The sequence below is a fragment of the Colletotrichum spaethianum genome (genome assembly GCF_022836535.1).
Source record: "Colletotrichum spaethianum MAFF 239500 DNA, contig53, whole genome shotgun sequence".
In the NCBI taxonomy this organism is placed as follows: domain Eukaryota; kingdom Fungi; phylum Ascomycota; class Sordariomycetes; order Glomerellales; family Glomerellaceae; genus Colletotrichum; species Colletotrichum spaethianum.
In genome coordinates, this window is record NW_026054823.1 from 55670 (window position 1) to 199848 (window position 144179).

The following is a 144179-nucleotide window of genomic DNA, read 5'->3' on the forward strand; positions in this document are numbered from 1 at the left end:
CTTCTTTCTTACCTTTAAAGTAACCTTTTTTACTTTAATAGGTAAAAAAAACGTATAAGCTAGCTTTAGACAAGCTAACCTTGTCCCTTTTAACCTAGAAGTAGTTATTTCCCGCCTAGATTTTAAGCTAAAGACGCTAACACTATCCAACTTACACCTAAACAACCAGGGCTCCTAGGACCTAAAGACACCAACTATAGCATATAACGTTATATAAAGCTCTATATCACTTAAAAAAAGGATTACTAGTTATTAATATAACTTACTAACCTATTTATATAAAATAGTTAACTTATAGGCTAAAGGTATTAATAAGTTAATATATAAACTAGCTCTTATTAAAGCTAAGTACTATAGGCTTTATATAATAAATAAGATACTAAGTAAACATTAAAAGGCTAAAAAAACCTAACTACGTCTTAGAGGGTCCCTTAATATAGCTAAAGTAAAAGTAATCTAGGTAGAGAAGGGGGTTATTAATACTAAAGGCAAAAATACGCGTTAAGAGGAGGCTTATACAGAGAAGAGTAAATTACGCGGTCAGCGATATAGCAATTACAGAAAGACTAGACATAACGTACAAATATATCAAGTAGTATAAGAGACCTCTAAAGAAAAGAATAATAAGTAGTTTTAATTGATTTTATATAATACTACTTAATTAACTTATATAAATAGCTAGAGGGTAGGTAAAGGTAGGCTACTTGCTATAATAAGCCACTTGCTATACATGTACGTTATTTATAATAAAATAAATAGTTTAATTATTATTATAATTAATTTTCTATATATTACTAAGCTTAAGTTATATATTTTAAAAAAGATACTTAAGAGTAATAATTTCTTTTATAATATACTTAAGGCTAAAGGGCTTAGCTTTAGTTATTAACGTTATAATAGTATTTTATTAAATAGCTTTTTACTAGATTAGACCTTTAAAGAGTAAAATAATATATTCTTAAGATAATCTTTATATCTTATTATTGTTTATAAATAAAGCATTACTTATAATTAGTAATATTTATATACCTTTTAAAGTACTAAAGTATATTACTAAATACTAAGTATAATATAAGTATTTAATAACTTAGTTTACTACTTATTAGTAAATATATAAAAGGTTTATTAGGAATTATAAAAGTAGAGCGTATATAAATATAATATTAAGTTAAATTATTATTATAGTATAAAGAATTAATCTGATCTTCTCTTAAAAACGCTTTATATTAACTAAAGTTACTTAAAGGTTATTTTTTTTAAGTATAACTATTAATAATAAAGTAATTAGTGCCTTTAAGTTAATAAGGTTAAATCTTTTAGTAATTTACTTAATATATTAGTTATAAGCTAAATAGATCTTTTACTTTAACTAATTACATAAGATCTATATACCTAAATACTATTTAACTAAGCCTTAGTTTTTTACCTTATATATTATTTAAATTCCTTCTATAATCTTCTTTATATTTCTTGTATAAAACTTATAATAAAATATAAAAATATTATTAATATAAAAAAAAAGAAATACCTTCTTATTTAGTATTTAAAAGAGATATAGGTCTTTACTTATAGCCCTTATTCTAAGACAATATAAGGTCCTTAAGAGTTCTTTATACTAAAGAAGAAGTATATCTTTAAAACCATAAAGTATATACTATAATTTAATAATTTTATTTAATATCTTAAAGCTATCTAAGAGAAAGTATATAATAAGTAGTTTATTTAGTCTTTTCTTAGCGTTTAGAAACGTATTAACTATATTGAATTAGTATATCTTAAAATTAAATTTAGCTATAATAGCTTTTATAATATAAAAGGTCTATACTATAAGTATTACTATATATATTTATTTAAAAGAATATTTTTTTTTATATATTACCTTTTATATAGATTTATACTTTATAATAGTTAAAGAGACTATTTTAGTTTATCTTATATAAGACAACTTACTTTAAAAGAATTAGTTTTTAAATAACTTTATTCTAGTTTATTACCTTCTAAGTACTTATTTACTTAAGCTTTTAAATCTTAGTTATTATTATTTATAAAAAAAAGTCTTAATATAACTAAAAAAAGTTTAAAAGCTTTTTTTAGTTCTTTAATAAAAGTAATAGCTTTTTTATTTTTTTTTTATTATATAGTTTTAGTATTTTCTAAGTATATTTTACTTAAATAATTAATATATAGATATAACTATAGATTATTTAGTATTTAGTAGCCTTTTTATTTAGTTTTTTTTGTTTTTTTAGTAAAAAGGTATTAAAGAATATATCTTAGTTTTATTCTAAATATAAAAATATAAAGAAGTAACTAGTGTTCTTTGTCTTATTAGATTAGCTTATTATTACTGGTTCTAGTAATAAGCCTTATTAGTATTAACTTTACTAAGTTAAGGTATTATAGTTTAAGCTATTTTAATTACTAGTACTTAATCCTTACTCTTAGTTAATGTAGCTTATAAATACTAATCTTAAACGTGTTATCAGTTTTTTCTTTACTTTACTCTTCTTGTTTAAAGGTAAATTAGTATAAATAATAATCTTATCTTTAATTACTTTAGTTAAGTAATTAATTTCTTTAGATTCTAATATATCTTTGTTTACTATAGCTTAGTTTTTAATAGTTATTATTATTCTAATCTCTTAATCTAAGATATCTTTTAGTTTAAGTAAAGGTTTAAAAGTTAATAGCTATTTTTTTTACTAAATATAGTTTATTTTATAATTACTTTATTTCTTTTTATTTAAAAATATTATTCTTAGTATAAAAGTAAATAGTAAAGGCTATTATAAAAGGTATTCTTTTTATAAGATTAAAGTAATATTAACTTTTTTTATAATACCTAGAACATAGAATTCTAGGTTATAAGTTATACTTAAGTATTATATATTATTTATAATTACTTATACTTTTTTAACTAAGATTATTACTTTTATATTATTTTTCTATATCTTTTTCTTAGTTCCTTTAAATAAGGTATACTTAGTAGCTATATATATAAAGTTATTCTTATTATAAATATAAGTCTTAGTTAAGGGTTACTTAGTATTAAAGTTATTATTAGTAAAAATATTATTTAAACTATTTTTTTTCTTTTTTAATTAAGTAAAGCTAAGTATTATACTAAAAAAAGCTAATATTATAGAGGTATATATTAACTATTACTACTTTAACCTATAGTTTATATAAAAGGCTTACTTTAAAAAGTAGTTTAATATTTCTAGTTATTATTTTCTAGCTAGCCCTTTTAGCTTTACTATTTAGCTCCTTTATATATAAAAAAGTAGTCTTAACCTTAATCTCCTCTTTTTCTACTTATTATTAAAACTCTATATTACTATTAATTACTATAACAAAGTAGTCTATATCTTACCTTATTTTATATAAAGTAAGACTATATTACTTTACTACTTATTACTTAAAGATATATAGAACTCTAAACATACTCTTATAGGTTTTTAATACCCTTAGAAATCTAAAAAATTAACTAGTGTATTTATCTTTAATCACTATAAGCCACAAGTTCTTATTATACTCTTTAAAGTAGTTAAAGAGGTCCTAAGTAATTCTATAGTATAAGTAAAGTAACCTTTATTCTAATCTTTATTTTAAAACTACCTTTTTTATATAAGTTATTTAGTAATAAAAGTATTTTAATCTCTTATAGGCCTTAATCTTTACTTCCTAAGTATTTAAGACTAATTACTTAAACGCTTAAGGTCCTAGATAGCTACCTTGTAAGTACTAGAGCTAAGTAAGGTCTAAGTAAGTACTTTTCTTATAGTATAAAGGTTATATAAAAGTATTATAATAAAGTAGTATTATTATATTAATATTAACTATAGCTATATTACTTATAAGGATTTATATATAAGTAAAATAACTAATAAAAGGCTTATATTTAAAAAAAAAAAATATTTACTTTTTATATAAGTTACTTAACTATAAAGCTGTTTAAATATCCTTTATATTAAAGAGTATAATTAAGTCCTAAGTACTAAATACTTATTATATAAAGTAAAGCTTTTAATATAATATTTATATAAAAATTCTTTATATATACTATATTCTTAAGCATAAGGTCTTAGTTTATTTTATTTTAGCTTCTAAGAATCCTTTTAATTATATATTTACTTTTTATATAAATAAGATATAAAGTAGTACTTAAATTAATTTATTAATTACTTTTCTTAACTACTTAGACTATACTTAGCTCTAAGAGAAATATATTATTTACTAGGTAAATAGCTTTATAGTTATCTAATATAGTATTATATAAAAGGATATAGTTATAGGCTAAAGTATAAAGTAATAAAGACGCTATAAACTTTTTTTTTTTAAGTAGCTTTATCTAGGTTTAGTTAAAACAAAATAAAATTAATAATATATATAATAACTTTCAATAATAAATTATTATTAAATCTATTATTATTATCTTTATTATTATTAGCTTTATTATTATATCTCTTAAAATCTTTTTTTTAAAACAAAGGGATTATTTAAAGCTACCTTTTCTAAGTAAATTTAGTTTAAAGGTTTATATTCTAAGGGTTATTAATTTAATTATAGATTTATTATATATTATTATTAGTAATTAAAACTAGTTTAAGTAAGTAGCTAGTAAACGTTTTTCTTATATAAGTATATTTAAGTAAAAGCTAGTAGTATAAATAGTTATAAATATATATTTTATTTAAGTTCTTTAGTAAAAAGTAGTATATATTATTTTTAGTTAATATTATAAAATAATTTATTAAAGTTATATAAATATTAAGCTTTTTTTATAATATTTTATTACTAATAAGTTTTTTTATAAGATATTAATTAAAATTATTATATAATTATTTAGGCTTTTAATTAAAAAGCTTATTATTTTATTTTAAATAATTTCTATAAATCTATAAGTTACTCAAAATAAAGTAATTTTATATAATATTATTTTTAAAAAAGTTCTTAAAATAAAAGTATTTTAGACTTTTAGTAGGTTTAAGATTTTTATATAAAAGTAAAAATTTTATTATTTTATTAATTAAATAAATAAGTTAATACTTAAAGCTATTTAATTTAATAAAACTAAATATTTTTTTTAAATAATAGTTTAATTAAATAAGTCATTTAGTTTATATTATTATTTAAAAATTTTAAATATTAAATAAAATATTATTTAGTTTTATGTTAAAGCTTTTATTTAAATTAACTTAAAAAGTAATTTAATAATTAATATTTTTATTTATATATTAATTACATTAAATACTTTTTATTATTATTTTTAAATAACTTTTTTTATATTAATATTTAAAATATATATTTAATATATAACTTTAATATTTAAATTAGTTATTATTAAAAAAAGTTTATTATTAGTTTATTTAAGATTTATATTAATAATAAATTTATTAAAAATAAAAATTCTTAAAGTATTTAAAATCTTATTAAAATATTTAAGTTTATTTTTTTATTTTTATTTAAATTTATTTAAATTAATAAATTCTTAAATATACTTTAACTTTATTTTAAGCTAAAAAGTTATATATTATAAAAGCTAATTACTTTATATCTTAAGCTTTTTTATAGCTTTAATAAAAATAAATATATTAAAGATATTAGTTTAAAAAAATAAAAATAATTTATTTAAAAAAGATTTTTTAGTTTATAATATACTTTAAATATAGTAGTTTAAAAGTATAATATAAACTAAACTTATAACTATTATAGAGTTACTACTTAAAGTAAAAAAGATATAAAGAAAACGGCTTAGATTTCTATATATAGGATTACTTTGTTTAAAACAAATAAATATATATTCTGTGTGGTGGATCTGTATAAAGAGACTGGACTAATAGTTAATCTGGGCCCAGCGCAAATCTCACAAGGCTGCGCGATGCGCGTGAGGGCATCGCGACACTAACTTAGACTGCACTACGAATTCCCGCAGACCGTTTACTCAGCCTCCAGAAGCTACCTGTTTTATATCTTGCGGCTCGACGAATTCGACATAGAACGAAGCTGTCCCATCGCTGACAAGCATCTGCTCCAGGAGATGGATGCGAATTAGCAACGCCACCGTTTTCCGTCTCGGAGCCCTCTTCTGACCCTAGATGATTGCAGTGTATCTAACTATGGTCCAGAAGCTTGGCGGTGGTGTGGAAGACACTCGCGGGTTCGACGTAGGCTCAAAGTCATGAAACTGACTAAAGATTCTATTCAGGATCCGTTCTTCAATAGCCTTTTTGCCTTTATCCATTTGGGCATCCAGGGCCTTTACGCCATGTTTACGCCTAGAAGCTGGTTAAGTTCAGCAGGGAAAAGTAGAAAGAGTTCGAGGCGACGAAACCTCCCGGAATGGTGCCGCCGAGTATCCGGTATCTCTAACAAATGTCGCAGTCCGTAGCTGAAGCATGCTGTGAAGACATCATCATCATGACAGAGACGCCGTCGGAGCTTGCCCTCTACGAGGCAGGCAAGAAGTGCCGGGACGCACACTTCAACAACATTGTTTGGTCTTACGAGCAGCCCGTCTCCTAGCAGAAGCCGAGAGCGGGAGATCCATAGCTCTTTGCAGCGAATTATAACACCAAACAATCCTAGGGAGTTACAACAATAAATAACTTCAAGCTTGGGACTTTATGGAAGTTCGTACGAGAACTAGAATCAGGCAACGGCACTTCTGATATCTTTGGATGGCCCAAGTTACAGGGCCGGGCCAACATGTGCCAAAGCAACGAACTTCGTTCTCACGGACTGTACCGACACTGATCTATATCCTACGGAAGTAATGGGCGTTTGAATCAAAGGGTGGTACATTGGGAGAGCGAGGGGTGGGGGGCGGTTACACGGACGAATGCAGTCATCAACAGCTGATTAGCTGATTTCCAGACTTTACGGAGTTGGATCTCTCCAGGGCCGCTTAGTTGCATTTTCTTGCTCTCCTTGGATTTATTTCTGCTCCTTAGTGTAAAATAAACTTGTTTTGGTCTTCCTCAAGCTCACAGCCTTTAGGCACAAGAATGATGCGCCACGCGGTTGACCTGAATGACGATAAAGTTCATATCAGCACGCATCTAAATGTTCGTGGTTGCAAGGCGGAAAATGGCAGTTTCTCTCTCCATTCACAGTTAAAGCCAAGATCTACGTATCCTTCTTATGAACAACGATAGTCAATGTCTTATGGCCGCGTTTTGACATGATGTTATGAACTCAGCTTCATGCCAAGCAGGATGCGGTCTGATCTTCCGCGACCCGCTGCCTCAATTCCGGCCCCGGAGGGCCGTCCGCCACCAAAAATTAAGACGACAGCGGACGAAGTTTCCGGCCGGTCTTGGTAACGTAGCCGACATCGTTGCTTCACGGTCCGATCCTTGAGAAACGCCAAGATCGCGGAATGGCGAACGGATGAATGACCCACCACGAAGCGGGGAGCGCCCCGCTTCCTTCGCGAAGCAAACCAATCGCAGGTTACTGGTAAGCGCTCGTGCGAGTCCCGTCCCCTATCGGGCCACATTTCAGCCCCTGATACTCTCATGGTGACTGGTGTACTTGAGCAGAGACCGATCAAGCAGATAGTCTCAGTATTTAAGCTTGGTTTCCGGGCCGAGAACAAGCCTTTGAATGCTGACTTCCGCGTTCCAACGAATCATCGACGCACAACATGGAAATTTACAAGAATCCCGAAGGAACAGGGTCGAGAGTTTCTTTACGCTCTTCCCGGGACTGGAATCTCGAAATAAGGAACGAGTTTGCTGACGCTGCGGAAACCTGCTTTGTTCGGCTTTCTACACAGTATGCTGGGGGATATCTCCCGCTGAGCGATTACTTGGATGGCGTGCTGTCTCACTTGAGGAAAGGAGCGATAAAGCATAAGTGGGATGTACCGCTAGAAGACTTGAGCGACTTCTTAGAGCTGGACCTCTTCGCGGGGGCTGTCAAAGCACGGTATCTCGATCCGGCTTTCGTCCCCTTGGAAGAATATGGTGAGTCTCCCACGCGCCATTTCCTCCCACTCAAGCTGACTCAAACTTTGCCACGCCAAGACTACACTAAGGCAAACTGTCTTGCTTTCAGATCATGGATAACAAGTGATCCAGACGAGTTCGATCGGCTCGGCCGAGAGGACCAGACCGAAGCTTCAGCGTTGCTACCGGAAATTGCCGACCTTTTGCTGGTGATCTGCTACGCAAGGCGACACATACTTTTGTTTAGGCACCTTATTGGTCTGTTGCCGGGGCCTCCCGACAGGTCTACCTTTGATCTTTTGAATGAGATGTTGCTACGACCGCGAACCGCCTATTGGACCTCAATACACCAGCATTCCCCAAAAAAACAGAGCAATTCGGCAGACGAGATAAGTATGTGGACTGATATCCTCAACTTCGGCTGGGTGCATGATCCCGTGAACTCGGAAACGCAGCGGTTCCTGCATCATGGAATACGCAGCCAAGATCCCGATGTTGAAAGAGACGACAACGTCGCGTTTGGGAGTCAGAATTTGAGGGACTTTCACCTCGCTTTGGCCTCTAGGGAACTCTACTGTGACGTGGCATCGCTTGGTGGTTATCTGGCGAGTTGCAGATCTCTCGACGAAGCTCTCGATTTTCTCACAGTATTCCCCGGGAACAAAGTCAGACCATCGGGCCGTGACTTGTACGAGTGGGAGTCTGGGGGCTTGGTGGGCAGCATTGCCGATTCCTCGACTCTGGATGGAAAGTTGCGGACGGACATCATGAGACTTGCCCTCGAGTGCATTGAAGGCGTGGATGTTAACGCCCCGTTTAACTCCAATGCTTGGGAAGATGACTTACCGGAGAGGAAACGGACGCCTCGCATGACCGGTCTCCAGGTCGCAGCTTCCAAAGGGGACCGAGAGCTTGCCAAGGTTCTGCTTCAGTACAGAGCCCGGACTGATGTGGTGGAGTACATAACAGGGTTGAATGCAGCTGGATTTGCGCGGAACAACGGGCATGTGGTCTTGGCGGAATGGCTTGACAGTTTGTCTCAGAAGGAAAAAGAGATGATAATTGTCAAATAGTTCATAAACCCTGTTTGACTATGAAAATGTAGCTTGTTAGCGCGGTTTGCGTCAATTTGTAGCGACCATGGCGCGGGAATTAGCGAACTACTCTGCGAACTGCGCGAACATAATAACGGGGGAGAGACCATCCTTTTTCCTATTTAGAGGTTTGCTCATTAGGATGCACTGCTTAAGTATAGTCGTAAAAGACGCAAAATGCTAACACACTTCTACTTCCAACAGCGTAGCCGTAAAGCTACCCCGCGGCATCTCCGCCGACATATGGCGAAAGCAAGAGTAGGTTTTCTGCTTGGTTTTATGCAGGGAGCTTCTCTTTTGTGTGAATGGATGGTGACGACTTATTTATTTTCTGAAATCTGCTCGACTTATTAAAAAGAAACGTTAGGTGAAGACGGCAGCCTGTCAAACAGTTTAGGTTAGCATAAACCATTTCGGCATTGCCTGACACGTCACTCTTTACTCTGGGCGTCGAATACATCATCATCATCATCATCATTATTACAAAGTGAGCAGCTCACCTCAGGTCCACTTTAGTTGAACACCTCCAACAAGACCATAACGGAATCTGCCTAGTATATAGACAGGACTTGAGCCAGGAAGCTCAAGGACTCTCCCATAGCTCTTGAGCAACGAACTTCGTAATTCAGTCTACTATCAATGACTCTTAGATTATCCTTCTGTTGTGAAGCCACACGAGCTACCTACGCCTACTGAGTATATGACTGATAACTGTATACTTAATAGACCAGCAAGATTACTAACAAGCTAACAAGACCCTGTTACTGTTCATCTAGTATCAATCTCAGCTACCTGTTAGCAGAAAACGCTACCGTCGGATATCTGACAGTAACAAATGTGTTGATTGCTGCTTGTAATTAACAGCGTCGATTTTGCAACAGAAGTTTTAATAATTACGCAATATAGCCCTCAGAGAGACAGCTCCTAAGCTCTACAAAGAAAGGACTAACTTAGTTAGGTTTATCTTATTTATTACTACTTAGTTCGCTTAGTATATCCTTAGCCGGCTAGCTAGCTTCTTATTGGGTAAATCCTCTTTAGTACTACAAGATTAACCTTAGGCTTAAACAAGAATAGATTTTACACAGTCTTTAAGCATCATTAATATCACAGACTAGCATTATCAGAGCTAGCGGCCAGCGAGGTAACTGTCACTATCAGTCTTCTCTATTAAACGTGAATACCCTATTTCTGCCCTGTGGTTATTTTCTTCACTTTTAAATCTCGCTGGTTGGTTTTATGTCACTTTTGCTCCCTATCTATTCATCTCTTGCTGGTCCTGTGACCGTATCCTTTTCTGGTTTGGAATAGGCCTATACAAAGCCTATTATCTCCATCATTCCGCGCGCCCTTTTTATGCGATATTCTCTTCCACCTAGCGCGGACTGGCTGCGTTCTCTCTGGCTTTGTCAGTCTTGCGTTGTGGTCGTAAAATGAGGCAGTTATCGCACGCCTTGCCACCGCTTCATAGGACATGTCATTAAAATAACTTCTATTTTTACTGGAGCCTTCTAACGCCTCCGTAGTAGCACTGGCTTTTTATTGAGGTCGCGCGACTCGTTCTAAGCCTTGAAATAAGCATGGGATGTTGAATGCTTTGGGGCAGATCAGTGTACCGATGAGGGTCAACAGATATCATAGCGTTTTTTATAGTTCCAGAAGCCGTTGCAAGGTTTTGACGTAAAGATGCACTCATTCTCTCCTCCGATTTGTTTTAAGACTGATTTGAGGCCGAACGGAGAACATAATCCGAACTTTTTTGAAACCTAGAAGATGAAATCGAAAAGGTACGTAAGTAGCAGCACAAACTTCAGGAAGAGTACCTTGCTTAGCATATCCTTCAACACTCAAACTAAATGCTGATTCGGGACCCTAGTCGCAAGTTAGCGTACCCAAATCGGCCTCAGAAATCGTTTTCGTTGCCGAGGAGTATGTTTCGTCATCGAAAACTCTACTGTCGCCATCGAGAGTTCTCTTTCGATCTTTAAGTTTCGATTGCTAGCAAGGAACAGTCCATTCATGTTTACCATGTTTTACTCACTATAGGTGTGTGGCTTTAAACCGCTCCAATCGGAGAGATGCCCAACCAATGTGGGTGCAGGTTGGTGAGTTTATCAATTGTCCAAGAAGCGGCGGGCGTCACAAGTCGTGCTGTTTAGGCGAGGATTTCCACACATGACTCGGGGTATTGTAAACGTGAACATAAGACTATCTGGTACTGATGCAGCTTTCTGAAGGGACTTGTATTCGGTTGTCGATGTTTTCAAGGCCTGTAATTGTTCTAGAGGTTGATTCACTGGAACTTTTCTGATTAAGTCAATTGACCGAAACATTGGCACGGTTGGATTGAAAATGTTCTTCGCTCATGTATCATACTGCCCGCTACACAAAAAGCAACCATGCTCTATTTGGATTGTTTGTCAGGCACATTGGCATAAGATGAGGGAAAGCGCATCCTGGTTGCCGAAACTCTCCGTACATGCTGGCCCATCAAGCCGAATAACTTTGTTGAAGTCTAGGATTTTAATTCCCGTTGAATAGACTTCCTCTATGCATAAGTGTTGCTCTCGAGAGCCAGCACCGAATGATTTATCGGACTACCTGCCGGGTATAACTTTTTCTTGCCATCTTCGATCGTTTTCATCACCACGTGTTTTTCCGGTTGGTGAGGGGGCAAAGGATAGGGTTTTATCCTTTCTGATCCCAACCAGATCGAGGAACTGCTTCTCTGCCAGTTCTTCATGATCCTTCATGACCCCAATGGGTGGCGCCAATAACTGTTCTGCTTGTTGGCGTCTACGTCTTTTACCACAAGGAAGTAAATTGACTTCATACGGCCGATGGCCTCAATAAGCAGTAATGAGCAGCCCCTCAAGTCTGGTCGGAGCAGCACCGCCGCCTCCTGGGCAGATACCCAACTTTGACCACCCGCAGGACGAGAGGTATACAATCCACATGACGTTTATGATCTTGGCGCAAGTAGTCGTTACGACATTCTTGTTGATCCACGTATACGTAAAGTTGTTGGGAGTTAAGAGCTTTCGATTGGAAGACTGTAGGCTGTGATCCTCTCGCTTGCGAAGGCCAATTTGCGCTAATATAGTAGACAGGGAGTTATCTACTGGGATGGGTTAGTTAAGAAAAGCAAGGCTCGCAGTTTGACGCTCGGATCCTGACAGAATCAGGCGTTTACAACATGTCACAACATAACCGTATTTATAAGTACATTGCTTGATTCTCTGATCTGATTCTAATGTGCTAATACTCTGGATAGAGCTCCATTTTGGGGAAGGCTTTCACATCTGGGAAATTAGGGCGAGCAGCTACAAAGAGCTCCAAAAGGTACGAGGACCATTTGAGTATCAGACATCTTTAAACTAACGTCATCCACCGCAGTCTTTCTATGTTGGCACCATAGTGTTTTCGCCAGCTGCTTTTTTCACCAAAGCAGCTATCTTACTCCTCGTCGTGCGCATCTTTGCCGTCGAAAGGATAACTGCCCGGATACTCTACACCATTCTGGCTCTTTTTCTCATATGCCATATAATAGCCCAACTTGCCAAGACTCTAGTGTGCATACCCGTACAAGCCAATTGGGATCCCAAAGTCCCTAACGTCAGATGTATCAACCAGACGAAGGTCTTCGCGTATGACACCTCACTTGGTATCATCTCCGATCTAACTATTTTGGCTGTCCCGATCATTCTAATGTGGAAGTTACAAATTCCGGGGTATAGGAAAGCGAAAGTCGTGGGTATCCTTAGTGCGGGTGGCGTAGCTGTTGCCGTTACGATTTGTCGTTTGGCTCTGTTGTTCCGATTTCAAAATACGACCGACCCGACTGTCGACTTTGTTGCAATAGACTGGACTGCGTAAGTCTTCTACTTGAACAATATTTCCATATCCATCGTCATTACTAAATGTAAACAATCAGCACTGGAGAGGTCACTATTGGCTTGGTGTGCGCAGCCCTTCCCTCGATCAACTATCTCCTTAAACAACGCACCGTCAATAAAATACCACCTAATATTCCTCGAACGACGCCCTCTCGGTGGGCAAAGGTTTTGAGGCTGGTCAAAAGAGATGGCGTGAGCCATCAGCATCCGGATTGTGACATTGAGCTTGCGGTGCTTTCGAGGCAACTGGACAACACTCACTCCAAATGACTAAAATGTGCGTTTACACATTTTATAAATGATAAATGGTCATTATGCTGATTTCTTTAACAGTGTCAAAGGACAATTGAGCAGCCCGCCCACGGGCACTGTGGCGCAGTGTGGCACAGGCACGAGGGTTAGCCACGGGGTTGTAAAGTTCATAATACTGTCTCAGGGTACAGGGCCCTTTTAACCAGCAAAAGACTAGAGATTAGCAGGCTAAGATCCGGCTTCTATTCAATATAAGACCTACGTTTTATAATTATGGTATTCTTAACTATAGTTCTTTTATAATTCTAGATCTTCTTAAAATTCACTGATAACAATAATAGTAATCAAACAAAAAAATGGTAAAAAGTATAAACCTATAAGCCTTAGGATTAAGTTTTACTATTAAATCCCTAGGAAAAAACCTATAAAATAATATCAAAACACAAAAGAAACTAGCCTATAAATCTATACAACACTGATCATTGCCCATCATTATTATTAGCTTTGAACATGATCCAGAACGCACATGCTGCTGCCAAGAAGCCCGTTGTCGAGGCCAGTTCCGGCTCGACCGTTATTTCTCTGGCACTGGGGTGTTGTGTTATGAACCAGAACGACGACGTCACGGCCTATGTCACGAACAAGACGGAAATCTCTCGGCTGCAGACTCTGGCATTCTTTGGAATCAAAGTGTAAGGCGCCTTTCCGTGGCGAGTTGCTGTGGCAAAAAGTAACTGACTGAGACGTGCCTGGGCGCGTCCACCAGGAAGCTGTACGGGGGACCAGCTCAGCCCGCGATCTCGGATGAGCGAGGCATCATCAACAAGATCCGTCGACAGGCCGAGGCAGACGGTAGCGGCATCTGGGCCCCGATGCAGTATGAGAACGAGGACAATTACAAGTCGCATATCCGCTGGACGGGCCCCAGCTTCTGAAGCAACTGCCCGATATCAACGTATTCTGCTCCGGCATGGGGAGTGCTGGTAAGCGCGACTGTTTTGTTGCAAGGTTGGACAAAAAGCATGCCATTTTGACTGACATGTCGTTACCTTCAGGATGTATCACGGATACCGGCCTGTACTTGAAGGAGCATAAGCCCGCAGTCAAAATCATTGAGTAAGACTGACTCTCCCGACCCCTGACCCCTGACCCGCTACCCCAAACGGGCCGTTCCATGCTTCGGCCGCTTAATCCTACATCGTTACGTATTTTCTCGTCTAACCTCTATCTCTCTCACATGCAGTGTCTGTAACCGGACTGGAGATCCGATCCCTGGTCCGCGGCCGGCGCCAATGTTCGAGTCCATCGATTTCCCGTGGGAGACTGTGGTAGACGAGGTGCAGGAAGTGGACTCGCCACAGTCCTACCGCATGTCTATACTTCTCTCGCGCGAGGGACTCATTTGCGGGCCGTCCTCTGGCATGGCCCTGCAGGCACTCCTCAACGTGCTGCAGAAGGCCAAGGTCGAAGGTCGCTTGGCCGAGTTCGCAGGCGCCGATGGCCAAGTCCGCGCTGTCTTCACGTGCTGCGACCTGCCGTATCAGTACATGGACAACTACGCCCGAAAGCTTGGCCCATTGGCTTTCGAGCCCATCGGGAACGTTGTAAGTGGCTCCCAAGTCCCCGGTCGGACAGTTCTTGATTAGTTTTCGAATGAGGTCTTTCTTTGGGACTAATTCTGGGTAATGCAGCATCTCCTCAGCATCGACACCCACCCGTATGACGCGGCGTGGGAGCTGGAAGCGACCGCTGCAGTCGAGTGGCTGCACAAGACGGCCAAGTTTGCATTGAGTGAGAAAGTGGTGGCAGTGCCCGGCGTCAAGGTCGTCGACATTCGCGCCCCGGCCGACTTTGCGAAAGAAGCCCTATTCGGTGCCCAGAATGTCCCCTTTGACTCGGTTAAGGACGGTATCGCCAGTCCCTTCGACGACGTCGCCGTGCTGGAGGATCAGTGGACAGAGATGGAGGAACTGGTTGGTCCTGAGCCGGCAGGGCATGAGCTGGCCGAAGGCGGGGGCCCAATCCTGGCGGTTTGCTACGACGGGGAGAGTTCCCGTGTCTTTACAAGCATTCTGAGGGCACATGGGGTCGAGGGGTACAGCATCAAGGGCGGATTCCCTTCCTTGAAGGCGGTATGGAGGCATGGACCGGGCCGAATCTGACGAGACGTCAGGGTATGGGATCCTGTGGCTCGGCTTCCGAGCCACACGGTGAAGAGTGTTGGTCGAGGACAAATAAGATGGTCAATACCCCTGAAATAACGTGCTGCCGACAATGCTTGTCGGGTGGATCTACCGCGCACACGCTGCCCACAATAAGGATGATCTGTGTGATTAGTTGGTAACCGGGCAATAGACACAGATCAGCTTTCCATACGGCATGCCGGGATTCTATGGTGTCTTCAAGCATGGGCCCTGGTCCGACACCGGTGAACCTGTCGTCCGACCAAACCCGCACCATGGTCGTTGAGACTGTGTAGAAAATGAAGACCTCACGAAGCACGCCGACATAAAAAGGTGCATTGGCCACTTGACCGAGTAGGGCGAGACAAGCTTCTTGCTCTTAACCTACACAGTCTTTACCAAGTACAGTCTTATCCAAGCAGGTCAACGGTGTCTATCATGTGCGCAACTCCCCTGCGAAGGATTGGGGTTCTCGGGCAAGTCTTGGTCCAGGATAACATGCACAAGTCCAGCACGTGCTTTTTGCTGACGGTGACAACAGAGCGGGCGTCATTGGACTGCAGACTGCCTTGATTCTCAAAGAGGCAGGTTTCAACGTCGTTATTGTCGCCAAAGACTTTCCGGGGTCGGAAGACCCTCTGTATACATCGACGTGGTAGGCTCACCCTGCGCCCGTGGGCTGTCATTGATCACTACCCCGTACCGAGGGTGAAGAATGTCACTGTATAACTAATGTGAATACAATAGGTCTGGGGCGGTGAGTACTTGGCCTTAACCCATGTACCTCCGAACCTTACGGCGGACTAAAAGTCTGAACACCACAGCAATGGCGGTCCAACATCAATGTCGGCAAACAGCAGGACTGGGACCGGCAGACCTTTCTGCATTGGTCCGATTTGGTCAAGTTCGCTTCCGCGGAGACGCTCAGCCTGCAGGTAAGCATGCAGATGGGATGCAAGGCTGGTTGGGACAGGGACGATGGGTGCGCGAGGCCATGTTGACATGAGGAAACCACCTGCAGCTGCATCAAGCCACGTATCTATGGTCCGTCGAACCCCACACCGGCAAGAAGCACGCCATGGCGCTCACCATTGTTTGCACAGGGACCACGCAGATGATTGCCTGCCGGAGGATTCGCACTGGTGGACCAAGTCGTTCATCCCAGGCTTCCGCGTCCTCTCGCGCGACCAACTGGCCGATGAAGGGCCATTTGCCGCGGGCATGGCCTACGAGACGTTCGCCCTCTGCCCGACGCGCTACCTCGCCTATCTTCGTAGCCAATGCGAGGCGCGAGGCATCTCATGCCGCACCGGTACCGCGCCCGCGCTGTCACTCGGCGAGGAAAAAGACAAAGACGACATCTTCGCCACGGCAGGATTCGAAGACGTCGTCGGTATCGTCAACTGCACGGGCGTAGCGGCGGCCAAGCTGACGGGTGACCCGCACGCCTACCCGAGCAAGGGTCAGACGGTTGTGGTCGCCGCTACGGCTCGACGCCTGGCGACCAGGCGCGGACGCGAGGGCTGGGAGGCGCTCGTGATGCCGTGGCCGGGCACCAACGAAACCGTGCTGGGCGGCTGCAAGATCCCCGGCGCGTGGAGCACGGAGCCCGATGAGGCCATCACGCGGATGATCCTGGAGCGGTGCAAGCCGCTGGCCCCCGAGCTGCTGAACGCCGACGGCGAGTTCGAGGTCCGCCGAGTGCGTGTCGGTCTGCGGCCGGCCCGTCACGGTGGGCCGCGCATGGAGCTCGGGCGTTGCCGCGATGGCAAGTTCATCTGCCACGCCTATGGCCACGACAGCGCCGGGTAAGCTTACCATCCCCCTTCCCGTCTTGCCCTCTGTATCCTCCTTTTTTTCGTTTCCCGAATTGTGGTAGCCTACGTGTCTGACCTTCTTTGCAAACGTCAGTTATGAAGGATCCGTGGGGATGGCGCGAGAAGTCGTGAAGTTGGTGGCGGATCATGTCGTTGCGCTCGGGCATGCTACAACTTGAGGGTTATGCACAAGTTAGGCGGTGGTGCAACTCGATGGACGCGGGATGGGGTGGAGCGTAGGGCTGCCGTAATAGCCGTAATAGGCTGGAAATGCAGGGGCAGGTTGCAACGGAGGAACTCGATGCATACGTAAACCCGCAACGCGTAGTATTGCACCAGATTGCTTCGCATCGCGCAACCCAGCCCTGCAATTCCCGTTATATAATCAGAACCAACCATCTCCTCCTCCCACCTCCCATATGTACAATGCCCTCCCTGAAAGACTCAAACCCTTCTACTTCTCCGGAAGCCCCGGATCATACCTGTTTAGGCTTTAAGTCTCTAGTCCTCTACATCACAGCTGCAGAAAAAGCAATTCTACACACCACTCAGATTGTTAGTCTCTGAGTGATGAGATGGCGTTACACACTAAGAGAGGCAACGTCACACGCTGATAATCATTCGGAGGGCTTTGCAAGCCCTGACGTGTTTTGCCAAAGCCCCAAACGAATGGCCAATGGTTCTCCCAACCAAATCCTGCCATGTCAGAAATGCCGCTCGAAGCTCGGTTTGCCGTCGTTGCTGGCGCGGGCGCTTTCGACTTCACGCCCGCCTTCGAGGATGCCGTTCTCTGCATCGCCCCTTCGGCCCTCTTTCTGGTTGTGGCACTACAGCGTCTCTTCTGGCTCGCGAGACAGCCTCGCAAGGTCGCCAAGAGCCACCGGCCAATCTTCAGAGTGGCACGTGATAACCTCTGGGCCCGAACCCATGGGCTTTTTCTGAGACCCCTACTGACTGTTCCAAGGGATTGATCGGCGTCTACACGGCTCTACAACTTGCAGTCTTGCTGTACTGGGCTCTGAATACAGAGAGGCGGCCTCTCTTTCAGTTGCGGACGTCAGCCGCCGTGCTCGCCTTCGTCGATGGGTTTTTGCTCTTGTTCCTGTCCCACGCCGAGCACGCGCGCTCGGTGCGCCCGTCGACCATCATCAACGTTTATTTACTCTTTACTTTGCTCTTTGACTGCGTTGTCGCCAGAACCCTGTGGCTTGCGGACCATGACCCCACCATCTCGGGCCTCTTCATCTCCACTGTCGCCATCAAACTTTTTGTCTTGGCTTCGGAAGCTTTGGAGAAGAGACCCATACTCTTAGCCCAGTACCAGAATCTCTCCCCAGAGGCAACCAGCGGCATATTGGCCCGGAGTGTCTTCTGGTGGCTAAACTCATTGATGCGAACCGGGTTCGCTCGCTCCCTCGCCGATCATGATCTGCTCCCCGTTCACGACAGCCTAGCGGCACGAACACTACTCCCCAAAGCACGAAACTCGTTTGCTTCGTCGAACCATTCCAACCGCCATGCCTTGGCCTTCTCCACGTTGTGGGCCACCAAGTACATCTTTCTGGCTGGCGTGGCACCTCGGCTTGCATTGTCAGCTTTCAAGTACACGCTGCCCTTTCTCATCACCAGGACGACTTCCTGGACGGCCGATCCGTCGCAGTCGGACGCAGTGGGATGGGGACTGACGGGCGCATGGCTGCTGGTCTTCATCGGGCAAGCAGTTTCCAACGGCTTTTATTATCAGATGGCATATCGATTTGTCACCTCGATTCGCGGTAGCCTCTGCAGTTTGATCTACATTAAGACATTGGATCTCAGTACCACGGCTCTCGACGAGTCCGTGGCGGTATCGCTCATGTCCACGGACACCGAGAGTATTTGTCAAAGCGCCGCAACCTTGCACGAGCTTTGGGCCTCGCCAATCGAGTCCGCAGTCGCCATCTTTCTCCTGTACAGGCAGCTTGGCCTCGCCGCTCTGGCCCCGGTCGGTGTAGCAATCCTTGCCACTACTGGCATGTTGTGGCTTGCCCAGTTCATTGGCATGGCCAAGAAGAGATGGATGATGGGCATCCAAACGCGAGTCGATGTAACGGCTTACGTCCTCGCGTCAATCAAGGTTAGGATCCACTGAAAACGCCTGATAATGGCCATTCTTGATGACAGGCTATAGTACTGATTGGTTTGCTGCAGGAAGCCAAAATGCTTGGCTTGTTAGATGTTGTCGCGAACATGATCCAGAACCTCCGCGTAACAGAGCTGGACTTGTCCAAGCAGTATCGCAGACTGTTGACCGTACAGACTTTCATTGGTAGGTACCTGAGTAATGGACCCTTGCTATGCCGCGCTCTCAACGTGCCCTTATGACACTGCTGCTGACTTCTTTGGCCGAGCAGCAATGAACACGGCGGCCATCGCCCCTTTGGCGACCTTTGCAACCTTTGTGATTGTTTCCAAGAGCACTGGTCAGCCCTTGAACACGGAGTCTGCTTATGCCTCGCTCTCGCTGATTTACCTCTTGTCGAACCCCTTGGTTGTTGTCTTTCGTACCATCCCATTCATCAGCGCGGCCCTCGCGTGTTTTTCTCGCATTCAAAACTACTTGTTGTCCGAGAGCTGTACCGATTACAGACTGCCCTTGAGCGAGCGACATCATCATCCAAGCCAAGACGATGACAAAGGAGACACGCTTGTGGCGATATCAGGAGCCAGTTTTGGCTGGGTTCCCGGAAAGCCGGACAGCCTCAGCGACATCACCGTCAACATCCGCAGGGCTTGCTTCACCTTCGTCGTCGGACCCGTGGGCTCGGGCAAGAGTACCCTCATGCAAGCCATTCTAGGAGAAGTCCCGCTCCGAGCAGGTTCCGTCCATGCCGATCCCGGCAACATTGCGTTTGTTGGCCAGGAGCCATGGATTCAGAACCTGACGATACGCCAGAATATCCTAGGCAGTGCCAGCTACGACGCGGAATGGTACGGCAAGGTCGTCTACGCGTGCGGGCTGGCGCAGGATATCGGCGAGCTTCCCAACGGAGATGCGACAAGGGCGGGCAGCGCGGGTTTTTCGTTGAGCGGCGGTCAAAAGCAGCGGCTCGCCTTGGCCCGAGCTGTCTACTCCGGGGAAAAGACGGTTTTGCTGGACGATGTCTTTGCAGGGCAGGATGCGGCGACCGAGGAGCACGTCTTCCAGGGCCTTTTTGCCAAGACAGGTCTCTTCCGGCAGATGAGCATGACTGTGGTCTGCGTCACGAATGCCATCCATAGACTCGCCTATGCCGATCATGTGGTCGCTCTGGATGTGAGCGGCCACATCGTGCACCAAGGCTCATTCGCCCAACTTCAATCTGATACAGATTATCTGCATGGGCTGGCAGTCGAGCAGAACGGCACGATTGACGCGCGGGACGCAGCTGAAGCATCCATGCAGCATCGCCACGAGATTGTTCCCAAGGGCCCATCTGAAAAAGATGCTGCTCAGGACAGCGACGAGTCCGAATCGCCCGGTCGAGTCCTTGGCGAGTTTGCCACATATGCATATTACTTTGGCTCCGTCCCTGTATGGTACACCATACTGTTCGCTGCCCTCATCATTATGTACGCGGGAGGGTATCAGATGACGGCACTCGTACTCAGCTTCTGGACGAACGCTGCGGAAGAATCCGGCCAAGCCACCGATGACTACTACCTCGGGCTTTTCGGAATGCTCACCGGTCTCGCCGTCTTGGGCATTACAGGGGCCGCCTATTTCTTCCTGACTGTCATGGTGCCTTTGAGCTCCGAGGTTCTCCACGCTCGGCTTCTACATTCCGTCATGGAAGCCCCCGTAGCCTTCTTCTCGCGCACCGACGTCGGAGTCACCACGAATCGCTTCAGCCAGGACATGTCGGTCGTCGACACCGAGCTGCCCTTCGCCCTTGTGGATTTCTGCGTCAACTTTGCCCTCATCATCATGTCGGTCATCCTGATGTGCGTCTTTTCTGGGTATTTCGCAGCCGCACTTGTGCCCTTTGTCGCTTTCTGCTGGTGTGAGTATTGACAGCCCGCCCCCAAGCACCTTGATGTGATACAAACAAAAGCCATGGCACTGACCATGGGCCAACAGTACTGCAAAAGTTCTACGTGCGGACGTCTCGGCAGATCCGACTATTTGATCTCGAAGCCAAATCTCCCCTCTTCACGCAGTTTCTCGACCTCCTCCAGGGCCTGTCCACGGTGCGGGCGTTCGCGTGGGGGCCGCGGTTCATCGAGCAGTACCTGGACCTTCTCGACGCCTCGCAGCGACCCTTTTACCTACTCTTCTGCATCCAGCGCTGGCTGGGCCTCGTGCTCGACCTGATGACCGCCGTTCTCGTGACCGTCATGATGGTCCTTGTCGTGAAGCTGCGGGCGCAGCTGTCGGCGCAGTACGTAGCCCTGGCCCTCGTAAAGGTCATGTCGTTTGGCCAGTCGCTGGCCCACGTCATCCAGGATTGGACGCAGCTCGAGACGTCTTTCGGCGCCGTCGCGCGCGTCAAGATGTTCTGCACCGACACCGAGTCGGAGAACCGACCCGCCGAGACGGATGCCGTGCCCGAGAACTGGCCGGCGCACGGCCGCGTCACCATCGAGGATCTGGAAGCCTCGTACGACGCGCTCGGCGGCGGCGAGCCCGTCCTGCGCGGTGTGAGCCTCGACATCCCTGCCGGTGCCAAGGTTGGCATCTGCGGCCGCAGCGGGAGCGGCAAGAGCTCGCTCCTAGGCTGCATTCTGCGCCTCCTCGAAGTCGGCCCCGGCTCGCGCATCACCATTGACGGCGTCGACATCACGACGCTGCCACGGCAGGCTGTGCGCGCTGTAGTGGCCGTTGTGCCGCAGCACCCTTTCTTCCTGAAGCATACCAGCCTCCGCGACAACCTTGTCGTCCTTCGCCGACAGCAGCACCAGCAGGAGCACGAACGGCAGGAGCAGCAGCAAACCGACGATGATAAGATCCTCCAAGTCCTGCGCCGGCTCAAGATGGACGATGTTGTAGATCGGCTGGGCGGCCTAGACAGCCCGCTGGACGCCGATCGGCTCTCGCAGGGCCAACGCCAGCTCCTGTGCATCGCTCGGGCCATGCTGGCGGGCAAGCGGATCATTCTGATCGACGAGGCCAGCAGCAACATCGACGAGCGGTCCGAGCGGCTCATCAGGGACGTCATGCGCGAGCAATTTGCCAGCTGCACCGTCATTGCCGTTGCGCATCGCCTCGGTGCCGTTGTCGACTTCGATCGTGTTGCTGTCATGGGCGGTGGTCGGCTCCTGGAATGGGATAGTCCTCGCGCTCTCCTGAAGCGAGATAGTGAGTTCAAGAGGCTTTGGGATCTTGGGGCAAGTTAGAGGAGCGGTCAGGTCTATAGGGCTTGGGTATCATCCGGATAGTGTTAGGTTAGGTTATAGCTAGAAACCGTAAACAGGTACACGTTAGACAACTAAGCAGCTCAAGTGCTGGCACCCCACCCAGCTACTTAACTAGCTCTGGCTGCTGTATTTCTTCATCTAGTGGTATTTGTAGCAAGTTTGGTGAGCAGCTGAGCAAGTGTCTGAACAGGGGCGGTGCTTGTGGATTTTCACTCAACTAGTATGTAAAGTCATGTACCAATCAACCAATTTTTCTCCATATTGACTGCCATTCGACTCAAAGACATAATACTCATTTTTCAAACCATTCCTTCTAATTAAATTTAATTCTTAAAATAGTGTCACGGCGGCGAATTCTGGGTTACTTAGCGTACAGCTGTATTGCCTATTTGCAAAGACTGCAAGGTAAGGAAGAGAGTGAATCTACAGCTACGCTAGGCGAGAAAGCCAAACCTCTGTAGGCGCGCCAGCTAGGTCACGTGACTCAGTCTCAATCCCACTCCGCCCACAGTATCCTCCACCGGCTCCACCACAGCCACCGCCACTGCAACAGGGGCTTCACCAGCCACCAGCCGTCACTGCCGTGACAGTCTCCCATTCAAGAAAACTCAGGGAGTTACATGAAAACCAGCACACGGCGTTCCAACTTCGTTTCGGCAATCGCTATTGGCACCAGCGATGGCGTAGGCGTTGGTGCCAGTGCAAGAAAAGAATGCCGAGCACTGAAAAGCCACCGAGAACCCAGCAGCCCAACTTCCATCAGTTGCCTCTTCCTCGAAGTCCAGGAAGCACGTTGATTGGAATTTCAAAGGACCATTGCCAGTTACCTCGCACGAGCAGCCAACCAGATCAGGCGTCTCACCGCTGATTCCACCGATGGGGGCTGTGCAGGTACCAGATGGCTGGCCCGGGCTTCTTTCTGGGTCGGTCCAGGTTCCAGAGATATAGATCTCGCTTCCCACTTTGCCTCCGAGGGCGCAGTACTTAGCGTGGGCCTGCCAGGTACCAGCAGCGCGAGCTTCAAGCTCAGACGCTGTAGGGTTCAAGTACCTATTACTGGTTAGAATCTCTGCCATGATTTCATGAGGTCTGGGATATACCTATGTAGCTTTTCATTACCCATATCGGTGGGAACGGCGCTTGCAAGAGCAGCAGTTAGAAGCACATTGGCAAGAGTGAAATGCATTGTTTTCAAAAGTCGAGTGCGTTGGCTGACCGATTAGAAAACTAACACTACGTAAAGAGTCTGTGGATGTCATGAATTAAATGAAGTCCTCAGTAGAAGGGATTCCACTATCTTATATATTCTACTCGTTTTATAAGCGATCCCATGAGTTAGAATGGCTTCCCTTGGTAGACCCTATCTAAGTTATGGAAATTGTGTGTCTAGAATATTATATAGAAACAGACTCTTTACTTTGTCAAACCTACCTCTCCAAATCCAATCAGCATGAAAATGTAAATTAGATTAATGATAATGACCAAGTGGCTACCCATGGTCGTTATGCAGACCGGTTAGATGGATATAATTGACTGCTTAATGATGATGTGAGGGAAATATAATAAAACACAGTGTAAAAGGAAAAAGAGTTAAAGTTCCTGCTTGCCCCCAGGCACTTGATTACACTACGTATGTATAGCGATTTAAGGAAAATAGAAACACTATAACTAGGGTTGCTTGAATTCCTCGGTTAGTTCGACAAGCTGACAAACTCAAAACTGTGCTGCAATCTTCCTAGCTAGAACCTAAATCAAACACCTTATTCATCTTTTCTGTTGCTAAGTAAGATTTAATCTTTCGTACTTGCAAGCAGTCAGACGTGTTCCATTAGATACGGTAGTCAAGTTGATCTAGGTAAGCCTAAGTAACGAGCTCGCGCTTGACACGCAAACATACACATGAGTGAGTCAAAGTAGCCGGAATCCTAAGGAACTTTTGCAAATAACCTTTGCTGAAATTGTCGGTCTAGGATTGATGAGCATAGTGAGTTCACAGTGCATTATATTTAAGTGTGGTTATACACGTACAAGTAGGATACGGCTTAGACAGCAAGACATTTTGTAGTAGCCGAATACTACGTATCATAGAGGGATATTCGTATCCTCGGCATCTCCATACCTAACCGTTAAGGTTTCCTCTAACACCCACGGCCCTAGGCAGCTTATCATTCGTTCTTTTTGTAGCCTTTGCAAAGCTGATAGGTTAACAACAAAACCAAGATGCTATCAAAGTCGTTTTATTGACTTCGTGAATAATACCAGTTAGTTGAAAAGATAGATTAGCTTGACAATTTGATAGAGTTGATAAATACACTTGACGACCAGTATTGATTCACCATGTTAGCCAGCCCCACAAAGATAGAATTACTGTTGGATAAGGCCCTGACTTTATCTCTGTGATTTTCGTTCTAGTAACCAGATCCAGCTTTGTCGTACTAGGAAACCATATTTCGCCATAGTTAATTACACCAGGTGCTAACAACCCGCCCTTCGCCAAGATAGCACGAATCAGATCCGCTATCCGAAAATACCTAATTTAGAGATTAAACTAAGTTATGATTCACTCATCAAGAGGGAAAACGGATGTTTCAGTGGATACTTTGGCCATGGGCAAAATGAGCTCTATCTAAACCCTGCGGGACACCCAATGTCCAAGTATCTTTATGAGACAGTGTCAAGTTATGCCGTGGCAAAACGAGGAAGTCTTGCTAAGCAGTTAGTGAACACTTGAGCTATGTGGTTAGGAGTTTAGAGTTTTTGCAGAATCAAGTGTGCCTTTTGTAGAACACTGTTTAATAGGTAGCAAGTACTATTTACAACATTGTGTTTAGGGTACGAGTGGCGAATCGTGATAACTTCAGCGTCACAGATGATTGAATATATAAGTCAAAGCACCCACTTTTCGGCCACCCCTGCTTTTCGGCCACCCGAAAATGCCGCCCAGCTACCCATTTTCTAGATGCCCTTTAACTTCTAACTATTACAATATTTTCTATTTTTTAATAAATCGCTTTATTTTTTTAGTATCTACTCTTTATAGTCTAATAGTCTAGTATACTGAATCTGAAGTTAATTAAGCGCTTGTTGATATTGTAGATGGGGTATTTGCTTGTGATGCCTCTAAGTGATAAGGGGTATTATGATTAATACTGTAAAGTTAATTAAAGGGTAGTTAACTTAAAGTAGTAGTATTTAAAGACCTCTAAAGGCTCTCTATTAGTTAAGAGGCTAAGCTAATAAGCTAAGTGTAAATATAAGTTGACCTTAGGCTTATGTTAATATATTAGTAAGTTAAAGAATTTGTTTAGTGTATTTTGAATATAATAGGTAATACTTAGCTTTTAAGAAAGAGATAGTTAGATGTTTTTGTATAAAGAAACTTATTTATTAAGGTCTAGAGAAGTTAATTTATTGATTTTAGATATATTAATAAGGTATTTATTAAGATTATTAGGGATTAGTTTAGATATTTTATAATCTTAGTAATATTAGCTATTTAATTAGTTAATAAATATAATATAAATAAGACTAGTATCTTTAAGGGCTAAGGTATAAATAGGCTAGTGTTAAGTAAAGTAAAGACTAAGGCTATATAGAAAAAGTAGCTTAGATTATAAGCTTAGGTGTTTATTATTAAGTGTATTTTAGTTAAGGGCCTAGTATTATATTCTTTTATGATATATAAGGGTAAGATAGTCTAGTAGTAGTACTTCTTTTTAGATCTTAGCTTATGTTACAGCATAGCTAGCTAGTACTGTGGCTGTTACCTGTTAAAAACCCTTAGGGATAGATATGGCCTGTGTGCGTGGCTATGGTAGCTAGAAGGGAGGTTTTAGTTATATAATAAAGGGATTAGCTAGTACCTTTAAAGGCTTAGGTAATTAGCCTAGTACAGCTTTAGATTTCTCTTTTCTTTACTTTTAAGTTTTTATAAATAAGTAATATAGTTATATACTAACTAACCTAGAATTTACTATTATAATATTACTTAAAGGTTACTTAATACTTCTCTAGAAATAAAAGATTAATATTTTAACCTTAATTAATTCTTTACTACTATAATTTATCTAATAGCTTACTACTCTTACTATATATTAACTACTATATATTAGTTAACGCCTTATATTTCTCTTTTTATTTAATAATTAATACTTTTTCTTATAAGCTAATAAGATAATATAATTAGTTAGTATAAATAACCTAGCTATCCTTAACTTTAAAACCTATACCTTAATAAAGACCTTTATAAAAGACTACTATAATACCCTACTACTAATTAACTATAATAATTAAGATAAGCCTTAGATCTAGCCTTTTAATATAAACTACCCTTTAAAAAAATAGCCTCTAGATATATTAATAGTTATTATAAACTAATAAGCCTAAGCTTAATACCTCTAGTTTATTATTAACTATACTTTCTCTTCTCTAATACTTTATAATATAGCTCTTTTTAGTAATAAAAAGAAGTAATAATTTACTTAAAAGCTTTTTAATAAATACTATAGTACTAACCTTAATAATACCTTTACCTAGGTTAAGTAATAGCTAAAGATATAGCTTACTTATTAACACCTAGAGCTTTAGCTTAGCTTTATTACTAGCGTTATAGCTTATAATTATAAGGCCTTTTACTATAAAGCTACTAAGATTATCTACTAGAATCAGGACTTAACTACAGAGATAGCTATACTGAAAGACAAGCTATAAAAAGCCTATAATAATAACTTTACTCTCTTAGACCACCTTAAGGAGGTCTACTCTTAAAGTACTCCTAGTAAAGTAAATAAGGCTATACTTAAGTAGTAATTTACTTAAATTAAAGCAATAATCTATAAAAGATCCTTTATTATCTTTAACTATATTACCTTATTTCTTTATAAATTAAAAGTAAAGCTCTTTAAGGTACTTATTTTTATTAAAATAAAGGATAAAAAGAATAATAAGAATCTTAAATTTAACTATTAGCTTTTTTATATTACTACTTAACTTAAGAATAATACCTACTAAAATAATAACTATTACTTTGAGTATATCTATAATAAAGTTAAAGAATAAGTAATTAACTTTATATACCTTATAATTAGTAAACTAGACCTTTTTATAACTACTACTAAGAATTTTCTTATAAAACTTTAGTCTATTTATATTAGCCTTATAAAGGTTAATAATACTAAACAAAAACTAAATATACTTATAGTATTCTTTAAGAATATTTACTAAAAACACACTAAGTTTACTAAGTATATTTATATTAGTTAACTCTTTATAACTTAATAAAAACACTACTTTTATAATAAGCTTTCTATTAGCTTTTACAATACTATAGTTTAGTAATACCTTAACTTATCTACTACTTTCTAGTAATATACTAAATATACTATTAAGGTTATTTATACTATAAAGCCTATTACTACTTAGAATAATAACTATAACCTAGTTACTACTAGGAACTACTCCTTTAATTATACCTTTTTATTATTAATAAGTAAAACTTAATAGATTAAGACTACTACTTACCTTATATAATAGCAAAACTATATTTCTATTACCTTATATTAGCGCTTAAAAGATTAAAACGCTTACTTTAAGTGTAGTACTACTAATTATATTACTTATAACTACCTTTATAAGCCTAAAGCTATAATTAGTGAAATAGAGGTTATTAAGGTAAAGGAAGACCTTGTTAATAGATTAGAAAACTAAACCCCTTAGTAAAATAGACCTTTTTACTAAGGACTAGTATAAAGAATAGGTACCTAGAACTTAGTTTAGTAAACCTATAGGATCTTATTAAAAGAAACCTTTTAGAAATAAAGCTTATAATAATTTTCAATAAATATAAAATCTAATTATATATACTCTTTAATATAAAAGTAAACAGATATGCTTTTAAAAACTATTAAGTAACTTTACTACTAGAAAAATTCTATATAGCCTTTTACTAATACTTACTATACCTTATCTTAGTAGTAAGGTTTAATAGTAAATAATTAAATAGCGTATAAATAGCCTACATAATTAATATATATATTAACTACTATTACCTACTATATACCCCTTTACTTTAACTTAATATAAGATACTATAACCTAATCTTAGGCTAAAAGTAGTTTAAGTTCTATAAAGTAAACCTTAATATATACTACTAAAGGCTACTATAACCTAAAGATATCCCTTTTTAGTAGATTTTAGCTATTATTATAAAAAAAATAAAAGATTTATATACCCTTAATAAAATTAATATTTAATATTAAATTAACACTAAAAAACACTAAGTTATCTTTAAAACTAACTACTAATAATACTAATAGAAGATAAGTAACTATAAACCTTAATAGCTTATATAAATCCTGGCTTATTAAACCTAGTAAATAAATACTAAAGATAACCTTTATAAAATATAGTAAGTACTAGAGGGCTAGATATACTAGTAGGACACCTTTAACGCTAAAGCTTTCTAGAAAACCTGATCTAAGTACTTTATTACCTTCTAAAAAGCTAACTATTTTGCTTTTATTAACGCTATATCTTTTAAAATTAACCTTTATTAAGAAAATATAAAGCTTAGCTTTATCTTTTTTTATAAGCTAAACTAGATTATTAAGACTAAAAAAAAAAAGGCCTACTAAGAAACTAACCCTTTAGAGGATAATAAATAGATTACTTGTTATAGTTAGATATTTAACAGTGGTGTTTTCTGCTAATAGGTAGCTGAGGTTAATACTTAGTAATAGTAAGGTAAGTCTTGTTAGTAATCTTGTTGGTCTGTTGGTGTCTAGTGATTAGTTAGGTATATCTAGGCGTAGATAGCTTTATAGATTTATAATAGAAGGATAATCTAAGAGTTACTTATAAGAGAGTGAATCATGAAGTTGATTACTAAAGAGCTATAGAAGGTATTTAGTCTAGTTAGAATAACTGTTCTTATATCCTATTATTGCCCTGTTAGGACTGATCTCTTGAAGTTAGTCTTTAATAAAAACTGATTTTTAGTATATCGGTTTTAGGTTATAGACTACTTATTTGTTGTTAATCCTTTTTATTTTTATGTGACTTTTCTTAGTTTTTCTGTTCTAAGAGGGGATTAATGTGTTCCTGTGTTATTCTATATATAACCTTATCTTATAACTACTAAGTGTTTATAGGGTAACCTTAGTTATATTATGCTTATTAGGTTATAATATTAGGTCTCTTTTTTAAAGGTCTTACTTTTAAGACCTTATAAGTAAATTATCTCTTTTAAGTTAAAGAGTTATTAAACTTACTTCTTTATTTATTTATAATACTAATATTATATTAGGTTATATAAAAAAATTAAAACTAAAAGCAAAATCTTTAAAAATAAAGATAAAAGATTATAAGCGCTTTATACTTCTAGAGTTTATTAAAGCTTATTTTATTATTACTAATATACCTTATACTTATTATTTTTATATAAAAACCGCTTATTATTTTAGTAAAGATTTATTTTACTATTATAGCTATATTAAGGCTAAGAAGCTTTATAATAGTATTTTAGTAGCTTTTACTTATAAGTGTCTTTTAATTAAGTGTGATCTTTTTTATTTAACCTTTATTTATAGTAAAAAAATTAAATGCTTAATAAAAGGAGTAGAATAAGAAAGAGGAGGTAATAAGTAAGGAGTTTTTAAGGCTTTATAAAGAGCTTACTTAATTATAGTCTTTGATAGCTATTATAGCTAGCTACTTATCTAGGATTCAGAAAACTTAAAAACTTGTTTATAAGCGTTAAGCTAAAACTTTTTGTTATAGTATATAAGAAATTAATAAGTCTAATGCTTTTAAGTTAATATTAGATACTTATAAACAAAGAATAGTAAAAAAGTTATAGTTTATATAGGTACCTAATAATATAGATTAGTCCTTATATAAGCTTAGTAATAAGTTCTTAGACTTAAGGCTATTAATATAAGCGTCTGGTTCTAAAGTATTTATAAGTTATAGTAGTCTTAAAGTAGCTGTTAAGAGTATTAAAGGTTCTTAATTAGTTCTTATAAGTTATTCTTATGTCTATATCTTTTCTATTTAATAAAATACTATGTTTTTTTATTTTTGTTTTGTTTATTAATAATTTGTTTAATTTTATATTTTAGTTTATTTAGTTTTATAATAATATAGTTATTAGTATTTAATTCTTATAGTATTAGTTTAAGTAAAGTAATATAAAAGACTAAATAGATTTTTATTATGTTTAGTAGGTTAAGTTTAAAGTTAATATCTAAGATTTTTTAAATAATTTTAAAAGATCTAAGTTTTTTATAGTTTAATTTGTTATTTAGTTATTTTGTTTTAATATTACGTTATAAAAGATATACGCTATTTCCCTCTTTAAAGGTTAGTCTTTTAACTTTTAATATATTAGCGTATTTCTTTATTTATACCCTAATAAATTTAAGATCTTTAGTAGTATTTTCTTAGATTTCTTGTAATTTATTATAACTTGTTATAGCCTTTAGTACTTAAGGGCCTTATTAAGGTTCTTTATATGCTATAGGCTTAAATCTATAATTTTAGTAAAATAAGGAGTTTAAGGTGTTTTCTTTTATAGTATTATTATAAGTAAATTAGGCTATTAGTAATAATAGTACCTAATTATTTTAGTTATAGTTAATATAATATTGTAGATATTATTTTAGTATTTAGTTAATTTATTTGGTTTATTTATTAGTTTATAGGTAAAAAGCAGTTAATAGCTTGTGATTAGCTCTTAGTTATGAAATTAGGGATTTCTAAAATTTGGATATAAATAGTTTATTTTTATTAGATATGATTTTCTTAGGTAATCTGTAGTTATTAATAATATACTTTAAAAACGTATATACTAGGTTTTTTGCTATACTTAACTCTAAATATAAGATAAAGTATATATATTTTATGAGTTAGTTAATAATAACTAATATGCTATTATAGTAGGTTTTTATAAGTAGTTCTTTTAACTTAAGGAGTTTAATAATAAAGTCTAAGGAGATTAAGTACTAGGCTTTTAGTAGTATTAGTAGTAGTTATAATTATCTATATAGTTTATATAGACTATTTTTGTTTTTCTTATATATATTATAATCCTTAATTACTAAAGCTATTTTTATTTAAGTAACTTATACGTTATAATATTATTAAATTTATTTAAATGTCTTAGTAACTCTTTAGTATCTATAAGCCTTAGTATTATAAATCTCTATAATTTATTTAAGTGTTATTTTACTAGTTATACTAGTATTAATATAAGTGCTAATTATAATAAGTTTTTATGCTAAGATAAGGTTATTATTTTTGTCTTTTTTAAGGATAACTTAGGTTTTTTCTAGTATTAGGGTTTTATGGTCTAGTCTTTAGCTTAAGGTATTAGCTCTTTTGTTCTCAGATCTTTTAATGTAGATGATTCTAAAGTTGAATTTTAACAGGAATTTAGACTATTTAATCTGTTGTTTATTAAGGACTTTAGAGGTAGTAAAGTAAGTAAGGTTTTTATGGTTAGTGTAGACTTTGATTTTATGTTTAGTTCTAGATAACTAAGGTTTCTATTCTTAGAAAGCTTTAATAATTACTATAAGTTCTTTGTTATAGATTTAGTAATTAAGCTTAGCTTTATTAAGCTTTTAAGAGAAGAAAGTGTAAAAGTATAGCTTTTTTTTATTATCATATTAACTAAGTTATTTACTAATAGTATAGTTTAAAGTATTAGTTTCTAGTTTAAAGGGTTTTTTTAAGTCTAGGATTATTAGAACTGGTTTAAAATAAACTTGTTGCTTAACTTCTTTAAAGGCTTTTTTTTATTTTTTAGTCTATTTAAAGGGTATATTTTTTTTAATAAGCTTAATAAAGGGATTAATTTTACTAAAATATCTTTTAAGGAATTATTAGTAAAAGTTAATAAATTTTAAAAAGGATTAGATGTTTTTAATATTTTAAGGTTAAAGCTAGTCCTTAATAGCTATAATTTTTCTATTTTTATTTAGATTTCTCTTAATACAATAATAAATCTTAAGAAATTAACTTATTAGCTATAGAATATACTTTTCTTAGGTTTAACTAATAGTTTAGCTTTTTATAGTTATTAGAGTATAGTATAAATATACTTTTTGTGTTCTTTAAGGGTATAAGAGTAAATAAGTATATTATCTAGGTAAACAATAATAAATATATCTAGAAATTCTCTTAGGATATAGTTAATTATTGTTTAGAAAGTAATAAGTATATTAGTAAGTCTAAAAGGTATAACTAGATATTTAAAGTTATTTTTCTTAATATAGAAACATGTCTTTTATTCTTTGTCTTTTTTTATCTTGATTAGGTTATAGGCTCTTTTAAGGTTAATAGCTATAAACTATTTAGTGTAGTATAGCTGGTTTTATAATTCTAAGATAAGAGGTAGTAGGTAGTAGTTCTTAATTATAATATTATTAAGTTATTAGTAATTTATATAAAGTTATAGTTTATTATTTTTCTTTAGTATAAATAATATTAAGTATTTTATAAGGAATATTAATAGTTAAATATAACTCTTATATAGGTTTTCTTTAAGGTATTTATTAAGTGCTTTATGTTCTATTTTATTAAGTCTATAGATTTTATAAAACTTTAGGTGTGCTTTTTCCTTAAGTAGGATCTTGTAATTATATAAGTTATGTTTAAGTAAGCTAGTTTCTAATTCTTTAGTAAAGAGTTTAGTATACTTATAGTATTATTTTAGGATTAAAAAAAAGCGTTTCTTTTCTTATTAATTATTAATAAATTATTTAAATTATTTATTTTTTATAGGCTTAATTCTTTTAACGTATATAATATATTTATATTGTTTTAATTTACTTAAAGGTTATAGCTTATAATATTACCTTGTAGTTAAATCTTTCTATTAGAGTTAGCTTATTCTTTAATTTATACTTAAGTTATATTATTATAACTATAGGATTTTAAGGATAATATTTATATCTTTAATTTATATTATATTAAAGATTAGATGTTTTTAATAGTTATAAGTAACTATAAAGAGTTATATAGTTTCTTTGTTAATAATATCTTTACTATACTTAACTATTTCTCCTTCTATGTTTTATAGGGTATAGAGATTCTCCTTAAATCTTTATGTGATTCTTTATTGATTTACTAGTTAAGGTAATATTAAGTTTACTTATACTCTACTATTAATTATAACCTAAGTAAACTGTTTTTTAATATAGACGCTTAGAACAAGGTGTAAGGTATCTGTTGTTATAGCTAAACATAAGGACCTCTTTAGTATTACTGTCTACTATCCTAGTATAGTTAGTGTCTCTAGTTTTTTAAGTAGTGTTAATGGTTTAGTTTTCCCTTTATATTTACTGGTTTTACCTTAAGAGGAGTTTATTCTTTAGTTTAGGTTCTCTAAGCCCTTACCTTTTTTATATAATATATTATATATTTATTATATATATATTTAAACTAGTGTTTAGTTAGTTTATTATAATATAAAACTAGGTGTTTTAGACTAAGTTATATATATAACTAGCTTATTTTAAATTCTTTAATTGTCTATATGTTAAGTTAGTAATAGAGGTAGATTACAAGGATTAGCTGCTGTTTTCTTTACTAAGAGAAGAAGTTATTAAGTTTTTTGTTTTAAAGGTAGAATTAGTATTTGTTATAGATATAATTAGCCTAGAATACTTTGGTATAGCGTATATGTCTTTAGTTAAGGTACTTGTGGTCTCTGAATACAGGTTCCTCTAGGACAAATACTACTAGTTTTTTATTAATTCTGGTATTGTTTATTCTATAAAACTAGACTTTCTGATTATCTTTGTCCTTTTTATACTATAGTTAGTACTTAAGGTAGTTATTCTTAGTAGGCTAAGCTCTTTTAACCATTAAGTTATTACTAAAGTTAATATACGCTTATATAGCTATAAGTTTATCTAGGTTATAATAAGTTAGGCTTTAGTTAGCCTTATAGAGCTATGCTTTCTTTTTATAAAAGACTTTTTATTTAAGGTCTAATTTATTAAAGGATTCTTTTTTTTCTAAAAATAATATAAATATAATTATCTTAGTTTTTTTCTTAATATCTTTATAAGATATTAATTATATAGAAGTTTAGCTTAATCTTCTAAGATCTATAAGTTACTTAGTAGCTTTTCTCTTAAGCTTACTTAAAGGTTTAAACTTATTAAGTAATTCCTTATATTCTTCTTTAAAGCTTATTTTTTTACTAAGTACTTTAATTAATTTCTAAAGTATAGGTTCCTTAAACCTAAGTTTTAAAAGAGAAAATCTAAGTTATTATAGTTATTTTTATCCTATAGCTATTATTTTAGTAAACTTTTTAGGTTTAATATTCTTTTTTTCCTTAAAAGTATTCTTAAAGTTCTTCTTAAGTACTTATTATTTCTAAAAGTTCTTTTAGGTTTATATATATAATTATAGTTATTCCTTAATAACTTTTAAGGTATTAGATATATAAAAATTATCTTCTTTACTTTATACAGCTTCCTTAGCTTAGATAAGCTTAGTAATTAGCTATTAGTTTTATTACTCTAGTTATTAAACTATAGTTTATTCTAAGTAGCCTCTTTTCTAGGTTTATTAAGAGATTACTATAGTTCTAAGTTTAAACTATTATAAGTATTATTTAGTTTACTTTTTTTATTTTTAATAAATTAAATAGTTATTATTAAAGTAGGTAATTTAATTTCTTTATTTATAAAGAATTTTCTTTTTAGTTACATTAGCTTTCTTAGTGCCTTTAGGTGTAAGCTAGTTTTAAAGTTATTTAGGTTATTTATAGTCTTTAGCTATATAGCTAGGCTTCTTATAGTTATAATATTTAAAGTCCTTTAGGTCCTAGTAGTTCTAGCAAAGCTTTCTAGTTATAGTACTAATATTTATAGGTCTATTATATTACCTATAAAAGGTACTTAGCTTATTATGTTATTAGTTATTCTACTAGTATAAGTTAAGCTATAAGTTCCTAGGTTTTTATAGTATATACTTTCTACTAGTATTTAGCTAAGGATAGTATATTTCTCCTTTTTCTTTCTATTATTTATATAGTCTAGTATTAATTTTAACTGTAATTTCTATATATTATAGGAAGTTATTTAGTTAGTTAAGCTTAAATAGCTTATCTTTTACTTCTTTCTTAAGTCCTTGGTAGAATATAAAGATCTTAGTATTATTAGTGTAATTAAGTTATATTTAGATTTTTTAGAACTTTATAGTATAGTTAGTAGTTAACTTGGTTTATTTAAGATTTACTAAGTCTTATTTAGCTTATTATTTCTTATCTAGGTCCTAAAATAAGGATTTTAAGGTATACTTAAATTTTATAAAGCTCTTAAAGATTTACTAAGTCTTTAGGTTATAGTGCTTTAGCGTTTTATTATCTAGGTAATCTTTTAAGTAAAGTTTAAACTAAGAGAAGACTTATTCTTTAAAAAAAGTACCTATATAAATAATTCTCTCTATTTTTATATAGAAATTACTAGAGTAAAACGTTTGGTAGGTCTTAACCTATATTAAGAATCCTTTAAGTGTTTTAGGGGTTTTGTTATAAGTAGTAAGGGAATTAAGCTTAAGTTTCTTTTACTTATTTACTAAGGTTAAGATAATGTTAATAATAGCTTAGAGAGTATAAACTTTTTTTCTAAGGTTATTAGTTTACTAGATTTTAGCTTAAAGCTAATTAAGAAGTACTATATTGTTATTAAATATCTATTATATATTTATAATATCCTTATAGGCCTTTTTAAGTTATTTAGTTATTTTAGTATTATTATTCTTGTTACTAAAGGACTTAGTGTTTTTTATTTCTTAGTCTAAACTTATAAGTTTAAAAGGTATAATTACCTTTTTTTTAGATCTACTAAAAGATAAAGTTAAGGTAGCTTTAAAGGATATTATTACTATTTAGTAAGTATTAAGGTTAATTTACTAAATAAAAGTAATTAAAGTATTATAGTTAAATATTTAATAGTAGTGTTTTTTGCTAATAAGTAGCTAAAGTTAATACTTAATAATAGTAAGGTAAGTCTTATTAGTAATTTTACTAGTTTATTAGTGTTTAGTAATTAGTTAAGTTTATCTAGGTATAGATAGATTTATAGTTTTATAATAAAAGGATAATTTAAGAGTTACTTATAAGAGAGTAAATTATAAAGTTAATTACTAAAGAGCTATAGAAGGTATTTAGTCTAGTTAAAATAATTATTCTTATATCCTATTATTACTTTATTAAGACTAATCTCTTGAAGTTAGTCCTTAATAAGGACTAATCCTTAGTATATTAGTCCTAGGTTATAAACTACTTATTTGTTATTAGTCCTTTTTATCTTTATATAACTTTTCTTAGTTCTTCTGTTCTAAGAGGAGATTAACGTGTTCCTGTGCTATCCTGTATATAACCTTGTCTTGTAACTACTAGGCGCCTATAGGGTAACCCTGGTTATGTTATACTTGTTAGGTCGTAATATTACTTATAACCTTATTACTAATAAGTTATCTCTATACCTTAATAGCTACTAAAATATCTTTAATAAGACTACTAGTAATAAGTTTACTTTATATTATACCTATAACTATAAGATTAAACTTAAAGATAAAAATAAAAAGAAACTTATTTATTACTTTTTATATAAGTAATTACTTTTTAAGCTAAAAGCTATTTATAAATATTTACTTAAAAACCTATAAAAAGGCTTTATTAAACCTAGTAATATATTATAAGCTTTTTTTATACTTTTTATAAAAAAAGCTAATAATAGCCTTTATTTCTATATTAACTTCTATAAACTAAATAAGCTTACTAAGAAAAATTATTACTTATTACTTTTTATTAATAAGATATTTACTTATATTAGTTAAGCTAAAATCTTTACTAAGCTTAATATTTAATAGGCTTTTTATAAGATCTAAATACACTTAGATTTAAAAGACTTAACTATTTTTTATACTTAATATAAGGCCTATAATAAAACTACATAGGATAAAGGAAGCTAGTAAGTAGGTAGTTAATACATAAACCACACTAAACACCAAGGTCCCAGTATTGTTACGAGTACACCTAGAGTGACCAATTACCCTAAGTGACTACCTTAACGCCTAGACCGTAAAATACTACTCTTTTCAGGTTCTCCTTGGCCTGATCAGGGCTATGAGCAAACCAGAAAAGTGTATCCTTTACGTCTTATAGTCTGTTTGGATTTGCCCTTGTTAGTAAGTGGTACATATGTGTGTGTTGTGATCTCTGGAGGAAAAGGATACCCTCCTAGACCTTAGAGGTCTAGTCAGGCCTAAGGAAATAAAGCAATAGTCACTTATTATATGTCTTATTTTAATATTAAAGTAATAAATTCGTCTATGTTTACCTAAGTGCCTATCTAAAGATGTTAAGCTTATCTATCTACTTAGTAATTAGATACTAATCTCTGTAATAGTATTTAACTAGAGCCTTTTTTTGTACTTAGAAGGGTCCTGCTTAGTCACGTCTAATCAGGCCTGTGATTGTGTTTGTAGGCTAATAAAAGGAAAAATGAAAACGCAAAACCTTACTCTTTTCTAATAAGTATAAAGTTTTACTTTTTAGCCTATATAATAGTCTTATAATATACTAGTAGTATATAAATAATATCTTAATAAAATACCTAAATAAATTCTATACTACTTATATAAATAATATCCTTATCTTCTTAAAGGACCTCTTTTAGTACTAAGAGTATATATAAAGAGTACTAGCTTATCTATAAGATACTAGCTTCTAAGCTAATATTAAGAAGTGTAAATTTAGTATTACTACTACTAGGTTCCTAGGTTTTATAATCTCTATTAATAATATTTACTTAAACTACTAAAGGTTACTATAGTTAAGAACTAATAACCTTTAATTACTATAAAAAAGGTCTAATCCTTTCTTAGCTTTTATAACTTCTATTAACGCTTTATATAAAACTATAACTATATAGCCTACTTATTAACTTAATTAACTACTAAAGACTACTTCTATATCTTTAGCCTAAACTATAAAGCTATATTTATAGCCTTAAAGTAAGCTATAATTAGTACCCTTATACTTTACTACTTTTACCTTAAGCTCTTTACTTACCTAAAGACTAACTCCTTTAACTTTATTTATATTAAAGCCTTATTATAATAGTAAAAAAATAATACCTAGTACCTAGTTACCTTTTATTCTAAGACTATAAATAGTATAAAGCTTAACTACACTATTTATAATAAAGAACTATTAGCTATAATACTAGCCTTTAAAGAATAATACTTAGACCTAATTAGTTACTATTATTAATTTAAGATTATTACTAACTACTAGTTCTTATTATACTTTATAACTAAGTAATTACTTAATACCTAATAAGCCTATTAAGCTAATACTATAATAGACTTTAACTTCTAGATCTAATACTACCCTAGGAAAGAAAACGTACTAGTAAATACCTTGTTCTATAAATGTAAAAACCTTTATACTTAATAAGCCTTAAAGAAAGCTAACTATACTTAGGTTCTATTACTTTTATATCTCTTATTCTCTAAGATTATTACTAAGCTAAAGTAGCTACTAAAAAGAGTAGCTACTAAAACTAACCTTATAAATAACTTAATAACTAAAGTTATTACTTTTTTCCTTAAAAAGAAACTTTAAAGGTATTTACTAATTAAGAAAGTACTTAATATAAACTATAATATTAATACCTTGTTCTTAGCTATAGTATAGACTTTTACTTAATAAGGTAAAAAAAGATAAAACGTCTAAGATAATAAACTATTTATAATAGACTATAAGCTAATAGTACCTAAGAAGAAAAACCTTTATATTAATATTATCTAAAAAGTTTATAACTAGAAGCTACTTACCTACCTAGACTAAAACAAAACCCTTAAAATAATCAAGGAATGTTACTATTAGCTAAGCCTTATAGTTAACGTTAAATATTATGTTTATAATTACTATATGTATTATTAAAGCTAAAAGCCTTATAATAAGCCCTTTAAAGAACTAAAGCTCTTTTTTGTTCTTAACTATTTATAGTAACATATTACTATTAACTTTATAGCTTACCTAAAGAACTACAAAAAGTATATTATTATCTAGGTAGTAATTAACTAGTTAAATAAAAAAGCTATATTTATCTTTTATTATAAGATAACTATAACCTAAGATATAGCTAATATATTCTATAAATAAGTCCTACTAATTTATAGGCTACTAGAAACTATTACCTTTAACTATAGCCTCTAATTTATATTTAACTTCTAGAATAAACTCTACTAAATCTATCAAGTTAAGATCTAGCTCTTTACTACTAACTATTTATAAAGTAATAACTAAATAAAAATCCTTAACTAATATATTACTTAACAGCTTTATCCTTTAATTAACTAATATTAAAATAACTAAAATAATATACTATTTACTATTAACTTTACTTATATTACTTTACTTAATAAAACTACTAAATTATCCTTTTATAAAATTAAATTCAAAAGATTACCTTAACTAAGCTTTAACTAAAATTACTATACTTAACACTTCTTATTTATCTACAAAAAGCTTAATTATATTAACGCTTAGTAACTTACTTAATATATCTACAAATGCTAAAAGATTACTTAAAGAAATATAAAGGCTACTTAAATACATTATTATTAATATACTAATAAGTACTATTACTTTAATAACCTTATTATTAAAAATAATATCTTTATTAATATATTTTACTAGAAACATAATAACCTTAATAAGCTATAAAACCCTTAAGCTAGACCTTAGCTTATTATTAAAGCTAAGTTAAAAGAAACCTAGAAAGTTAAGCTCCCTAAAGGTATATACACCTACCTTATCTTTTACCTTAATAAGCTAAAAAAAGCCCTTAATAACCTTTTACTAAGGTAATACTAAGAACTATTACCTTTAGTTATTTTTAATACTAATAAGCCTAAATATAAAGTATTAAAGATACTAAAGTCTTATATCTATAAAAAAAAACTTTAATATAAAGCTAACTAAATAAGTTATAATAAAAACCTTATTTAGTATAATATAAAAGGTTTCTATTATTCTTTTACTATACTCTAAACCTTTTATAAGGCTAACTTAATAGCTATAAGCCTCTTAAAGAACTTTACCTAGTAGTTATTATTAGCTACTATTAATAATAAACCTTTAAGCTATCTTTATAATAACGTCTTAGCTAAACTAGTAGTTATATAACTTATAGATCTACTACCTAGTTAATAGGCTTAACTTTACTTTACTACGTTTTTACTTAAAAAAATATTTCTTAACTTATTATTTAAAATAAAAAAATAAAAAAATTAATTTATAAAAGAAATATTAAAACTGCGTAGGATAAAAGAAGCTAGTAAGTAGGCAGTTAACACATAAACCATACTAAACACTAAGGTCTTAGTATTATTATAAGTGTACCTAGAGTAACCAATTACTTTAAGTGATTACCTTAACGCTTAGACTATAAGATACTACTTTTTTCAGGTCTTCCTTAGCTTGATTAGGGCTATAAGTAAACTAGAAAAGTTTATCCTTTATGTTTTATAGTCTATTTAGATTTGCTTTTATTACTAAGTAGTATGTATATATATGTTATAATCTTTAGAGGAAAAGGATACTCTTCTAGACCTTAGAGGTCTAGTTAAGCCTAAGGAAACAAAGTAATAGTTACTTATTATATATCTTATTTTAATATTAAAGTAATGAATTTGTTTATGTTTACTTAAGTACTTATTTAAAGATATTAAGCTTATTTGTTTGCTTAGTAATTAAATGCTGATGTCTTCTCTCTGTAATAGTATTTAACTAGAGTCCTTTTTTGTACTTGGAAGGGTTCTGCTTAGTCACGTCTGATCAGGCCTGTGATTATATTTGTAGGCTAATAAAAGGAAAAACAAAAATGTAAAACCTTACCTTTTTCTAATTATCCTTTAGTTTTCTTTTTTATATAATATATTAAAAGAAGAAAAGTGTAAAAGTATAAAGGTAGATAACATATAAAAGTAAGAACCACTTATTTTTATTATATTCTTCTTAATTAGACCTATAATGTCCTTTTAGTAGCGGCAGAAAGAGTATCTTAAGCTACTTGCCTTGTTATAAGCTGCCTTTCTCTTAGCCTTAAGACACTTCTCCTTAAACTTAGTATCTTACTCTTATCCCTAATTATACTACTTATAACCCTCTTATCCAGGTGTAATTATAGGTTATAAAAATAGTTACTAAGGGTACTATTATACTACTATTGTCTTATAAGGGTTTTTAAATATATTAATATATTTATTTTTAGTGTAGTTAGTAATAGACTTAACTTTATGCTTTTTTAGCTTATAGTACTACTCTTATGTGTTAAACAAGGCTTTCTTATAAGTATTTTGCTATCCTTTAGTCTTTATATATATAGTAAAAGTAATATTAAATAATTACTTAAGGTTAAAAGGGTAACGTAAAAGCATAAGCTTTATGGTAGCCTTAGACTTAGTATTACTAACCTCTTTTTTATTATCTATATTTTAAGCCTAATTAGGCTTAGGAGATAGTCTTATTATATTACTTTCTGGGGTTAGCGTAGTAAAGAAGCTTAGCTGGTCTTGTAGTATACTAGTATCTGAGGGGGGGCATATTAAACTAAAGATATTGGTGAGATTATTATCTTAAGGTACTAAAAAAGGCGTCTTTTTAATAGGCTTAAAAGTCCTAAGAAAGGTGTTAAAGAATTTAGGTGTATTCTTCTTAGTCTAATTAGACTTATTAAATGCTTTTTATTAAAGTCTTTTATTATAATTATTTAGTATAAGCCTTAGCTTGTTATAAAGGTCCTTTCTATTATAGTTTTTTGGTTTATTAAACTCTTTAGTAACCTATTAATATTAAAAATAGTTAATATAATTAATAATATTACTTCTATTATTGTTCTAAACCTTTGTTTAAGTTAAACTCTTTATAATATTAATAATATTATCTTAAATATAGTATTTAATAAATTCTATTATATATATTCTATAAGTCTACTTATTAGGCTATTAAAGGCTAATCATAATGTTTACTTTTATATAGATTACCTTAATTAGGTTAAGGGTAATATTAATGCTCTAATAGAACTTATAGAGATAGTTTATATTAATAGTGTATTAAAGGGTTGTATCTTTATCTCTTTATATACTATTATACTAGAAAGATTATTTAGTAACTTAGTTAATAAAGAGGGTAGTAAAATAATTAATGTGATAGGTAATAAACGCTAAGTAGTTTGCCTTTTGAATCTGGTTTTTCTGATTAGGTCTAGCTATTATAGTAGGGGTATTATGGCTTTAAGGAGGGCTATTAGTAATAAAGTAATTAACCTTGGTATCTTAAGTAGTAAATGCTATAAGACTTTAGATATTGTTAAAGGCTATCTAAGACTATTTAACTAAATGTTTAATTATGTTATAAATACTAGGAAAGTAGGTTTTTAACTTGTTGTTTATTTATTTTCTTTAAGAACTATTTTACAAAAAGCTTTTGTTTTAGTAATTATATATTATACTTATAGTAGACGCGTTATTACTTAGAATTTATATAAGAGTAGGTCTATTGCCTTAATTAAATGGACCAGGATAGTTAAGAGGTCTTAGTAGAGTAATAAGGTCTTTAGTAGCTAGGTCTATAAACCTTTTAAGTAGCTTAAGGTCTTTAGGATATATATGTTATGATTTCTATAGTATTTTAATAGTGTTTATGGTTTACTTAGTTAAATTAGAGAGATTATTACTAAGATTCTAAATATAGTATTCCTTAAAGAGAGTTTAGTAGTACTTTAAAACCTATATATTATTAGTTCTATTTAAGCTAGTAAGAGTATTCTAGATAACGTTAATAGCTTAGAAGGAAAACATAATAAGTTATAGATATATATAGATAGGTTTAATTAAAGTAAGAAAATAAAAAGAAAAAGGGAATAATGTGTTATTAATTGTTAGTTAGCTTAAAATTGTGTAGTTAAAGTTGATGGTGGTAATAGAAAAAGGAAAAGTAAAAGTTGTTATTAGTAGGTTTCTTAGGCTTATTTTATAGCTTTATTTCTAATAAATCTTAATCTTGTTATAAGGGAAGGAGTAATTTAAAGTTGTTAAAGAAAAAAAGTAAAAAAGGTAAATAAAAGAAGGTAAAAAAGATAATTATTTATCTACTTAATGTTTATAAAAGTAAATAACTTCTTTCTGTTTATAATAGTGAATTACTTCTTTTTTCTTAGTTCTTTTCTTCTAATTAGTAAATTAGAAGAAGTAGGTTATAGTTAGTAGAATAAAAAAGAGGCTAGGAATCTTCTTTTAGATTACTTCTTTTCTTTTTTTACATAACTTCATGTTGCTTCTTAAGCTTTATCTTTTCTATAACTTAAAACCACTTAATAAATCAACTTAACTTTCTTACTATAGCCTTAATTAGATATTACTATACCTTCTAAGCGTAAGCCTAAAGCTACCTAGAACCCGTGGTTCTTTACTTATAACCCTTTTACTAAAAATAATTACCTAGTTATAACTTCTGTTAATACTATAATAAGTTGTCCTCTACTCTCTGTTAAAGGTTTATAGCCTTAATTAGACAAATTATAACTTTCTTAGTATAGCAAAAACTTAAGTCTTTAATTAGTAGTCTTTATTATAAAGTCTAGTTTACTAATAAAATTTAGAATAGTTAGATTTATAAGAAAGTTACTTAGGCCTTTTAGTAGGCTATTATAAAAGGTAATATCCTTTAAGTCCTCTAAGATTATACTAAGACTAGCTTGTTTAAGCGTTATATTTTTGTCTATACTAGTTATCAGGATACTTTTAGATCCTTAGCTTAGAAGCTTACTAGTTATATATAGGCTAGTACTACCTTAGCTATTTATAGCCTTAGTAGTTATAATGCTGTTCTTTGTAAATACTATGAAAAGGGTTAGTAGGTTGTCTAGGCTAGGCCTAATCAGGTTACTTGTTTTGTCCTCTTCTAGGAATACATCTCTTTTCCTAATAAATTTAGTAATATATACTTTAATTGCCTTTACTATAAGACTTAAGTCTAATACTACTATTAAAACAAGGACTTTTACTAGGAGTTTAGATATATAAGTTAAGTAAAAGGTACTAAAAAGTAAAGAGCTAGTAGTAGTAGCATCTTCTTAAGTATTCCTAATAATATCTCTTTTATTAATTCTATGTAGTTCTTTTAGTCTAACCTTATAAAACTTATTAAGGATTAGTATAAAAGGCTTTTTAAGAAAAAGAAAAAGTTGTTTAGTATCTTAAATAGCTTTATCTAGGTATAGAATAGTATTAACTAGAAGATAAAAGGTAATAATAAGGATTTAGACTGAGAATATAAAGTTATCTAATAATTTAGTAGTTTAGGCTTAGGATTTAAGGTAATTCTAAGATATTTCTAGGTCTAATTAAGCGTTTTTTTTTTTTAAATAACCTTATTCTTAAGTTTATTAATAAATATAATAAAAGTTCTAAATTAATAAACTTTTTATAAAAAGAAATATGTATAAAATGTTATAGAAATAATAGTATAATATAAATAATAATAAAAAAAAATAAAAGGATATAATAGTAAGCTTAATTAGGCTTATTATATTATTTTAGTATACTATATATCCTTTATTAAGTCCTTAGGTTAAATATTAATTATAAGTCTAGATAATAACTTTTAATATTATAGTTTTCTATAAAGTATATTATTTTTTTTTTAAGGCGTAGCTATTAAAGCCTTAATTGTGTTTATATAATGTTTTTGTTTTAATTAGGGCTAAGAGCTATGTCTACTTTCTAAAGTTTGTCTTGGTGGTCCTAGGCTAGGAAAAAGGAGGTTATTTTGTCTTTAAGCTTAGCTTTGGTTTATATAGGATCCTTTAATTCTTAGAAACTAGTATTGTTCTTAATATACCTCTTAAGACATTTTTTAGTATATATAGCTCTTATAATAAGGTTACTTACAAATATCTTTAAGTAGTATAATACTAAGTTCTTAGATATAAAGTAAACTTATAAAAGGTCTTACTAATAGTATATAAGTTTCTTAGTTTTTAATTTATTAATTATATGTTTTTTATTAAAAATAAGAACTAAATTACTAGGCTAAAGCTTCTCTAATTATATTATATATTAATAGTGTATATTATAGTAATCTATAGATTTTTGTTTTATAAAAGTAATATTCTTAGCTATAGTCTCTTTATTAATTTTAAGTTATTTAAAGGAGTATATCTTAGTAATAAGTTCTTAATTAAAGTTATAAACTTGTCCTTAGTCTAATACTCTCTAAGTTAAGGTAAATTCTTTAATAAATATAATTACTTTATATTTTATAATTAGGAAGAAAAGTATATAGCTTATTAGTATATAGACTATTGTTTAGTCTATAAATAGCATAATAAATATAATCTTCTTTTAATCTCTTTTTTCTTTATTTAACTAAGTTAAGATAGTATATATAATAGGTTTATAGCCTTATTTATTAACTCTATTTACCTTTAAGTTATATACTAATATAACCCTTTTTTTAATATTATACTTTTTATTTAAGTAGTTTATAGTCTTTTTGTTTTCTAGTTTACTATTAATAATTATTTCTTTATAAATACTATAGTAGTAAAAAAAGTCTTCTTAGATAAAGTCGATAACCTAATCAGAGGTAATAGTCCTTACCCTCCTTACTTTAAGCTAACCTATTATATTACAATATCCCTTAATTAGTACCTAGGAACTAATTTACTAGATATTAATAAATATCTTTATAAATAGTAATTCCCCTAGGACTATACTAATATACTAGTTATTTATCTAGGTTAATTAAGCCTTCTAATAGGCTAGGTATAACGTGAGTTAGGCCTATATCCTCTAGTATATATCTTTTTAGATATAAGATATAAAAAGCTAATAAAATATTATATTATGTCCTTAGTGTTCTGATTTAACGTGTATATTCTTGATCAGGTTTTTCTGAATCTTTGGGTTATTAATAAAGCGTTTAGGGATTAGGTATCTTTTTATTAATTAGTAATATAAATAGCTATTTTAAGTAAGATAATACTAGGCCTTTATTTTAAACTTTTTAAAAGTATATAGTAATATTTTATTTGGTTATAATAGTGTTTTTAGATAGAAGTTGATTTGTTTTGTTTAGTTAGTTTAGTATTGATTAAGGCGGAGCTATGTTTTAGGGAGTTAATGTAGGTAAGAGGTTTTTGAAATGCTGGATTTAGATTCTTTGAATGATTTATGTAGTTGAATAAAGTAGAGGTTAGTGTTAATAAAATCTTTAACCTAATTAGGGTTCTTATATTCCTTAATATTAGATAACTTTAGTGCTTTTTGTAATAGTGTATTTACTATTATATTCTTTGTTTTTAGTATATATTTAACGTTAAAGTTAAAAAGATGTATCTAAGTAATTTACTTAGTGATTAAGGTATTAGGAAGATTGTAAGACTTTTTATTAAGTTAAGTAACTAGGATCTATATATTAGTTTTTAATAAAAATCTAATACTATAGATATAGTTTTAGAGCTTTTTTAATGTTATTAAAACTGCTCTTAATTCTAGTTTTCTAGAGTCATATTTTAACTTAGTACCTCTTTAGATACTACTTTTATACCTTATTATAGCCCTCTAGGTACTAATTATCTGACTTAGTACTATACTTTAACCTTATAAGCTTATATTTATACTCATAACTACTAACTTAGCTTTTAGGCTATAAGATAATAAAATGATTATAAGAGAAGTTGTTAGTTTAGACTTAAGGGTATTTATGGTGTTAACCTGATTAGGCTTTTAGGTAAATGTAGTGTTCTTTTTAAGGAGTTTCTGGAAAAGTAAAGTAATCTCTGAGTATTTGTTGACCTATAATCTGTAGAACTTAGTTATCCCTATAAATGACCTGACTTTACTAATATCTTTGTATTCTTTCTATTCCTTGATCTTAATAACGTTCACCTAATTAGGGCAGTAACCTCTAGAACTATAAATATAGTTAATAATAATAGTTGTTTTTTAAAGCTATTATAATTTCTTGTTAGCTATTGTGTAGCCTGTTAACTTAACATTAAAGAGTATTATGTTAATATAGCAAATATGTTTGTAGATATAATGTTAAATGCTAGCCTGATTAAGGAGCTTCTTATTATTATATATAGTTATAAGCCCTTTAATAATAATATTATTAAAAAAAACTTAGTAATAATATAGTATAAGGTTATAAAGTATTTAGGTAATAACTCTTATGAATTATACTATAGAATTAGTATTACCTTGTGGTAAGGTGTATATACGTAAAAGTCTAAGGGGTATAGTAAATGTTATTAAATTTTTGCTTTTTTTAGCTAGAGGGACTTAGTTGTATTTAGAGAAGAAGTCTAGGAGTAAGAGAATTTAGTATATATTAAAGTCTTTTAAGAAATTCTTTACTTCTAAAGGAGTAAAGGTATTACGAATTATAACCTTATTTATTTAAGTAGCTAAGTTAATTAAGTATAAAGAATTATCTTTTTTTTTATAAGAAACTAGGGGTTTTATATTACCTTATAATTCTCTTTTAGGATCTTTTTATTGATTTATACTTAGATAATGTTTATAGCTTGTGATTTAAGTGCTCTAGGTATTAGAATTCTTTTTTTTTGTTAAGCTTTATAAGGTATAGTCCTGATTACTTATAGGGGGGTAACCTTTAGGTTAAGTGTACTGTTTTTAAAGAAGTCCTAAGTAAGAGTATTTTTGTGGTTCAGGAGGACTTAGAGAAATAACTTTTTTTTGTAAGGTAAAAGATAGCTTAATGTATTTATAATAGCTACTAATTTATTTAGTTTAAGGCGTGAATAAGGCTTAATACCTAAGTATTTAGGCCTGATTAGGTCTTGGAATAGCTTGTTATTAGGTTATATTGTTTTTTTAGCTTTAGCTAGGTTTTTAACTTTCTAGAAGGGATTATTATTAAGGGTTAATTTGTTTAATAGTTAGTTATTAACTAGATATATCTTTTTATTTTTTTCTTTATATATAGTGAATATTTTTGTATTTTGCTTAGTCTAATTAGGCTAAGAATAATGTTTTGTTAGTTCTATTATATAGCTATATAGTTGCTTTAAGGGAAATAGTGTTTTTTTTTTGTTAATTATGTTAAACTGTTTAATTATTTGTTTTTTGATTCTTTCTACTTTCATTTTCTTAATAGTTACTAATAACTAGTTAAGGTAAACTTTAAAGTAGTAGGCTTAATTAAGATGATCTATGTTGATATAAAGTAGGTTAGGCTTTTTAATGTAATAGAAATATCCCTTGTTATTATGCCTTTTAACCTTTACTGTAGTTTTATAGATGTTTTCTATAGCTAGGGTAAGAAGTATAGTTAGTATTACTTTTATTAGATAATCTGATTCTTTTTTAGATAATTAGATTACTTTTTTGTTGTTTTCTTATAGCTTATATTTAGGAATTTCAAGCTTTCTAGTAATAGTCTTAGTACTATTACTAGACTTTAGTTTTCTTAGTCTTAATATAGCTTGGTCTGATTAGGGAGATAGCCTTTAAGAGCTCTTATATAGTTGTTTTAGTTTAGTAAATAGTCTAGGAATTTCCTAGGATTACTAAACTTTAGGAATATGGCTAGAATATAAAGCTAAGCTTACCTTATTGTTAGTATTAGTGTAATTATATTAAGGTTGTATATGTAGTTAATTTATGTATAGAACCTAAAAGGTGATCTTAAAAGAAGTGGTTTGTTTATTTTTTTATTGTTAGTAATGAATATGTTAGTTAAAAAATAGTAGCTTTTAACCTAGATAGGTATAATAGCTGTTTTGTTAAAGGATATATACTTTGAATTAGGATTAAAAGCGTTTATCTTAAGTAGCGTAGTTATAAGCTTAACAGTATACTTATTTATATATAATCTTAAAATAATATTAATTTATGAACTATTATTAATAATACCTTTAATTAAGTTGTTTTAATTAAAGTAAAGACTATTAACTTAGACGTTAATTACAAAGTAAGGTATTATAAAGTGTAGAATAATAGACTTAATAGTGGTTAAGTTAAGCGTCTTAATAAGTCTGATTTTAGTAGTTCTGCTTATAAGGTTTAGGATGTCTCTGTTATATCTGTTAATTACCTTGTAGGCCCTTAATTTTTTATATAGTTTTACCTTTCTAATTAGGTTAAAGGGAGCCTTTAGGTAGATGTCTAAGTACTTGTTGCTGTTTAGTATCTAGTGTATTGTTACTATTATATCCTGGTTAAGCTAAGGCTAGACTTAAAGTATAATGTTAAAGGGGATAGTAATATTTTCTTTAAATTTCTTAGTAATAGCTTAAGTAGATATAGCTTGGTCTATTATCTCTAGTTGATCTAGGATAGAATCCTTTTTAGTAGGTTTTTAAGTATATTCTGAACTATACGCAAAGTTAGTGTGCTTGTTTGCTAGTACAGCTTAAACAAAAGGGGGCTTTAAGCTCTTAGGAGTTTAATAGGCTTGATTAGGGTATATTAGACTAGTAGGTTGTGTTAGTAGAGGAGTCTAGGTATAAGTATTAATATTTATTTTCTTAGCCTAGGAGCTAGTGCTAGAAGTGTTTTTTTTTTAATATATGTTTTTTAAAATAAAGCCTTAGTGTACTAAATAAGGCCTTGTTTAATTAGGGTAGTGTAGAATAGGTTGTGGTATTATGTTTAATAACCTGGTAACTATGTTTATTTTTGTTTCTTAAGTTAGAAAGACTTTAGTGTATGTTTTAGAAGATATTAAGATATATTTAATAAGATTTACCTAGGCGTCTTAGGTGTATAGTAGTAAGTAGTACTGTATCTTAGGTTAAAAGGGATATTTAATACCCTAGTTAATTATATGTTTTATTACTTTTATAGCTTTTAGGAATAAGGTGTTATTTATTATATAGGTAAGGATAGTAACCTGGTTAGGCTAGTAGTTTTTGTAGGCTTTTTAGATAATAATATTAAGAACTTTGTTTATTTTAATGTTTAATTTTTAAAGTACTTTATACTTATAGATGTTATAGTTTAATATAATTAGGTTAGCCTTTTTGTTCTTTTTAAGTTATAAGTATATCTAATATCTTCTTTAGTTATATATATTATATTAACACTAATTAGGATAGCCTAGAATAAAACCTAGCTTATTAAAGGAGGATAGTTATTAAGCTAGTGGTGTATATAGCTATAGAGGACTGGATATAGAGACGTTATAACTATATGTAACTATAGGTTGATTGTTAGAGATAGTCTGGGCTTTAAGACTAGCTTTTATAGTGAGTGTAAGGGCTATTACTGTTTTTGAAAGTTTGTTTATAGTAGGATTAGTTATAACTTTGATGTCTTTGAAAGTAGACTTCTTAGGGAGTGTACCTTTGACTTAATTAGGGCTAGAAGGCTGCTTTAAGGAATAGGGAACTGTAGTTGATAAGAAGAAGATAAAAGTATTAGAATCTTTATAATAACCCTTGTATTTTAACTTTTATTCTACTTATATAAATATTATCCTCTTAAAAGCATTAAAGTTTTTTCTCTTAAATAGATTAGTAAGGGAAAGTCTTATTTATAAAAATACTACTATAATTATGTTTTTAGAAAATTATATAGTAAAAAGCTTAATTAGCTCTTAGGTACCTATTATAGGCTTTTCTTTAGCTTTTGTTTTTTTTTTATGCTTTTAACTTTTTAAAATAAAGTTATAGTTTTTATTAAGTTATTATCTTTAATTAAGTTTTTCTTTATAAGGTTCTTAATATAGTAGTTTAGTTAAAAAATGACTTTTTTATTAAGTTATTTATAAGTATTAAGAAGAAACTTGTTTAGTTCTTATTAAGTCTTTTTTTTAGCCTTGATCTTTACTGTTGCTTAGTGTTTATTAAGTAAGTATTATAGTAACGCTTTTGTTTTCTTTTTGTTAAAGTAATTAGTAAGCCTAGTTAAGGCTTTATACTTATTAAGGAAATTAGTAATATTATAGTTATTAAAGGTAAAGGCCTTTTTAGTATCTAGTAGTAGTATCTTAATAGTTAACTAATATAAGTAATCTGTTCTACTTTAATTAGGCTTAATAGACTCTTAGTTCTTAGTTATACTTATATTAACTATTGTTAATAGGTTTACTATTAAGAGTTGTTAGGCCTAGAAGTCTATTGTAGTAAAGGAGTCTGATACTAGATTAAGGGAAGGGCTTATGTTCTTACTAGCCTAATTAGGACTCCCTTTGTATTACTAATAGCCTAAGCTTAGGTCCTTATTTTTATTTTTTTTAGTGGTTTTGAAGTTAGGAATCCTAGGACTAGTCTTAGACTTCGTATCTATATTATTATTAAGGCCTTAGTAACTCTAGAAAGCTTTATTAGTGAATAAGGCAGCGTAATTAGTTAGACCTCTGAGTTACTTTATGTTAGTTGTTAATAGGGTTAGCTTAAATATATTACTAATATCTTAGTAGGCTAGTTATAGGAAGTATAAATAGTATTAATTATTTTAAATTAATTTTAGGGTATTATATGTAAAATCTTTTTAGAGTTACTATTTAGCTTAGTCTATTAACTTAATTAGACTTAGGAGTAGTATTTTATATGTTCTTATAAGGTATTAGTTTATTATATCTTTAATTAAGTTTCTAAAAGAAATACTTATTAAGTCTAAGCTAATCCTAAAAGAATATTAAATTTCTATTACTACTAATTTATTAACGCTAAGATATTTAGTTTCTATTAATAGCATAATATTAAACCTAATTAGACTAAGGCTTATATAATAATAAGATCTTAAGAAGTTCTAGGCTTAGTTTGTAGTTATGATTATTCTATAACTTATGCTGAGAGAGCTTCTTAGCTTATTAATTTTAGTAAAAGGTATTATTCTTATTTTATTGTTTTTCTTTTTCTTTTTATATTTTATAGGCTTTTTTCTTTAATTAGGCTTACTTAGTACTTACTTATAAAAGGATTATTTATATAGAAGGTTTATTTAGCTATATTATATTATTATAGCTAGTTATTTATTTTTTTGCTTTTTTAAAGAATTCTACTTTTCTTAGGTCTTATCTATTACGGTTTCTTAAGGTTAAGCTTACTTCTATGTCTAGGATTAAGTCTAATTAGGTCAAAGATATTATTTCTTTTATATCTTTTTAATAATATATTTTATTAGTTAAAGCTATTTTTAAAGTACTAATATTAGATTTATTATATAATAAAAATAAAAATAATAAAAAAGTTAATAGTTTAATTCTACTACAAGACACCATTAAAACTACATAAAATAAAGAAAGCTAATAAGTAAGCAGTTAATATATAAACCACACTAAACACTAAGGTCCTAGTATTGTTACAAGTACACCTAGAGTAACTGATTACTCTAAGTGACTACCTTAACGCCTAGACTATAAGATACTACTCTTTTTAGGTCCTTCTTAGCCTGATTAGGGCTATAAGTAAACTAGAAAAGTATATCCTTCACGTCTTACAGTCTATTTAGATTTGCCCTTATTGCTAAGTAGTATATATGTGTGTGTTGTGATCTTTGGAGGAGGAGGATACCCTCTTAGACCTTAGAGGTCTAGTTAGGCCTAAGGAAACAAAGTAATAGTCACTTATTACACGTCTTATTTTAATATTAAAGTAATGAATTTATTTATGTTTGCCTAAGTACCTATCTAAAGATATTAAGCTTATTTGTCTGCATGGTGATTAGATGCTAATGCCTTCTCTCTGTGATAGTATCTGACTAGAGTCCCTTTTTGTACTTGGAAGGGTCCTGCTTAGTCACGTCTGATCAGGCCTGTGATTATGTCTGTAGGCTGATAAAAGGAAAAACAAAAACGTAAAACCTTGCTTTTTTCTAATATATAAAAAGATTATTATAAATAATAGTACTTAATTAAGAGGAGAACGTAATATTATAGTATAACTAGTTAATATTATAGCTATTACCTGTTATAACCCTTAGGGATAGATATAGCCTGTATATATAGCTATAGTAACTAGAAGGGAGGTTTTAGTTACGTAATAAAGGGATTAGCTAGTACCCTTAAAGGCTTAGGTGATTAGCCTAGTATAGCTATAGATTTCTCTCTTCTTTACCTTTAAGTTTTCGTAAATAAGTAATATAGTTATATACTAACTAACCTAGAATTCACTATTGTAATACTTATATAATAGATAAAAGTTTATAGTAATAAAGAATAAATAGATAACTAATAAGACTATTATTAAGTAGCTACTAAAGGTCTTTTTATTATAGATTATCTTCTCTTAGTTTAATTAGGCTAAACTACTAGTCTTAGATAAGTATAAGAGCTATATAATAATAAAGTTTATATAGTAATATTATATTAATAATATTTATTTATTATTTTTATTATTATATACTTCTTATATTTTTTAGCTATTAAATTAGTTAGTCTTTAATTTAATTAAAATAGTTTATTATAATAGGTTTTAGCTTAACCTTAACTAATAAAATAATTTAACTATAATAAATAAAAAATACTTTTTATTTTATTATTAGCTAATATATTTAATTAAGTTAATAAAAAAGAATATTTTAAGTAGCTAGAAATATACTAGACTATAGCCTATTTTTATAACTAAACCTCTTTTAAGCTTTTTATTATTACTTAAAGTAATAGTACTATTAATATTATATAATAAAATTACTTAAGATATTTAAAGTATCTAAGATACTTAAAGTATAAATAAATAAGTATTTACTATATTTATTATTATATAATCTATATTTAAGAAGATATAAAATCTTAATAGTTAATTAAACTTATTTAATAAAATAAATTAAAGTATTATTATATAACGCTAACTATTTAAAAAGGTTAAAAAAGGCTTCTAAGAGTAGTCTTTCTAGCTAGCTATTACCTAGCATTAAATATAGCTTCTCTAGGCCTAAGTTAATAATACTATAATAAGAAAAAAGAAAACTATTAAAATTGACTTTAATACTAAGTTTGCTAATATTAGTGATATACGGTAAGCCTAGATCAAGGCTGGCGAAGTTGAAATAGATATAGATGAATCTAGCGTATCTGATTGCCTTAGTGAAGCAGAAAGCTGTATCATAGTTGTATCTGGGCCTTGGCGATAGTTAATTGAAATAGGTGGTTGTGTTGCGATAGCCTTGTTTTTGGGTGGCCGAAAAGCAGGGGTGGCCGAAAAGTGGGTGCTTTGACTTAGCCTGAAGCTGGTGATTACACAACCCGCGTCTCGAACTCGTCCATTATTGTAATGGAGCAAATTCGCCAGCCCCTTCTTCGCGTTATTTGTATCTTCCTGGACGTTGCAGCCTTGTGTCCAACAATAATGGCTCATATGTACTCCGCCCGAATTGATTCTTCTCCGAAGTCCATTGCCTCCGCGGCCGTGGTGTTTGGGATGATACTTGCCATCCATAGGATGTTCCTAAGTGCCATGGGATTGCCTTGGTCTCCGTCGTACTGAAGCAAGGCGCTATTAGGGCATGTAAGGTTATGTCCTTATAAGTACTCAGCAGAAAGGATGGGGTTTAAAACACCGATGTCTTTGAGACGCCGCTGAGACGAGCGAATATGATGGGGCAGCGTTCCTGAGTGTCAGCCGTCTTGGTAACTTAGGTCTTATTCAGCTTAAGCTTAGGTGTTCATCCATCTTAGACTGATTAAGTGGATATTGGATGAAGTGGCTCTGGTGACAGTTTGATGTTGCTCTGACGTTGAAGTGCATTGTTGAGTTTACTGGTGTTCTGGGACAAGGGACAGGTTTTATCCTGCCCGGCGCCATCACCCTAGCTACCCCGGCAGACCTGTCTAATTTTGTTCTGCAAGACCCAAAACTAAGTTTACCAAGCATTAAAAAGCCCAGGATGACGCCATTACCACACAACGCCAAGTGCCACCGCAGTCTTAGCAGCTATAGGCTCTGAGCCTCACACATCTTCTTGTATATCCCGCCTTGGCGAACGAGATCATCATGCGTGCCAGACTCAACAATCCTGCCCTCATAGAACACGCAGATTGAATTCGCCTCGCGAATCGTCGACAGACGGTGCGCAACGGCAATGGTGATACGATCATCTGTGACCGCAACCTCCATCAATGCCTTCTGCACAATCTTTTCAGACTCAGTGTCCAGCGCACTGGTCGCCTCATCTAGAAGGATTACACTAGGGTTGCGGATGAGAGCGCGAGCGATGGCTATTCTCTGTCTTTGTCCTCCGGAAAGTTGGCTGCCGCCTTGCCCGCAAAGGGTGTTTAGGCCGTCGGGGAGGGAGCTGACAAAGTCCCAGGCATTAGCCGCCCGGCAAGCTGTTTCGATTACGTCATCCTTGATGAGGAGCTGTTCTTCGGCGCTGACATCAATACCTGCTGCGATGTTATCTCGGATGCTTCCGGGGAAGAGTGTCGGTTCCTGTTGCACTAAGGCTAAATTGCTACGGTAGAGGCGGGGGCTGATGTCGGTGAGGGAGGCGGAACCATCAATTCTGATGATGCCGCTGGTAGGGTCGTAGAAGCGCTCGAGGAGGGCTATCATGGTACTTTTACCACAGCCCGAAGCGCCGACGAAAGCAACGAACTGTCCGCGTTCAATCTGTGGGATGTCAGTTGAATGTGCCTTCTGACTTTGATCAGTACCTACAGTAAGGGACACGCCCTTTAGGACTCGCTTGTCAGGGGCAAATGGGTACGAAAACTGGATGTCTTGGAAATCTATGGAGTTGCAGCCACGCTCTGGGCCCCTTTTCCTGTTCTCGTCTGTATCCTGGATGGTTGGCTGCAGGCCGAGGAGCCAAAAGTAGTAATTAGCGGCCGAGTTGGCTTTGGTGAAGCCTGCAATTGAGGTGTTAGGGCTGCCTATGGCCGGGGGATAGAGCTTGCTCACTGCTTGAGAAACTGAAGATTGTACCGGCAGCCTGGCCAGAAAAGAAAACACCCATGAAAGAAACGATGAACTGAGGAAATGTGATCTCCCCTTGGGTAACTAGCTTCGACCCCCACCTTGAAAGCCTGTATTCAGCACTGGACCCCGCTCTAAAAAGAAAGGATAAAAACTTACCAGAACCCAAGAGCAAGGATGAAAAACTCGATGGATTGGGTGAGAGAAAACCAAACCATCATGTTGAAAAGTGGCACGGTCGAGCTTGAAATGGCAGTGTCTAGCTCGTTGGTGTACCTCTTTAGAATGCCTTTTTCAATCGCTAGAGAAGAAACCGTGCGAATGGCGTTAACAGTCTCGGATGCCAACGAAGCACTTGCTGAGAACATCTTATCAATGTTGGAATCCATTGACGTCTCGATACGAATACGAGCATAGCCTGATAGTAGTAAAGGAGGCATGCCAGCGAAAACACCGACCAAACCGAGCTTCCAAGAGTATGCGAGAGAAAGGATGCTGCTGGCAATGACGTTGATGAATGACAAGAAAGCCAAGGCAACGTTGAAACCCATGAGCTCGAGGATGGCTTGTGCCTGAGAGTCGATACGGCTGTTAAGGGCGCCGACAGCGTTCTCTGGTCTGTCAAAAAACCGAAGGTCCTGTTTCAGTATCCCACTCAAGAGACCTTTGCGGACGTTTTGGCTGAGAGTCTGCGGTTCAGTCAGCTCTCCGGATGTTTGATCTATGGTACTTATACGAGACTCACCTGTCCAATAACATTCGTTGTCCAACCCATGACGAAGTACACCGCCAAGCTACCTAGAGCAACGACGAAGTACATCAAAGATACGAAGTTTCCATTGTCGACCATGTCTGAAGAACTGAAGACTTCCATAATCTTGGAAAGGAGTAGTGTCTGTCCAGGATAGACAGCAGCTGGGTGTTTTGATCAACAAACACCCCGAAAAGAATGTTGCGGGACCAACGTACCTCCCAGAACACAGGTGATGAATGCAAGCATGTACCAAACCTTGATCTCAGAGGAGGAACGGATGAGTTTCCAAATGGTGTAAATCAATCCTGTGTGCTTGTGAAGGTTGAAATCCTCCACGTCCATCTGAGATGCGAGTCGCTGATCAACGGCAGTTTCGTATTTAACGAGTGACTGGACAGGCTCTACCGTCGCTGTTACCTCATCGTCGGTGTTCTCGTCGGTCGCATCTTTCTTTTCGACTGAAAGATCCTGTGCCTTAACCAACTTCGCATAAGCGCCATTGAGAGCCACCAGATCATCGTGCTTTCCCTGCTCGATAATCTTGCCCTTGGACATGACCACAATGTTATCTGCGTTCCGGATGGTGGCAAGCTTATGGGCTATGACAATCGTGGTTCTATCTTTGGAGACACTGTCCAACGCCTGCTGTACAATACCTTCGGCATGCGGGTCGAGAGCGCTTGTCGCTTCATCGAGCAGCAGAATCTTGGGTTCGGAGATGACACTCCGCGCGATAGCAATTCGTTGTTTCTGTCCACCAGAGAGGAGTCCACCTCTCTCGCCAATGGGCGTGTTGTACCCATCTGGAAGGTTGGTGATGAAATCGTCTGCAAAAGCAAGTTTGGCAGCGTATTCAACTCGTTGCATCTGGTCAGCCCGTGAAGCTGTCTCCCAAGAGGTCCCCACGAGACCATTGGCAATGTTCTCAAAGACCGTGCCATTGAACAAAACAGGTTCCTGCAACTCGTTAATCACCTAGCTTGGGCCTTGGAAATCAATTCGGGAAAAGGGACCATGCTATCTTGATTCCTGACAGCAGAGCAGGTTGCTCAGACGTAAAGTCATACCGCTGGGCAGAGATTAAACATGACAAGAAATAGAAGATATGTATTTTACAAAGAGGCGAATGAAGACGAAAGAGGAAGAACATAACAGATGTTACAAAAGTGAAGTGCAATGGAAAAAACCCCAAGAGCTCATTGCAGTAGTAATGAACGAAATACACACCTGTTGGACTAGTCGCATCGTAGTTCGAAGCCAGGTGAGGCTCAAGTCCCGGATACTGACACCGTCAAGGTTAATAACGCCGGAATCAGGGTTATACCATCTTTCTAGAAGGCCAATGATGGTGCTTTTCCCAGAACCGCTTGTGCCCTATCTGTATATTAGCTTCCTTTTAAATACGAGAACTGCTAAAAGGTAGCTTACCACGAGGGCCGTGACTTTTCCGGCGGGAATGTGAAGAGAAAAGTTCTCCAGAACTCGCATATCTGGCCTTGTAGGATAACTGAAGCTGACTCCCTGAATGTTAATGACGCCAGAAATGCCAATGGGTCTCTGGCCAGATTCGTCCAGGGGGTTTATATCTGAAGTCCTATCGATCAGAGCAAAAAGTTCTGAAGCTGCGGTAGCGGCACGAACGAAGGACGATATGTTCGGTGCAATTCCGTTGATTGAAGTCGAGCCGATGATGACCGAGAATAGCACTCTGCGAGATTCATGGTTAGCACGATGATACAAGAAAAGCTGTTATCGGCAACACAGAGCTCGACTCACGTGAAGACCGTACCAATGCCGTCCACCTCCTGGCGAGCTATCATTGCGATTCCTTGCCAAAAAGCCAGAGCCATTCCAGCGTAGATGACAAAGTATTGCCACCCAAACATGATTCCATATACACCAGACTTCTTGTTTCCAAGTCTTCGGGAATTATCAAGGAAAGAAGTATACTTATGGATGATTCTTGACTCAAGACTGAATGCTTTTATGGCGCGAACATTGCTCAGAGCACTCTCGGCATATGTGGCTGCTTGGGCGAGTATTTGGAGGTTCTTGGCATCGATGCCAGCGTCAATGGTAGCCATTGCGCCAATGACAAGCATCAGAGCTGGTAGGATGCAGATGAGAATCAAGGTGAGCTTCCAGTAACTGGTAAAGGCGATAACGAAGGCTGCGAAGAAAGTGGCAATGGATGCAAAGAAAAGACCTAGCTTCTCTGCGATCCCTGACTGGATCAACTTTCCATTGGACGTAGCCTGCATGGAAATGGAACCAGAGGTGCCATGGTCGAAAAAGCTAACCTCCTGGCTCAAAGCTGCTCGTAGGTAAGAGTATCGGACATTGCGTGTCACCTTGAAGGCGACGTATGTAAACAGCGTCGAGTATATGTAAGTGCAACAAAACCGAGCTATGCCGATATAGACGAAATAAAGACTAGGAGGGATAAGCTTGCAGAAGGGTGTAAGTAGATGTTGAATAATTACGCGTTCTTGCTGACAGCAGCCATGAACTGGTCTGGGTCTCTGGTGCTGAGCATGGGATCGCTCATGATGTTCATCAGCTGGCCGATGACAAGGTTCATCATTGCCATGGCCACACCGGAACCGATAGCAGCGAGAATGGCAGTGAATTCGAGGACATAGTCAAGCGGTTGACCATAAGTGAATACGCGCTGTGGCATTCCTGGTCAGTGAACTCGCTGCGATTAAAGGTGAAGCGGTGGGAATTAAATGTTTACCAAAAATGCCGAAATTCCCGAGGTCCGTTTCTTTCCATTTCGGTCAGAGCTGGCCGATATATCGACTGCTGTGGAATCCAAGTCTTCTTCTTGTTTCTCCATGCTGAAGAGGTGATTTGTTGAACTAGGAGACCGGCCAGAGGATGATAAGACTGCTAGTCATTGGATCAAGGGCGACTGATGGGATGGGATGACAAATGAGACAAAACGAAGGTTGATTCGAGAGCTGCATGCAAGAAAGGAAGGACATCAGAGATCACTGCAGGAAGGATTAGAGGATTTAAAACAGAGACGATTGTCAAAGGATAGACCCGCAAAACCGGCCTGCCACAGAGAATAGAGAAAAGGGTGATTAGTAGCCTCATTTAGTTTGGTAGCGGATATCCCAATGTCCACGACCGCACCCTCAGTCGTGTACTGTTTGCGGTCCGAGGTCATGCTGATCTGGCAGACGGCGCTGCGGAATAGAGTACTAAGGCACCGTGACCGAAACGCCTGACGGCCACGGAGGGCGTGATGCCAAGATTCCGCAACACCGCACCCTCAGTCGTGTGTGGTTTGTAATCGGAAATAACGCTGATACGGCAGTACCAAGGCACCGTGACCGAAAGGCCTGACGGCCACGGAGGGCGGGATGCCAAGATTCCGCAACACCGCACCCCACCCAAAAAGAAGCCCACTGTATCCAGACTCTCCTATAGCATTCCGTTCTCCCCTGCACAAAAGCGAATGAGGGATATTGCAATCCACTGTGGAAACTTGTAAAAAGGTACCAATGACGTGGCTACTAAAGAGATAACATTTGGGGGACGAATCTGCGGACGCAGCTCTGCTCTCTTAGCTTTCTAAACCCAAGGCACGTGACTAAGGCTCAGGTCAGTGATACAGAGGTCCACAAAACTGACATCCGTATGTGGGTCACCTCGCTTTCGGTTGGCACGTTCGGTTTGGGGTTTTCATAGTCTCCTCATCCTATTTCCCAAATGTACGAGAATCCATCTTACTGTCAGTGGCATCCTAACTCGACCAAAACTGTGTGCTAAGAACCACCCACCCCTTGACAGCAAGCAGTACTGGCTAGTAATACTGTATTGCTACTCTGTTTCCACTTATCCCGACTACCGGCCCGGCCCTTCGCATCTGCCCTGCAACCTCTCAGTTGTTGGTGCTACTCCAGTCTGGCAAGTCGTAGGGACACATCACCAAATCGATCCAAGTCAAAAGTCCCCGTGCAGATGGAGCCCGATATTAGCAGTACCTTACTTGGGCCGACTCATGAGATTCATGAAGCCAACGAAAATGAGGACAAAGAGGAAAATGACGATGGGGACAGGAACTTCCTATCTACCATTTCTGTAAGCCAGATTCCGTTCCAAACTTTGCTCATCCGCTGACAAAGGATCACTGGACTCAGTGCGATCGCTGTCGCCATCGAAAGGCATGTTAATCCCGCCATCTAACCTTCGATTCCTTCTGCAGCAGACTCACTGACGTGGCCACCTCAGGTGCGTTGCAACCGAGAACGCCCATGTTCTTATTGCATTCGAACAAATGTTCCGTGCACTTATCCCAAGAGACAAAAGCACAAAGAGAAACGACACCGTGTCTTCATTTCAGAGCTCTAGTGAGTGCTAGCATTGCGTCCACTGCCTCTAGCTACTGACCTTTACACCTCTCCCCTCCTCAGCGAGAACAAGATTGACCACATCGCAAAAAAGCTTGAAGAGTTTGGCCAAGCGCTCGAGAATATGAAGACCCATTCTTACAATGCTCCTCTCACCTCTCCGATCACCTTCCCACTTTCATCTCCCACAGCAACGGCCTCTTCCAACCTAGCGTCAGAATCTCACACAGCACCCTTATCATCAGCCAACCGCGCTGGAAGCAGGCTCACCACACCGACTTTGAAGTATGAGGGAGAATCCTCTCTGTCAGCTCAAGCTGCTTTCGCCAACCAATTTCTACAAGATGCCGTCTTCAAGAAGCCTTCAATCGACATCACCGGCGAGATGGCCTCCGTTCTAGACTCCCTGAGCAGTACCGTGGGGAAGCATCCGAGCCACCAGGAAGCTGATTACCTATATCCCCATGCTAGGACACTGGAGCACGGGTTCAATATCCGTAACCTCCCAATGCCCCCAGTCGAGTCAGCTTTCACCTGTCTGAGGATGGCTAAAGGTAAGGAGAAGTTCACTATCTCATTTCATAATGCATGTTGATTGTAATCTCATAGAGCATCCCCGTGTCCGCTTTTTCTGGAACCACGAAGCGAATTCTTTCTCTTCTTTTACAGAGTACTTTGTTAAGGTGTATTCTCCCGGCGACGCTACTCATGCCGACCTTATTATTGTCAACGCGGGACTATACTGGCTTTTCTTGGAGTGCAAAAATGCAACTATGGACTCCCAAGAGAAGTCGGATTTTGAGGCGCAGGCTATAGTCTGTCGAGATAATCTCGAAACTGTTCTCTCCAATCTCCCATTTCACCAACCTTCCACTTTGGAATCAACATCTGCTATGTTGCTAGCTGTACGTCCTTCGATCCCATGACCCAGAACTCTGTTGATGCTTCAGATAGGGGATGTACTGCCTCGATACCTGCCGGCCATCTGCCGCATGGAATTTTATCGCGACTGCATCCCACATGTGCCAAACACAGGGCATGCACAATATTATTGCAATGGCCCAAGACAGCCCCGAAGATAGAACAATGAAAATCAAGTTGTTCTGGCTTATATATGTGCAGGAAAAGCAGCTCTCTCTACGTCTGGGCCGGTCTTCAACTATTCGCGACAGTGATATCACCGTCCCACACCTGATAGTGGACTCGAGATCGGACATGGCCATCTTTGGACAATTGCACAAGTGGGTAGAGTTTGCGCGCTTACAGGGCATGGTTTACGACCAGATATATAGCCCTGTTGCTTTGATCCAGCCGCAAGCTGTTAGAACTACTCGGGCAAGACAGCTTGCTTCGGCACTCGAAGCGCATACGACCAAGATATTTCCAGGTGAGGTACGAAGGCTCTGAGGATATAGGCTATCTGATTCCTTCTGTCTTCTCCCAAGTAAACTGCGGGCTGCTCATTTTGCTTTGGCAATATTAGCTGGGGTCACAGCCAATGCAATGGAAGTACTGACAAGCATGCAGAAACAATACATGGAGGTGATGCGCCAGACGACCGGCGACAAATTCTTCGAAGCCTTCCTCTCCACTACGAGAGTTACTCACTTGTCACTTTTCTGTCTCATTTATCGCGCCATTCCTGCCGAATCAAACGGTTGCACCATCTTTGGAAGAGAGTGTATTGCCAGCGCCCGGCAGGCTCTTGAAGAACACCAGAGATGTATGGCTGTTGTGGATGATTTCAAGGAATCATTTCTTGAGACTTATGTGAATTGGTAAATGGACTGGACCCTGACCCACCATACTTTCAAGTCTAACAAATTACTATCACAGGGCTCTATTAAACTCACCCTTCGTTCCCTTTATCGTGCTCTTTTGCCACATCATCGAGACACGTAACAAAAGCGATCTCAAACTCCTTGAAGGACTCATCGAGACTCTCCAGTCCGCCTCCACTGATTTCTTTTCTGTTGGTATCAAAAAAGAGACGCGTCTTTTCAAGGTTCTCTACGATGTTGCTTGCAGTTACCTCAAACTTGAGGTAAACATCACGAACGCTGAAAACAACAAACAAGTACACGACGCCTCGCTTATAGCCCAAGATCCGGAGGCGGTCCTGACGCCGATCTCAACGAATCCCCAAGGCGTAAATCAGATGCCGTCTTCTAGCATGGAAGGTTCTAGAGTTATTACAGAGACCCTACTCAGTGAGATCCCTGGTTGGGTCACCGGATATTCTGGTATACCTGGAGACTTGACTATGGCGGTTGATGAGCAAGGCGTACAGCTTGGAAATTGGTTATATATGAATGATCAGATAACGAAGGCTCTAGAAGATAGCTATTTTTAAAGCAGATTTGAATTGTATAACATGGTTAGTAAGGGAGTGAATTAACCAAGTAAGTAAGTTACCAAACTATAAACTGCCATTTTTGACAACATCAGTGATTGCTTTGTCGGCGTTTGGGTGTTGGAGCCAGCGACTGATAGTGAAATCAAGGAGGAGGAGCGAAAAGGCCTTCCGTATCAAAGACTGAACGGCCATCAATATACCCGATGCATAGCTCCTTATGCAGACCTCATCGGGGATGGGGGAACAAGAAAAACACTGATGAACAAGACGGTAGTCACTCTGGAACCCCATTAAATCCCCCAAGATTTGACATCATTTGGTTCCCGAGACAGGTGACCTTGTCATGGTACCATTGAGGATGCCGGACTCTGTCTCGACCCCCCTTAAAGGAAACCAAGGAATGTAAACAATGCCGCATCTACTCAACCAAACCGACTTCAACTTTTCCTCACCGCGAGCCCAAGATAGCTAGCTGAAGCCTTGCCCAACCAGGCCGTAGCCAGCCGCCTTGGGAGCCCAGTTGGGCGAACAGCTATATAACCACAGGTAATAGATGAGATGATTAATAACAGTCTGAGAGAGGTCAGCACACATGTTGAGGGCCTTTTGGTGACGTCCTGGTTCGTTGTCGCTTCGTAGGCGTTTGGTCGAGATCGTGGTGGGACGAGGAGGTGAGGCTGCGCGAGGAACCGTTTCCGTCAAGTGGCCTCTTTTTGGAGAGCGACATGGCGATGGCCAACTGTGGTGGAGTGAGGAGGCGACTTCGTCTGACCGAGCGCTGCCCTTGGTCAGAACCTTTGCTTTGTCGACGGCAATCGCTGGCTGAAGGATGTGACGGTGGCGAAGTGGAAGTGGACGAGGATGGCAGGTCGGCAGGCCATTCAAATACTCTCCGTTGGAGGCAAAGAATGGACTAGAGCCACATCGAGAAGACGCAGTGTCTACTATTCAAGGCCCATAGGGGCTATATAAGAGCGCTAGCATCGTTAGACACAACTGTTATGCCGGGTACTACAACATATCTAGAGAGCAGGATTAGCAAAGATAAGCGTCAGACAGGCTTCAAAAACAAGCAATCAACAAAGCAGGAAAATCACGCAGATACGTGGTGAGCTACCGGAACAGAGGTCTTGCCGCATATACACAAGATTAACTGAGTCGTACAGGATGTGCTGTATTCCATGAGACCTCTCTTCCTGTACTTTGTACAGTGACGAGATTTGCAAAGCGACTCGTAGACGAGACTAAGGGCTGGCTGGCCGGACTAAGGATCTGGGAGCCACACAAGACCAGAAAATAATTCAGTTGTGATAAGTTGTTGCTTCTTAGCAGTTAGCCTGTTTGTGGAAACTACTTAGTAGCGTAACACGTCCCAGGTTACGACAGCAAGAGAGACGGTATAGAGCGGGCGATGGTGCAATAGAGATACAGTTGAGCAACCTATTTTTCCTATATCTTTCTATGTACTTTATTCTCTGCTGTCGGACGTTACTCATTCGTATCACACTTGCAGACCCAAAAAAGTCAAACACCCCAGAATCCATTTCCTGATTTCTTCTGGTTTTTGTTACTGAATCCCGGTTCTCTTTCAGCAATATTGCGTCAATGACTGCTGCAGATAGCTCAAAAAGGACTAGATAGCCTGGCTGAGCTGGAATCAATTTCTATCTTAGGGCCGCTAAGCGCCTCTGTCACAGTAGTAGGACTGTTGAAGTAGGTTTCCCCCCTATTTCGGGCGAGTTTGCCGCGCGGACATATAGGCAGGCGGCGAGTCTCTAGCAGATGTTAGGCTTGGCAGTTACGCTGTTGGTTATCGAGGCTTGTTTCGGGGCCAGCAGCTCACGGTTTATAAAAACATTAAAACCGCAAAAATTACATACAACACCAGGTATTCGCTGGTCGTCACCGACCCAACTACTAATCCGGCCCTCACTGGCTTATCTATGGGAGAGCGGACGGGATCCCGAGTTCTCCAGTGGGTATGGTCGTATGTGGTAATCTAAAAAATAATTCCAATAATAAAGGGCAAACGATAATCTTCAACTCTTCCTTTCTCTCTGAAAGATTTCCTCACTGGTGTCATGACGAAATGAGGCATTTTCGTGTCGTGACTGATGGCGTATACTGGTTGCACCTTTGACGGGTCGTGAGAAGCATTGGTACTAACAAAAATGAAGGAGACACTCTGATGGTCAGAATCTCATAGACTTAACGATGGCGTAAGGACCATGCACGTAATTTGAGTGCTGCTCTAGGTACCTTGCTTCATGTTCTTCCCCCAAGGTACATCCTTGTCTTCTACATGATACATTCAGTATGTTAGTGCACCTTTGCACCTGCTGTCTATTTTTGGTCTCCTTTGGTGTCTTTTCATTACAAGAGAGCCTTTTTTACCACCCTGTTATGTCAAGCACAACATGTGACTTGGGTAGGGCTTTTTGTCACTGCTGCTTCAAAGCATTACACTAGACGGCTGCAGCCTATTTTTCAAGTTTGCATGTAGGGATGCTGCATTTACAAGCCAGTCGTCCGGTTCCCAGAGAGACGGGAGTTCAACGCCAATCGACATGGCATGCTGGGTAATCGTATTCAGCCGCGAGAGGAAGTTAGAGCTCATGTTCCCCAAGTCGTCGTTTAGGCGGCAAGGGAGGAATCGTTTCAGGAATGCAGCGTCGAGGCTTCCCTATTGTCTCTCGAGTCCATCACGATGCTGGCAATCGAGTCTTTTCCTCTTGTTCCGGCGACGTGCTACGGAGATCTGGTAACTGATCGGCGGCAAAGGATTTTGCCGCATCCGTTCGATGAGAGGAGCTAAAGCGGCACTAACAACCAAAGGCTTCCGCGGGGCCAGGGGACTGAGATATTGCTCCTCGTTCATGATTTGCAGACAATTGGGCCAAGCATAGCAGACCACCAGTCTCTCATAATCCAAAGGCTTCTTATAACTCCACACATTATCTAAAATAATGTCCTCACGCTAACCTAGTAGCCATAGGTGTGCTATCAAGATAGAATCGCGCACTATAACACATCCTTCCTCTGCAGATGATGGCTTAATAACCAGACGCAGCGCCCTACAGGGTCAATCCGTATTATGCTCATTCTACACTACTTCTTCTCTAAACTTCCAGGCACAAGCCGCCGGGGACCTCCTCAAGATCCCCTTACAACCAGATTATGGCTTTTACCGCAGTCTTGAACGTTGCCCAACAAGGTTTATAAGGATTCTCCCCCATTTCCGGCCACAGAATATGCTGACTTATGACGTAGATCCAGACGCAGAGCTCAAGGCACATAGATTCCCACGCCAAGGACCTTGGTGTTACCACACGGGCCAGGAGATTGTAACTGCCTTGGCGATGCTACAGAAGCTCGACGTTGTTATCCAGCCGAGGCAGGATGGACGCCACCATTAAAATACCGTAGGTGATGGCCTACTTTCCGACAATTCGCAACAGCCAACCGACGGCCGCGAGTCGCACATAAGAGATACCCTTAACACCGCTAGTTCTGCGAGTTCCTATGGGAGCACTAGCTCCTCCGGCTTCAGCACGACTACGCAGTAACCTGTCCCCAACGCCGTATCTCGTAATCCTACATCCAGCAGCACCCCGCTTACCTCCGTTAAATCACCCTCATACTTGGGCAATGCTGGCCTACCGAAGACAAATATGCCACAAGCACATAGAACCAATAGCCGATACCAGCAGCAGCAGCAGCAGCACCAGCCCGAGCCGCCTGGCCTTCACCATCATCGATAGCCCACGCATCATCCTCGAGAACCTCCCACTCTGGAACCCCAACCTCACTGACAAGCTTTTTCTTGAGCTTGTCGGCAAGTTTCAAAAGGCTAGGAAGCTTGAAGCTGCGAACAAATTCGGATCCCTCCGCGCTACCAAGGAACGCGTAAGTTGTGCCGTGAGACTACCGTCCCATCCAAGTTGGGGCTTTGCTAAGCTCTGCCTGGTCGGGATTGCCGTGCTGTTACGAGCAGGTCAGGGCAACCAACTGCACCACAAAGCAAAAGCTTCGGTAATGATGCGCCTGCATCATTATCCCCTGTTCTGCACTATATAGTTACGCCGGCCAGCACCCCAACTGGTTGGGCCGTAACACGTGCTTCGTCGTGGGTGATGATGTCGGCGGGGGATAGAGTCGACCAGCTTGAGTACTGTGGAGTTGTTGGCCGATGAGCAAATTGTACGGGTTGCGGCCCAGGTGGTAAACATCCTCGAATGAGTTTCGAATGAGTTGCGATCCCCAAAAAAGACCCCCTAACTACTGCATGCCCAGGCGATATCATACGCCAACAAAGTCACACTCTCCGGGTGGTATTGAGGTCGGATTCGAGATCAGACCAGAGGCCACGCCCGAGTAGATGTTCGGCAGCCTGGATTGCCGGGGGCGGCTCAACGGATTTATGACGGCGTGCACGTTTGGGGGTACGCCTCGTGACCGGGACTGGTGCCCCATCCTCGGACACGTCGGGCTCTGCTGAGGCCTTTTTTCTTTTTTTCTGGGCTTCGTCTTTGGCCAGGCGGCAAGGCAGACTGCGAGGCCGCAGGGGTCAGTCAGTGTGCGGAGAGATGAAGAAATCAAAGGAGGTGACGGACGACGGATGGAAGACAGGCGCAAGGTAAGAAAAAGATGTAGAGGAAGGAGATGCGCCTTGCGAGATTTGATAGCTTCTCTGAAGCGGGTGGTGTTGTTTCCGATGTCTCGGCAGCTGAGCAGCAAGTTCATAGTCGAGAGCGAAGGCGAGAATCGACCGGTTGACGTGCCTCGAGGTATAGCAAGAACAACTGAAGGGCGGGACACTGGAAGAGAATGCGCTGTTCTCCCTCTCTTTCTCTCTCTTGTGTGGTTTGTATGCTTTTGGAACCCACAACCAGCGGTACGCGCCATCTTGCAAAGTACCAAGTACCGCTTTCCACGTGGAAGGTGCCTGCCCGGACAGCGTGGGGGTCCTCACACCAGACTCCACCCATGTGAAGTCTCCTCACGTGCGCATCTCGCCAGCGACACACGCCACACTGACTGGCGGACGATGCAATTCCACCAGGATTTCATTCCAGAGCATGCGACCCAAGGCGCTCAGCAGTAATGCCATCTAGATAGGTAGCCACATAGTAAAGCACAGGTATCAACTTTGACCAGCTGGCGCCATGCCCGCCCCGCCATGCCAGCCCATATTGCTTTTCTGTCCTGCCTCACCTTATCTCGCCTGGTCTCGCCTGATTACCACCCGCCGAATGCTGCGAGTTTGACGACCGCAACGTTCTCGACGATATTTCTTGGGACATGATACATAACTCGGGTGGAACCAACCTCCGCTTTAGTTCTGCCGGGGAGGAGCTGGAAGTTGGTGACAAGATCGCCGCCGTCCCTCCTGCCGCTTCGGGAGCAGGCATCCAACGTCCTGTTTCGCACGATTATCTACATCAAGATCCGGGCTGTATTCGAGAAGTGGCCTGTGGTCGTGTCTCTTGTTTCGAGGCAGCGCTTGCTGAAGCTCCTTGAGGTCTGACAACGTGACGTTGAGGGCGTCACCGTCGACGAAGGAACAAGAATAGGGCACCCCCCGGCCTCAATGTGTCAATCATCGAAAACTGCACCCACAAGACCTATGACAGACGTTGCTTAGCTCTCTCGAGCCGCCCCTGGCAGCCCAGCCGAACCTCGAGGCTGACGGAGGTCGGAGCCTAGGACAACACGTTGTTGATATAATCAACGTGCGCCCGTCCATCGAGCATCACATCCGTCACTGCGTGAACCAGCCCCAAAATCGTCAGCTCTGTCCGACGAGTGACGTTTCATCTGCTCCCGGAAAACATTCTCCTGAGCGTACAAGGAGATAGACCTTCTGCCTAGGCACAACCAGTTCTCCCTAGCTCTTCTTCCTACAAGTCCCTCGGCGTCTAGAAGCTTACAACCTCTGCCGCAACAAGTATCGTCTACTAAAGCAAACCAACATGTTGACTAACTAATACTAATAGCAAGAGGTAGTTGCTCTCTAGCTTAATCAAAGATTTGGAGCATTGGCAAAAGTTGACCAAGAGCTAGACCTAGAGAGACTTTAGATAAGCGTGAAGTCTCTGTTTTATTACAGAATCACAAAGAGGGGTTAAGATTTAAGGTTTTGCCTTGTATGCATTGCAGTTGGGTAACAACATAAAATCATAGGGCTTTAACATACGACTGAGAATAACCTTACTTGAAAAAGAAAAAGAAAGACTTGCTGGTAGCTGCTCAGATTGCGATAAGAATACAGACGTGTTTCATTTGCTTATCTTTTTCTTATGCCTATAATTCAGGTTTCCGGGAGTTACAACAACGGACAGAGGAGACTAGACATCCTACTGCGACTCTCAACTGGCTAATTTGTACCGGTTGTAGAGACATATGGCATGTTTCTAATAGTATTTTCCGTCTCAAGAAGAAAAGCGCATACCCTTCATTCAGTTGACTAAAGGGTCCCTCTTGGTTACCTGAACCCACATATCTGAAATCACGAAAAGACCCATGCAGTTCTTGGCTTCCCAAGGCCTAGCCGAGTCGATTGGTGCCAAATCAAAGTTTCTCAACATCTGCACCAACGCCGCCGTTTTTGTCAGCGAAATTCCGTTGCCGGGGGAACCATGTTGAGAAGGGGAGAGCTGTCACGCACCTCAAATATGATTTTGGAAATTTCCATCTGAGCTACCGGTTTCCCCAGACATGTGAACCTGCCGTACCCAAAGCCAAGCTCGTTAGTCCGGACCATGGAGGCAAGGTTCTCGACATCCGGATCAAACCATCTCTCGGGCCGGAATGCTTGGGCGTCCTTGCCGTACACCTTTTCGTCGCGGTGCATCGCGTACGCCGAATACCCCACGCACACACCGCCGGGTAAGAATACGTTTTTGCCATTGACCTCGACCGTGTCTCCTTCAGGCGGGGTATCTCGTGAGAAATAGTTCACAACGGGAGGCCGAACTCTTAGCGACTCGCGGATAACGGCCTGCAGGTATGGAAGCCTCTTGGCCTGTGCTACAGCAATGAGGCCCTCGCCTGCCTGAGGTGCAACGCCGTTACGCACAGCCTCGTCGATTTCTTGTTGGAGCTTCGTGTAGACGCGTTTGTTTGTCATGATCTGCAAGAAGGTGCCGCGAATGGCTGCCGCAGTTGTGTCAGAGCCTGCGATCACTTGTTCGAGCGCCTCTGATCTCAGCTCATCGCCACTCAATCCGTGTTTAATGTAGGATGCCAACATGTCTAACCGCTCATCTGTATCTCTTCCAGTGCGCTCATCAACGTAGCGGAAACAAGTAGCCATCATCTTACCAAAGCCGTTGTTGTCAGTAGGCGAGGGGGCAATGAACTTGCCGATGATGGGTGCCTGGGCCATCCAGCTGATACCCAGCGCAACGGCCCAGGCAATAGCAGATAGACCCTCCTCAGTCGACTTCAGGTAGTCATCAACATCGTTGTCGCTACTTAGCATGCCAAACGTCTTTCCCAGCCCAACAGCGCTGATCACATCAAGCGTAAAGTACTGGACCTTCTTTGCCAGATCCATGGGTACAACCTCGGCAGTACTCGAAAGGTATTTAGATCTTATTAGGCCTAGGAGTTCTTCGAGACGCTGATCGATAGTTGATTCGAGGTCGACGTTCTCCCTACCAGAATACTAGAATTGACTCTTCACGTCAGTGACACATGGCATGATGGCTGGTAATAGAGGTCAAAAGGCCTTACCCCTGGAGCCATCTGTTTCCTCCTTTGCTCATGTTTCTCATTGTCCGTCTGAGTGAAGATATTATCCCGGCGGTGTTCGACCCGCCAGGCGTGATAAATCCAGTCGGTACGCTTGTATTTGGGGTGTCTATTTACATGAGTCCAGACTTCAGGGGATGATGTAAGCAGCAGGCCTGGTGCTATGCGCGCTATGGAACCTGGCACAAAGTCAATTGTCTAAAGGGCCACAAGCCCAGTGGATACGAGAAGCTGCAACCCAATCCAAAGAGGCGGAAGACTCAACGCGTACCGTGTTTCTCGTTCATCTCTGCGTACCACTCATGGCAGTTGGGCATGACCATTGCTCTGCTGTGAGGCAAATGCGTGATACCACTCCACCATGGTCCTTCGAAATTTTTGAGTTTGGTGTATAGAACGATGCGCTTCACAACGTAGATACCCAACAAAGTGAAGAGAGCCGGCACAGTCCACAGACCTAGGAAGGACCTAAGAAAGCTCATTGTACGTTCGTGTTGGGGAGAGGCAATAGCTAGAGTGGATGCTCCAAAAACGAAGCAGACCGTCCTAGCCTGTATATAACACATTACGGTAAAACAGGCAATTATCATGCATCCCTGCACCTCGCGTAACAGCAGCAGGCTAATCTGTCGCCAGGATCGAGCTCCAATCAAAATTTAGGTGACTATCTTTCGTTTGCTCAAAACACGTGCCTTGACGTAAATCGGCATGGGTCATGAGCGCAAGCTTCAATAAGAACGCAAGCCTTGGAATCAACGTCAGGGGTGCATGCAGTCGAGGGAGAACGGTCAGGACACCACTTAGAAACCAGTGAGGCATTCCGAACTCATATACCGAATGGGCTGTGAGCAAAACATGAGGTACTACGCCTTAGAGGTATCCTGATCAGTTTGTAATGAAACGAACTGATTCGCCCTTAGTAAACACCCTTAGCACATCTTGCAAGCCTTAGCGTGCACCTATAAGCAATCAAATGCAAAGTGCTGTTTGGGTATTTGGATGACATAGGGCGTTTTTGCGAAATGCAAGGGTATGGAGAGGGATGGGATCCCCCGGAGTCTGCGGTTACACCAATCCGCTTTTCTTGACCACGCGATTGCTCCGCTATTATCCATGTTGTGCCATGTTACTTGTTCATTGGACCGTGGCTGCTCGGGTGGGTCGACTACGGTAGGCGCAATGGCATGGGTGCTGCCCGTTGGACACAGAGTATGCATTAGGCCGACAGAAACAAGGAACGGCGATATAGCTGCGGCGAGCTTGAGTTGAGATGGCTGCTAAGAAACACCTATCTCTGGGGGATCGGGATGTAGTCGGATGCAGGAGGGACATAAAAGCCTGGAATGTCAGGTGTACATGGGGCGCTCCTTGGCCACCCAAATCAGCTCTGGTCACTAGCCACACGCTACGCTTGCAAGGGCTGGCTAATAGTTGATAACAAGAAGATGAATCAATCAAAGCATTCACATTATTGGCGATTTCATAAAAAAATACATTGCAAGCTGCCTCACTATCGGTAGAGCTAAGCCTTTGAGTCACTGGAGCTCTAATGCAAGCTTGAGGCTGTGACGGAACTACATGAGTACTAAGAATAGCCTTATACGGATGAGGGGTCCTCCCTTTTGTACATTTGGCTTAGCGGTACATGTTACAAGTTCTGGCACCACCCTTGCATCCTTCCCGTGCTCGAAAAGGCCTCTGCCTGACATCTGCTGTCATTGCGAACTGACAGGCGGCTAACCACGTCAAAAGGGCTCTCTAAATCTGGCCGTCAATCATGCACTAGCTACGTGTTGTGCAGCTACCTTGGCTGTTCCGATTTCCAAATTTAGAAAGCGGTTTCTTATGGCTTTCTTATCAATAACTTACGAATGGTTCTTACAGCCCCTCAGACTGTGGGCAACGTCAATCAACCCTACCGAGTGACCTAAGCCTGCACTCGGGTGACAAAAATTCGCGCCGCTTTTCTATACCTTTACCATACAAATCCCGGCGCTGATTTTTGTGACCCGAGTGGCCTGTAATGGTTTGGAGGGTGGAGTGAAGAAGCAGGGTAGAGTAGCATGAAGTGCGCAAAGCTGCATGTGGCCGATGTATTTGCCGCAGTGATGCACGTACCTAGTGCCTATTCACAGAGGAAATCTTCCACCAATCGCCAAAAACTTCGTTGCGGCTCTATGGCCCCGTTACATAGCGCCTAGGCAAACGACAGTCCGGTAGGGTACGTCCCTTTTAGCTACTGGCGGTCAAGAAATACATTGTTCCAAAGAACGGAGGCTACGAATACCGCATGTCACTGCTACCACCGACTTCGGTACCACGCAAAGGCTTCCTTTCTTGTTCGTTATGTCGCTCTTTCGCCATAGCGAAAATAAAAGTGCTGGCTGCGCAATCATGCACTGCTAAAACCCATACGAAATGATTTAAGACTAAGAATTTAAGAAGCCATGTCATCTGCAGCTGCAAGTGTCATACGGTGGGACGAGGAAGAGGCAATTGTTGAGTGTCCCTTTTGCTCAAAGCACTACAGACACACCATACACTTTTTCTCGATTAACGCAAACAAAAATTACTCAAAACTTCCAAAGGAGGATACGTTCAGACCGGAACAAGCGATGCTAGCATTCAGCAAGCAGTGGCCCCATGTCTGGAGAATGTGTGCGTGTGTATTTGATTTAAGAAGAGTAGTGCTCTGCATACACAAAAGCTAGCTCCACTCCCCCACACCCTTGCGCTGCGTTCATTAGAGGAGCACAATGAGTTATGTTCTCCTCTATTCTTTGCTTAAAAAGTGCCTTAATACTCTGCACTGATATTAGTGCCTTTCTCTCTTAGAAACAAGCCTAACTAAATTACGATATTTATTTAGAAATGACTAAGCATAGACAACTCTTCTTAACCTGATTGCTATAACTAAGTCTTCTTTTGCTGTTGGCGTCTTACTACGTTTGTTGACATTATAATGTAAGTCTTCCCTGTTTAAGTTAATAGTCTATTTTAGTATAGCAACCCTTTTTCCTGACATTCCCTTCCTGCCCGGCTTCGAAGCACCATGCTGCTACGAAGAACAAATACATGACTTATTGGTTCATGGCATAATTCCAAGGTTAACCAGCAGGAACTTTCTTTCACGTCATACCAGACCCTTTTCTATCTCCAGGATACTGCAAAACCAGATCACACTTTATCCCTTTGACGGGGATAGCAAGGTGGAAGCATCAACAAAGCCTCCAGTTACTGTTATTTGTTATTGATCTAGCCAGCTGTTAGGGTAAAACATCATTCTTAGATATCTAACCGTAACATGTGTCTCGATAGTATATATCCTCATACACACAGTCAGTCCTATGCCTGTTGCTGGCTAACACTCTGCTTTGATATATCGTTTAACATCCATCCTTCTTCCCAGTCTTACAATCAATATTGAAAACGTCGATTTGAGTTGATTCCCCTACAGCAGCGCAAGCTTCAGGAGAGACATGGAAACATCTCACACGATATACATCGGTCACTTCATCGTAAATCGCTGTCCCTAGAATCCCAACTCCAGGTCTACAGACTTCTTGTCCAGCAATACCGGAGAATGCGTCAAGGCCCGTAAAATCGTTCGTTCGTGCTGTAATGATAAGACAGCTGGCCTTAACGCCTGTTGTAAAGAGCCAAAAGTTCAAGGACTGTAAAATCGATGACAGTTTCATTGTGCTTAGCTGCTGGTAGGTAATAAATCTGTTGTAACAGGGCCACAGGTCAGTTACATATCGATTAGATCTTAAGGGAGAATATTAACTCACGAATTCTTTTGTAGAACACTCTTAAATAAGCTGTAAAAAGAAACTGCTGATTTTAGTTTTGTTACAAGTAAGAAACTAACGAAAAAAAAGGTGGCAAGAACACGTATTTATACTTTGCACAGTGTACATCAAGACAGTAGAATCTAAGCAATAAAACATCCAATACCGGATATCTGACAAAGTTGGATTGCCGACGGGAAAGCAAGGCAGTAAAATTGAAGTGTTTAATATAATAGAATTAGGGGAGGCAGGGAGAATCGTGCCGATTTATCCGCTGAGCCAGGAAGCAATCAACGCATAAAGTCATGAAGTTCACTCTATTTAGGTTTGAGTATATACAAATTGCTAATACGATATGTCAGGAGCAGAAAACCCCTAACTAACTGTGCCACAAACAGAAAGTTTCATCAATGAGAACTTTTCTTATAAGATTCTGTTCTGCATTATACACCAGCAGCTATACCCGGAAAGCGGAGTTTAGCAGACAGCTAAAGCGTTGACCATGAACCGCGACGCTGACTTGGACGTGGCGGCGCCGCACAACAATGCCCACGAGCTACCACTGGCGCAAATGCTTCACGACTTTGGAGAGAAGCAGCACCTGAGGCCGCTCTACCTTGAGTTCATGACCGTGGCGGTGCAACAAAGTCCCCAGCACAAGACCACGGAGAGCTCACGTCGCCGAAGCCACCAAAGCCGCCCCCCGTTGATGTCCAATTTCAAACCCAAGTTACCATTGCCGTTGCCGTTGCCGCTGGAGCTGGCATTGAGATTAGACTAGTTAAAATGGCTGAATTTTTGTCTCTAACTTGAGACACCCCTTGAGATTAAGACGATTTACCGCTTTTGAAGTCTACTAAAAATCCATCACGTTCTTGGGAGCGGCAGACGTGAAAAAAAGACGAGTTCGTGTTATTTACAGGCAGCTGGCTGGCATTAGAAAGTAGACCAAAGGTGCTGATTAACTATCAGTACAAAATCCTTTTTCCCCCTACATTCCACGAATAAAGCAGTCTATCCAGTGAATCTTCAGTTCCAGCAGTTGACCGACGACCCTTTGCTAAATTCATAACACTGTGAGAGGAAATTGTCTTGAGGAAACGTGTTATCAGTTTTCCCAATGCACTGAAGCAGCTATTAGTGAGTGTTACGTAGAGCGATATTATGTGTCAGGACATCATCGGTGCATACTAAAACATGATTTAAACCGTCGCTAGTTGTACCAATATACGGCTTCGTATTGTCGTCGGTAAAGAAGACTCCATCAACATATCTCTGGCAAACCTTTCTAGTGGTGTCATCATCTCCGCTGCCATCCCTAGCGCAGAGGCAATAGCGAGAAGCCATAGCGCCGTTGATGTAGAAGCTATCTTCCTTAGTCAAGGTTATCTTGTGAGTTTAAAGCAAAAGCACTTACAGAAAGGGGGTTATTGTGGTGAGAAATTTCATTTTCGCAGTGAACTAATGATCATACAGACAACTGTTTTTCAACTTGAAGAATTTGGGGTAGAGTTTGGAATATGTTCCAAGATACTACAGTTTAAAATAAGTCCGTAGAAGGCATCAGTGTAAAACTAACAATAGAAAATTATAGCTGTGGGGAATCAAATAACGGAAGGCCTCAAACACTGTATTATTCTTTTGATTTCTTACCTAGCCAGATTCCGAGAGATCCGTGCCCCACAGGCCGCCCGTGATAGAGCCAAATCAACCCGCTATTGTAGCCGGATTGTGTTCTACGTAAGATCCTAACCGGCCTAACTTACCGGCCCAGTCCCACAATACCAGCGATTACGGATTGAGCGGGATCCGAAATATTGAAGTACCGCGATGGTTGTCTATGATCCTACAGCAGGTTAGTGACACATAAGGCTTAGCCGGAAAGCAGTTGCCGTTGGGTCGCTGATGCTTGTACCTGGCTTGGCATTCTGCCTTGCCTGATAACGATGACAATCGAGAACCCCAAAGGTTTTCTGGGGCTACCAGATGGCATTTACCACTTAGCCAAAGTGGTGTAGCGATGATTATACGAAAGCGGGGCGAAATCGGCTAGTTGAGCCGGCCGTACCACTTCGAGCAGCTGCCATGAGTCAGAACAGATTGCGTAAGCGAAGCTAAGAGACCTATTGACGTAAGCAAGTCCAAACTTTAAACTGTCATGAAAAGCTTGGCCTTCGCCTCGGTATAGTTCCCATGGTCCCTACTGTTAGTCAATTAACTAGTGTTCATCCCACTAACCAAATGCTTTTCAGGCAGCGTCGTTTTTCAAGTCTAAATGCAATATTAGAGCAACAAGAATAAAAAATAATAATGACAAACACAAGATTAAGAAACGAAAGACAAAAGCGATAAATACTATAGTAGCGTTCCTCATGTTGTCTTCTTCAGCGACCATTTGTCTAAAGGAAACGCGACCATGTGGCATATAAGGAAGGTCATTCCGAGATCCAATGCAAAAGAGAAGCCATCTGTATACTAGCCATGGTTTCGGCATCCGCTTCCCATGCACTCAAACAGAAAGCCTATTTCTCATCTAGATAGGGAGTACGTAGTGACGTCTGGAGACCGTGCTCTGGATCTGGTAATTACTATTGAGACGGGTGGAGAACGAGGTGCACGTCTGCTGAACTAGTCCTACGGCATAATTAGTGGAAGTGGATAGGTTTGAAGTCTGACTCGAATCCTGCAACCGCATGCCGCATTTGCCAGCTACTGTAAAAAAACGCGGCGAGCCACGTTCAGGGACCACACGCAGGCCACACGGTGTTAAGGGAACTCCAATGACCCGTGGCTTGCGTCGGATACCAGTCTAGTACTCAAGACTGTCATACAACTTTTCTTGATCTGCAATGAACTTGTAGACCTGATCTTGCGAAAAGCCAAGCTGTGGTAGGCTTTCTTTTCTTGCCTCTTCTGTGTTCATAAAGCCAGAAACCGACCCGACTATAGAGGACAGCAAAATAATAATTGTACAATTGAAATAACGAGCATGTAGCTTATTGTCCGCTTACCAGCACCTGCCTTCTTGATAGGTTCATAGAACGCCCCTAGAACAAAGAAACGAAGACATTTAGAACCACTTCATATTACACAGTACCAGCATTTCTGGGAAAATGAGCAGACATAGCCGAGTACTTAAGAAATAGTGAAGACACCACTGTAAAAGAATATGCGAGCACTTTGCACAATCGCATGATCGATTGCACTAATAGAAGTAAACCATAAGGAACACAAAGAAACAAGCAAAACGACATAAAAGGGAAGCCAGATAAGGTCAAAAATTATGCCAAGTATCCAAGGGCTTTGCCTAGTATGGTCTGAGACAAAATGAAGAGTGTTAAATGGTGATACGATGTTTTTGCGGGCGGAGGGGCGCAAGGGGTGTAAAAACGTGGGACACGTCACAAAATCGATTGAAGGACAGGTTGTGGAAGATAAACACTTCGACAAGCAACTATTCTGACACAAGACAACAGTTTACCGTACCAGTGTCTCTAAATCCGAACCCATCATATATCTAGCAAGACATGCTTTCTCTCCAACCTTCCGAGGACAATTGTTACCACTACTATCTATTGACTCGCAGTTATTGGCTCAGAATCATACTTAGGGGCTTACACACAGATCATAGTTTACCTGGTAATATAAGCATATCAAAATTCAATGCGGATTGAGTAAGTAGTCGACCGAGCATTCCGGCAGACCTTGGTTGGTAGGAGGCTGGGGGTTCGACCTGATAAGCCAGTGTCCTCGACGGGTTATAGATCAGCTCAGTGGGTCTGTGGCGTATAATGTTTCTGGCCACGATGAAGCTGGGCCTTCCAAGTCCGGGCTTAGGCAAAGGCGGAGCTAAACCGCCGGTCTAGCCTATGGTAGTCTCTAACCGTTGTATCCGATACAGGATGCTTGTATCAGCATAACATCGCTATGCCTCGTCCAGCACAGAGCAGAGCTCTATGCTGCATTTTACTAAAACCATAATTGTCTTAAGTATCAGGAATGATACTAGATATCTTGCGTCGAGATAGCCGCTAGATGACCTACTATGCAGAGGTTGCAGGTTACCGCGGGTAGCTGCAACTCACCTCCAACTAATACTTACCAAGGGGTCTGTCCTCGCTGCTAATAGCGAGCGTTTGCTTGAGGCAAAGGAGCGTAGCTAGGCGTGAGATGGTGCAAGGCCAAAGCGACTCGCATCACCTCTCATTTGGCTAAAAGGGGTTAGTCTAGAGCCGATGGGATAAGTTAGTGTTTTGAATTTTGCAAGGCCCAGGTCTTTGAATAATGGAGTAGAATTTAATGACTGAAAACGGAACTCTAATACAAAGATATTGGAAGTCCGCGGAGCCCGACTACCTAAGTGACAGGGGGTGAAATTACTCATGTTGCAGAAAATCATTAGTACTATAGCTCTTTTAGTAAAGATTAAACGATATATCTAGGTTTTTAAAATAAATTAAATAGCAGGCTAAATGTCTATCGGTTTTACATTTGATATTATAAGAGACGTAAATACTACGGTATCAGGCCAAAGTTTAACCCCCTAGTCAAGTACCAGTGGGTCAGACAGTTCCCCTTTGTTGGCCAATCAGATCGTCTATATCAAGCAGAGATACCCACTTATCGCCAGCAGCCAATTTTTCCCTTTTTCCCTCACATAATAACCACCTTTTCTACTGATCGTCAATATGGTACGCCTAACGGGCAGTACAACTAAGCACCTTACTGAGGCCAACCGGCAGCAAATACGTACCTTTTATAACAATATGAAGTTATTATAGCTAGATATCGCTAATCTTACTGGTTATATAAAGCATCAAGTGCATACCACTATACGGGCTAAATTGGCTACCGTTGCTGCCCAGTTAGGTCAGCCTCAGGTTATGACTGCCCAACAAGAAGAAGAGCTTGTTAAGTATATTACCTCATTAAAGGAGGACCGCCAGGCCTCGTTTCTCCGGCTCTCTCTACTGCTTTTCTCATCCCTATTTAGCGTTTACGCTATTCAAGTAGCTCTCCGGCACCTCAGCTTTAGTAGGCGCACCGCCCAGCAGAAACCCCTTATATCAGAAGCTAACCGGCAAAAGCGCCTCGCTTGGGCTTACGAGCACCTCCATTGGACCATCAACGACTGGAGGAAAGTTCTTTGGACAGACAAGACATGGATCACGGGCAGCTATCACAGGAAGCTCTATGTTACCCGGCGCCCAGGCAAAGAATGGGATCCAATGTGTATTATCGAGAAGCATCAACATAAGCAGGGTTGGATGTTCTGGGGATGTTTCTCCGGGGATCAGAAAGGACCTGGCATCTTCTGGGAGAAGGATTAGGGCACTATAAAGGCTGATTTGTACCAGAATCGCCTTGTCCCTATCATCGGTGGCTGGATTGACCTATGCCAGCAACAATACGGCAATAACCTCATTCTTATGCAAGATGGCACTCCTGCACATGCTGCCTCGTCAACAACAGAGGACCTTCATAACCAAGGCGTCTACGTTATTTATTGGCCGCCTTTTTCTCCCAACCTTAACCCTATTAAGAGCTGCTGGAACTGGATGAAGGACTATATACAGGAGCAGGCCAGCATTAACGAGAACCCATTGTATGATCTACTTCGCCAATGGGTTAAAGAGGCCTGGGATACGCTGCCAGAGGACTTCTTATTTGACCTCCTTGCAACAATGCCCAACCGTTGCTGGGCAGTGATTGAGGCCAATGGTATACATATCAAGTACTGATTTATCTATAGAAATCAATTGATTTGGATGATATCTGCTTATGTCAGCCATTTTACCCCCTGTCTGTGGACCGATACCAGACCGCTAGGTTAAACTTACCCATACCACCATAGTATGTAAGTCATAATAACATAAGACGATACATGTGTCAGGAGCAGGACAGGGCATTTGACTGTGCCACAGAGTGTAAAAGCTTCGGTAAAAAGAACCCTGCCTTATCATCTTCTGTCCTACATTGCATAGGTGCACCATACAATGTCGATCATACCGGTCCTAGACAGTCTAAAACCCACCCTAAATATATATAAGCTACTGATTTTCCCCCAGGTTAACTCAACTGAACTTCTTGACCAAGCATTATTCACAGATAATCATTCGAGAATTTCCCATTATGAAGCCTATGACTATTTTATTTTTCCTGGGAACTGCCTCAGCTTGGATTGACTGTAGGATACCAACTAATCAAGAGGTAAGTAAGTTAGAAAGCATTTCTAGAAAGTTTAGTTAACACCCTATTCTTGCAGCTGAATGGAGGTTGCTCTGTTGCCCAGCAAGATGGATGTCAGTACTGGTGTGGCGTAAGAGTAAGTACTTGCACGATTAAAAAGGCTTATAGGTACTAACAGGTCGTTTAGTGCTCAGGATCAAACTATCCAGTTTGCGTCCCGTAAGTTTTGATGCTGTAGTAATTCAAACTATGACTAATTCGGGGTTATAGGAAGGATAACAACAGCGACTATGACTGCGTGTGTGCTAGTACATAAGTGGTACCATTGGTATAGTTGGTTGCTGTGCAGCGTATGATAGTGCCGAACAAGAGACAATACATAGAATTCTTGTTAATTCCTGAAAGGAAAGCTTTGTGCTGTAATTAAGCTGATCTGCTTGTGACATTAACCTAACTCGGAAACCTGTACGAGCTGTGTAAATCAATTAGATTTAATACTCAAGAATTTATAGAAATATTTACTTAACAAAATTGTCAAATGACAATAGCCTTAGAGATCCTTTATTTACAGCTAGCCTACTAGACCCTCTACCTATTTATAATAGCCTAAAAGGCCTATTAAAGCTTAAACTTAAAATAATACTTTATCATATAATAAATAGGATATCTTAAAAAGATGTCGCTATCTAAAGTAAAATAGTAACTGTTATATTAGTTAGAATTAGGGGTTGTTGGTGGTGATACGGGAATTTCAGGATGCGCGGGATGTTAGATTACGCAGTAAGTAGGGCGGCCGAGTTACGTTCCGATGAATCCGAGGTCGAAGTCTCTAAGGCGCAGGAAATGAGCCACACTTTCGCGATATTTAAAACCAACATCATATGTCGTTGCTACTATGCGCCTTTGAAACGCGATTAACAGATAACATTCTGGTTTCTTGTCTTGTGGTGGAGTGCCTAGAAAACTTTGGCTGGTGGGACGACCTAGATGATGTGACTCGATACTTGTTTGCGAGACGGAACTAGTGATGAGGCGGCCCCAACAGCGGTCTAGAGCACCTATCATAACAAGCAAGGGGCGCCTACAGCAGCAGCAAACAAGAGTCCTTCCCTGGGAGAGAATGAGTGGTCTGATGGCTGACTTAATAACCTCATCGGCACAAAAGTAGATGCTATGCAGTTTAATGTTATTGAGCATGCTAGCTACGAAGCGTATCTAGACGAGGGAGTACCTACAGCGTTTTCTTCTACGATAATAGGCAGTGTAACCAACAACTTACGGAGACTAACAGGTGCCTTGCACCTATCTATCCTGCCCTCCTTATTTCGACCTTCTTCCTCTTCTACATCCACTAAAGATACGACTGAGACGCGATAAGTGGGTGATGCAAAGGGTTCCATGCAACGTAGAGTAAATAATCAAAATCCACCTCGCCCAGCTTTGTCGGTGACCCCTGACTTTATAAGCAGTCTTGCGGTGAAATACATAAGAGAATACGAGCCACTTTGAACATTAAATCCCTGCTGCGTACGGCAGACTCTCAGCAATAAATGTAGAATGCCATGATAAATAAACATAATAGGCATAGGTAGTAACAAGGGTTTTCGGAATGCGCGGGATGTAGGCGGTGAGCGGAAAAGAGGGTATTCGTGTTGCTTCATTAAACATACTTTGTTTCTTGTTTCGTCTCCTTTTTTCTTCTCGAACTACAGTCCCAGGTCATAAGTCTGGGCACAGCAATAAGGACAATCCAATCAACAGCTAGATTGGGGTGGTGAGACAAATGACTTCTGGTGGGGCACTGTGAAGTGATTCCAAGCTAATGGGTCCTTTCTGTCACTGTTGATTGGGTTATCCTTATCGCTATGCCCAGACTTGTGACCCGGTACTGTAGTTACCTACTTAACTTATTTAGTAAGAGCTATGTAACGTACATGCATAGTGAGTCGCCCATCATAGTGAGTTGCCTACTTCCCTTTCCTTCTACACCTTCCCTTTTCCTCTTAGCTTTACTTTATATATAACAATAAGTTTTACTTTAAATAAAAGCCGCATTCTCCATACACTCTAAGCTATTGAAAAAGACCTAAAATTATCTATATAAAAGGCTACTTTTATCTATAATATCTTAAGAATAATACTTTATAACTAATATATTAAATAACTATTATAACAAGAAATATAATTAAAATTAATAAAAATAGCTAAGCTAAAAGAAATAGTAATTCTTAAATAAGTTATTAACTTAATTAATTAAAGATTTCTATTATAACTTAATAATATATAAAATATAGCTAATTACTTTTTTAATAAATATAATATAATATATATTAGATTTTAATAAGTAGAGAACTTTATATAACGTTAACTATAACTAAAGATATATTTTTAATATAAAATTAATTATTAGAGGGTATTAGCTAAGGATCTTATAATTATATAAGCTTAGTTTATTTTTAAATAAAATATAATTATAAAATATAAAATCTATAATAATAATATTTATAATTTTAATAAAATAAGCTTTTTAATAAAAATATTATTATATATAAAAGTTATTATAACTTTTAATTATAAAAGAAAGTTTTATATAAAGTAGCTTAGTAATTATAAATAAGTTTCTATTATTTAAGGTATATATATAAATAGCTAGGTATTACTTTTATATATTATTATCAAAGGTAAATATTACTTTTTTTTTAATATATTAATAGTTAATTTTTATTTTAATAGTATATTTATTTTAATAAAAATAAATAAACTATAAATAAGATTAGATTAAATTAGTTATAATATTTTAAAAAGTATATAAAGTCTTATATAAAAAATATTAAGTAGCTTTTAATTTTTAATAGCTATAATAGTTATAAGTTTATTAAGTTTAATAATTATCATAAGGAATATAGTATTATTATTTCTTTTATATTTTTATATTTATTATATAAGCTTTAGCTTCTTAATATTAGCTATTTTAGTTTATTAAAGGTATTATATAATAAAAAATAAAAAAAATAATATAAATATAAATTATATATATTACTAAAAATAACTTTTTTTTTACTTTTAAAATAGCTTTTTTTACTTTAATAAGTAAAAAAAATATATAAGTTAGTTTTAAATAAGTTAGCCTTATACCTTTTAACCTAAAAGTAGTTATTTTTTATTTAAATTTTAAGCTAAAGATATTAATACTATTTAATTTATACCTAAGTAGCTAAGGCTCCTAGAACCTAAAGACATTAACTATAATATATGTTATACTTTAGTGTAGATAAGATAAGTATAAAGATTAATAATTCCTATTTTACTTAGCTAGCTAAGAATTAGTAATAAAATACTAAAAGATTCTTGTCTAGAGCTATCTAAAGCATAGAGAAATCACTAGGAATCTACTAAGGATCTCCTAGTAAATTCCTTGTGGTTATAAAAGTGGGTCCTACTAGGAATTTGTAGCGAATTCTTAGTAGATATACTGCTACTGCGTAGGTAGACCTGTTACTATAGCGTAGTGGATCTACTGTGATTTCCTGGGGATTTCCTGAGGCTATCTCTACTTGTGTAGAGAAACCTTTCTCTGTGGATTCACTACTTCTGCTTATAACTATTATATAATAATTATTTATATAAAAGATGTTCTTATTTTAAGGACTTTTTTGTTAATTAATAATAATATATATAAAACAAATAACTATAAAGACCTAAAATAACTATAAAGTAATAAAAAAGTAAAATATAATTAACTAAACTAAATGTAATTATAATTCCTAGTAAAAGACTATTTACTATTATAATATAACTAAGAATTCTTATATTATTATCTATATATTTATATAAATATATTAATTATAAAGTATTATAAAACTATTATTATAAGTATATATAATCCTTTATAAACTATTTAATTAGCTTATTTAGTGTTTAGACTTCTCTTATAGTTATTTAGTTATTTCTCTAAGTTACTAGTAACCTTATTATAGTTAATAGGCTTATTTATAAGGCCTATATTAATATCCTCTAATTGCTTGAATTAATCCTTAGTTATTTCTAGTTCCTTAAGCTACTCCTTTAACACCTTAATATATTTCTTTAGCTATAACTTAGTTACTTAATGTGCTGTGATAATTCTCTTGTTATAGATATAAAGGGTATGTGTACTAATATAAGACGTGACTTTAATAAGGGTTATCTCTTAGTAGCACTTAGTAAGCTTCGTTTATTAATTGTTGCTTACTGTAAAGGCTATGTAACTATTAGTGATTATTATAGTTATAGTAGAGATAAGAAGCTAAAGCTGAATTACCTAGAATAGGCTATAAAGGGATAATTAACTATAGTTAATATGCTTTATAAAATACTTATTAATAAGGTTTACTATTACTAATATAAGGTATAAGTAAAAGATAATAAAGTAGTTATTTTAATATAAGTTAATATATAAATTAACCTCTTTTTAAGTAATAATATATAGAGGATTTACTATAAGTTAATTAATAAAGTCCTTAATAATAATATTATTAAATATTATTTTTGTATTTAAGGTAAGCTTATTTTTAGTAATAGCTAATTACTTAAAGGTTAGTTATATAATTAATAAAAGGTTTATTTTAGAGTTTATTCTTTTATAGCGTAAAGTATTAGCATAAATTAATAAGAAAACCTTATTTTGTTCTTTGCTTTTAATTATTACTTAAGCCTAAGCTTAAGGGTCGTCTTTTATAGTTAAGTTCTTATTAGTTACCTTAGTAGCTAAGGACTTAAGGATAATTAGTGCTTATAATATAAGTATTTAGAGAGCTTATATAAAAGCAATAGTCTATTAATTATTAGTCTTATTATTCTCTTATTTAGTTAAAGCTTTATAAAAGCTTTTAATAGCGTTAACTATATTATTTATTTGCTTCTTAGTAAAGTTACTATTAAGAATAATTAAGGTCTTAGTAGTCTTTCTTGTCTACTAGGCTATTACTAAGAGATTATAACTAGGAGTCTTACTAAACTTACTAGAAGGTATATAATATTATTAACTACTTATAGTTTCTTAGAGGAGCTTTAAACTATTATTAAAAAAGTTATAAATACTTAATATATCTATAATAGTTTTATTAGTGTTTATTAATATAATAATAAGAACCTAGGTAAAGGATAATTAAGTCTAATTATATTAAAAGCTAAGGGTATTAAATTGCTTAGTAAAAGGTAATTAAATGTTTACTTTAAAGACTTATTTAGCTTTTATTTAGTTATTAATAAAAGTAACTAAACGATTAGTATAAAAGATAATATAATTAAAGAAGTTAGTTTTAATATTATTTAGGCTAAGGTTATAAGCCTGTTTATAGTAAAAAGTAAGAATAATAGAGTTATTAATATAAAACTTCTTAAAAGTAGTAATATAACTCTTAGTTTTATTAATTAGCTAAGACTCTTTACTATAAAGTGTAATTATATAGAGATATTTTTTGAAAGGAAGTAAGGTGTTATCTTAAGACTTAGTAAAATAGGTGTAGAAGTTATGCTTATAGTAAAAGTTATAGGATAGATTCTTGTTGGTTAGTTAAGGGATAAAAAAGAATCTTATAATATAGAATTAATAAGGGATTAATATATAAGCCTCTAGGTATATAAGAGTTAATATATATATTATACTAGATAGTTATTAAAGAATAAAGGAATTAAAGGGAAAATAATATAAATAAACAAAAAGTAAATAACTTTTGTTTATTTAGTAAAAGTAAAAGAGACAAGTAATAAGTTATATTAAGTTATCTATAATGTCCTAGGTAATATCTAACAGCGTATTTACTTGTCTTAGTCTATTAATAGTGTATTTGTTGTAAATGGTGTGGCTATGTTATCTGATTGTCTGGTTGCTTAATAGTTCTTTCACTGAGATTTCCTAGGGGCTATTAGTTTAAATCTAACCTATAAATAACACTTTGTTAGTTCTCTCTTAGCTGTTATTTAATAGTAGTCTCTTTTAATAATAACTATTATTATCTAGTAGTTTAAGGCTAAACCTTAAATACTTCTCTAAGATTCTATAGTATATATTAGCGTATTAGTAGTACCCTTTCTACTTAAATCCTTATTTATCTATTTATTGTTTTTTAGTGATTTCTCTTAAACTCCTAAATAAGTTCATCAGCTTCTATTACATTAGTATTTATCTAAGCGTTATAGATACTAAGATATCTTTTTTATTTAATAAGATATTAAGTCTAAGGTTTTCCTTAACTTTAATAAGTAATTCTTTTTTCTAAGATACATTCTACTTTATAGTATTAATAGTTATTCTTCTATTCTACTTACTAGAGGTCATTAGTTTTCATTAGTCTTACTAAGGCTAGTCTTTATTAATATAGATTTAACTATAGATCCTTAGCTAGGATAAGATAAGCTACTAATACTATTAAATAAATGTTTATTATTAGTAATAACTTTAGCTTATAAGCTAGTTTTTTAACTTTCTAAAGGACTTTTATTAGTTTAATTTACTATAATAACGTTTTTTATAGTAGATTCTTTAGTAATTAATATTTTTTTTTAGTTATAAGTAAATAAAGTCTTTTAAGGTAAACAAAATATATTTATAATAGTAATTAAAAACTTATTTTATATATATTTATATTACTATAATAGAAAGTTTTGCTTCTTTTTAGAGTATTTTATGGTTTATTTATATGTTTATATTACTTAATAAGTCTAATACTTTATTAGTTTTAAAACTAAATAGTACTTTATTTAGTAAAGCTTTAATAACTTTAGAATATATATTATTTAATTTAGCTTATATTTATATTATTACGTTTATTTATTTCTTATTAAGAAATGTAAATAAAAATATTTTAATAGATATTTCTATTATTTAGTTTTTTTTTTAATAGTTTATTAGTTTAAAGATAATAAGATATAAAGAATTAAAGTATAGTATTTATTTCCTTTTATAGAGTTTACTAAAAGTTAAAAAGAAACTTAGGATTTTTATCTAAGATAATACTTTTTAGTATCCCTTAGTTACAAAGTTAAAGAAAACAAAGAAAGACTTTAGCCTAGTCTTTTATTATGTATATAGAATGCCTAGGGATTAGTATAGTTAATTTCATAAACTTATTTAATACTATTAATAAAGACTTAAATAATAAGAATCTTTTAAGTTATTATAAGGTGTTTTTAGATAAAACTTTTAGTAAGCTTATAATAAAATCTATAGTTATAGTGTAAAAGGGTATTAGCGGTATAATAATAGGTTATAATACTCTTAATAGTTTATATCTTCTTTTTCTTAGAGGACTATAAATAAGGTAGTATTTATAGTAGGTTTAGATTTTTCTTATTATGTTATAAATAAGAAAGTTCTTTTAAAGCTTATATTATACTTACTTATCCTTAGTATAATAGTTTTTATTATAAGTAAGCTTAATAAACTTATAAGCTATTAATTCTAAAATATAAAGTTTTTCTTTTAGAGTATTTTATAAAATAAAGTAAATAATAGTTGATTTTAAATAGAAGTTTAAAGTTATACTATAGTTATTAAAGTTAGTCTTATATTTTATTAAGTTTTTTGTTCTTCTTGTAGCCTTTCTAGATTTCCTTTTAGAATTTATAGTTTATTCTTAGGTTTATAGATGTATAGATTATATTATTTAATTATATTTTATCTAGTTTCTTATAATCTTCTTAAAAAGGAATTATTTTATCTAAAAGTTTTAATAATATATTAGCTACTATACTTAAAGTTCCTAGAATATAGATATAAAATAAGTTAAATTAAAACAAATATTTAGCTATAAGTATAAGGCATAGATTTACTTAGTATCTATTTATTATAAATAAAGTTGTTTATTATATTACTTTAGAAGTAAAAGTATAATCTATAAAAATTATGGTAAGATTTATTTATATTAAAATAACTATAGTTCTGGTTTTATAAATTACCTAGACTAAACAAGCTACTTTAAGTTCTATAACTTAGTACTTTTATTCTACTAAACTAAGAACTTTATTGAAGTATATAATTAGTTAAATTAATATATAAGGAATTAGTTTTTCTAGTAACTATTTAGTGTTTTTATTAAATAGATTCTCTCTTTCTAAGAGAACCTATTAGTATAATTATACTTAGGTTAAAGTTAAGGTAAACTAAAGATGTATTTTCTGTGATTGTCTTCCTAACTATAAGACTTAGCTTTTATATATAAGATATATAATCTTATATGTCCTTAAATTAGTTTAGTATAAATATACTTTTAATCCCTTTAATAAATAACTAAGAGCTAAATATCTAGTCTATACCCTCTACTATAATATATATCCCTAAGTTATACGTGTTATATAACCAGCTAGTACTATTATTATAATAGTTTTCTTTAAAATAAAATAAAAGAGCTCTAAATCCATAGTTATAAGAAGTATCTAGCTAGATAAATAAGGTATAGTTAAGATTATAGTAAAATAATATATTGCTTATAATAAAAGTATACTTAACGTCTTTAAAGCTATTTATTTATTCCTTAGTTAAAATAATTATTATTTATTTATAATAGTATTTCTTCTTTATTTTCTTAGTAATCCCTTAAGACTAGGCCTTAGCTAAAAAAGAGGTTTTTAAAGCTTATAATAGTTATATTCTACTAGTATAATATAAAATAAGATACTATAAATATTTAGTAGATCTTATTTATTTTTCTAAGACCTTTAAGTTTAAAAAAAATTAGATCTATTATAATACTTTTATATAATCTTTTATATTACTTTATTATCTTTTTAGTAAGGTAGCTACTGTTAGCGTTACGTGATACTAGCTATCACGTAGGTAGTATATACCTAACTATAAGTAGTAGTGTATATATCAAGATAGACCTTAATACAATTATCCTTTATACATCTCTTTAACCAGTAACAAGTAATAGTATAACCTTTGTATAGGTAAAGAGACAGGTATATTAGCTAAAAGGCTAAGGAGCTACTACCTTACACAAAAGGCAGGAAGATAGTAACTTCTTAAAAAAGCTATAATTATACCTTTATACAAGGGTAATTAACTAGCTAACCCTTAAGTTAGCTACTAGACCTTCTAGTTAGGCTAAGAAGTAAACCTTAGTAAACAAAGGCTAAGGAGCTATTATTTTATAAAAAGGGTAAGAAAATAGTAACTTCTTAAAAGAGCTATAATTACACCTTTATGTAAGGGCAATTAGCTGACCTTTAAGTCAGCTACTAGACCTTCCAGTTAGGCTAAGAAGTAACCTCAGTAAACAAAGGCAATAACACCTACGCCCTACACTCGTATATTATAATCAACCTCTCTGCAGAAGACAACACCCTTATCTACTACCCTTTAATTTAACCCTATCTATCTAACACGCTTACTAACATACTTACCAACGCGCTTACTAATAAACCTACTAATACACTTACTAACACGCCTACTAATACACCTACTAACACGCCTATTAACATGCCTTTTGCCATTATAGAAGAAGGTTACCAGACTAGCTTAGTAAAGTAATAAGGACTATTACTTATTAAAGCGTTAAAGGGCAGTTGTTACCTCTTTGGCAGGGTGGTTACTGTTAGCGTCACGTGATGCCAGCTATCACGTAGGTAGTGTGTACCTAACTATAAGTAGCGGTGTACACGTTAAGATAGACCTTAATACAATTATCCTTTATATATCTCTCTGACTGGTAATATACTTAGCCTAAATATATTAACTTTAAAGCTAAGTAATTAGACTAATAAGAAACTAATAAAAGATTTATTTAAAGTAAAAGTTAAATTCTTTTAATTAAATAGCTAAAAGATTATTTATAAGTATTTCTTATATTCTTTTTAAGTATTTAATATTATAATAATATTATTAATAAATACCTAAGTAAAATCTTTAAATAAATATAAATAATTATTTATATACTATTAAATATAAATAAGTAAATTTGTTAAATGGATTCTTTTTTCCTGAGAGAACCTGTTTGTATGATTATACTTGGGTTAAAGTTAGGGTGAACTAAAGATGTATTTTCTGTGATTATCTTCCTAACTACAAGACTTGGCTTTTGTACACAAGATATATGATCTTGTACGTCCCTGAGTCAGTTTGGCATGAATATACTTTCAATCCTCTTAATGGATAACTGAGAGCTGAATATCTAGTCTGTGCCCTCTGCTATGATATGTGTCCCTGAGTCGTGCGTGTTGTATAACCAGCTGGTGCTATTATTCTAATAAAATTCTTAAATCTTATAAGAGTTACTATAGATTTTTTTTGTCTGTAGTAACTAATAATTATAAATCTATCTTAATACTTCTTCTTTACTAGGAACTAGTAAAAGAAGAATTAGGTATTTATAATAGTAATAAATTATTTTTCTTTGATTTTTCATATTACTTCTATTTACAAAGGCATTAGGTATATATCTAGGATAGTTACATGGTTTAAAGCTTGTAAATTAATAACTATATATCTTTTTAGTTTACTATTAATTGTTATTTATACTATAAAAGCTAGTACTCTAAATAGAGTTAGGCTAGTTACCTATTTCAGCTTATTATTAGCGTATATATTATCTATAGTTTTATCCAGGAATTCTTAATCCTTAATGTTTCCTAGGTATAAATATTAACTTAGCTAATATTTATAGTAGTTTTTAACTAAAGAAATAGTTATTTTTTTTAAAGGTAGTTTTAATATAACTTATAAGTTTTTATAGGTTTAGAAAGTCTTTTATAAGTTATTTTATCGAGTTAATAAATATATTATTAAGATTATAAATAATTACTCTTTTACTTATAATAATAAATTCTTAAGAATAGTCTTACTTAATTCTAACCTTTTAATTCTTTATTAGTCTTTCTTAAAAAATATTCTTATTTTTTAGTTTATATTAATTAGTTAATAGTTAATTTGGTTTAATCTTTAATATAAAGAAAGTTACTTTATATTTAAATAGTAAAATAGAACTAATACTTTAATTCTTTTATATCTTTAATAGGTATAAGCTATAATTAAAGATAGTAATAAGTAGCTTATAACTTATAATAGATTCTATTTTACTTCTTTATATAAGTTAAAACAAAAGTAATTTTATTTTAAACTATTTATATAATTAATTTAAACTAATACTTTAAAGTAAAGGCTAACTATAATATTTCTAGTACTTTTTACTATATATTAATAGGGGGATCTCTTAGTGTATATTTATGTATGGATATTAATTCTATTATATAAATATATCTTAATGATTCCTTTTAAATTAAGTATATCTATGTTATTAAAAATATTGAATTCTTGGCCTATAAGAATTCTAGTAGATAGTTTTTTTATTACCTACCCTTAAAGGTGTAGAACGGCTTTTTTATTCTGCTTATGGATTTTTTAAAGTATTTTATAGTAAATTTAGCTTATCCTAGAGTTAAGGATTCCTTTACTCCTTAGAGGTAAGTTTAACGGTTAGTGTTTAGGGTATGATTTAGAATCTGATCTAAAAGATCTTTTTATATTAAACATCTACTTATCCTAGTATCTATATAAGCTTTAGTTATTATAGTAAAGTTTCTGTTTATACTTATATAAATATATATATAAGTATAACTATAAAGAATATAGTGTTAACTAAAACTAGGTTATAGTAAGCTTTCTATTTATTTATTACTTAGAGGCTTAATAATTATATTTTAATATAAGAAAAGATGTTTTTTTTAGGCTTTTTGTTTCTTAGGTAATAAGGAGTTATAAATAAAATAAGCTATAAATAAAAAATATTTATTTATATATTTTAGTATTTGTTAATAAAATTTGTTAATAGCTAGATCTAAGTAAAAGTTTATTAAGTCTAGAAAAGTTATAACTTTATTTAAGGTATTTAGACTACTTAATTATTTTATTGTTAAATTTTTTGTGTAAAATAAGTTAGCTACTATAAAACTTAAGTTTTATATATATAAGTAGGTTTTTAGATTAAAAGTATTATTCTTTTTTTAAATATTTATATTTATATAATTATTTTTAAAATTTATATTTATTTTTAGTATATATTAATATATAAGTTATACTAATTAAGAATTTTATATTAGTTTATTAGGATTAGGTTTTTAATATTAATTAAAGGAAGTTTTTTTAAGAGTATCTTTTATATTACCTAATTCTTTTTTTAGTTAGTCTTTTATAGTATTAGTATAATTTAGTTTTTAATAGTTAAGGAAACTTTTTTTTAGTTATTTTAGTACTATTTAATTTTATATTTAAGATAATTTAGATTTTCTAATAGTTTTTTTTGTTATAGAAGTTAACTTTTAACTAAATATAGTTAATTTTAATAGTATTTTTACTTTAACTAAATGTTTCTAGCTACTATATTTTATATTATATTTTTAACCCTCTTAATAAAAAGTTAAATATTAAAGCTAATATACTTAATAGGTATCTTTATCTAGTTATAGTAAACTAGTAATAAGATTTAGGTTTATTTTATTATATACTAGTAAGAAATACTTATTTTTTAGTTTCTTAGTAGCTTTAGCTAGCTGTTTAACTTAGGCTATAAAGTAGTAAATATTTATATAATCTTTAATATCCTCCAGGGTATAATAAAGTTTTCTAAGTTTTTATTCTATTACTTTTTATAGAATCTTAAATTATTTTATAAGTAAGTCTACTTATAGATCTAATCTATTATCTAGGTCTTATAATTCTTTCTAGTTATTCTTATCTAAATCTCTAGCGTATTGTTTATTAGTTACTCCTTTTAAATAAACGTGTAAGTTTAAAGGCATAGCTCTTATATAAGCAGTAAATATATAGGTATATCTATAGAATATGTTAAATAGATTCTCTCTTCCTAAGAGAACCCGTTTATATAATTATACTCAGGTTAAAGTTAAGGTAAACCAAAGATATATTTTCTGTAATTATCTTCCTAACTATAAGACTTAGCTTTTATACACAAAATATATAATCTTATATGTCCCTAAGTTAATTTAATATAAATATACTTTTAATCCCCTTAATAGTTAACTAAAAACCAAATATCCAGTCTATACCCTTTACTATAATATATATCCCTAAGTCATATATATTATATAACCAGCTAATACTATTATTCTAACACTCACAACTTTTTCTTTTATAACTACATAACTCCCTACAATATCTAATTAGGTTACACTAATTATAACATTAATAACCTTATTATATAACTCTATAGATTAAGCCACTTACATTATATAATAAATCACTAATATTAAAACTCTAAGTAACTATTTATTCTCTTTTTACCTAGTTAAGCAAATAAGTTATATATTAGTAAAGTTCCTTTTTTCCTTATTAACTTTACTTTTACTTCTACTATTAACATATTTTCTTTTCTTTATATAATAACTTTAGGTATTTAAAACCTTTTTTACTTATTTTTCTTTTCCTTTTTTCTTTTCTTCTTTACCCTTTATATATATCATTTTTTTATATAATTAATTAATAATAATCTTCTTCTTCTTCCTTAATTAACTCTAATAATAACTACTTATATATAAGATTTCCTCTTATATATTTCCTCTTACTAATTTATTAATAGTACTTTATATAATCAATTTATTATATCTCTTACTACCACTAGTAGTTTAATCTTTAATAATATTAGTATATATACTAATATATCTAGTAGTTATTAGCTTTATCTTCTAACTAGTAACACTAATAATTATACTCTTCTATTAGCTTTAGCTATTAATATATATTACTTTTGTTCTTATTTTGTTTTTATATATTAACCTTAACTATAAAATAAGAAGCATCTTATTATTAATATACTATTATATAATATTAAGATCTATATTACTAATAATACTTCTGTCTAGCAGTTTATTACCAGTATTATCTACTACTAAGGCTACTTCTTTATAGTCTTGGTTTAGTCTTATAGTTATATAGCTATTACCTATAGCAATAAATACACAACTATTAACTCCCTACGCTTCTACTAGTGTACCCATATTCCCACCTTTCAGGGTAGCGCCTACGCTAAGTGCATCTAGCAGTTACATAGTGCTTACTATACCCACCACAGTCAAGATGTTAATTTGTCTAATAACCTAGGCAATAATAATAACAATAATAACAGCAGCCCTAGTAACTACAAAGCTCTCAACGTCACTAATACTTATAAGCCTTATACACCTAGCAACAAGCTTAGCAAGAATATCAGCAAGGGCAATTACTTCCTTAGCACTTCTACTAGCCCTATAGTTATTAATAAAAAGTAATTATATAACTTCTTTTCCCTAAAATCTTATATAATAATCAAATAGATTATATAATATAGTAATTCAAGAAAGTTATAAATATAATAAAGGTATAATTTAATATTAAGATTAGTATTAGTAGTAGTTAAATATATTAAATACCTTCTTAAAGTTATATTTTATTTTTAGATAATTAATTATATATAAAAATAAAATTATATAAATTAATTATTAAGTGTTTTCTCTTAATCTTTTAATATACGCCTTAATTTAAATTCTTAATATATTTATTATAATTAATTATCTAAGTACTAAGTTTAGCAATTTCTTAATAAAGGCATTAACAAAGTTATCTTTCTTATTAATCCATCTTACTTCTAAGATCTCTTTCTTTTTATATAACTCACGTAGACTTATAATATTAATTATAAGCCTCTTTTTATCTATTATACCTAGTTATATAAGGCACTTATATAAAGATTATAAGTCTAAATAGATAATAACTAGAATCCTTAAGAGTTATAATATATAAAAGATCTTAGTAAGTATTATACTAAGAGATATCCTACTATTAAATCCTATAGTTATCCTATACAACTTACTTACAAGTATACTTTATATAACTCTCTTATACTTTATTAAACTCTAGTATATAATATTTCTTTTAATCTAAAAGTCTATTATTATATAAGCTATTTCCTCAGCTAGTATAATAACAAATCTAAGTTATAACAATAGATCTAAGTTATTTACAAATAATCTATCTATAAAGATATATATCTTTATATAATAAAGATTAAAAGAGATATATATAAGACCTTATATAAAGTTATTAATTTACCACTAAAGTTATATATTCAAAGCTTTAATATCCTTCTTATCAAGTTCCTTAGTTTAAGCTACAGTTAACAGGTCATACAATACCTCTAGTTAACAGATAAATACAAAATATACTCCTTTTACCCTTTAAGAAACATACTACTATAATATATTATATATATTAAAATTAACAAGTTTTAAGTACTTTACCTAGCCTTTTTAAGTAAAAGTAATATAGTTATTATACAATTAAATCTTTCCCTTATTAAAATTAATTTCACTATTAAGCAATAAGGTAATCTTTAGTTTCACATAAAGTCCTTTTCTTCTTAGCTCTTCTTCTTCTCTCTAAAAGAAAACAAGTATAATAAAGCTAAGTATATTATCTATCTATATAGCTATAATCCCAAAGGTATCTAGTTCTTCTATTATATATAGTAAGTATAGATTATATATTAACTCTATTATCTTTAGATCTTTCTTATAATACTTAGAATAAGTTTTATACTAATATAAGCCTAACTCTACTAGGCTATATAATAGTTTCAAGATATAAAGAAGTATATTCTTAAAGTATTTGTTTTCTAACTCTTTAGGTAATTATATAATAATTATCCTAGTTAGACGATTATCTAATTATATATATACCTAAGTTATATCTCTAAGTTCCCTTTTACATTTATAGTCTTATATAAAAGTAGGTCTAATTACAAGTATAAGCCTTTAGCTTATCTATTAAATAGTAAATACCTAGGTTAAGAGTTCTTCTTTCTCCTAGTCCTTATACCTTTATATAATAAGTCTTAACTTCTTATATAGCTTAAATAATAAGTTCTTAATCTCTTATACTATCTATATCTTATAAATATAAAGGTAATTATATTCTTTTAGATTATATAATATAAAAATAAAGACTTCTTAGTTAATAAGGTTATCTATTTCTGTTTAGTTTAAATCTTTATATAAAGCACCTAGTATTATAATTACATTATTAAGCTATAACTTTTCTATTAACTTCTTATAGTCTTTTTCTTTCTAAAATAAAAATACCTAATTAATATATAATAATTATTATATAGCTCTTCTCTAGCCTTTCTTTAGTCTTTCTCTCTTATTTAGCTATTTCTAAGAAATAGGTTATATAATATCTAAATCTAATTATACTATATCTTAATAATATAGTTTAACATATATTACACAAAACTATATAAGACTATTAACTATCTTAACTATTACTATATAGCCTTCTATAGCCTAGACTTTATATAGTCTAGTCTATCCCTTATTTTCTCTCTATACTAAAACCTTACTCTGGATCAGTAGTAATAATATGTTCTAGAGGTTAAGGCTATTTCTGGTATTAATTACACAATTAATCTCTACTTCTATATAAATACTTTAAAGCATTTTTATTACTTTTTAAATTATTTCTGCCTTTTAGGTAATTTCAAGTAATAAAAGTAAGTCCTTATTAATCCTTAGATATATCCTAAAGATAAGTAGTATAAATATAATACCATATAAACCAGCTATATTATTTAATACCTTTATAGCTATCTAAAGAATAGTTTCCTTGTCTATATTATACCTAAGCTTAGAATATAAGATATTATATATACGCCTTAAAAAAACATAAGCTCTTTTTATCTTACCTACTACCTAGTAGGCTTCTACTAGTATTTCTTTACACAATATACCTATAATATCAACATAGTTCCTAAATTCTACTAATATAAAGTTTATACCTAGGTCATATATAATATAGTCTAGTAGACTAACATATATACTAATCTAGCACTTATAAAGTGTATTCTATATATCTTATATAGATAAGGACTTTAAGAAAGTAACTTCTTAGAAGCTTATTTTTATATTAATAATATATAAAATGTTCTTATCTCTTAATTATATAATATCTATAACTATCTTATAATTAAAATAGCTTTTATCTTTAAAGATAAACTTAAACCTCTTTAGTACTAAGTTATATAATTAATAATAATAATAAAACTTCTAGACCTTTTCTAGAATATTAATATTAATATTATAATACCTAGCCTTCTTTAAAAGGTAGTAAAGACAGTCTATACAAGGATATCTAAATTATTTATAAAGCCTTTAAAGTTATCTTTTTATAAAGAATATACTAGCCTTTATATAACTAAAGTTAAAGAATAAATAACCTTATTTCTATATAACTAGGATAGGTTTTTTATCCTACTATATAATCACATTATCAACATTGTTAAAATATACACCTAACCTATCTATATTATATAATGAAAACAGGAAAAGAGTAAAAGCATTAAGAATATAATACATAACTTTTCCAAGCTAATTCTCTATTTCCATAATACTAACTAATATAATTAAGTTACTTACCTTAAATTATATATTTACTAATCCTAGTCCCTAGGATATTACTATACAAGGGTTCTCTTATAAGTATATAAGAACTTAAGGTTTCTCTACAGTAAAGAACTTTACTACTCCTATATCCTATAGTTCCCCTTAGTATAATAAGATATAAGGATTATATAACAAGAATTAATAGGCCTTTAACGTCTTTAGTAATAAAAAAATATCTTCCTTTATTATATAATAGAAAAATAAAGAAGATATTAGGAAAGCTAATATCTCTTTATCTCCTATAAATTCTCTCTTTTTATTATATAATTTATCTACTAGGTTTTCTCCTTTAAAGTTAAGAAAATATAAGGCAAAATCTCTCTATAGTTCTTATTCAAGTATACTATATACCTAAAGATATTAGTCTTTTACATAATTATATTCTTTATCTAAATAATTTATAAACTAATAACCTTCCTTTTTATACATAAAATATCTTTTCTTAGATATTATATAATTAAACCTAGGTTATAATAAAGGTTAACTTTTCTAAGGTTATTAAAAAGATCCTCTATTATTTAATAGTCTATTATATAATAGTTATAAGTAACTCTTATTATTAAAGTATCTTCTATCCACAAAGTTAATATTATACAATATAGACTTCTTATCTAAAGTAACTTATAGTAATACTCTTAGGCTAGAAAAGAATTACTTATATATATAATATGCTTTAAGATTACTTAGAGCAGTTTTTAGCTCTAGTATACCTCTATACGCTTAGGTGACTTACATACAAAGCATAATCTCCCCCTAAAAACCTAGGCTAAGTACTTACTATATAAAAGGTATCTTATCTAAGAGTATCTCTAATATATCTATTAGATTCTTGTCTAGATTATCTTATTTAACTTATACAAAGGATAAACTTATCTAATCTATCTAATAGAGAGTGTAGTTAATATTAGTATTAAAGTATATTTCTAATATATTATATATCTTGTCTTATCTCCTTATTAGTCTAATGTAATAAAGATAAAACTCTTCTATATAATCAGCTAAGATATCAGGAAATACTGCATAGTATTAGTCTTTAGTAATCCTAAGGTATTAACAAAAACTAATAAAGACCTTTGCCTTATCGTACAGAATATCATATAGCTTACCTATATAATTCCTATTTTTTCTCTATCTCTTCTAAAAGATTAAGATTATAGTTAGCTTATATAACCTATTCTAAACTATTTATCTTAGTAGTAGGTTATAAATGTTATCTCCTTAATATAAAGGTGTTATATAACCCTAGATTTATAGAAAACTCTTAACCTCTTATATAAATCTTATTCCAAGAGGCATATTTCTTAAAGCTAATTATAACTACTTTTATATAATTAATATTTAAGTTATTTATATATTATATAAAAGCTTAATTAGCTTTATTGTTAGTTTAGTTATGTTCTAAAATAAAGTTGATTTAGGGTTTTAAATAGGTATTTAAGTTATTATAATTATATAACTTAGTGTAAGTATTATATAAGTAAAAAGCTGTTCTTTTTGTTTATTAAACTTCCTCTTAATCTCCTTAATAAATTTAACTAGCTATTAATTTATATTTCTTATTAGTAGTAATCAGAATCCTTTTAGCTTAATAAGTTATATAAACTTTACCTTAAATATATAATGGACCTTTTTTTATTAAAAGGTAAACTATTTATTAAAATCTTTATATAATAATATTATTAGGTTTTTTTTTAATTACTTAAAATAAAGTATTTCTATATTAATATATATAATACATATAGTTATCTCTTTTTTAAATAATACCTATATAATATTAACTAGATTTCCTTAGCGTCTAGGATTTATAGTCTTTTTCTATATATATAGTAAGACTTTACTTTTTATACTTATTTCTTTATACGTTAATAGATATTTATTAATATTATTATATTAGCTTTAATAATTATCTTTTAGATCCTTTTAAGAAGCTATATTATATTTAGTAATTATTTTATATTATATAATATTAAAATTAGTTTATTTAGTACTATAGTATATACTTTATATTCTATATATAGTACAATAAAGATTCTTATTTAGTTTAGCTTAATAGATAATAACAGAAATTTATTTTATATAATAATAAAATAAAAATCATTTTTATCTTATTTATTTAGTTTAGCTTAATAAATAATAATAAGTAGAATTAAAGCTTCTTAGTATAAAAGACTTTCTAGTATAACCCTTTAGGTATCCTTAAGGATTTCTTACCTTATATAAAGTATAAGACTACCTAGTAGCCTAGCTATAAAGCCTAAGTCTTATCTCTTTACTTTTATTAATCTATAATTACATAAAGCAATTATATAAATTACTAAGTAACTACTAATTAGTATTAAATAGATTCTCTTTTCCTAAGAGAACCCGTTTATATAATTATACTTAAGTTAAAGTTAAGATAAACCAAAAATATATTTTCTATGATTATCTTTCTAACTATAAGACTTAGCTTTCATATATAAGATATATGATCTTATATGTCCCTAAGTTAGTTTAGCATAAATATACTTTTAATCCCCTTAATGGTTAACTGAGAGCCAAATATCTAGTCTATACCCTCTGCCATGATGTATATCCCTGAGTTGTGCGTGTTATACAACCAGCTAGTGCTGTTATTCCAACAGAATAAATTAATAAATTAATAAACATTAGTTTATACTATTTTTATTTCTTTTAAATAGCTGTTCTTATTATTCTTGAAAGATTTTAGTAAGTTAAATTATTTAATATCTTTTGCTTTAAATTAGAAGCTTAATTAATATTTGTGTATCCTAGAATTAACTAGCTCCTTTAGCTTATTTGGTTTAGATAGGTAATTAAGGTTTTTGTTTAGTGGATTTAGTAGGTTTTTACCTTAGTTTTTACTGTTATTTCTCTAGAAGGGTTAGAAAACTTTTTTATTTTATTTATAGTATAGTTACTTTTTATATAAAGGTTACTAGTATATAGACCTTTCTTATCTTATTGCCTCTAGTAAGCTATTATTAGAGGGATTTATCTTAAGGTAAAAATTCTAGCTTTTTATTAGTTTTTTTTATAAAAGAATAGATTCTTTAGTTTTATTTTTTTTTAAAGTAAACTTTATTAATAAGGTTTATAAAAGTAGGGTTAGCTTATTTAATAATAATAAAACTGTTTAAAGGAATAAGGTTTTTGTTCTAAAGTCTTTACTTATTAATTCCTTATAAAAAATGCTTTTTTAAAGAATATTAATAAAGGATTCTTAGTATACTAAAAGTAAAGATTAGGATAACTTATTAAAAGATAAAGATAAAGCTAAAGTTATTTTTATAGTTAATAAATATTATAGTAGATTTTATAAATATATTTATATTTTATTTAAGTATTTAGATTTAGCTATAAGCTAAGTTTAAATAGTTTTCTTAAATCTTTAAAGATAAGTTACTTAAATTAATAGATATACTATTAATAAAAAAAAATATAAATACTAAGCTTATAGTAATTATTAAGTAATTTAAAGGAGTATATATCTAGTTAATAAAAGCGTTTATTTATATACTTTTAAATAATATAAATATATAGTTATTAATTAAGCTACTTAGTATAGATTTACTAGTAACAGAATTTAGTCTAGAGTTAATAGTAATAATAATAGCATAAATATATTTATTTATAATCTAATAATAATAAGTATTTTACCTAATTTAGTATAAGTACTAAAACTAGTAAGATTTAAGAAAAAGCTTAAACTTTTATCTTATTATCTTCTTTTTATTTACTAAAACTCCTATAAAGACTTAAACTTTTTTTTTTTTTAAGTTATTATAAAGTATTAAAAGAAACTTAAACCTCTATTTTATTATTTTCGTTTATTAACTTAAGTACTATAAAAATAGCTATTTTTAAATAAAAAATAGTTATATTACTATTTATTATATTTTAGTATAAATAAAATAAGTATAAAAATTAATAATTCTTATTTTATTTAGTTAACTAAGAATTAGTAATAAAATACTAAGGGGTTCTTATCTAGAGCCGTTTAAAGCATAAAGAAATCACTAGGAATCTACTAAGAATTTCCTAGTAGATTCCCTGTGGTTATAAAAGTAGGTCTTACCAGGAATTCGTAGCAAATTCCTAGCAAATACACTACTACTACGTAGGTAGACCTGCTACTATAGCGTGGTAGATCCACTATGATTTCCCAGGGATTTCCTAAGGTTGTCTCTACCTATGCAGAGAAACCTTTCTCTGTAGATTCACTACCTCTGCTTATAACTATTATATAATAATATATAACGCTATATAAAGCTTTATATTACTTAAAAAAAAGATTTATAGTTATTAATATAGTTTATTAATATACTTATATAATATAACTAATTTATAAGCTAAAAGTATTACTAAGTTAATATATTAATTAGCTTTTTTTAAGGCTAAGAACTATAAGCTTTATATAGTAAATAAGGTATTAAGTAAATACTAAAAAGCTAAAAAAACCTAATTATATCTTAAAGGGTTATTTAATATAGCTAAAGTTAAGGTAATTTAGGTAAAGAAAAAGGTTATTAATACTAGAAGCAAAAATATACGTTAAGAGAAGGCTTATATAGAGGGGGGTAAATTGTGTAGTTAGCGATATAGCAATTATAGAAAGACTAGATATAACGTATGAATATGTTAGGTAGTATGGGAGACCTCTGAAGAAGAGGATGATGAGTAGTTTTAATTGATTTCGTATAATGCTGCTTGATTAACTTACATAAATGGCTGGAGGGTAGGTGGAAGTGGGCGACTCACTATGATGGGCGACTCACTATGCATATACGTTATAACACCAACATATTCGACAATGCCGTTCTTCTTTTGATCCGGGGAACGCACAGTTCTATGCAAACACTGTTTCAGGAGCTCTATAACTCAATTGCTAGACCCATACTCCACTAGTCCCGATAAATATTGTATCGTATAGCAATTCGGTCTACTATAAAACCCATTTTGAGACCCTTCTTCTGTGCAGCACCCAACGTCCCTTCTCTTTGACTTTCATAACTGATAATCTAGCACATCCATGTACGTAATACCAAAACTTGACCTGAACATCTACTAACTGAAACCAGTATGCGTCTCACTACTTTTGTCTTGGCTGCCATAGCGTCAGTTGTTACTTTAGCTAAAGACTGTGCCATCTACTACGAATTAAACTCGCAGGTCGCCCTTAATGTGCTTGCTGAGCATGCAATCGACATGTGTCGCGACATCGGCGGCAATGTCGGGTCCAAAGACAACGGAGTTGAGAACGGTTCAATCCAGTATTGGTGCTCAGTATGCCGTGGCGCTAACGACGGCACTAAAGATTACGACCGTGATTGGAGAGGACAACGTTTGAGCGTTCGTTGTGGTTATTTCGCTGAAGGAAAGTGCCACGCATAGGCAAAACAGCATGTTGTGGATTGAAGGACGAAACTAGGATAAGCAGAATTCAATATAAACCGCACTGGAGAGAAACGCTTGTCCGTCTTAATGAAGTACTCTTTCTACGACCACAACATTAGTCACCCACAACCGGGCCACCAAAAATTCCTTCAAGGCTATAATTGACTACGAACATTCAACCTGCACAACTTTTCCCATATCGATCTTATTGACTTCTTTCATTCTACATACATATTTTTGTAAACCTGATAAGCGCCTATACCAAGTGGGAGGCTGTCTTACTAGTCAGGAAAGTAAGCTGGCGGAATGGGTTTGCATCCAGGCTTTCCTGGGGCTTTCAACAGCACATCACGAAGTAAAAGAATTTGCTGGGCGTATTCTGCGTGCCATTGATGATATCCAACCTTTACGTAAGAACGGGTTGCAGGTCTTCCAAAGATAGAACCCATCTATCAAGGTCTATAGAAGCTGAGCGATCAATACCAGACGCATCAATAGTGGGTGAGCTGAAAGCCGATCCGACAACAGACAGACCCGCCAAGCATGGGCAAGACAAAGGTGGTTTCGACCTTCAGCCGAAATGTTTCAGAGACCACGGAGGGCAGTACGTGCCAAAGAACATCCTGCCGTTCTTGTCACAGCTAGAAACCGCGTTTGTCCAAGCGGCCAATAACCCCACCATATGCAACGAATATTGAGCGTACCGCGACTACATTGGCCAGCCAGACCATCTTTACTTGGCCAAACGGTTAACTGCACACGCTAGCGGCACAAACATATGGCTTCTTTGGGATGACCTCAATCATACCGGCTCCTACAAGATCATCAATGCCTTGGAATAGGTCCTCTTAGCTAGGCGCATAGCAAAGTAGAGGATCATCACAGAGACAGAGGCAGGCTAACACAATGTAGCCACTGCAGCAATTTATGCCAAGTATGGCACAAATGATAGAATTGTTTGACGAACAGGCTTAAAAGTGGGGGAGGACTTACGTTATGGCCCTCAGCGACGGAAGGTGTTTAAGGACAACGAAAAACTAACAACCAGGAGTCAAATGGACTCGAGTAGACAAATGTGATGACCGGTTATTACTTCAAAAGTCAATTGAAGAGGCAAGGTCGGAGAACCGCAGATCATCTGTAGTATAAGTTAACTCCGCGTTAGTAAATGTTGGAATAGAACGCGTAGGATGAGATAGACCAGGACCCACTGTCAGAGGCTGGAGTCGTACAGAGTAACGAGGTCGGCGATGGACACAGGTAGGGGTGGGTGTTGACTGTTATTCCAATCTGCCTTTTCCCCTAGGTCCGCCGCAGCTGCTCCTTATATGCCCCCAGCTACCCCGCCGACGGCCCCACTAGTGCCGCGCCGGTGCCCCCCCCCCCCCCCCCCCCCCCCCCCCCCCCTCTGGGCGCCTGACACCCACGTCGAAAGTTGCTCAGCTTTCCTTTTTCAGACATTGTTACAGCAGCATATGTCCTAGAGCGGTATGCGCTCATGTCAGTTATCGGTCTCAGGAAAGTTGTACTAGCCTCCTGTAATGTCTTTGATTTCTGTCTCGAGTTGGCCGGTGGAGGTAGAAGTCTGTATTATTTTCCTGTCTTTGTCTATGACCTTATCTGTGTTTTGTACTATATGCTATATTACAGATTAGGTAAATACAGAGGATAGATTGTAGGAGTTATGAACAGTAATGAATTAACGCTCCATAGGACTATTATCTTCCTTTTATCCTCAGCTGCCCAGTCATGGTAACATCTATGTACTATGATCTATAGGTTTAACCAGAGGACCTAAAGTAATGGGAGTGACAGTTGGCAAGCTCTCCTCAGATGAGGGTGGCATAACATGCTGTAGCTGGACCTTCATCTTGAGAGACGGCGCTGAAGAAATCGGGAAAGTCGTCCCATTGATCTGTATTACAAGTTAGAGTTGAACCTATGTCGTATTGCGTTTGTGACTTGAATATGCTTACGCTGTTGATCTCTACAGACAGCCGCTTCTGTGTTATCTCTTCATCGTCAGAAGAAATCACCGGCTGCTGGACTGTTGTACTGTTGGTTGCATAACTGCTGTTGTTGCTGTGGGGTTCTGCAATATCCAGACTTTTGCCCAGTCGTTCCAAAGCTGTGTTGAGCGGTACAGTACTATGCATCATTCCTGATGCCGGCATGCTCATAACGCTTATCTTTCCGGCGAACTCGCCGTCCAAGTAGACGTATACACTGCAAGGCAACGGCAGCTCGCTGCGCTCCAGATCAACCAAGGCTGTGTACTTCTTGTACGGGAAATCGGCCTGGGACGTGGCCGGCGGCGTATAGGAGCCTGCTTGACCTCCCGGGGCGGAGCAGCCGGAACGACGATGCTTGCGCCGAGCTTTTAGCTTCCTACTGTTGCCAGCCGGGCCGTACAGCCGGTTGACAGACACTGTCACCTGACGAGCTAGGACGTCAGGACTTTGATTCCAGTCGATGATCTCAGGATACGAATAGCCAAAGTTCTTGATATCTGAGGCTGTTCTGCCTGTGTGGAAGTTGCCAGACGTGTCTCGGTAAAAGGGTTTTAGAGGACTGTCTGCGGTTATTGGAGTGTTGGCTGCCGTGGCAAAGAGAGCGCCGGACGGTATAGTCTGAGTTTGCATCTTGTTGTTGTAGTGTATAGCTTGCCACATGGCGATGAGGCGGTCGACGTTGGTATGGTGTAACATGCTGGGCGGCGCCACACGTATGAGTTTGGGACAGACATCAATCATGTCATTGTGAGATGGGAACCTACAAGAGTGGATCAAAGGCGGAATACTCTATGTAAGCCATAACCGCGTAGATGGCTGAATGCACGGCGTTGTGCACGTCCTCGAAGCTGTTTCCAGAGCTTCCCGTGCTGGCCATAGTCTCATAGTTTGCGGCGTTAGTAAAGACATCATACTATGGGGGTGATTAGTCAGAAAGTTGTCCCATGGCAGCGTATGTACCAATTTAGTACCACAGGGTGAGGCACTTATTTACCGTATTCGCCTTCAAGTCATCTTGACTGAGCTCCTGGTTGGCCAAACTAGGCCGGTTGTTCCCGTTCGAGTCCGGCCACCGTGTCGTCACGGGATAACCCCAGCAGTTGCGGTCGCCATTCCTTGGAAAGTAGTTCGAGGCCGTATTCAAAGGGAACCTCTGCCATCTGTATCCTAGTAAAGGGTTTGCCAGCTCAACCTGACCGCCGGGCCCGTTAACGGTGATGGTTGCTTGCGTTACAGCCGAAGGAAGCTGAGCACCGCCGTCGGCCGCCCAGTCCCAGTAAGGATGCCGCCAGTTATCAGCTGCCGTCTTGTACTCTTCCGCCCGACTCCCGCTGTAATTGGCGGCGATAGCCTGGATGTGATTGCCGAGGACTTGCTGTGCCGATTTTAGCCAAAAAAAACCTCTCTAGATTGCCTGTTGGATAGGTGCACACCTCGAATAGGGCGACGTAGGGTCTGTGCCACATAGGAAACTGAACGTTCTGCGAGACCATATGCTTCAATATAATGAGCGCCGTTATGAATGGCACGAAGACTTACGCCGTGAGGGCAGTACCCGGCGCCAGAACCGCCCGATACCGCGGCGACGCCATTCCAAGGAATATAGGGTCGTCCGTGGATACCTTAAAATTCAATCAGTCTGGTACCGAACAGGAACTTAATTTTGGTAACATAAATACCGCTGATCTGGAAGTACGATAGCATCTGGTCCTCTGGCGCATTTCTTTGCATTGCATCAAGGCCGAGAATGTATAGATCCCTGTGTTGTGGTGAGCTTACCAAGACTGCATTGTGTGAAAGCATAGTAGAACATTACCATTGTGCACCTGACGTCTGAAGATCATTGATGTTCTGACGCAGTGGCCGCTGGCCCGAAGTGCTGTTTATCCCCGTTTTCAGACCCGTGATCGGATACGGCCCGGATGATGATTGGGACACCTGTGCCTGCCGGCTAGATGTGGACGACGACACAGCTGCGACGGAGGGCCGTGAGGTTGGAGTGGTTGTGGCAGGCCTTTGGGGTGCATTTGTAGACGCAGGCCGTTGCGAGATTTGTGCAGTAGGTGCCGACACCTGCGAAGTTGAAGGTTTTGGGGTAGGGCGCTGCAATACCGGGCCGGGGCCTGAGCTCGGTGGCCTTGGAGGCTGCGCTCCTGAGCCTGGTGATCCTAGGGGACCACGAGCCGGGGGACCGCGGGTCGGAGGCCGCGGCAATGGAGGTAATCCCGAACCAGCGCCACGTTGAGCCTCGGCGAGGGTCGGCAGAATGCAGATTGCGACAGTAGCTGTCAGCTTACTGAGTAGAACCATGTTGACGAATTGCAGACTGCGGTCTTTGTTTCGAAATAGTGATTCTGAGGGATTCCAGCTATCGGGTTGTGTCTCTAATATAGCTTGCGGGTATTCAAGGTTCGGCTTGATCGCTAAGTCAGCAGCGTTAGGGCAATGCTAGTGTGGGCGTAGGAAACGGCTGCCGTCACACGCTACGCTTTCTTGAGGCGGAGTGGCTTGATTGCCCCTGAACTAATATGACTAGTTGGATCCTTAGGATACTGTTTTGTAATTATAAATGCAATCGTGCGGCTGTAGTTGCAGCTTAAATTCCCCGGCTCCCCCTGAGTTTTCTCCGTAATGGCAGAATATATTTTGTACCCGGCCTTCAATATCCGATAGTCACCTTACTCATCAGACCCAGGGGTTATGATGGCGCTTTTTCTAATAAGCTACCCTAGTCTCAAACCTAGTCCTAAGTCGATAGTTGTACACTAATATATAGAAGTGCCTGGCAGCGTAGTACCAATTCTAAATCGGAGGTCCGACCACGGCCGGGAGTGCTCTGAATATCATCACCCTAGTTTTCACCAAAGTCCTCGTTATCCTGGTCGGTTCTTTCTTGGGCTTGGTTGTTGTCCTCCTCCTTCTGCTTCTCTTTGACCTTCCCCTCCTTCTCCTGCTTCTTCTTCTACCTGGTCCTTGATGGTTTCCAGCAAATGGCACCGAACCAAGAGGGCGGCGTCGAGCTCGGCGCGGACCCCGGCGGGGACCGGCGCCACAGGGTCGGGAGCGGGCGAGAGGGGAGGGGTGGGAGGCGGCTGGCTGTAGTCGGCACGGGCGTTCCGAATCACCTCGCGGGTGAGGAAGACGTTGCCCTGCACGGCACTGTGGAGCACGCCGACGGGGTGGGGGCCCGAGGCCGGATTCCACAGCTGCGGCAGCCACTGGGAGCCCCAGCGCCGGGCGACGAGGTTGGAGAAGGAGAGCATCTTCCCCAGGAGGGATTCGGGGAGATTGCAGGGAGGCAGGAGGGCGGGCGGGCACCAGACGTCACCGTTGGGCCAAAGGTTGACGAGGTCACGGAGGGCGGCAGCGGCACGCAGGTCGTGGGCCAGGAACCAGGCCTCTACTTCCAGGTTGGTGAGGAGGGTGGCGGAGGCGCGCGAGGTCGATGCCGGGTTGATGCCGTGGGCGGGGACCACGGTTTGGTTGACATACTGCTGCACTAGTCTGCTGGTCGGTGTGGCCGTGGAGTGGAACGACTGTATAAAGTTCTTTTCACATCGTTAGCAACCTGTTTGATTCACACCATCTCTTGCCTTTCCCTCAAACCGCTCGCTAAATCGTAAACAATGCAACTGGGAAAAAAAGAATGAACGTACCGGGTCAAGGGCGTGCGGGCGGAGCTGTCGCTGCTGCGGCTGCTACTTGTCGTTGCCGGCAGACATAATGATGGTCGGGGCGGGCGCAGGAAAAAACGACGTAAAAAGAAGAAGGAAAAGAACAACTCGATTGTGAGGGTGGTTGAGAGAAATAGTACAGCAAGACGAAAAGAACGACGCGGAAGAACAGGCAACAAATGGATGGGTGGGCGCGTCGTGGGTGTTGTGCTCTGGACAAGGGAGGGGAAGAAAAGAAGATCGAGTCACAAAGTGAGAAAAGAGGTGGGCTGCAAGAGAATAGCCTCTAGAATCGTCAATCAGACTACCCATACAGTGAGGCGGTCAATATACAAGGGTATCAAGCAGATCCAAATACATGTTGTGACAGATAAACTCTCCGCTGTAACACGGTCATAACTTACTCTAAGCCTACTATAAGCCTACCTTGGCCACCAGGCTTTATTATCCACAATCCTGGGCCACCCACATCACCAAGGTAATGGTTACCTTAGTATTAAACCTTGTAGTACATTCTGCCATGTGCTACAGACACTTGACATCGTCAACATAGGCAACCACACACTTCCACAAAGTCCCTGTTCCTGGTTCTTTATGCAAGCAGCGCATTGCAAGGGCCATGGAGTGTAAGACTGAACCGGCGGCAAAAGCGGCCGGTTCCTCAGGAGCGAACTCAAAGTCCTTCATCTGACTCTCCCAAAACTTGACACGGTACGCCCAGTCTGCCTCCGGCCCATTAGGATCCACCCAACAGTACTCAAGAAGGTAACGCAGGCGCTGGATCTCCATCGCAAGCCGCTGCTGTGCAGCTTTGCTCTCGTTTTTGGTATCCATAACGGCGCCAAGACGAGCGAGGGAGGCAACCAGGCGCGAAGCTCGTGTGCCAAACGGCTGGCTGCTTCCAGCGTCATCTGTCGCTCCAGGTGATAGGGAAGCGCAATGCAGACTAGGGTAACCGTCAACGCCGGCCAGTCATGTAGAGGCTCATTCCTCTTGAGCACAGCGTCAGACGAGTCGGCAATCCAGTTGCCGAGGTTTGCAGTGCCATTCGCCGCCATGATGTGAAGGCCTGTGACGCCCTCGGAGAATTCAAGAGACCGTTCCCAAACGGCTCCGCGAAGGATCAGGATCTTGGAAGTAGAATGATGGCCGTGGGAAAGCGCAATGTGGAGAGGATTTGCACACAGCTCATCTGGAGCATGGAGCTGCAGGTGAAGTATATGACGCTAGGGCGATGGGCACAGGCAAATAACTTGGGCCTCGGCGTCAATATTGATGCCGGCACCACCACGGCCCAGGATGTACTCAACCAACTCATCCTGCCCTACGTGTGCCGCTGCGTGGACTGGCGCGGCGAAATCAGTTTTCGTCCCGCCAACTGAGCTAGAGCGCGGCTGCGAGTGTGGTTATTGTTGGCCAAGACATGGCCAGCGGACTGCTAAGCGAGCGCCTAGGAGGAAGGACACGAGGGACTCGGGGACGTGTTGGAGCAGGCGCTGTAGAAGGTCAAGACGTCCAGAGGTAATGACACACAGGAGTAGAGGCTCAAGGTTGAAGGATGGCTGACTGAAGAGAGGAATGATTAGCATCCACCATGGACAGCACATTTCCTCCGCGACAGTTGGTCATACCCAGCTGCGGATACGCTAAACCAAGGGTCTTTGTAGGCTTCCACGGCGCGAGGAAGCCGAAGGGGATAACGACTGAGGAAAGCCTCTTGGCGATGTATCAGCTGAGATGAGACTAGATCGACGGCGACGGCTGCAGTGTGCAGCAAGGGGTCCGAGACTGCGTGGCACACGCGTGAAATAGCAGCTAGTGCGGCAAGGTCGCGTAGCCTGGCGGATTATGGGAGATTGCCGTTGGGCGGCGGTCGAGATGGACACACAATAGCCAGACAAATGTGTTCCAAGAGATCGAGCGGTAAGAGTAGGAACATTGTCACCATTCGCGGGCTGCAATAGCAGCGCTGCTACGACCTGGGGAAAACGAACCGGCGGGTAAAGCTGGGGATAGTGATTGTGGTAACGTTGAGGACGGCGATGGCGATGGATTCGATGGTATCGGTCGGGAGTTGTTGTAAATACTTCTGCCGGAAGAGCAAGTAATTTGCAGAGTGAGGGTTGCCCCCGAAGTCGGAGATGCCACAGGGGACGCAGTCTCGTCGCGTGTGTTAGCTTGGTCGGTATCAATCGACACGATACGCTCGCTTCTTCCAGCAGTGGTGCAATCAAGGAAGAAAACGCCAGGATCCGTCAGTGCACAACAAGACGAAAAGACAAGGTGGTGCAGAGGGAGGAAGAATGCAAGTGACCAAACATCATAAGGGAAGCCGACGGGATCAAATTGCAGGTTCGTTGTTGCCTTGTGGGGCATGCGGCAGCAAGAGCGGCGAGCTCAAGGAGCAAGAGCAGAAAGACGTGATACGGTCCTGGAAGTACTGGAGACTTTGACCATGGCATGCTAAGGAGTGTTCCGGCAGAGCCTCAGGTGGTTAGCGTCTGCCGCAATATCCTGATGGCCAACGACAGCTTGCGTCGAGGTGGGGCGGCGTCGAAGATGGTACGTCGGGGTGCTTCTGGACCAATGAATTATCTGTGAGGGGAGGAGCCAGAGACCGAAGCAACATGTGGGTAGAGCCGTGTTTATAAAAGGCAGCTAGGTACCCAGGTACGTGCCTGCCTACTCCTCTTGTCTAGGTAGGTAGGTAGATTGATTTGTTAAGGCTTCTGACATTTGTATCTAGGCCAGCTTCGGCGGCAGAGCTGCGCAGCGGTGAGGAGCATAGCAGGGAGAGCAACCACAAGCCAGCAGACAGTCCAGACAAACCAGTGCGTGCGATGCACGTCAAACCAACGCAGTGTATGCATGCAATTTTGGAACCCGGTACAGAGGAGAATGCATTATGGATGCAATACACTAGAATGCGTGTCGTTCAATCAAGCACCTCCCTCTCTCTCTTTCTCCCGTCATCCCTGTATTTCCGTATTCGGCCTGCACATGGATGGCAATTGGTCGCGCGTCGCTGCTACGACTGACTCGCTGTCCGGCGTCGCATGTTAGCGCTGACATGACATGACCGCTGTGCCAGGAACCGAGGCACGTACCCCAATCTCTCCCTCGGCAGGGTGTCAACAAAGCAACAATCATTGAAACTACAACAGGGCGTTCTTGGCGGAGAAGAGGGTCCAGACTTTGCAGGCTCTTGGACTGAACTTGACCTCACCTCACCTCACCGCACAGCACAACACAACACACGGCACATTACATCAGCTACAATATCACGGTGCCTTTTATTCTTTGGTCTTCTTCCTCGCCCTCTTTTTCGCCTTCTTCCTCTTTTGTAGCGACGCACCTTGGCTCGGCTGTCAACGCGACACAAACACACAAACACACTCAATGCTCCGCTCCACCCGCGCAACGATCCAACATCGCTAATATCGTCAACCAACCCACACCCCTTTGCGCGACAAAACCACCACGTTCGCCCGTGGATTTCGGGCAACACAATGTTGTTCATTGTGACAAGCTAGTGCCACTCGCCTCCACGGCAAGATGGGAGTGGAGGTATGTGACGTGACGTGACGTAACGTAGAGAGTCCCCTTCCAGCAACCAGTCCCTTTCCTTGCCGAGAAGCGAAACGCAGTGAAATGAATGATGGCCATCCATCCATATGCTCCTTTACCAAACATTTTCACTTGTCACTTGAATGATTCGCCGAATCTTACTTGTCACGTCCAAAACAGGCTTCTCCAACCCTCTCGGCCGCCCTCGGCGGCTACGAACCCTTTGACCATGTTGACCACGACAACAATAACCGCCAGGCCCTGCTCCAGCGACTGCATCGTCTTGCGTTTGGCCTCGATTCCGGCCCGTAGTCCCAGAGAGACCTTTTGCAAAACACCTGCGGCTTCCGCCTTGAGCCCCGAGTCCTTCGTGACTTTGTCGGCCGCCTCGAATCCGACCCCGAAATCAATCATCAAAAGCTTTCTTCGAGTACAACTTCGTCAATGGCATCGCCCGCTTCAAGATGCCCGAGTCACCCAAGCCGTCAGCGACGCCCTGTCAGTGCCCGACAACCTCGAAGTCGTGAATTTGCCCAACTTCCCCCTTCATCACCCACACGACGGCGGCCGGACACTGCCTGATGCCGCCTGGACTATCCTCGACCAGGAGGCCCACCCCACCAACCAGCACCCAGTTGTTGCCGCCGAGGTTGCGGTCTCGAGCCCTCGCACGCTCCACGAACTGGCTCAGCGCGCGTGTGACATCATTGAGGACTCTAACGACGGCATTTTGAGCGCCGTTGTAGCTAGCAAGCTTTAGTACAGTCCTGATTAGCCATCATACGCCATTCTTGACAACATCAAAGATTCCTTTGTCGGCGTTTGGGTGTCACAGCCAGAAACAGATGATGGGAATGACAAGGACAAGAAGCGAAGGGCCGTTTGCATCGTGGACTGGACAGCCATCAACACGTCTAATTCACGCCTCGTTATGCAGACCTCGTGGTTTTTGGGCGACAAGCAAACAACCGCCCGCAGTCACCCTGAAGCTACGTAAGTTTTCCCCGATATTTGACGTCGTTGGTCTCGGAGACAGCTGACTTTGTGATTTTACCAACTGGGATGCCAGACCATATCCTGATCCCCTTCAGTACCCTGCTTAGAAAGCTGCGGACAGCAGCTCGCCTCGCCCCGGTGTGAGCCCCGGTGTCACCGGTTGCTTTTTGCCGATCTGGCAGGCAAGCAAGCGGTGTGCTTTATTTCTACGCAGTTAGTGGCCAAAGGATTCAAGGGATCGAATGGACAAACGTGGGACGATGAAATTCGAGGGGCTACAATGGAGCAAAATGGGTAAGACGATGGACGGGCTTATCAAGGGGGCACTATATCCTCGAGGTCGTGCTTGGAACTTGCTTTGCCATCATCCTTGAGACGGGCACGGCGAAGCAATAACCGCCTAATGTTAACTATAAGTAGTGTCCCCCGACGGGAACATGCAAAATGAAAAAATGCCGGCAGATGCCATTGGAGATGGTTGGGTAGTTGGTAAATCAACCAAAAAATACGCACACCCTCGCGATCATCCCCCAGCTCTATAGTCCCTGACATGGATTTGGGTGGGCGAACGGCTCAATGACTGGGCGGGGCGGTAGATACTCTTAAAGCAACACTGTATTTTATTGCTGCTAGGCATAGTACGTAAAGGGATTACTAAGATGATGCTATGGTTTATGGTAGCCTCTAATAGATGCTATTATCAATATATTACACGTGGTCTTATGCCGACCTGCCAGTAATATACGTTGTAGAAAGTGAAGTAGAGGTGTCGCATGGCTTTTATCACTAGATAATCAGTGACCTTGAGTGTGTTTTGGTAACAAAACCCCTTCTCCAGGTGAAGAGGGTTGCGTCGCAGGTGAGGATCGGGATGATGGGAAGAAGTGTCGGATGTGTGATGACGAGGGGTGTTGGAGATGAGACGTGGCCTGAAGACGGGTTATCAAGACAAGGCACTAAAAGATCATCTTGAGAAGCAACACGCACCCAGCCATAGCCTTTTAGCAGAGGGGAGGGGATGCAACGAAACGACTTGACTTGAACGCCTGTCAAACGCGGGCTGTGTGGTGGCGCGATAGTCTGTGGTGGCGCGATAGTCTGTGATGTCGACACGAGTGTTTGCCGGTGGTTATACTTGCAGGCCATAGCCATTGATCCACAATAGTGCTGGTGGCCAAATGGCTAGTGAACTCTGGTCGTAGCGGTCACGTTTCGTGTGTTAAGGTGTGTCAAGGGGGATCCAAGAGGGACTAGCTCAACGACGAAACTCAGTCGGTACCAGCGTACGCGTCTTACAAGATGTTTGGAGTCGTGTTACAAGGTAATCAAGCACAAAGAAGCCAGACATAAATTGTTAAACGTTACGCGACATGGCTATAAAAGTAACGCTACAATGGAGGTAAATGAAATAATGATTATGTCAAGACTAGACTCCTAGACACACTACATCTAGGTTCACACATCCCCAAAACCAACCACTCGCTTATATCATAACCCATTTCAGATAAAGTAACACAGCCAGTAGTAGAGCCAGCAGGAGGTAGCAGTGAAGATGCACCACATCCATCCCATTTCCAGCCACAATAACAATTCTCTGTGGCCTTCATCTCCTGTCAAACTCTTATCCATTTATTATTCAAACAATCATCAACAATCGGCACAAAAATCAGGCATTGCCTTCTCTTTCTCTACAACAAGACACTTCATCTTCTACACCGCTTCTATTTTTGATGGCCTCAATCAGGTTCATCACGTGCTGCTGATACTCGCTGACTGGAATGGAAGTCTTCGTCACGTCGGTTTTGGTGCCTGACTGTGTCGTCAAGTCCCCTCGCCTCCGTTGCTGACGTTTCGCACTGGTAGAGGGGGCGTTGTCCCCGCGCCCCCTAGGTGCTGCGGCAACGGAGGGCATCTTGGACAAGAGTTGCTCCCGCGACGGGCCCACAGAGGCGGCTCGTTTCAGTGGACGAGAGAGACGTATGGGTGGGGCCGAAGGTGTGGGGCCGCCTGCGGTGTCCGAAGAGGGGGAAACGTTGGGGATGACGGAGTGCGACCGCTTCTTTCCTGGGTGCTGCGGGCGTCCTTCATCAGTTGCAAGGATGTCACCACAATTGATTCGGGCCTGTGCGGAAGCCTGCAAGATGCTTGGCCCAGCGACAGCCTCCTTGGCAGGTGGTGGAGGGTTGGAGCTCTTGTGCGATATTCTTAATGGTTGCGTTGTTGTAATTAGCGGTGCCGAGACTAGAGCGCTATCGTCAAGGAGCGGGAGGCGGGGTGGCTCCGCAATCTCCTTAGTCGCGGAACAAGAGTGGGGATTATATCCGTTCCAGCCGCCGTAGGACGCCATGGAGTTCGAGTCTTCGGCAACCAGGTCCATGCACCACCACCCGAGGCCGACCCCGAGGTCACGGACGGCGGCAGAGCCTGGAGGCGCCGAAGGCGGACTGTTGGCGAGCATGACGTCTGGTGTCGGCTGCAGACAGTAGGGATCTGACATGATGGCCTCGTGGTTTTGTAGAGCGTGTGCCTGGAGCTCGTTGGCGGTGACGTAGTCGGCGAAGGGTGCATCTACCTCTGACCAGAGGGGCCATTGTTCCGGCGTCTGAAGCAGTGATGCTGGGTCCTGCTCCATTGCGATGGGCTTGGCTTTGCTTTTTTGGCGACTCCAGCCAAGATGTGGGTGGAAAAGCCGCTCAAGAGAATACGAACAAGGTGTGTGGTGACTAAGCTGTCGTCGTTATCGTCCTCGGCACCGAGAAAAAGAAAGAATATCGACATGGAGATAGAGAGGCAGCAGGAGAGTGAGTGGAAAAGGGGGGCTGAGGGCTGTTCTTCAATTTGTATCTTCCCCTATTGCTCTCCTCGCCTCCCTCCCTCGCCCAGATGATGTGACTGGTGCAGCACAGCAAAGCGCCTTTGAGTCGTCCTTGCGCCAGCTTTTTAGCGTTTGCGTCCCGTTGGTCCATGACGCAGAGCGAATCACTCGCATTCAAGCCCATGGATGCACGGTGGCGAGAAACAGAAGTTGTTTGTCGAGCGGGCGACGCACTTCTCCGGCAGCGATAGGGTCAGACCGGGTTTGGCTTTGCTTCCTGTGGGATGGATGCATCATCGAGACGAGAAGGGAGGATTGCCAGCAAGACTAGTCATGACGACGAGACGGCCATCTGCATGGCGGCCACACTCAACTCTTTAGCATCACCAAGTCAAGTGGCGCAAAGAGAGGTAACTGTCGCTCTGCTCCTGGCACAACTGCGGCGCGTGTGAAGTTTCAAGGAGGGCGACGGGAAAGCAAGTGGTGGGGGCAAGAGTGTAGCGTGGCGCAACGCAACGCAACGCAACGCAGCGCAGCGCAACGGGATAGGCCGTCAAAGTTTACGGCCGTAGGTGGACGGGGGTCAGTCAGCAGATGGGGGTGCGTGGACGGGACACGATATCAGCCGGCCGTGTTGGAGTGGAGACGAGACCTCCCGGAGCGGTAAATAATACGTGACTGCGGGGAGCCGAGGGTACGGGAGTGTGAGTGCGGGTTGAACGTGTGCCCCCGGCTGCCAAGAAAGATAGAGAAGAATGATATGTGGCCTGGAACCAATCAAAACGAGATGGCGATGATGGATGGGTGGCTGCTATGGATCGACTGTAAACAGAACCAAAACCGAGCTGGAGAGACTAAAGATTTGTAATTTTTCGGTCGGGAAAGGCACTTTCCGGTACTGTACCCACACCACCCCGATGCGCGCCGCCGTGCCCCCACGCGCACTCTGGATAACCGGGACTATCCGGCCGCCTCGCTCCGTACCGCCGCTAAGTCGGTACCCAACCACAAATAAGGAAAGGAAGAGAAAGGGGAAAGACTGGTCACTCATGCCCTGCTTCGGCGAAGAAATCGATTACACGAATAAAACTTCGTGTCATGAGTCGTGGTGGTTGGAGTAGGACCAGGTGAAGGATGAGGGACTGTAAGAGAAAGTGAAATGAGACTGAGAAGGAGGGGTGGAGTGAAGAAGAGAAAAGAGAGAAGAGAGAAGGGGGGGACGACATGAGCCACGTTGTCTAGGTATGGTGGTCCCAGGGCGTTGGCGGAGGCAGGAGCCAGCCGAAAGAGGCAAGAGGCAACGGCAAGAGGTGAGAGGTACGTATCTAAGAGGCATGAGATGAGTGGCAAGGAGCATCTATCTCTACCTCTCTCCTTTCATTCCGCCTGCATTAGCACCTGCCTGCCTGCCTTTGCACCGTTTGCACCTGCAGCTTAACTGAAGGCTCTCCGCCTTGAGTTCCAGGGTAGATCTAGCGCCTGATCCCGCACTGGCTCCATCTGCAGCAACATGTAAAATATCTGCGCAGGCCGCCATCAATACCTCCAATCTTGCCCGCCCTCACTGGGATCCTGTCTGCACCTTTTACACCGTGGGATACTAGATGTGGTACCTAGGTGCACACATGCTGCCCGATACCGGCTCCGGGCCGCACCAGGTCTCAAGACCTTTGACGGTGGAAAAAGGTATCGCGGCAGGGTGAGATGTGCAGGATCACTCTGTATGTGCTGGCTTTCTACTTGAATACTGGCAACGCCAACAGCTAGCTCAGGCTGGTCGGTCCGCTGATCCCAAATGGGCTGTCACCCAACGCAAGTTATTGCCACTGTCACCTTGTTTCCCTACTGCTTCCCCGTCGCCAATTTGTTTCTTCCAGGCTACTGCAGGAAGACTATATTGGTGAGGATAGCATCATGTGCCGGAAATCAACTGCGCGCTTCAACTGCTGCGCCGAAGCCCAAGGTACCTAGTTATTCTTTTGGACTTGGTGATGTGCCACCTCAGCGCTGGCCACACGTGGCTGGAGAGGTCACCATCCATAACCTTCCAGACTCGGTAAATGATTCTAGCCCATGCAACGATGCCCGTGCCCATGACCATGCCCATGACCATGCTCATGTCGTCCATACTCATGCTGATGCCGTGATGCTTAAGTCGCCATCGCGCAGCGCTCTCAATCGGGCGGTGTCGCAGCCTCAACACTTCCGCGGCTGCTGACGCGCCTCCGTCGCCATACCATCGCCGTCGCCTGTTTCACTCTCAAGGCCGTCACCAGGATGATCATGACGACGGGCTTCCTCACCGAGACCCCCGGTGGAAGCAGCTTGAAGCACAGTACTCTCTCTGCCACCTTTGTAGATAACGAGCATACGCGTATCCAACTGCGGCACCTGGTCGAGAAGACAGTGCCGCTGATGGGTGCCTTCACCAGGGCAACGAAGCTCTGGGGCGACACCAAGGTGCCTAACCAGACGGCGTACAATCTCGCTTTCGAGACGGACCTGCCTTTCTTCGAGCACCTCAAGTCTCAACCAGACCTCAGCAATGAGTTTGACTCGTACATGAAGAGCCAGGCGGTGGCGCACTCAGGAGCCAGGGTCGACCACGTCCTGCGCGGGTTCGACTGGGCGGCGCTGAAAGCCGAGGCCGTGGTTGTTGATGTATTTGAAAGGGTCCGTCCCAAGTACAACTATGTTCTGCTTGCTAATAAGATAATCACCACAGGTCGGCGGCGGTGCCGGCGCTGCAGCCAAAACTATAGCCGCGGCACACCCGAACCTCCGCATCGTCGTGCAAGACCTCACGGGGCCCATCCGCAACGCCCGTGAGCAGCTCGCTGTTCTTCCGTAGGACGTTGCTGCGCGCATCAGCCTTCAGCAGCACGACATGTTCGACGAGCAGCCGGTCCGAGGCGCGGATGTCTATTTCCTCCGGACCATCATCCACGACTGGCCTGATGCCGAGTCGACCATGATCCTGCGGCGTCACGTGGCAGCCATGAAACCCGACAGCCGCATCGTCATCATAGACATGGTCTTACCTGATCCCGGCGCCGGCTCGTGATCGTTCGAGGCGGCACTGCAGCAGAAGGACCTGGCCATGACGCAGACCTTCAACACGAGGGAGAGGGAGTTGTCTGAGTGTGAGAGCCTCATTGCGGCCGTAGATGAACACGGCCGGAGGGTTCTCAGCAGTCTGTCATTGAGGTGGGATTCCGTAATAGTAGTTAGTGAATAAAGATTCATGTCGTGGAATCCGTTTCCCGGCAATTGCAAGTCAAGTTAAGGGTGGTTTCAGAACGACCAAAGGTCATAAGAGGCTTTCAATGAAGCTGGTCAATTATTAGAGTCTTGGGCTAGATCAAGAGTTGGTTGAAGCGAGGGTTTAGAGTATTAGAATAACTGCAGACAATTGAGATCATCTTGAGTAGCTTCGTACTGTTCATCGACTGCTCCCGGTTCAACTAAAAGATCTCATGTACTCCTGTTATGCCGTTACACCTTGGAGGCCATCCCAGCCACTTTATTCCACTTTTCCATCAACTGGTGAAACCGCCAGCTCCACGCCATCTAGAATGGCATGATTACCCCCCTCGCCCCCGAAGATGGGCATAGCATGTACCGCATCAACAACAAACACCACGCCCGTCTGAGCCGCCTCGTCCAAGTCCCCACGCGTTGCTTGCACCGCCCAGATGAGGCAGTTGTGCACCTTGTCCTTCTTGATAGCGTCCACGTCAACGAGGGCCGAGAAGGGCGGCGCCAGATCTTTGGCGCGGATCTTCTTCAGCAGATGTTGTGGTACCTTGATTATGCCCGACTGGTCGGTCATCCAGAGAGGGCCCTTTTCGCCCTGTTGTGCGCGAGAATACCTCCAGTCTAGATCGATTTCCTCGTTCCCCATGCTGTTGGCGACGGTTACGAAGGTGTTGAAGTTGTCGCCCACGCCCGCGGCTATAGTGGACTCCCCGACGTAAGGGGCCCATATTTGGCGCCTTCATGTGTTGTCCATCCGTCTCTTGCCGTGGAAGCGGACGACGGGAAGTAACTGGGCCTCCAGGTCCGGTAGGAGGCAGTTCCGAACTGTGAGATTTTAATGCCATGCATCTTGGTCATTGTAGACAGGAATTGACCGGGTGTTACCGCTTGAGTGCACGCCATCTGCGGCAACGATCATGGATCCAGTCACCTCCTCGCCATTTTCAAAAACAGCCGTGACATTACCAGGCTGTCCTCTCACTGCCGTCAACTTGAGGCCATGGCGAATCTCCACACCAAGACTCAACCAATTCCGCAACACGCTCCTGTTCGCCCTAAACAAGGCGGCCTCATCCCCAGTTCTGGGTGGTTCCGGGTTGAACAGAGACTTACCGGTCTCGTTAGCTCGGAACGTTAGGTCGACCCATCCACAACCTCCGAGAAGACAGTCCACAGCCACTTGTTTCTGGAAAGCCTCGACAGACATACTGTCCAGTACTGCTAAGAGAGGCTTGAACGCCCAGTCTCGGACGGTAATTGCGTAGCCATGAGTGGTGTCTGGTGCATATCGCTCGAGGACAATACATGGTATCCCCCGCTGTTTCAAGATTCGAGCCACCGTCAGGCCGGCGATGCCGCGACCTATGATCAGGATTCGTTTATCGGTCATGTTCCAGCTACTTGCATGGACGTCAACAAGAAGGCAATGTCCATCCAAGACTAAGACGAAAGCAAAATGTGCAAAGAGTGGATATGGGACAAAGGCTGGGTATGGACTGTGAGAGACCCTGCTGGCTGGGCTCATGGGACCGGCGGACTCCGGTTCTGCATAGAGACGTCGCTCAGCGAGCCCACCGGAGACAAACGTCCGGGGCGTCGTGTGTTCCCATTGGTCCGTTGTGGCCCGGTGCGAAGACAACGTAAGCGAGTGGACACCGCGGTCTTTTCCATGCCGACAGTAGAACGTGCATGATTCAGATGGAAAGCCAAAGGAAGTATCAATTGCGCAGGTTTGGGACATGATTTTGAGGCATCCTGAATAAGTCATTATGCTGGCCAACATGAAGCCCATCAAGATCTATGGGCATGTCGCCGTAGGTCACGTTTGCCATTGCGTTGTCTCACCAAAAATACTGATACAGTCTGTAGGGTCCACACCCGTGGAAGGTCGTCGTCCTCCTAAAGGAACTCGGCTTACCCTAAGAGATTGAGTTTCTCACCGCGGATGAGATGAAGGTTGCTCCGTACATAGACATCTATCCCAATGGCAGAGTCCCCACTATAGTAGACCCAAACAACGACATCACGTTGTGGGAGGTATCTTCAGCGACCATTGCATGGCGGCACCAGACTGGTTGACCCGAAAAGTTCGGAACGATCATCGAGTACCTCGAAGACATGTACGATCATGATGTTAAACTGAAGTATAACACCTTTCCCAAGAAATGCCACCAGACAAATTGGAAGGACTATCAAATCGCTGGGCATGATCTGTTCTTGGGGCAAAAGGCCTATTTTACAATGGTAACCACAACGTCTCCCCGAATTCCCCTATAGCCGTACCTGATATGATGTTAGTTTCACACCGACCAGAACATCTCGTCCGTTCACGAACACTATGGGAACATGGTACGGTGGGCTCTCGGGGTTGTGGAGCGTCAGCTCGCCAAGACAGAGCGTTCTTACCTGGTGGGCGACAAGTGTACGTATGCCGACGTCATGTACATTCCTTTCCATTTGGTGCTTGCAGACAAACTCATGCGCAACGTCAGTGATGACTTTGAGCAGGAGTGGAAGGAAAGTTTCCGCGATGCTATGAGTGAAACATGCGGATCGTAAGACGCGAGAGTGTCCAGCAGGAACTGGAGGAGAAGTACCGAGTGATGGACGCTGCAGGATGGCCGCGCTGAATTACGAGCTCATTTGTATTCCAAGAGAACAGACGCTGAACAGAAATAGCCAGCCCAGAAAATCGGTAACTTCATCCGTTGAAGGCCTTTCCTTTTGACTCTTCACCCCTTGACTACATGCAACACTAAATATCCTGACTTTGACTTCCTCTCCACGTACGCTCAAAGCCCTATCAGGAATGACTTCGGAAGACGACAAGACAGGCTCCGGGGAAGTCGGCGCCTGTTCTGGGAAAAATGCACAGGTCCTGTTGGGACTCTTATCGGCTGACAACATCTCGGCCTCATACATGTGCCAATAGACGTCGTTGGTGACAGCGACGCCAAACGGTTGTTGAACGGGTTGGTTTCATCCCAATGGGACTCCCAGTCTTCCGAGCTCCAGCTGCTACCATCTTCTGTTGGCTCCAGCCTACCTAAAGCCGTACACCACAGCTTGCATTGTTGGACATTCACCGCCCTTGTTTCTTCCTCGTTGAGCGCCACCTCGTCCTTATCATCGTCGGAATTTTCTTTGTCAAAATTCAAATTTCCCTCCCTAGTTTCCGATTCCTAACTTCCACAGTACCACGCACCCTGCCACCGAGGGATTTACAGAGGACTTGTTGTAGAAGGCATGTCTGCAAAGGTCCTTCTAAAGGGTATAGTAAGTGTCGCGATGCCCTCACGGACATCGCGCAGCCTTGTGAGATTTGCGCCGGGCCCGGATTAACTATTAGTCCGGTCCCTTCGTGCGGATCCACCACGCAGGATACGTATTTATTCGTTTCGGACAAGGCAATCCTGCACGTAGAAATCCAGCCGTTTTCCTTATGTCTTTTCCACCCTAAGTGGTGACTCTATGACAGTAAGAATATGGATATAAAGGCCGTGATCGATAATGATTTACAGATGTTACATAAGGAAGATTATGAAAGGCCGTCACAGGGTTGTCACGGAATGATCCAGCCGACAGGTGTGCGGTGTGCCCACATAAATCTTGGACCGGGCCAACCTTTGGTTGCGGTACATTAGTGTCAACCTGATAGGCGGCCAAATGTTACGCCGACTGCCCAGCCATCTAACAAATAGACGCTTTCCATGTAATCGTCACTTGTACCTTGACCAAGGCCTTAGCAACGTAACCAAGAACTCACAGGGCTAGTGATAAAAAACATATCACGACCAGATTTACAGACCCTTGGACATCACAGTACAACCAGGGCGACACCAGCCACTTAGAGAACTATGCCATTGAAATCAGCTCGTGATTCGGCACATAAGGGGATTTCCCAAGAGGCACAATGAACAACAGGGATATCCTATAAATTGACGTACTTCAATACCTAACACAATTAACGATAGTACAGGTTCTTTATTCCCGGTCTGCCGCGGATTCTTCACTGTGGAGACGACCAACTTCGCAGGTAGTGATAAGTCGTGTCGCATTACCGACATAAGCAACCAGTCCCTCTCCCAATGAACGCCACCATTGGCCATCGCAAAGAGACCAACAGGCAGCCTTCCATCTCCAAGTACACTTCTCAGCCGCACATAGAACTTACAAGGAACGATGTATCAGAGTCCGCCAATTACTGTTCTTTATGCAAATCCGTGTAACATCAAATATCACCTGATCTTAACCACCACAAACACACCAGCTACCAAAACAAGAAGGGTTCTCAGGGCATACCAGAAGCAAAATCCTCAGTGAGGTACTTAACCGGTCGCCTAACATTTTTCTCCTGGCGTCTCGCCCCTCTCGCTAACGCAGCTGACGATGCGTCCACTTTGTATCTGCCAGCCGACCAAATCGACAAAACTCGCAAGCCCAGGGTCTCACTTTGCAGGTCGCCGAAGCAAAGAGGGCCATGGCCCTGCCTAAGAATTGGAGATTCACGAAACGCAGCGAAGAGGTGATTCTCGTTCGCGACTTGCTCGAAATGATCGTGGATTGGATCAACAGTTTCAAGGCCATTGGCGACACTGTTGGTCAGTTTGACCCTACACACGCAGCACTGACATGGGCAGCTGTCAGATTCCTCCTCCAAATTGCCGTCTCTGAGGTGGAGCTTTTCGGCGCTCTCGTGAACGACTGTATGTAAGCTTTTCTGAAAAAGCCGTGTTCAGCCATCTGACGGCGTTGATAGTGGAGTATATCGCGAGGATGATGGTGCGCTACCGTGCCTTCGAGGCATTTTACCTGCGAGGATCGCAATCCGAAATGGAAAAGACGCTCGGTGACTTCCTCGTTCACCTGTACGCCGAGATCTTGACCCACCCAAGCTACGCAGTGATGTTCTTCGAAAAGGATTACCTTAGTAAGTTATTTGTCTCTGGGATCCAGCAAATCCATCTAGGCCCTGGTCGCCACCATTGGCCTGCTTATACGTCTCAAATCACTTCTACCGGATACTGGCATGCTTTCTTTTCTCCAAGAACGACTCCTCAAGAGCCCTTCCGCTCCATCGACCGAGAACGGAAGAAGATCATGTGAGCAAGAGAAGAGGCGTCCGATGCCTTCGTCAATCTGGTGGATGGTGGGACACTTCGAGCATGTAAAACGGCTTTCATAAGACTGTCGATCCAAACCACACGAGAGCTCATCGAGGAGAAGTACAACACCATTGTCGGTGACACGGTACCGAGATCATCACAAATTGCTTGCTCAGTCTCGGTCTCATCTTCCCGACGCGGGTCAATGGTTTCTTAGCCACTTGGAGTATCAAAGCTGGCAGAGCTCAAGCTCAAGCTCACTTTTACTTGTTCACGGCATTCCAGGCGCTGGTAAATCGACCCTAAGCTCTGTGGTGGTCGACGCATTGTTCGAGTCGGCAGCAACCACTCCTGATCTGGCCTCCTTCGGCTACTTATACTGCGCCAATCCTGAGTCAGAAAAAGCCCGCCGCTCCGTTGACGATGAAATAAGAACTATTCTATCTCAGGTGGCTGGCGATACGACTCAAAAAATAAAGTATGGGAGTTTATTTGCGACGAATATGATGAACAAGGTTCTTACGGCGAGAGCCGGAGAATGGATCTGCCCAAGCTGACAACAAAGAACTGCGTGAGATTGATCCTTGAATTAGCTCAGCAGGATCCCATAACTATTATCTTGGACGGGCTTGATAGCGTCGATGACACCGAGCGTCCACACTCTCATTGTCGCACTGAGAGACATTGTATCCAAAGCAGATAATATCGTCAAGGTCTTCGTCACCAGCAGGACCTCGGGTCGCGCTGGCGCAGTACCCAACGCCGAGTTCAAGATCCACGTAACGAGCCAGGAGACTCAGTCAGATATGGAAGCATTCGTTGATCACTTAATCGACCACAGACATACAACACCAGGTATTCGCTGGTCATCACCGACCCAACTACTAATCCGGCTCTCACTAGTCTTTTCTAGATGGAGCAGAGGCAGCCTGTCTCGTGAAGACTTCACTAACCCGAAATGGTGGGCATGGCTCCTTGAAACGGACGGAGCGGAGCATAGTAAAAGCGATACAGAGGCATCTTAAACGGGAATCTTGAGTGGGTGCCGATTTGTCGTGGCCAACTTGTTTGGGCATGAGGCATTAGGATCGGAGGAAGTGGCCCGAGCGGCACAAAAGGGGTCGTGGTACAATCCCTGCCTTACACCCCTCAATCTACTCGCTTTTCGGCCTCACTTTTGGCTCCGTTCGTTTGCCTTTAGCTTTCTGGAATGAGCTGTTACTGCATAGTCTTGCAACATTCCTTAATCCAACAAATGAGAATCGATAAAGCCACTGTAAATGGCTGGGTTATCCAACTGACACCCCCCACTAGGTACCATATACATCGTACGACATTCCTGGTTCGGCTATCTTATCAATCAAACCCTTCTTACCAATATCTCCTCAACTAGGCCCGGACAGCCAACCGGGTGTCCAGGGATCAACTCCGGCCCATCGCTCGCAGTCTAGCCCCCCACACCCGCAGCAATAGCGGCACTGGGCAGCCGAGACCAATGAACAGGAAGGCGAGCATACTGTTGCCCCATCCGTACCCTAAACGCGCAAATAGCTGTGGCGCAAAGATAGGAAACACGAATCCCAGCACGTTGGAGAGCATGCGACTCGCCGCATTTGCAGACGCTGCATGTGAGAACTCATCAAGCAGGTACGCAAGCATGGCCTGCGCTAACAGGAAGCTGCCGCACACGAAAACAGCCACCCCAGCATCTACTACCAGCCAGTGTGCGCCTATCTCGGCCGCCCACCCGTACCAGAGGAGGCCGATAGGGATCAGGATGACGGGCGGAACAAGGCACGGCACGCGGAACTCAGGGCTAGTACTGCCGTCCGGTGAGCGCGCCTTCTGTTTCGCGAAGACCCAGTCCATGAAGCGGCCTCCAGCCTGCGTGGCAACGGTTGTACCTAGTGAGACGGCGATGTAGTGGAGCGTACTGATGAACTCGGACTGCCCGTAACGGTTGATCCACAGCGTGGCGAGGGTGGACAGTAGAAGGCAGTAGACGCCAAAGTTCAAGGCCATGATCAGAGCTATGACCTGGATGATTGGCCGTTGCCAGATCAGCTGCATCGGCCGGCGCAGATTGGCAGCCATCTTGGAAGCCGCCACCCGAAACAACGTCGGTCCTGGCGAAGAGGCCCCAGTGGTAGCAACTTCTGCTTTGCGCCTGCGAGCTAGCAACACGGGAGTGTAGCTCTCCCTTACCAAGACGAGTCCAATGACCCAGACAATGGCGTTTAAGATACTTAGAAGGTAGAAAAGCCACGGCCAATCCAGCTTCTGTGTTATGATGCCGCCTACGATGGGGCCCAGCGCCGGTCCAGGTACGGCACAAAGGTTGCGATAGCGAGGGATTTGCCGCGGTCCTCCTTACAGTACATGTCAGCCATAATAGGGCCCGTCAACTAGGCAGTGAGACGTTAGCCTAGGCCTTAGCCGAGTTTCCAAGTCGCATCTACCGTGATGCCTACGCTCGCACCCGAGCCGGCCAGGAATCTGCTGACAACCATTATCACCGGCGAGCGGCCGACCGGGCAGAGGGCGTTCCAAAGCACGTAGAAGGCGTTGCAAAAGAGCCAAACTGGCTTACGCCCGTACATCTCCGAGAAAGACGCGATGGGAAACGGCGCAAAGGCGAGGCCGAGGATGAAGATGGAGAAGGTAACTTGGGTTATGGACTCGTCAATTCCCAGGTCGTGGCTGAGACGGCCTAGGGCTGCCGCCATCATGGACGTAGACATGAGCGTCACCAGCTGCCCGAATGACACGATGACCGAGATCGATATCTTGCGGAGGGGCGGCCATTTGTATGGGTTGTATGGGTCGTTGGAGCCATTCCAGCTATTCTGTGTGCGTGATGAGCTAAATGTCAGCAAATGTATTGTAGCGAAAGTATGCTACTGAAACTACTTACCCTGTCTTCTTCCACGGGTTGAGAGGACTGCTGTGGTTGCTCTGATGAGGGAACTTCAGCTGTTCTTTCCGAGGCAATAGCGGCGGTAGTAATGCCCTCTGGTTTAGACTGTTTCTCGTGTCTTGTTTCGAGTTTGCTTGACATTTTCTCCGCAATCTCAAGAATCACGTCAGCAAAGGAAAGGAACAAGGTGGCAGTTGTGATGGCGATGTGAAAATGTAAGTCTAACGCGCGCTAGGGGTGGGTGGAATAGTACCCTTAAATGTAGTGGTTAGTATGAATGTATTGTCAAGGGTTTTGTGCAGACAGAAAATGGATTATGGATTATGGATAGGAATTTGGAACGGCTGGAAGAGAGAGTTCGGTTGGTTCCGAATGGGTTGTCAGTTCGGGGGGGGGTATTCGCAGTGCCAAGGGGGGCTTCCGAAAAGTGGATCAAAGCTTGGAGGGGGGTCTGAAAGTGGGAAATCAGAGTTGTGTAAGATTAGTTGTGTGCGAATACTTAAGCGTAGGTATAGTGAAGTTTTTTTTCTTGAAAAAGGCATATGACTTTGTTGTTAAGATCCATAATTGGCTTAGCGTTAGCGTACACTCAGCATATCTTCAGCTACTGCTTAGCAAAAGTTTTTCCTTCTCTTCTTTTTTCTTTAAGCTATTCTATAATTATTAATAAGTACTACTATAGTATTATCTTAATTAATTTTTATTATATCTTTTATATATACTAATATTATTTTAGATAACTTCCTTTTATACTAACCCTGGCATTTCTAATGCCACTAACCTTAGCTACTTTAGCTATTACTATAGTAAGTATATATAGGGTGTAGGTTAAGCTCTATTTAACTATATACTGATTATATATAAGCCTTATCTTTAACCTTAATAATAGATAAGTCTTTAATAGTATGAACCCTGCTTGTGTATTATATATGTTGAATATTAATTTAATTAATGTAAAGGTCTATGAGGCTTATGATACTAGTTATGCTTGTAAGTATCTAGTTTTACCTAGATATAAGTTATGTATATATTGATATTATTTTAACTAGATACTATTATTACTAAGATAAATGCTAGTATATACTGGTCTATGGTAGAGAACAAACCTAGTATATATTAACTATTAATTTAGATACTCCTAATCCTATTAGTAACCTCTCTTTTATTAATATTAGTATATAAGTATAGTATGGTTTTTATTTTATCTTAGTATATACTAATAATACGCTTAGCTATAATATTATTATTAATATAGCTATTAGCGCTATATATAGTACTGTTATTACCTCTTAGCTTATTATAACTTAATATTTTATATATACTAAGATATTATTGACACTACACTTAGTAATACTACTATATCTATATAGCTTATACTAGTACTAGTATATAAATAGTTCTAGTATATTCTTAGTATATACTTATAATATCCTAGTTATTAACTACTCTTATATTAATATTACTATTACTAAAAAGGCTACTAGTAAGACGTATATACTAAGTATATATACTTCTTTTTCTCTTTTATAACTAGGTATATACTAATTTTATATAGTATTATCTAGAACTAGGTTTATTCTAGTAGCTAGTACTATATAAACTATATTTGTAAGCCTAAGTATATTCTTTGTCTTTTTTTAGTATATATATAATTAATACTTTAATAGTGTTAGACCTAAGAGTAGCCTTATCTACATTTATACTAATAGTATAAAGGAGCTTATATAAGTATATCCCTAGTATACTCTTAGTATATACTTAACTAATATCTTATCCTAGTTATAATAACGTTAATTTTATAGCTACTTATAATATATACTTCTACTACTCTATAAGTATATCTACTAAGTATATACTTAGATCCAGAGAATACTATTTATTTTATTATATATCTTTACTATTTATCCCTTTATAACTAACATAATAAGGTATTATAATATAATATTAAGTTATAAAGATATATAGTTATAGGAAAGGTATTAAAGAGCAAAAAGGTATCTACTTTTAATAAGTAGAATATATTTTTAGTATATACTAAGAATATATTAAGTCTTTACCCTCTAATACTAACATTATAACTATACTAAGCTGTAACTAAACTAATACTAACTAAATACAAGTAAATAATATAAGGAATATATACTAGGAATATATTAGGTATATATAAGACTAAGTTAACTTTAATATAGTATAATAACTCTACCTCCTCTTCTTTACATAAGCATAAGAACATAAGTAGAATATTATTTCTATATATACTTAGTATATACTTATAATTAGTTTAGTATAATAGCCCTCTCTATAAAAAGAGCCCTTTCTCTTCTTCCTTAGCCCTTCTCTATAAAAAGGCTAGTAAGTATATAATATACTCTTTATATATACTTAATACTAATTACATATTAGCTTTTTATAAAAAGAATAAAGCTCTTATCTCTTTTTTTTATGTTCTTTATAAGTATATCCTATATATACTTAGTATGTTAGAATAACAGCACCAGCTGGTTGTACGATACGCACGACTCAGGGACACACATCATGGCAGAGGGCATAGACTGGATATTCGGCCCTCGGTTATCTATTGAGGGGATCAAAAGTATATTCATGCCGAACTGACTCAGGGACGTACAAGATCATATATCTTGTGTACGAAAGCCAAGTCTTGTAATTAGGAAGATAATCACGGAAAATACATCTTTGGTTCACCCTAACTTTAACCCGAGTATGATTGTACAAACGGGTTCTCTCAGGAAGAGAGAATCTATTTAACATAGTATATATATAACTAATCCTAAGAATAAGCTTTATCTACTTTATATAAAAGGAGATTAAGTTTAAGAACCTAAACAAGATTTAAGTATATACTAAGCATTAACTATACTAATAAAGTATAAGTCTCTAAGTATATACTAAGAATAAACTAGGAATAAATTATATCTATAAAGTAAAGAGTATTAATAAATACTTAGTATATACTAAGAATTACTATAGTAGTTAATAATAATAAAGATAATACTTCTCTTATACTATATATATTTTATATATATACTAAAATTATACTAGTAATATACTTTACTTATTCTTTATTTAGATCTTATCTTAGCTAAGCTATTTTTACCTCTAAGTCCTAGATATATTTTTATTATTTTAGCTTTTTTACTTTATATTTAAGTTATTAAATCTTGATTTTATTTTATTCTCTTTTAGCCTAAAAGTATTATTATTATAAATAACTTTATACTTCTTTTTATTATATAAATATATCTACTTTATATTAACTTATTAACTATAAGTGTATTACTTTTTTTCGTAGGTAAGAATAAACTGTAAGTAGTAATAATACTAATAATAAAGTAGGTAAAAGTAAAGATAACCTTAAGGATAAGGTCTATATAAGCAGTATAAATATATAAGGTGTACTTAGAATATACTTAGTATATATTAAAGATATATAAAGAGCTATACTCTTATTATTAGATAATTCTTAGCTATTTATAATATTACTTTCCTTAATACTAAGTATTAGTATATTATATGTATTATAAGGGTTAAATAAAAGATTTAAGTTATTTTGTTAATATTATATTTATTACTTTTATTTTTTGTTTCTTTTTATAAGTAAACAGGTATATCTTACTATTTAGCTTTAATTCTTTTATAAAGATTTAATTTTAGTTTAAGTAAAAATATTTGTTTTCTTTACTTTTTAAAAAGTATAAAGCTTAAGCCTAGAAGATATTAGGTATAGTATTTGTATATACTAAACATATATAACGTATATACTAAAAGTATATTAAGTTTATTACTTACTAAAGTATAATAATAAAAAGCTAAAGTCGTTTTTTAATAGCTTAATTTAATAATATTATTATACTTTTAAGCTAATATTATAGCTTTAAGTTAAATATTATTCATAGAAATAATAAAACTAGATATAATTTAATAAAACTTTTTTCTTTTAAACTAAAATATTATTTTTAGATATTGTTTAGTAATACTTATAATATATACTATATATACTAAAAAACAGTTTAATTACTATACTCTTTATAGCTTTTATTTAGCTAGATAATTAAAAAACTTCTTATACTAATTTTATTATACATAAACCTTACAAAAGATTAACACATAACATAGATGTTCTTTCTATGTTCTTAAAGGGTTAAAATTAGTAAGGTAATTACCTAAGCCTACTATATACTTAGTATATATTATATATAGATCACAAATAAGTATAAAATATACTTAAAAGTAACTTACTATTAGCTTATTTACTATCTATATCTATTATAATAGTATAAATAAAAGAAGAAAAAAAAGGATTAATATAAAACTATTCTTACTTTATACTAGTTACCTAATAAAGCTCTTTAAAGTAATACTTAAAGAAAAGCTTATAACTGTTTTATAAGTAAAAGTTTATTTATATATAGATATATAAATTAATTTCTAGTATAGTTAGTGTATATATCTAGATTATATTTAGTATATACTTAATATACTTTAAGTATCTAAGTTCTATCTATATATTTTAAAGGTATTTATTTCTCCTTTAATTATCTTAAAAGCTATATTAATTTCTAAAAAGCTAGCCTTTAAAAAGGCTTTTATTTTAAAGTATTTAATATAAATAATAATAAAATAGCTATTAAGTAATATATAAATGTTTCTGATTTAGTGTTCTTTTAATAGCTTAGTCTTATTATATAACTATTCCTAAAGTATACTTAATAAATGCTTAGTATATTCTAAGGACCTATAAGGTATATATAGAAAATATACTTTATACTTATAAAGCTATAACTAGCTAGAAACTTAAGTAATTAAGCTTTTTAAATTAGGACTTTAATAATATTTTTATTAAATAAAGCTATATAAATAGTAGAAAAGTAAGTTACTTTAAAGGTATAATAAACCTTATAAATCCTAGGATTTATTAGTAGTTTCTTTATATATACTTAGTATATATATAGTATTATATAAATATATATTTAATATATAGTATTATATAAATATATATTTAATACATAGTATTATATAAATATATATTTAATATATATATAGTTAAAGTTAAGATATTTAGCTTTTTTAAAAGCCTTAACATAAAGCAATATAATAACTAAGATAGTAGTATTATTAGTAGTAGTAAGATATAAGTATATAAGCCTTAGTAAAAAAGAAGAATAAATAGAAACTAAATCTAGTTAATAGAAATATAAATATTTATTTTAATAGAACACTTATATGTTTAAATTTACTTACTACTTCTTTTAGCTAGATACTTGTTAAATAGATTCTCTCTTTCTAAGAGAACCCGTTTATATAATTGTACTTAGGTTAAAGTTAAGGTGAACCAAAGATGTATTTTCTATAATTATCTTTCTAACTATAAGACTTGGCTTTTATATACAAGATATATAATCTTATATATCCTTAAGTTAGTTTAGTATAAATATACTTTTAATCCCTTTAATAGATAACTAAGAGCTAAATATCTAGTCTATGCCCTCTACTATAATATATGTCCCTAAGTCATACATGTTATACAACTAGCTAGTACTATTATTTTAACACTTATAACTTTTTCTTTTATAACTATATAACTCCCTACAGTATCTAATTAGGTTACGCTAATTATAATATTAATAACCTTATTATATAATCCTATAGGTTAAGCTACTTATATTATATAATAAATTACTAATATTAAAACTTTAAGTAATTATCTATTCTCTTCTTACCTAGTTAAGTAGACAAGTCACGTGTTAATAAAGTTCCTTTTTTCCTTGTTAACTTTACTTCTACTTCTACTATTAATATACCTTCTTTTCTTTATATAACAACTTTAAGTATTTAAACCTCTTCTTATTTGTTTTTTTTTTTTTCTTTTTTTTCTTTTTTACTTTTTATATATATTGTTTTTTTATATAATTAACTAACAATAATCTTCTCTTTTTTCTTTAATTAACTTTAATAATAATTATTTATATATAAGATTTATTTTTATATATTTCTTTTTACTAATTTATTAATAATACCTTATATAATTAATCTATTATATCTCTTATTACCCCTAGTAGTTTAATCTTTAATAATATTAGTATATATACTAATATATTTAGTAGTTATTAGCTTTATTTTTTAACTAATAATACTAATAATTATATTCTTCTATTAGCTTTAGCTATTAATATATATTACTTTTGTCCTTACCTTATCTTTATATATTAACTTTAATTATAGAATAAGGAGCGTCTTATTATTAATATACTATTATATAATATTAAGATTTACATTACTAATAACACTTCTGTCTAGTAGTTTATTACTAGTATTATTTATTACTAAAGCTACTTCCTCATAGTCTTAGTTTAGTCTTGTAGTTATATAGCTATTACTTATAGCAATAAATACATAACTACTAACTCTCTGCGCTTCTGCTAGTGTACCTGTATTCTCACCTTTTAGGGTAGTACCTACGCTAAGTGCGTCTAGCAGTTATATAGCGCTTACTGCACCTACCGTAGTTGAGATGTTAATTTGTCTAATAACCTAGGCAATAATAATAACAATAATAACAGTAGCCCTAGTAAATACAAGGCTCTTAACATTACTAATGCTTATAAGCCTTATATGCTTAGTAGTAAGCTTAGTAAAAATATTAGTAAAAGTAGTTGTTTTCTTAGTACTTTTATTAGCCTTATAGTTATTAATAAAAAGTAATTATATAACTTTTTTTCCCTAAAATTTTATATAATAATTAAATAAATTATATAATATAGTAATTTAAAAAGGTTATAGATATAGTAGAAGTATAATTTAATATTAAGATTAGTATTAGTAGTAGTTAAGTATATTAGATATTTTTTTAAGGTTATATTTTGTTTTTAAATAGTTAGTAATATATAATAGTAAGGTTATATAAATTAATTATTAAGTGTTTTCTTTTAATCTTTTAATATATACCTTGATTTGAATTTTTAATGTGTTTATTATAATTAATTATCTAAGTGTTAAGTTTAGTGATTTCTTAGTAAAAGCATTAGTAGGGTTATCTTTCTTATTAATTTATCTTACTTCTAAAATCTTTTTCTTTTTATATAACTTATATAGACTTATAATATTAATTATAAGCCTCTTTTTATTTATTATACTTAGTTATATAAGGTACTTATATAGAGATTATAAGTCTAAACAGATAATAACTAGAATCCTTAGGAGTTATAATATATAAAGGATCTTAGTAAGTATTATACTAAGAGATATCCTATTATTAAATCCTGTGATTATCCTGTATAACTTACTTATAAGTATACTTTATATAACTCTCTTACACTTTATTAAACTCTAGTATATAATGTTTCTTTTAATCTAGAAGTCTGTTGTTATATAAGCTATTTCCTTAGCTAGTATAATAATAAATCTAAGTTATAATAATAGATCTAAGTTATTTATAAATAATCTATTTATAAAAATATATATTTTTATATAATAGAGATTAAAAGGGATATATATAAGACCTTATGTAGGGTTATTGATTTATTATTAAAGTTATATATTTAAAGCTTTAATATTTTTCTTATTAGGTTCTTTAGTTTAGGCTATAGTTAATAGGTTGTATAATGCCTCTAGTTAACAGATAGATATAAAGTATACTCCTCTTACCCTTTAGGAAACATACTACTGATATATATTGTGCGTATTAGAATTAATAAGTTTCAGGTATTTTACTTAGCCTTTTTAAGTAAAAGTAATGTAGTTATTATGCGATTAAATCTTTCTCTTATTAAAGTTAATTTTACATAAAGTCCTTTTCTTCTTAGCTCTTCTTCTTCTCTCTAGGAGAAGGCAGGTGTAGTAAAGCTAAGTGTATTATCTGTCTATATAGCTGTAATCCTAAAGGTATCTGGTTCTTCTGTTATATATAGCAAGTATAGATTATATATTAACTCTATTATCTTTAGATCTTTCTTGTAATACTTAGAATAGGTTTTATACTAGTATAAGCCTAACTTTACTAAGCTATATAGTAGTTTCAAGATATAAAGAAATATGTTCTTAGGGTATTTGTCTTTTAACTCCTTAGGTAGTTATATAATAATTGTCCTAGTTAGACGATTATCTAACTATATATATACTTAAGTTATGTCTCTAAGTTCCCCTTTATATTTATAGTCTTATATAAAGGTAGGTCTAATTATAAATATAAGCCTTTAGCTTATTTGTTAAATAGTAAGTGCTTAGGTTAAGAGTTCTTTTTTCTCTTAGTCCTTATACCCTTATATAATAAGTCTTAACTTCTTATATAGCTTAGATAATAAGTTCTTAATCTCTTATACTATTTATGTTTTATAGATATAAAGGTAATTATACTTTTTTAGATTATATAGTATAAAAGTAAAGACTTCTTAGTTAATAAGGTTATTTATTTCTGTTTAGTTTAACTTTTTATATAAAGTACCTAGTGTTATAATTATATTATTAAGCTATAACTTTTCTATTAACTTTTTATAGTCTTTTTTTTTCTAAGATAGAAATGCTTAATTAGTATATAGTAATTATTATATAGCCTTTTTTTAGCTTTTCTTTAGTCTTTTTTTCTTATTTAGCTGTTTTTAAGGAATAGGTTATATAATATCTAAATCTAACTATACTATATCTTAATAGTATGGTTTAATATGTGTTGCATAAAACTGTGTAGGACTATTAACTATCTTAACTATTATTATATAGCCTTTTATAGCTTAGACTTTATATAGTCTAGTTTATTTCTTATTTTTTCTCTATACTAGAACCTTACTTTAGATTAGTAGTAATAGTATATTTTAGAGGTTAAGGCTATTTCTAGTGTTAATTATATAATTGATTTTTATTTTTGTATAAATACTTTAAAGTATTTTTATTGCTTTTTAGATTATTTTTGCCTTTTAGGTGATTTTAGGTAATAGAGGTAAGTCCTTGTTAATCCTTAGATATATCTTAAAGATAAGTAGTGTAGGTATAATGCTATATAGACTAGCTATGTTATTTAATGCCTTTATAGCTATCTAGAGAATAGTTTCTTTGTTTATATTATACCTAAGCTTAGTATATAAAATATTATATATATACCTTAAAGGAGTATAAGCTCTTTTTATTTTACCTATTACTTAGTAAGCTTTTACTAGTATTTCTTTATATAATATACTTATAATGTTAATATAGTTCTTAAATTCTACTAATATAAAGTTTATACTTAGGTTATATATAATATAGTTTAGTAAACTAATATATATACTAATCTAGTTCTTATAAAGTGTATTCTATATATCTTGTATAGATAAGAACTTTAGGAAGGTAGCTCCTTAAAAGCTTATCTCTATGTTAATAATATATAAGGTATTCTTGTCTCTTAGTTATATAATATCTATAACTATCTTATAGTTAAAGTAGCTTTTATCTTTAAGTGTAAACTTAAACCTTTTTAGTACTAAGTTATATAATTAATAATAATAATAAAACTTCTAGACCTTTTCTAAAATATTAATATTAATGTTATAATACTTAGTCTTCTTTAAGAGGTAATAAAGATAGTTTATACAAGGATATCTAAATTATTTATAAAGCCTTTAGAGTTATCCTTTTATAAAGAACATGTTAGCCTTTATATAACTAAAGTTAAAGAATAAGTGACCTTATTTCTGTATAACTAGGATAAGTTTTCTATTTTACTATATAATTATGTTATTAATGTTGTTAAAATATATACTTAACTTGTTTATATTATATAATAAAAACAGGAACAAAATAGAAGCATTAAGGATATAATATATAACTTTTCTAAGCTAATTCTCTATTTTTATAGTATTAACTAATATAATTAAGTTACTTGCCTTAAATTATATGTTTACTAATCTTAGTCCCTAAGATATTACTATATAAGGGTTCTTCTATAGATATATAAGGACTTAAAGTTTCTTTATAGTAGAGAACTTTACTGCTCTTATATCCTATAGTTCTTCTTAGTATAATAAAATATAAGAATTATATAATAAGAATTAATAGGCCTTTAACGTCTTTAGTAATAAAAAGATATCCTTTTTTATTATATAATAAAAGAATAAAGAAGATATTAGGAAAGCTAATATTTCTTTATTTTTTATAAATTCTTCCTCTTTATTACATAATTTATCTACTAGGTTTTTTTTTTAAAGTTAAGAAGGTATAAGGCAAAATCTCTTTGTAGTTCTTATTTAAGTATATTATATACCTAAAGGTATTAGTCTTTTATATAATTATATTCTTTATTTAAATAATTTATAGACTAATAACTCTTTTTCTTATACATAAAATATCTTTTCTTAAATATTATATAATTAAACCTAAGTCATAATAAAGGTTAACTTTTCTAAGGTTATTAAGAAGATCCTTTGTTATTTAATAGTTTATTATACAATAGTTATAGGTAACTCTTGTTATTAAAGTATCTTTTATTTATAAAGTTAATATTATATAATATAGACTTCTTGTTTAAAGTAACTTATAGTAATACTCTTAGGCTAGAAAAGAATTGCTTATATATGTAATATGCTTTAAGATTACTTAGAGTAGTTTTTAGCTCTAGTATACCTTTATATACTTAGGTGACTTATGTATAAAGTATAATCTTTCTCTGAAAACCTGGGCTAAGTGCCTATTATACAAAGAGTATCTTGTCTAAGAGTATCTTTAATACGTCTATTAGATTCTTGTTTAGATTATCTTGTTTAACTTATATAAAGGATAGACTTATCTAATCTGTTTAATAGAGAGTATAGTTAATGTTAGTGTTAAAGTATATTTCTAATATGTTATATATCTTGTTTTATCTTCTTATTAGTCTAATGTAATAAAGATAAAACTCTTTTGTATAATTAGCTAAGATATTAGGAAATACTATATAGTATTAGTTTTTAATGATCCTAAGGCGTTAATAAAAACTAATAAAGACCTTTACCTTGTTATATAAGATATTATATAGCTTACTTATATAATTCTTGTCTTTTCTTTATCTCTTTTAGAAGATTAAAATTATAGTTAGCTTATATAATCTATTTTAGATTATTTATCTTAGTAATAGGTTATAAATGTTATTTTTTTAATATAAAGGTATTATATAACCTTAGATTTATAGAAAACTCTTAACTTTTTATATAAATCTTGTTCTAGGAGGTATATTTCTTGAAATTAATTATAATTACTCTTGTATAATTAATATTTGAGTTATTTATGTATTATATAAGGGCTTAATTAGCTCTATTGTTAGTTTAGCTATGTTTTAAGGTAAAGTTAATTTAAGGTTTTAAATAAGTATTTAAGTTATTATAATTATATAACTTAGTATAAGTGTTATATAGGTAGAAAGCTGTTTTTTTTTACTTATTAAACTTTTTTTTAATCTCCTTAATGAATTTAACTAGCTATTAATTTATATTTCTTATTAGTAGTAATTAGAATCCTTTTAGCTTAATAAGTTATATAAACTCTATCTTAAATGTATAATAGACCTTTTTTTATTAAAAGGTAAACTATTTATTAAAATCTTTGTATAATAATATTGTTAGGTTTTTTTTTAATTACTTAGGATAAAGTATTTCTATGTTAATATATATAATATATATAGTTATCTTTTTTTTAGATAGTGCTTATATAATATTAACTAGATTTCCTTAGCGTCTAGGATTTATAGTCTTTTTTTATATATATAGTAAGACTTTGCTTTTTGTACTTATTTCTTTATATATTAATAGGTATTTATTAATATTATTATATTAGCTTTAATAATTATCTTTTAGATCCTCTTAGGAAGCTATGTTATGTTTAGTAGTTGTTTTATATTATATAACATTAAAATTAGTTTATTTAATGCTATAGTGTATACTTTATATTTTATATATAGTATAATAAAGATTCTTATTTAGTTTAGCTTAGTAAATAATAATAGGAATTTATTTTATATAATAGTAAAATAAAAGTTGTCTTTATTTTATTTATTTAGTTTAGCTTAATAAGTAATAATAAGTAGAATTAAGGCTTCTTAGCATAAGAGACTTTTTAGTATAACCCTTTAGGTATCCCTAAGGATTTCTTATCTTATATAAAGTATAAGATTACCTGGTAGCCTAGCTATAAAGCCTTAGTCTTATCTCTTTACTTTTACTAATTTATAATTATATAAAGCAATTATATAAATTACTAAGTAACTACTAATTAGTATTAAATAGATTTTTTTTTTTCTAAAAGAACCTATTTATACGATTATACTTAGGTTAAAGTTAAAGTAAACTAAAGATATATTTTCTATAATTATCTTCTTAACTATAAAACTTAGCTTTTATATACAAAATATATAATCTTATATGTCTCTAAGTTAGTTCAGCATAAATATACTTTTGATCCCCTTAATAGATAACCAAGAGCCAAATATCTAGTCTATACCCTCTGCTATAATATATGTCCCTAAGTCATACATGTCATACAACTAGCTAGTGCTGTTATTCTAACAATACTAGTATTTTATAAACTTATAATTAGTAAATACTTAGTATATACTAGGTATATATATACTATATATTTACCTTATACTTATTTTTTTCTTAACTTAAATATACTTATTACTTTACCCTTTAAGTTACTTAGTATTATAAAGCTAGTATAAATAATTAATATTAAATTAACTTTAATACTATAAAATTCCTTATACTATATACTAAGGCTCTAAGTTACTAGACTATAAGTAGCTAATAAATATAACTTATATAGTGTTAACATAAACTAAGTTCTAGAAAGGTATATGTTAAGTATATACTTATATTATTCCTAGTAAAGGTAATAAATCTTTGGTTTCTATAAGTAAATACTAGCTGTTTTTTATCTTTAGCTAGCTTGTTACCCCCTTGGCAGGGTAGCCACTGCTAGCGTCACGTGATACCAGCCATCACGTGGGTAGTGCGTGCCCAACTATAAGTAGCGGTGTACACGTCAAGATAGACCTTAATACAATCATCCTTCATACATCTCTCCGACCGGTAACATAGCTATTAACAAGGTCTATTAAGCTTTTAGAGCTTTTAAATAGACTTAAAGTAACTAGAATATATTATTAGTACCTTATAATTAAGATATATATATAATATAAATATAATATATATCTTATATAGGCTTTACTTATACTTTTATTTAACTCTTAATATCCTTTATAAATATAAATATAATTATTATTCTTTTTGCTTTTTTTTAAAGGATTTAATATACCTTAATAGTATTACTAGAATTAAAAAGCCTATATAGCTTTAAAACAGATTTATAAATAAAGCTATAGTATTTAATCTTATTATATTTTAAAAATTAGTACTAAACTTGATTTTTACTTAAACTATTTTTAATATATAGTTAATATATATTAAGTATATATAAAAATAATACTAAAAGTATATTACTTAAGAACTAAATATTTCTATTAGCTTATTTTTTTTATATTAAATTAAGTATTAAATAATATCTATAAGTATACTTATAAGTTACTAAGTATCTGATTTTAAAATATTATTATTATTTTTATAATATAAAATAAAATATAAAACTTTTATTTTTAAAGTCTTAGAAAAAAGAGAAGAAGTAAAGTGATCTTAGATATCTCTTATAGATATTATATATTTTTCTTTATTGTTAAGAAGAACTTTAAATTACTAGATAGATTCTTAATAAATTCTTAGTATATACTTAGTATATACTTATCTTATATCTAGTATATATTAAAGATATATATAAAACTTACTTTAAACTAACTTATTTAATATAATAACGTCTTTAGGTTATAGTAATTACTTATTTAGTTATAGCTATTAAGTTAAAACTAATCTTAAAAAATGTTTAGTAAAATAAATAGTATTAATAAAATAAAAACTTATATTATTAACTTATTTTTTTAATAAATAATAAAATCTAATAATTATGTCTTTATTATTATTTTAAATATTATCTTTATTAATACTTTAATAATTTATATTTTTTCTTTAGTCTTTATTTTTATTCTTAGATTTACTAAAAGATAATATAAATAAAAATAATAAAATAAAATTAGAGTTACTACTAGTATTATTTAGTATATTATTTATTACTATTAAATCTTAGTAAAGTATATAATAAGTATAGTTTAAGCTAGGCCTTAATATATATAAAGATTATACTTAACTTATATTCCTTTAGTACTTATATTTTATTACTTACTTATTCTTCTTTTTTTGCTTTTATTACTTATAAATATAAAAAATAATATTGACTAACCTTTACTACTACTTTTTATAAGTTATGTTCTATATCTTCTTCATATATATAGAGCATATATAGAACACATGTATTAATAATATAGGATTCTAGCTTGTCTCTTAACTAATTATAGTCTTATATTGTCCTACGTTTATTTATCTTCTTTATAACTACTGTATAAACTTTTAGACCCCCCTCTGAGTTTTGATCCACTTTTTGGAAGCCCCCCTTGGTACTGCGAATACCCCCCTCCGAACTGTACCCCCGTTCCGAATTTGGTCGACTGATTGAGTGATTGCATGCAACCCCGGGGAGTTCGTAAGCAAGCGAGTATATATTTACTCTGTCTGTCATAATACATGCAAGCATCCAGCTAATCATGACAGTCTCGCAGGTACCAAGCATCGAAACATGTCAACACAAAAAACAAAAATCTATGCTTTTGGCGTCATTATATTGAGCGATGGGAACCTCTAACAATGGACTTGTCGACATTGAACAAGTAGCTATTGCAATCGCAACGGCTATGATGTTTGGCGCGTTGCAGCACAAGGTGAAGAAGATGGCCAAGGCCTTAGCCGACACAAAGACGCATGTGCATGGAGAGAGCCGGGGTCAAAGGAGTACTACTATTTGGCCGTAGGCATTTTGCGGGTTGTCAGTTCGGGGGGGGGTTTCCAAAAGGTGGATCAAATCTCGGAGGGGGGTTAAGAGATGGAGTCTTTGACTTTATGTCATCTTATACAGAGATTCAAGGGAGTTATACAGAGATACAGTGTGAATTAGGAGTTAAAATATAGGCTGAGCATATGCCCAGCATATGCTAGGTATATGCAGAGCATATACATTTACAGCAGTTACAGCAGCAACAACCCACTGTATCTACAGCAGTCACAGCAGCAGCTACCCACTATATCTATAGCAGTCACAGCAGTAGCTACCCACTATATCTATAGCAGTTATAGATTTAATCTCTCAGTATAAGCT

The 144179-nt window shown here is 36.7% G+C and overlaps 24 protein-coding genes and 1 non-coding gene across 25 annotated transcripts; 12 read left to right on the plus strand and 13 right to left on the minus strand.

The window, feature by feature from the left end:
• Positions 1-6119: 6119 nt before the first annotated feature.
• Positions 6120-6525, plus strand: ColSpa_11921 (uncharacterized protein; the record flags this gene model as incomplete). The annotated part of the gene is made up of 2 exons (XM_049278133.1): positions 6120-6167; positions 6385-6525. The coding sequence occupies 2 exons, from the start codon at positions 6120-6122 to the stop codon at positions 6523-6525; spliced, it is 189 nt and encodes a 62-aa protein (XP_049134090.1).
• Positions 6526-8347: 1822 nt separating this feature from the next.
• ColSpa_11922 (uncharacterized protein) lies at positions 8348-9025 on the plus strand (the record flags this gene model as incomplete). The annotated part of the gene is made up of 1 exon (XM_049278134.1): positions 8348-9025. One exon carries the CDS (start codon positions 8348-8350, stop codon positions 9023-9025), a length of 678 nt encoding a protein of 225 aa, XP_049134091.1.
• A 4679-nt stretch (positions 9026-13704) lies between these two features.
• On the plus strand, positions 13705-14129 carry ColSpa_11923 (uncharacterized protein; the record flags this gene model as incomplete). The annotated part of the gene is made up of 2 exons (XM_049278135.1): positions 13705-13886; positions 13961-14129. 2 exons carry the CDS (start codon positions 13705-13707, stop codon positions 14127-14129), a joined length of 351 nt encoding a protein of 116 aa, XP_049134092.1.
• Positions 14130-14233: 104 nt separating this feature from the next.
• On the plus strand, positions 14234-15356 carry ColSpa_11924 (uncharacterized protein; the record flags this gene model as incomplete). The annotated part of the gene is made up of 3 exons (XM_049278136.1): positions 14234-14310; positions 14438-14798; positions 14886-15356. The coding sequence occupies 3 exons, from the start codon at positions 14234-14236 to the stop codon at positions 15354-15356; spliced, it is 909 nt and encodes a 302-aa protein (XP_049134093.1).
• A 962-nt stretch (positions 15357-16318) lies between these two features.
• On the plus strand, positions 16319-17189 carry ColSpa_11925 (D-amino-acid oxidase; the record flags this gene model as incomplete). Its single annotated transcript, XM_049278137.1, has 2 exons — positions 16319-16359; positions 16481-17189. 2 exons carry the CDS (start codon positions 16319-16321, stop codon positions 17187-17189), a joined length of 750 nt encoding a protein of 249 aa, XP_049134094.1.
• A 715-nt stretch (positions 17190-17904) lies between these two features.
• On the plus strand, positions 17905-19325 carry ColSpa_11926 (ABC transporter atnG; the record flags this gene model as incomplete). The annotated part of the gene is made up of 2 exons (XM_049278138.1): positions 17905-18097; positions 18196-19325. 2 exons carry the CDS (start codon positions 17905-17907, stop codon positions 19323-19325), a joined length of 1323 nt encoding a protein of 440 aa, XP_049134095.1.
• Positions 19326-19393: 68 nt separating this feature from the next.
• Positions 19394-22549, plus strand: ColSpa_11927 (ABC transporter atnG; the record flags this gene model as incomplete). Its single annotated transcript, XM_049278139.1, has 3 exons — positions 19394-19502; positions 19588-21157; positions 21268-22549. 3 exons carry the CDS (start codon positions 19394-19396, stop codon positions 22547-22549), a joined length of 2961 nt encoding a protein of 986 aa, XP_049134096.1.
• Positions 22550-55512: 32963 nt separating this feature from the next.
• On the minus strand, positions 55513-60089 carry ColSpa_11928 (leptomycin B resistance protein pmd1; the record flags this gene model as incomplete). The annotated part of the gene is made up of 10 exons (XM_049278140.1): positions 55513-56480; positions 56506-56606; positions 56656-57185; positions 57242-57411; positions 57466-58207; positions 58478-58624; positions 58679-58958; positions 59027-59683; positions 59734-59921; positions 59988-60089. 10 exons carry the CDS (start codon positions 60087-60089, stop codon positions 55513-55515), a joined length of 3885 nt encoding a protein of 1294 aa, XP_049134097.1.
• Positions 60090-65842: 5753 nt separating this feature from the next.
• ColSpa_rRNA_056 lies at positions 65843-65958 on the minus strand. Its single transcript, XR_007414287.1, has one exon. It is a non-coding gene; the product is annotated as a 5S ribosomal RNA (ribosomal RNA).
• Positions 65959-67615: 1657 nt separating this feature from the next.
• ColSpa_11929 (uncharacterized protein) lies at positions 67616-68120 on the plus strand (the record flags this gene model as incomplete). The annotated part of the gene is made up of 2 exons (XM_049278141.1): positions 67616-67873; positions 68058-68120. 2 exons carry the CDS (start codon positions 67616-67618, stop codon positions 68118-68120), a joined length of 321 nt encoding a protein of 106 aa, XP_049134098.1.
• Positions 68121-70577: 2457 nt separating this feature from the next.
• ColSpa_11930 (cytochrome P450 monooxygenase lolP1) lies at positions 70578-71525 on the minus strand (the record flags this gene model as incomplete). Its single annotated transcript, XM_049278142.1, has 1 exon — positions 70578-71525. The coding sequence occupies one exon, from the start codon at positions 71523-71525 to the stop codon at positions 70578-70580; it is 948 nt and encodes a 315-aa protein (XP_049134099.1).
• A 4490-nt stretch (positions 71526-76015) lies between these two features.
• On the plus strand, positions 76016-76294 carry ColSpa_11931 (uncharacterized protein; the record flags this gene model as incomplete). The annotated part of the gene is made up of 1 exon (XM_049278143.1): positions 76016-76294. The coding sequence occupies one exon, from the start codon at positions 76016-76018 to the stop codon at positions 76292-76294; it is 279 nt and encodes a 92-aa protein (XP_049134100.1).
• A 30198-nt stretch (positions 76295-106492) lies between these two features.
• ColSpa_11932 (tyrosinase) lies at positions 106493-107273 on the minus strand (the record flags this gene model as incomplete). The annotated part of the gene is made up of 2 exons (XM_049278144.1): positions 106493-106504; positions 106542-107273. 2 exons carry the CDS (start codon positions 107271-107273, stop codon positions 106493-106495), a joined length of 744 nt encoding a protein of 247 aa, XP_049134101.1.
• A 64-nt stretch (positions 107274-107337) lies between these two features.
• ColSpa_11933 (tyrosinase family protein asqI) lies at positions 107338-108169 on the minus strand (the record flags this gene model as incomplete). Its single annotated transcript, XM_049278145.1, has 4 exons — positions 107338-107490; positions 107572-107952; positions 108011-108032; positions 108117-108169. 4 exons carry the CDS (start codon positions 108167-108169, stop codon positions 107338-107340), a joined length of 609 nt encoding a protein of 202 aa, XP_049134102.1.
• Positions 108170-108528: 359 nt separating this feature from the next.
• Positions 108529-108887, minus strand: ColSpa_11934 (uncharacterized protein; the record flags this gene model as incomplete). The annotated part of the gene is made up of 2 exons (XM_049278146.1): positions 108529-108824; positions 108875-108887. The coding sequence occupies 2 exons, from the start codon at positions 108885-108887 to the stop codon at positions 108529-108531; spliced, it is 309 nt and encodes a 102-aa protein (XP_049134103.1).
• A 1889-nt stretch (positions 108888-110776) lies between these two features.
• Positions 110777-111309, minus strand: ColSpa_11935 (uncharacterized protein; the record flags this gene model as incomplete). Its single annotated transcript, XM_049278147.1, has 2 exons — positions 110777-111142; positions 111199-111309. 2 exons carry the CDS (start codon positions 111307-111309, stop codon positions 110777-110779), a joined length of 477 nt encoding a protein of 158 aa, XP_049134104.1.
• Positions 111310-111396: 87 nt separating this feature from the next.
• Positions 111397-111633, plus strand: ColSpa_11936 (uncharacterized protein; the record flags this gene model as incomplete). The annotated part of the gene is made up of 1 exon (XM_049278148.1): positions 111397-111633. The coding sequence occupies one exon, from the start codon at positions 111397-111399 to the stop codon at positions 111631-111633; it is 237 nt and encodes a 78-aa protein (XP_049134105.1).
• A 2414-nt stretch (positions 111634-114047) lies between these two features.
• On the plus strand, positions 114048-114578 carry ColSpa_11937 (uncharacterized protein; the record flags this gene model as incomplete). Its single annotated transcript, XM_049278149.1, has 1 exon — positions 114048-114578. The coding sequence occupies one exon, from the start codon at positions 114048-114050 to the stop codon at positions 114576-114578; it is 531 nt and encodes a 176-aa protein (XP_049134106.1).
• A 1902-nt stretch (positions 114579-116480) lies between these two features.
• ColSpa_11938 (uncharacterized protein) lies at positions 116481-117446 on the minus strand (the record flags this gene model as incomplete). The annotated part of the gene is made up of 1 exon (XM_049278150.1): positions 116481-117446. The coding sequence occupies one exon, from the start codon at positions 117444-117446 to the stop codon at positions 116481-116483; it is 966 nt and encodes a 321-aa protein (XP_049134107.1).
• Positions 117447-119568: 2122 nt separating this feature from the next.
• ColSpa_11939 (uncharacterized protein) lies at positions 119569-119763 on the minus strand (the record flags this gene model as incomplete). The annotated part of the gene is made up of 1 exon (XM_049278151.1): positions 119569-119763. One exon carries the CDS (start codon positions 119761-119763, stop codon positions 119569-119571), a length of 195 nt encoding a protein of 64 aa, XP_049134108.1.
• Positions 119764-121152: 1389 nt separating this feature from the next.
• Positions 121153-121533, minus strand: ColSpa_11940 (FAD-dependent monooxygenase aptC; the record flags this gene model as incomplete). Its single annotated transcript, XM_049278152.1, has 1 exon — positions 121153-121533. One exon carries the CDS (start codon positions 121531-121533, stop codon positions 121153-121155), a length of 381 nt encoding a protein of 126 aa, XP_049134109.1.
• Positions 121534-121626: 93 nt separating this feature from the next.
• ColSpa_11941 (FAD-dependent monooxygenase vrtH) lies at positions 121627-122094 on the minus strand (the record flags this gene model as incomplete). Its single annotated transcript, XM_049278153.1, has 2 exons — positions 121627-121712; positions 121773-122094. The coding sequence occupies 2 exons, from the start codon at positions 122092-122094 to the stop codon at positions 121627-121629; spliced, it is 408 nt and encodes a 135-aa protein (XP_049134110.1).
• A 3273-nt stretch (positions 122095-125367) lies between these two features.
• On the plus strand, positions 125368-125993 carry ColSpa_11942 (uncharacterized protein; the record flags this gene model as incomplete). The annotated part of the gene is made up of 3 exons (XM_049278154.1): positions 125368-125597; positions 125627-125817; positions 125857-125993. 3 exons carry the CDS (start codon positions 125368-125370, stop codon positions 125991-125993), a joined length of 558 nt encoding a protein of 185 aa, XP_049134111.1.
• Positions 125994-127414: 1421 nt separating this feature from the next.
• On the minus strand, positions 127415-128086 carry ColSpa_11943 (putative electron transfer flavoprotein subunit alpha, mitochondrial; the record flags this gene model as incomplete). Its single annotated transcript, XM_049278155.1, has 1 exon — positions 127415-128086. One exon carries the CDS (start codon positions 128084-128086, stop codon positions 127415-127417), a length of 672 nt encoding a protein of 223 aa, XP_049134112.1.
• Positions 128087-128424: 338 nt separating this feature from the next.
• ColSpa_11944 (MFS transporter prlG) lies at positions 128425-129050 on the minus strand (the record flags this gene model as incomplete). Its single annotated transcript, XM_049278156.1, has 2 exons — positions 128425-128838; positions 128907-129050. The coding sequence occupies 2 exons, from the start codon at positions 129048-129050 to the stop codon at positions 128425-128427; spliced, it is 558 nt and encodes a 185-aa protein (XP_049134113.1).
• Positions 129051-144179: the final 15129 nt, after the last annotated feature.